Source organism: Balaenoptera physalus, assembly GCF_965194825.1.
Source record: "Balaenoptera physalus genome assembly, chromosome: 14".
Classification (NCBI taxonomy): Eukaryota; Metazoa; Chordata; class Mammalia; order Artiodactyla; family Balaenopteridae; genus Balaenoptera; species Balaenoptera physalus.
The window spans coordinates 61,432,967-61,577,145 of record NC_138893.1 but is presented as its reverse complement, the minus strand read 5'-3'; the positions used below and the strand labels follow the sequence as shown (position 1 = coordinate 61,577,145).

Genomic DNA, 144,179 nt, shown 5'->3' with positions numbered 1-144,179 from the left:
AAGTCTTGTAAAATGGTTAATGGACACGTCTAATTACTGTATTTCATAAGATTTTTAAAATGCGGAAATTTAGTAGACACATTTTGTATTGTGAATATATATTTAGCTGATGAACTCTAACAGTTCAAATAGAATCATTTACAGCTTACTGAATAAATAAAAGTACCTCCGCAAAGACTCACATGCCATAGATAGGTTAGTTTCTAGTATCCATTTTCTGATGACGTTTTTCAAAAACAGCCAGGAGATCCATTGTCTTCCAGTCAGTAATCTCATACGTGTTTTAGCAGAGTTTATATAAATCGGATGCCCAGGATTTGGGCTTCAAATTTGGGCATTCACCGAGAATTTACTGAGGCTCCACTTTCATGCTAGGCACTGGGAAAATGACATCTCAGGAAACTCATGGCCTTCTGAGGGAGACAGACCCTTAAGAAGATCATTGCGGTGCCCTGTACAAGTGCTGAGGAGACACATGGAATGATCAGCTCTTCCTGGGCGGATCAGAGAAGCTTCCTCAATGAGGTAAGCTCTGAGCTGAGTCAGGAAGGCTAAGTAGCACTCACATGGCGAGAAGGGGCAGACAGGTGCCAAGTCTCAGCATGGTGAAGAGCTGTGTTTTGGGAACTGCAAAGGCATGTCCATTAATCTCACATTATAGAACTCTAGCTTGATTTAGCTCTGGACAAAACAGTTGTAACAATTACTGGTTTTCTTGAGAAGTATGAAAACAGGGCCTTCGTATTTGAACATGTCTAGCTTCAAATCCTGATTCTACCATGTACCAGCTATAATCTTGAGGACATTACTGTCTCTCTCTGAGCATCAGTGTCTTTATTTGTAAAATTAGCATACTTACTTTGTGTATTTTTTAAAGGGTTATGAGAGACAGCACAGGTAAAGACCTATAACAAGGAGGATTGCCAGATCTGGCAAATAGTAATACAGGACACCCAGTTAAATTAGAATTTCATAAAGCAACAGATAATTTTTTTTGTATAACTATGTTCCAAACATTGCATGGGGCACACTTACACTAAATAATTATATGTTGTTTATCTGAAATTCACACTTAATGGGGCATCCTGGATTGTTTATCTAATAATAAACTCTAATAATAAGTGAACTGTAACTCAATAAGTTATTGGCATAAAAGGTGTTTTTTATGCTGCGAAGCACTGACTTGGAGGAAACAGGAGGTTTGAAATAAAATGATAGACTCTACATAGTATGTAGATGTGGATGCATATATGTGGAGCCAGGGGGAATAGTGCGCAAGGTGGAGGGTTTTGGTTAACATCAGGAATCCAAAAGCTTCTCCAGGATCGGCGAACATATTCTCTTAAGAAAAAAAAATTTAAGTTGGTTAACCACCACCACCACAACAAAATCAACAAATTCATGAAAACCGCTTCATTAAAGGCCATGCCAGGGCCTCCCTGGTGGCGCAGTGGTTAAGAATCCGCCTGCCAATGCAGGGGACACGGGTTCGAGCCCTGGTCCGGGAAGATCCCACATGCCGCGGAGCAACTAAGCCCGTGCGCCACAGCTACTGAGCCTGTGCTGTAGAGCCCGCGAGCCACAGCTACTGAGCCCGTGTGTCACAACTACTGAAGCTCGTGCGCCTAGAGCCCGTGCTCCGCAACAGGAGAAGCCACCACAATGAGAAGCCCCCGCTCGCTGCAACTACAGAAAGCCCGCGCACAGCAGCGAAGACCCAGAGCAGCCAAAAATAAATAAATTAAATAAATTAATTAAAAAAAAGAAAAAAGGCCATGCCAACAGGATCTGAGTTTTGGCACTTTACAACTTCAGGCTTTTCAGCAGACTGGAATGGTAGAGATGTTGCCCTTTTTTCAAGGCATAAAGATAGCTTTGGGGCCCTTAATGTGTCAGACTCAACACTTTTTCTCTTCTCTCTCCTAATACAACTGCCAGGTCTCAAAGTCCTTGGCTACTGGGCGGGTGGTACACACTGGACGAGCTAAAAGGTCACAGCGTCTAGCACTTACAGAGCACTTAGTTGGTGTCAGGAACTTTGGAGGGGAATTCAAAAAGGGATAATTCCCCTGCCCTCCAGGAGTCTGTAATTCTATTGTGTCTGGAAAAGAAAAGAAAATTACGAAACTGAATTTCCTCCTGTAACATGTGTTCTGTGACGGCCAAGTGGGCTTTACCAGTGTATCCCCAGAGCTGAGGATGGCACCTGACAAACAGTAGAGGCCCCATAAACATTTGGTGAATAAATGAATCAGTGTGGGCTGGATTCACTAAAGAAGGTTTAATGGAGTAGTTTAGTCAGAAGTGGGCCTTAGAGGAAGAAGATCTGGCTGAGCAGAAAATCATTTGCACCATCACCACAGCAGCTGCCATTTACTATGAACCCGGCACTGAGCGAAGGACTTTATGGGAATTCTGTTCACATGTTTCCAATAGCCCTTAAAAGTTTAGGTCTGCATGGCCCCAAAGCCCATTTTGCTTCTGCAGATCAGCTTGAATGTTACCTCTTCAGGGAGACTGACCCTGACCATGCTGTCCAAAAGCATTCCTTCCTATTACTCTCTATCTCAGCCCTTTCAGAGCACTGGCGACACTTCATGTGAATCTATTCAATATTTTTGGTATATCTTTCTACAGTCTCTGAGGACAGGGGCTGCGTCTGTTTTATCACTGCTCTGTTCCTTGCGCCTGCCAGCCAATTCATTCCCTGGCACTTGGTAGACACCCAATAAATATTTATTGAACAAGTACATTTGTCTGCACAGAATCATCTCCTCAGTTTAAACAAACAAACAAACACCTCCAAAAAACTAAGAACAAAAAACATAGCTGACAGGGACTCCAGAGTCTCCGGGTCCAAATGTCCAGGGATGGGCCAAGGCATCTATTTCTTTTCTTTTTCAAAAAAATTCTGTATGTGAACCTGATGCACAGCTAAAGATGAGCGCTCTAGTGAGGGCAGGACACTCTAAGAAAACTGTATGAATTCATGTTAAAATCTGATGGATAAAATTTCCTCCATGCAATCTTTCAAATAAAGCTTCATAGAACTTTCTCTACTCTAAGAAGCACATTGGGCATTACCTTTGGTTCAATATAAACTTGTTTCATACCTAATCACATCCATCCTGTTCTCTCCAACTGTACAAGTGAGAAGATACCAGCATAAGCAACAAATACATTTAAATTAAAATGTATTCTCCATGACTCTTAAACATGAAAAGATGGTCAAGCTCATTCAAAATAAGAGACATGAAAATTATACTGATATCACTTTTCATCTATCAGATGGCAAAAATGCAAAAGTTTGACATTTTATTGGCAGGGCTACAGGGAGACAGCCATTCTGATACATTGCCGGGAGAATGCAAAATAACCCAGTGAGGGAAGTTTGTCAATATCTGCAATACTATATATGCAAATACCCTTTGTCCCAGTCTAGGAATCTATCCCAAAGGTATACTGACAAAATATAATGACATACATTCAAGATTTTCATTATAACAGCAAAAGAGAAGAAGCAGCACAAATGTCTATCGGTAGGGGGTTGGTTGAATAAACTGTGGTACATACATATGATGGTCTTTGCAGCCATGAAAAAAAAGATGGGTAAGCTGTCTACACACTGGTATGGAGTAATCCCCAGGGTATTTTTTTAAAGTGGAAAAAAACACAGTGCAGCACAGTTTTTATAGTGTGATACTTTGTGTGTAAAACAGGAAGAGAAATAGGAATATCTGTAAGTGTTTGTTTGTATTTTTTTTTAAATGATGAAAGGATAACTCAAAAACTAATCAAATAATTAGCTATGAGGAAGGGAAACTAGACTTTTCTAAACATACCCCATTTAAAATTTTTATTTGTGACTAGGTAAATGTTATAATTAAAAAACAAGATTAAGTCAGAAAGAAAAATACATGATCTCTAAAATTAAAAAACATACACAGACAAAAGAAAACCTAATTGGATATCAAGGTGGTGACATATTTACTCTAAGAAGAATTATTTCACATTAATAATTTTCACAGTCTTTCACAATATTTTAGGAAATATTCTAAGGGCAAAAAGAACTTCAAAGAAACTTAAATTATATTCAGTAGCCCCATTGTTAGTGGTTATATTGGTTTCTCTAAAACACACATATTTAATAGCTCTGTCTACTGAGGCCTAAGAATAATGACAACCCAGTAGTAAAGACTAGATTGTGTTCTCCAAATGCCATCTCCCACTAGAAGGAGCCAGGGCACATTGGAGAAATGGCTGATTCCTGGTCTGGGGCAGGAATGTACAAGATGAGCCTGACATATTTTTTGTGCCCAAAGCAAGGAAGTTCTCAAAGACCAATAGGGTCATGTCAAAAGGACTGGAGCCAACCTACAGGGGCTTTTAACTGGCAGGAGATGAGACAGTTTGGGCACCAAAAAGAATAACTGTAATTGATTGAAACACATTGAACGTAGAAAATTTGAGTTCATAATGATACTTTTAAAAATTCAAAAATGAAAAAAAAATTCACCATTGAAGGTAGTCGGCACACTAACACCATACTTTGAAAACTGGTCATTAAAAAGAAAGAATTAGACATTTACCTTGCCTTGTACCAACTGCAGTCTTATTTGCAGAGTTACCACGCAAGCCTGGGACTGCCCACTTTTGGAATTCTTCTACATGCAAGAAAAACCCTTCTATGTTTAACTCCCTTTATGGGGGTTTCTGTTATGTACAACCACACGTGATCATAACTGATACAACATATATAAATGAAACTCTACATTTTCTTGACTATTGAGGTTGCTTTCTTCCCAAATGGCTAGAACTCCTTCAATCCTTGCTCACTGTACAGTTCCCTCTGTCAGTCCCTTCTTTGAAATAATAATTATAGATCAGGGATGTATAATTTCAGCTCAGAAGAGGAACTGGACAGACTCTTGGTCCACAACAATAAAACAGACACAATGTCCATGGCAGCCTTTCCATGCTGAATGTATCCAGAAGAGAAATAAAAAATATTTTTAGGATGATGAGAAGAGAAAGATGGTAACGAGAATTTTGTGAAATAGTGACTCGCGTAAAAGTAGATGAAAGACCAAACTCTAGTAGCCATGCTTTGAAAGGACCTGGGGTATCAACTTCAGATTCCACTTAATCAAAAGGCTCTGGGTCAGTCCTAGGGTAGAGGATTTCACTTATTTTATCTGATTTAATCACCACTGATGTAATCTCAGGTCTATATTTTAGCCATGAGTTTCCCCCTCCTTCATCAAACTCTTATCAATTATAAATAAATGTCAACACTTACCATTTTTTTTTTTTTTATCTTCAGTCTTCTCTGGAAGTGCTAATGAATAGTTAATGTAGCCAGAAGCAAAACAAGAGAAACCTGTTGGTAGTAGAAGGAATAATGGAACTCCAAAGGTGGCTATGTTCTAATTCCTAAAACCTATTAGGTCATATGGCAAAGGGGAATTAAGGTAGCAGATAGAATTAAGGTTACTAACAAACTGACCTTAAGAGAGAGAGTGTATCCTGGATTATCCAGGTGGGCCCAATATAATCACATGTGTTCTTAAATGTGGAAGAGGAAGGCAGAAGGGAAGGTCAGAGTGATGCAACGTGATGAGAACTCGGCCAACTGTTGTTAGCTTTGAAGATGGAAGGGGGCCATGTTCCGAGGGATACGGGCGGCCTTGAGAACCTGGAAAGAGCAGGAAAACAGATTCTCCCTTAGAGCCCCCAGAAGGGACTGCAGCCCTCGTGACACCTTGATTTATTCCGGTGAAACCCATTTCAGACTTCCAGCCTCCAGAACTGTAAGATAATAAATTTGAGTGGTTTTAAGCCATCAAGTTTGTGCTAATTTGTTATAGCAGCAATAGCAAACTAATATACCTGTTTGTGGTCACAAACTGAAAACAAAAATCACTACAAATGATCCAGCAGATTGGGTGCCTCAAAAGTGTGATGACAGAGGAGTTCAGAGCAGTCAATCTGATGGTGGCCTGGTCTTTACTGAACCTGATTGTGAAGATATAATGTGCACTAGCTGGTAACAGCATTGGTGAAAGGTCATTCATTCTTGGCAGAGGACAGAGGGAAAAGGCAAGCAGGTCAAAGGAGTCTAAGAAGCTATTAGAGATACTGGGTATAACTTGAGTCCTAGATCCAGGACTTGCTTTGACAAGGAATTACTGTAATAGCTCAAACTTTGACACCCTTTCTACAGCCCACCTTCCTGTCTATGACTTCATCTCTACATGAGAGGTAAAGAAAATGTCTCATTTTATGCCTATAGTTTTCCCTCTGTAGGTCAGTTGTTTCTCCTGTATGTAGGGCACTTCAAAATTTTTTGAAACTAAAAGAAAATTTAAACAATATGTCTAGGTGTTCATTTTTTTCTTACTTTTCATGTTCGGGTATATGATGGGCTCTTGAATTCCACGAACTGTGATACATCTTCATATCAGCAAAGTTTTCTATTGTTAATTTGTTGCTTATGTTTATTCTGGCTTATATTTTAGGAATAATTATTATCTTGAATCTCTAGTCTCTGCCGTACATATTTTCACTCTCAGTTTTTTCTTTTTTCTTTTTTTTTTTTTTTTTTTGACCGCACCACGCGGCACATGGAACTTCCCGGACCAGAGATCAAACCCGTGCCTCCTGCATTGGAAGCACGGAGTCTTAACCACTGGACCAGCAGGGAAGTTCTCAGTTTTTTCTTGTTCCCTTTTTGTTTTTTTTAAACTTGAGTAACCTTCTCTACTCCACTTCCTCCCACATACATGCCTTCCTCTCAGAAACACTGTCCCCAGTGTCCCAAGAGCCACAGAGTTAAGATAACAGATATTCAGGGGGATAGCACTGCTAATGGGTCATTCTGAAGTTAACAGTGCAACATTCACATTTGCGCATGGTGAGGAAAACAAATGCCATAGAGTGAAGCTTGATTAATAGTTATAAAATCAAGGAGTTGAGAGCACACACTGAGAATGAATACTGAATTTCCAGCCAGTAGATCTTTTAGGTAGAAAACAATGAACAAATAAACAGATGAAAATCAAACCATTCATAAAAAAAATTGGTTATCTCTGTTTTTTCTTATGCTTCTTTCTTCTCAAGCTCATTCTCCAAATCACTGCTTCAGTTTTCTTTCCTGTCAATGTGTGACTAATTCTGTGATTGTATTTATAACTTTTTTTTTTACAATAATCCCGTCCTCTCATACAGCTTTTGATTTCTGATTCCATCTCAGCTAGCTCCTTTTTTAATCTGTTTATTTTCTTACCCATAGTTCATCTTTTATTTCAAACATCCATATTTTCCTAAATCTTATTCAGGGTACAAACCTGATGTTTTCTAAAATTAGGTTTCCTGTAGGAATATTTTCCGAACACATGTTATTCGGAAAACCTCAAGTGCCAAATTCTCTGTCATTTATGTTACGAAATGTTTCGTAGGCTCCCGCTACCACATTTTAAGTATTGATTATCCTTGAAAAAGGAGAACTGTATTCAGCTCTGGTGAATGCCTGTAAACATGGGGCAATGGTCAGTGTTAGAATCCTCTGGCTGCATCTTAGACTGGAGGACGGTATGGGCAAACCACCTAGCCCATCTTTCTGTTAGCTTGCTGATTCCATTTTATTCTGAATCTGTTCACTCTAAGGGATAAATCCCCTGGCCCTTACAAGATAGGGCTTCCAATCTTCAAAACTGATCCCCCCACCCTCGGGGGGCAATCATCTCTAGCAGTCTGTAGTTCTGCCCATATTCACCATCCCACGTTTCCCTACTTAGAGCCCCTCGGTTATGTCCCCGGGCTTCTCATTCCAGGCTTCCTTCCATAAACGTTCTTCCTGACATCTGACAGATGGCTGGGCAGCATTTCTAGTTCGTAATGCCACTGTAACTTTTTCATCTCCTCTCTTTGGGTTTGTGAGTATTTTATTGATAATAGGAAACAGGAGAAGGATAATCAGTATTGCTTGGCTTCTGCTCTCTGGAAGCTTTGGTTGAGAATCAATGGAGACTTTCCTGCTGGGCTTTCAGAAACTTTCCCCACTTTCTAATTTGCCTTGTCTCCCAAATAGGAATCCTGTGCTTCAGATCTCCTGGTTTCTTCCCCTCCTCTCTGAAACACCACCCTTATTCGTAGCCACCCTCTTCATAGTAGTTTCCTAAGATGGGCTCCCGCAAAGCTGACTCCAAGATGGAGCTTAGGGTGCAGGGGGTTACTAAAGAGAGCTTGAGATCAACACCTATGGAAGGGACACAGGGAAGCAGGATTAAGCAGAAGTTGAACTAAGACGCAGTCCCAACAAAGACCTCAGGAGCTCTGGGGATGGAATGGCCCTTTAGATATCCCACATTGGGGCAAGAGGGGCAGGATTTTATATCCTCAAATGATCATTCTTCAGATGTGGTATGTCCTCGTAGAAGACATGACTTTGGGTGAGGCAGTTTAAATAGGGTTGACAGCTGAAGACATCTTCCAGCAGCACTCCCAGCATCTGAGGGAATAAATCCCTCATTCCTGAAGGGGAATCTGGGTACCGTAGCCTAGGGTCTACCTCAGGCAGTCGTTGGTTAACACAGCAATACTTTGGCCTCTCGAGTCTTAAGGAACCGAATTGAAATAACACGGAGTGCCATCTTTCATTGGGTTGATTTAGGTAAAAGGCACGATTATAGGGGCTTCCCTGGTGGCGCAGTGGTTGAGAATCTGCCTGCTAATGCAGGGGACACAGGTTCGAGCCCTGGTCTGGGAAGATCCCACATGCCGCGGAGCGGCTGGGCCCGTGAGCCACAACTACTGAGCCTGCGCGTCTGGAGCCTGTGCTCCGCAACAAGAGAGGCCGCGACAGTGAGAGGCCCGCGCACCGTGATGAAGAGTGGCCCCCGCTTGCCGCAACTAGAGGAAGCCCTCGCACAGAAACGAAGACCCAACACAGCCAAATAAATAAATAATAATTAAAGGTGCTAATAATTAAAAAAAAAAAAAAAGGCACGATTATAAACTTCTTGCAATCAGTTAGAGTAAGATGACAACCAGATGGCCTTAGATTAGAACCAGAATTGTTTAGAGCACTTCAAGCTAAAAACATTTTAAAAAAAATTTTAAGAGGTATAATTGACATATAATATTATATTTGTTTCAGGTTACAACATATGATTCCATATTTGTATATATTGCAAAATGATCACCACAGTCTAGTTTAACATCTATCACCTTACACAGTTACAAAAAAATTTGTTTCTTCTGATGAGAACTTTAAAGATCTACTCTCATAGCAACTTTCCAATATGCAATACAGTGTTATTAACTATATTTATATTATTATAACTATATATGTTTATATTATTTACTAAAGACATGTTTTATGACAATTGTTAAAGAAACTACAGAATAGTATTAGATAAATATAATCCTCCAGTGGTAAGTAGTTAAAACTAATTAGGAGTTGCCTGTTTTGAGAGAAGACCAAGAATTAATACAAAGACTCGTGGTTTTGCAAAGAGAATTTATGTTGTCTATAATCTCCCCTCCTGTTATACAAGAGCCTGAAAGTAAAATGATCACAAACTTTAAATACCTATGGAAGAGATTTTTGTTTCATTCAACTGTGAAGCAAATCCCCCATTTATGTCCTGTCACCTTACAAGTCAGCAAGGCCACATGAATGGAAACTATGACTTAGTTACTTGGTATATGCTTCCTCAGAGACAGTTAATGACTAGAGATCAAAATAATTCGAATCAGGGATTACAAACCACATGCCTGCAGAAGAATGGGAATGGAATGGCAGTGCCTTTGATTTTTCAAGAGAAGCTAGAAATCCAGATTTCTATGTGAAATTTCCAGATTTTTTAGTGTGGGAAATTAACTCAAACTTTAAAAAAACACCATGTGAGTCAAACAATAAATGTTATAAGGTGAAATCAGCTATGTAGGCTGCCAGACTGTGACCTCTGAGTTCAGCCTTTCTTCAGAATCCTTTTTGGTGAGATTAATGAAAGTTGCGATACAAACAGAATGATGCTGTAGTTTATTATAATAGCATTTCCTTCAAAAACTTTGTTATAATGTTACCTTGGCCCCAGGATATTGTTGATTAAATAGACAAACAACATCAAGAATATCACTAATATGCATTAAGATTATAAGTATATATTCCTTTGTATTTGGCAATGGTTCGGGTGAGTAAAAACCTTTAAGGCTTTTGACCAAAGGCCATTATAAAACTCTTAGAGACCAAAAATCTGGTAACTTTTGCTCTTCAAAGTTAGTACTGACATGGACTCATACTATTTCATATTATCAGTATCTCCTTTTTCCACTGGCAATAACATCTCCCTATTCTTGAGAACCACTCTTCCTTTTTCAGTCATGTGATTCCATTGGGAGCTGCCATGTTTTTGTCTTGTGCTGATTTCCTGTTCACTATTAATTGGTCTAGTCCTGAGTGTCTGACCCAAGGCAGATGAATCAGAGTTCCCTGAGAAAAGGAGTCAGGCCCTCTCTGGTGGCAGGAGCTGGCAGAAGCCGTGTGGAAGAAGCTGGTCTGCAATGAGAGAGAAGAAAGCCTAGCTCACCTGCAGAGAAAAGCAGAGCAGGGGGACTTCCCTCGTGGACAGTGGTAAAGAATCCGCCTTCCAATGCAGGGGACACGGGTTCCATCCCTGGTCAGGGAACTAAGATCCCACATGCCCGGGGCAACTAAGCCTGCGAGCCTCAACTAGAGAGCCTGCATGCCGCAAACAGCAGAGCCCACGCGCTCTGGAGCCTGCACACCACAGCTAGAGAGAAGCCCGCGCGCCGCAACGAAGACTCGACGCAGCCAAAAATAAATAAATAAATAAATTTAAAACAAATAAATGTGCTTTCCTTTAAAAAAAGAAAAGAAAAGCAGAGCAGGTGATGGGGAAAGAGAGAGGGAGTCTTGGCTGCACTTGTGACCCTGGCTCCAGTTGTTCTGAGACCTCGCTGCCTCCCTACACTACCTTCAGTCTGATTGTTCACAAAAAGATGCTCAACAGCACTTGTCACTAGGGAATACAAATCAAAACCACAATGAAATACCTCTTCACAAACACTAAGGGGCTATAATAATAAAAAAGACAGACAATAGCATGTTTACGGGAGAATGCGCAGAAATTGGAACCCACGTTGATGGTGGGATTGTAAAATGGTGCAGCCACTTTGGAAAACAGCTTGGAATTTCCTCAAAAAGTTAAACATAGAGTTATCATATGACCCAGCAATTCCACTCCTAGGTATATAACCAAGAAAATTGGAAATGTATGTCCACACAAAACTTATACATGAACGTTCATAGCAGCATTATTCATAATAGCCCAAAAGTGGAAACAACCCAAATACCTATCAACTGGTGAATTGACAAATAAAATGTGATAAATTCATACAATGGAGTCCTATTCAACTTTGAAAGAAATGCAGTACTTAACCATGCTACGGTGTTTATTAACCTTGAAATCATTATGCTAAGTAAAAGGATCCATTCACAAAAGATCACTGATTATATGAATGCACTTATATGAAATGTTCAGAATAGACATATTCATAGAGAAAGATCCAGAAAGAAGATTAGTGGTAGCTAGAGGCTGGAAGGAGGGGAGAGAGGAGAGTGAATGTTTATGAATATGGAGTTTCTTTTGGGGTGGAAAATATTCTAAAGTATTGTGGCAATAATGGGTTCCATAACTCTGAATATACTAAAAACTACTGAATTGTACACTTTAAAAGGATGAATTTTATGTTATAAGAATTATATCTCAATTAAGCTGTTATAAAAAGCAACTAGGTATAATTGCTTCACAATAATTTTGTCTCTGTTTTTCAGAAAATGACAGTATTTCATTTAACCAGCCTATAAGAAATCTAATAACTAGCAAGAATCAACAAATTCATATAATAACCATCAGCAGTTACAACGTTTATCACATAGAATGAAGAATGTGGTAGATGAAAGGCTGGGAATATAAAAAGGGGCTTAAAAAGATTTAGAAGGTGGGGTTCAGACAAAGTCCCTGTCCCGGGTGTGGTCTGGTTCAGGAAGGAGGCTCTGTGTCAGGGCCACCTCATCCGGCTCTGTACACGGTTCACTGCACAAGGGCACAAAGCTAACGGGGAAAAAGGGTTGAGCTTGGTCTGTTCTCTGCCCCCAAAGCCATGTGCTCTGATGTACCTCAGGGCGTATCTGTCCAGAGAAGGCACCTTTTCCTAATCTTCACAAAGATGCCATGTTTCCTAGTGACTGCCCTCAATAAAGAATATAATAAAGCAAGAGGCAAGTGGTGACAGACACCAAAGAGGGTGGTCACCAAGTTAAGGAAGTCTTCCTGAAAAAAGGTGAGATTGAATTGGACCTTGAGGAAAAGGTCTGATTTGGATACAAAAATAGGTCCGGGGGAGTGAGGGGGACATTGGAGTCATTGAGAGAGGGGATAGAAGCTAAATGAGGCAGCTGGAATGCACAGAGCATAGTCAGGGGAAGTATGGGGCCCCGTCCATCCACTTAGCAAATGCTTACTGAGCACCACTGGGGGCCAGGCAACCCCTGGGGGCCAGGCCCTGCGCTAAGCCCTGGGACCAAAACATAGCTGAGGCACAGCCTCTGACCAAACATCTGCTAGGAGAGGGGAACCAACAGTCACACCACAGTGAGATAAATGCTGACGGTGGAATGTTTAAAAGCTTCTAGGTTCTCTGTAAACAGAGAAAGAGTGATCTAGGTAAGGAGTACTTTTTATTCTGCAGATGGTCAGGAGAAAATCCTGGCCAGTGAGTGCAGCAGGAAAAAAATATAACTGGAAGTGCTTTCCTATGTAAATAAAACTGATTAGGAACTCTGATTGGAACTCTGATGGATGTTAGACCTGGGAAATAGGCTCTCTGAGGCTGATTTATTTTATGGTGATTTAATTGTCCCCAAGCTATTGTCTCAGATCAAATTGGGTATGAAAACACTCTATAAATGGCATGTCCTGTGTTTCATTTTTGCTTGAAGAAGTTGATTTTTTAAAAATTCTTCTTCCAACAAAGATCGTGTGGCCCAGACTCTGAGGTGGAAAAATAGATGGCATCTCTATGCAGGGCTGGAGAATGGCAAAGTAGAAATGTTGAAGAGTCAGAGGAATGAGGAATCTAGCAATGAGTCAATTTTTTTTTTCATTATTTATATCCTGGAAGTTTTCAAAAATAAATTTTAACACGTTATGGAAATGTGTGAGCATATTTAATTCAGCATGAAAGGGAAGGCAAGTGAAGCAAAAATATAGGTGATGAATATGAAAGCTGAATTGATTAAGATGCTTTGGGATGCATGTGGTAAAAACCCATCTAATCTAGTTTTAACCAAAAGGGTGATTGAATGACTCAACTAGGTAAGAAGTCCAGGAGTGTATCTAGCATCAGGTAAGGCTGAATCCAGGAGCTCAGAAAATGTCACTAAGGCTAAGTCTTTTTTTCTCTTGACTCTTTTTTTCCCTTTCTTCTCTAGTCCTGTCTTTTATTGTATTGACTGCATTTCTTTTTTCCACATTTCTCTCTTCTACTGTTTTATATATGTGTGTGCATGTAAGTGGTTACTTTAAAATATTTAAACACATAATTTACTCAGTATCTCTATTCTCCAAGCACAAAAAGACACAACTTACTTTTACTTCTCTCTACACTACTCCTCCCAACTCCCGTGTTACTACTGTCTGAAATTTTGGTTCCAGCTTGTTTTTAAACACATAATTTAAAAAACTTATTCATTTTGATTTAATACTATATTTCTGATGATTTATTTGCTCACTGTGACTTTTTGCACCCTTCCTTTTGATTTACTTTTCTTCTTGCGGGAGTACACCCTAGTATATTTTATTCAAAGAGAATCTTTGGAGAGTAAACTTTCCAAATATTCATATGTCTGAAAATGTCTTTATTTTGTCTTTCCACTTGGATAATAATTTGGCTAGATATAGAATTCTGGGTCCAAAATGATTTTCCTTTAGCACATTGACTGCTGACCTCCAGTGTTGCTGATAATCTCATTCTCATTCCTTCCTTGTATTATTATGTCTTTTCCCTCTGATAGCTTTTAGAATGTTCACTTTATCTTGGATGCTCTGGAATTTTACATGATATACCTAAGAGTGTGTTCTTAATTTATTCTCTTATACCCTTGATGGGAATTTTCTATCTAAGGACTCATTTTTTCCCTACAGTTTTGGGATGTTCTTCCTAGTATCTCTTCAGTATTATCTCTTCACTATTTCTTCTGTTCTCTGCTTCTGACACTCTATTAAATAGGTATTGTAGGGTTTGGATGTGTCCTCTTCTCTTTGAACTCTTCTTTAACATTTTCATTCTCTTTATTCTGGGAGATAAACTTTGTTTGACCTTCCAGTTTACCCATTCATTCTTCAGCAGTAAAGAAGCTGCTATGAAGCTCATTTTTAAATTTTTTATTTCAATAACAATATTTTCATTTTAACATTTCTAGTTGATTCTAGTTCTAGCATGTTCTAGTTTCAAACTTTCTCTTGTTTTATGGATTTTATTCCCATCTAAATTTGTTTCTTTGAGGATTTTGAGAATATCCTCATTGGGGAGCTCCCCCTTCCCACTCCCAGTATTCATTGATACTGAACAATAAAAGTATGTCTATGAGTAGATTAAATTGAAATAAATGTCCCAAGAACTAGAAGCTTCTAAGGGTTGGAGAACCAAGAATATTCTCCTCTCCTCTCTTTCTAGTTTCCATCTTCTCAAAGGATAGCACTTGGGAATGAAATAGAGAGGTTTCTAAAATGAATCTGACCCACTTAGAAATAGTTATAAGAAATTATATTCCTCCAGAGAAGAACTAGGAAGTTATTTTCCTTTTTCTCTTTCCTTTCCAATCTTGATAAAAAGCACAAAGGACACATAAATCAAGATCAAAAGTTTGCAGATGAAATATTATGACAAGGCAGACTAAGACAACAAACATACAGAATCACAATGACCAGTACTCTTGGCATCCACGAGTTTGCAATCTGAAGCTTAAAGAGTGACACAAAACCAGTTACAAGATGTGAGAGTAAATTGTGTCTTTAACATTTGAAATCGGAGATCAATAATCAGCTAAAACTGTAATTTGGATTTGGAAGAGATTTAGCTTCTCCGCCTTAATAATTCTATTTGAAACCTGAACTTTGCTGGGAGGGCTAAGTAATTTGAGTTTCTTAAGGCTACACTGAGAAGCCTTGAGTTTTGCTTAATTGTTTCTCAATATGGAACAAAAAAAACCCATGAAACAACTGGTTTTGATTAGGTGGAGTGAAGATTTAGACCTGCTAATGTGGAAACATTCTATTACAGCCCAATAAAACGAACTGTCACTTAGATAATTTCATCATTGCTAATTATATTTCCCATTTCTCCTTTTGCTCCAAACAGTATTTTACTCTCCAAAGTTCATTTTTCTTACAGTTTGACTTGTTCCTTCTTTCAGAGATAAAACATTTAGGAATAATCATTGATAAATATAAATTTGTCTGACAACTTAGAAATATCATGGAGCAGGATGGAAAACCTCTGAACTATTTAGTTTGCTAGGTGTTTTTTAGCTTATATATTGTTCAAGTAACCTACCTCCTGCGTCACTTTAAAAAAGTAATGCATTTTGCTAACAATAAATTAGCAATTGGCAGTGTTAAATGACAGACTTAAGTAATTTTTGTTTTGTTTCGTTTTGTTTTCTATGTGTCTTTTGCAAGAATTGTTCTTTCATGATGTCATGGAAGAGAAAACAAATTTATCAAGAAGCTTGGAAGCTTGCTTTGAGTTATAACCAGAACCACTATCAAAATATGTTTGTTCACTGGAAAACCTGTTTTACAAGTGGATTTTCATTGTGTTTTGGGGAAACCTTTTGTGCCAAATGAATCAGCAAAAACATTTTCTAAATCCTGTTGGAACCACAACCTGAAGTTACAATGATATTTCAAAATCACATTTTGTTAAGAAATACCTTGTACAGTAAAAATGATGGATGTATGTTAAATATATTTATAATTTCATCTATTTAAATGAACCACTGTGCTATATAAACCTCTGGTCTTAGGCACCAGGTTAGAACACAGCTTTTCAAAAATTTATTTCAAAGCCTGAGAAAATCAAACATACCCATTACTGAAATCCGTCCTTTTAGTCTGTGAAATGAATTGTTTCATTGAAACCTAGTTGTTTCTACCAAATCCCCTTGTTATCCATTGGCTTTAAATGGATAGACAGTTTTAGAATTTTCCAGGAGTGATCACAGAACTGACTCAAGCCTTCTGAATCTGTTGGACTAGTGGTGTTTTGTGGTCTGGCTCACAAACGTTAAGGTTACTCCAGTCTTCACTAGAACCACAAGTCTTGCCCTTGGCAGATTTAAATATTCAATTCAAGTTTTCAAACATGTGCTAGAAGAAGAAGGGAGAAAGGTGATAGGAATAATCTGTGCCCAAGGTCCACAATTACCTCTCACAATACCTTTTTAAAACAGAATGTCCTTCTGATTTTGGCAACGTGCTGGACTGTGCTAATGCCAGATAAAAAACAAACATTCTGGTATCAGATAAATTTCCTAATTACCATTTAGATAGTATAGTCCATATGACTCTCTAAAATATTTGCCTCTCTAAAATGTGTAGGTAGAGAGGGGCCACATTATTTTTAAAACAAATACACAAGCAAACAAATAAATAAATAAACAAGCTATGGGATTACCATGAGAATCTCAATAAGCACTCATGTATGAGCATAGTGCTAGATACTTATTAAGCACATAATAATTGGTTAAATACCAGTCCAGTGCCTTATGCTTTATAGGTGATATCAATTAGCTATTGCTGTATAACAAACTATCTCAAAACTCAGTGGGTTAAAACAGTAACCATTTACTGTTGTTCAGGAGTTTATTAATCATCTGAATGGTTCTTTGGTTGTGGATGGACTCATTCATGTATTTGTAGTCAGCTGTGGTGCGCTTGTAGACAGCTTTTCAGATTTTTGGATGGGCTCATTCATAGGTTTGAGAGTCAGTAGGGTGCTGGTCTAAGATGGACCTGACTGGAATGAATCAACTCTGCTCCATGTGGCCTCCCATCCTTCAGCAGGTTAGCCTGGGCTTGTTCACATGGCAGTCACAGGGCCCCAGGAGATAGATCAGAAGCAGGCAAAGCCATTTGGGGCCTAGGCTTTGAACAGATACATCATTGCTTTGACCAAATTCTGTTGTCAGAATTTTTGCCAGAGCAAATCACAAAGTCAACCTGTATTAAAGAGGTTGGGGAAATATTCTCCACCTTTTGGTGGGAGTGACCATGTTACATTGCAAAGTACATGGATACGTGGAAGGGTGGATAATTGGAGCTAGTTTTGCAATTAGGCTGCTACATAGATTTTCAATTAATGTGAGAGAATATGTGAAAGTAAGGGAGTTCACTTATAAGCTGCTGAATAATGATGTTTGTATTTGGGGTTTCCATTTCCTTTAAATTTTAGGTTTGAAGTTTGGGTTCTTTGATTCTTTGGTGGTGTGCAACAGAAACTGTAGGTAGCAGGACAAAAAAAAAAAGAAAAAAGAAAAGAAAGAAGAAGATATATAGAATATAGGATAGCTCACAGAATCTAAGGATGAGCTTCAGCAAGGACAGGAACCCTGGATCACCTAGAATTTAGAGAGCAAGAATTAATCCATTCAGGGCACTGCCTTGGGTTTCAGATTTCCTGGAGAGAAAGTCCAGTTGGCCTCTGGATTAGCTGCCCAGGCCTTGGTCAGAGGAGGGCCAGATACCTTGATTCTAAAGTCTTACCAAGAGTGCAAGCAAAGAGGCTGGACAGTTCTCCAAGATAAAATGGAATTCACTACCAGATGAAGGGAATTCAGGGCAGGCAAATACAACAGTATCCTCTACAAAGTTTAAACAGCTTAATCCTAGAAAAGCAGATCTGGTAGTGGTTAAATCCCTACTGGTGTGGGCATGGAGGAGTCAGCTGTCATGTCCTTTCTTATCACTCTTCCCAGTAAGTAAAATTTAGAAAGTAGCCAGAGGCAAAGGATGCAGATTATGCAGGGAGGGAAGATAAATTAGAGGTGGCTTTCCTCTACCCATTCAACGACAGGCAACCACTTACTTCTTTAATTTAATTCTTCATCTGCCCTGGCCTGATCAAAGCATAGTCTACAGATAGCAGCCTTTGCTCTGCTTCAAAGAACGTGGGAAATGTATGGCCAAAGAGAGAAGATACTTAGGAGTCGTATTAATTTAGGAATGCTTCTGGCTGCTGGTGACTTTACTCATAGGACACTTATTGTTACTGAGTAGGAAGTCCCAAAGTAGTGGTCCCAGGGTGGGCCCAGAAACTCAGCAGAGTCCTCTAAGGACCCCATCCCAGTGTAGCAGCAGTGTCTCCTCATAGCTACAAGATGGCTGCTGCAGCTCCCAGCATCATGTTCTCACAGGACAGCATCTCTAGCAGAAAGGAGAGAGGAAAGAGAAAAAAAAAAGCTTTTGCTTTGCTTGACTCCCTTTAATTAACACCCTTCAGTGTTATCCTTTAACACCCTTACATCTTATTGTCCAGAACATCACCATCCTTAAACCAGTTACTATAGAAGGGGAAAGAGGTCACCACAACGGGCCTAGACCAATTTTAGTTCAATCTCTCAGGTTGGGCACATTGCCTCCGACATTTATGGTGCCTCCACTCACATTTACTTGGCCTTGTCCCTAATTCCAGCCCCAAAGGGGGTCAGGGCTGGCTTCATGGGACATGGGACCTGTGTAGTTGCACAGGGCCTCTAGTTTAGAAGGGCTTGGTTTAATGCTCTTCTGTTGCTGTCTTGAAATTCTTAATAATTTTTTAACAGAGAACCCAGCCTTTTCATTTTGCACTGGATCCCACAAATTATCTAGCCAGTCCTGGCTGGGGTGGGCATAGGCCTTGACTCAATTCTCCCCGACAGCCCTTGCTGCAAGCAGGCACCCATGGGTGTGCTCAGTCAGCTAGTGGACATGCATAGCTTGGAAGGGTGGTGGGCTAACACCCCCAAACTCTAACTACTGCAGCACAGAAACAGTGGAGAAATGCTCACGCGTCCCATCCTTCAGGGGCATTCTGTACGCTTCTTAGAAGGTCCTGGTGGAATCCACCTCCATTGCCCACAGCAGTGACCTTGATAACATACTCTTCTATTGGCTTTTCTTCTTTCTCTGTCCAGCTCTATTCAGGCCCTCATTCCTAGTCCCTGGAATCACCTTCCAAATAAATACTTGCACACTAGTCTTGTCTCAGGCTCTGCCTTCGGGAGAATCCAAGCTCAAACACCATCCAAAAAAATCATGGTTTGGGACTTCCCTGGTGGCCCAGTGGGTAAGACTCCACACTCCCAATACAGGGGGCCTGGGTTCTATCCCTGGTCGAGGAACTAGATCCCACATGCATGCCGCATCTAAGAGTCCGCATGCCACAAATAAGAGCCCACATACCGCAGTGAAGATTCCGTGTGCCACAACTAAGACCCAGCACAGCCAAAATAAATAATAAATAAATAAACAAATAAATAAATATTTTAAAAAAGAAATGTTTAAAAAAAAATCATGGTTTCCTGTCAAGAAGAAGTGTATATGGCTGTTTGTCCTTTGGTTAAGCAACACCAACAATGTCAGTGATAGTTCTTGTGGGATAATAAAGGGGAATCACCCCAGATCCTGTATCCCTGACTTGCAAAAAATAAATCTAACGTTTGTTGAGTATCTACTGTGTGCCAGACACTGTGCTGTTTTTAGATATGTTCTCTTATTTCAGCTGCACAACAGCCATACGCAGTAGTTGTCCTTATCTCCATTTGAGAATGAGAATACCAAGGATCAGAGAAGTTGAGTGATTCCCCAAGGCCAGTAGGTGGAAGACCAGGAATTCAAACACAACTTATCTGAGTAGTCTTCCCACGGTGTCACCCTACTGAAAGGAAAGAAATTAGATCTATGGGCCAACTAATCGGCAATGTGGGGATATGTGTGCAGCCATGCTCTGAGCTTTGTGATCACTCATACAGTACAAAGCACTTCCTGAAGAACGGCTAGTGGGCAGGTATGCCAGCAAAGGGGCAGGCTTTCCTCTTAGTTTTTTTTTTTTTAAATAAATTTATTTATTTTATTTATGTATTATTTGTGGCTGCGTTGGGTCTTCGTTGCTACTCTACGTTGCGCTGCATGGGCTTCTCACTGCAGTGCCTTCTCTTGTTGTGGAGCGTGGGTTCTAGGCACACGGGCTTCAGTAGTTGTGGCATGCTGGCTCAGTAGTTGTGGAGCTCAGGATTAGTTGCTCCGCGGCATGTGGGATCTTCCCAGACCACGGCTCGAACCCGTGTCCCCTGCATTGGCAGGCGGATTCTTAACCACTGCGCCACCAGGGAAGCCCTTTCCTCTTAGTTTTTGATTCTTCTATAAAATTTCACAGCAGTGTTTCAGGAACAGAGGGTGGTGGCCGGCACATTGCTCATGCATTTTCTCCAAACCAGTAGGAACCTGGCAACTGTATTTTCCAAGCCTGGCTAGACAGATCGTTCTATTTTGCTTTGTCACTTTCAAGAGAGTATTCTGCTCCTTCACAGACTCAGGGCTGTGTAGCAGACTACATTTATAGAGTGTTCTGGATAATGAGGTCAGGCAAACATTTGAAGAGACAGATCACAGACTACAGGGACACCACTGTCTTTTTCCAGGGCAAGTGGAGAAAAGAAATTGGACACTGGACCAGACAACGTCTGCGGTACCAGCTGAATTGGTAAAGCGAGCCAACGCCTGGCTAGCAGTCAGGGACACAACTGAAGAAAGAACTGTAACATTATTATTCTCGAAGGATGTATTTTTAGTACACAGTATATAAGGTGTGACCCTCTCCTGTGGAGACACACAGAATGGAAATTTGCTTAGTACCAAATTGCCACCACATGATGAAGAACTGAAATGAGTTAAAATTATAACTTCAGAGAATTTTCCAGTAGAGACTTTCAGATTAGCTTTTATTTTAATCATGTATATAAATTCCTTTGGTATTCTTTTTTTTTTTTTTTAAAGGATATTTATTTTACTTTTTTTTTTTTAAAGGAATTCCTTTTATTTTTATTATTTATTTATTTAGTTAGTTAGTTAGTTTTGGCTGTGTTGGGTCACACTGTGTTTCTGTGCGAGGGCTTTCTCTAGTTGTGGGGAGCGGGGGCCACTCCTCATTGCGGTGCGCGGGCCTCTCACTATCGCGGCCTCTCCCATTGCGGAGCACAGGCTCCAGACGCGCAGGCTCAGTAATCGTGACTCACGGGCCTAGTCGCTCCGCGGCATGTGGGATCCTCCCAGACCAGGGCCCGAACCCGTGTCCCCTGCATTAGCAGGCAGACTCTCAACCACTGCGCCACCAGGGAAGCCCTGGTATTCTTAATATAAACTAAGATTTGATATGTCAGTACCTCTTGCTGATTTTCTTATATCCATTTCCCTGAGGTTTCTTTCCTGACTGGCATCTAACAAGACACCAACGCAGCGGCCTCTAGCTTTGTTGACTGTGGTCCACATCCATAAAAGCCCTCGTGCGTTATTAATATCCAATATATGTATATTTACATATTTAGAAACTATATCCCTGTCCTTCTGCATTACTATTTTATGTACAATATGAAATAGGCCAGAATTAAAATTTAAAGGATAAGATAAAGGTTAAACTGTCTTAAAGGTACTTTTAAATTACATTTTAATTAGTGACAGTACAAAAAATTGTTTTTGCTAGTGAGAGCAAGATGATTAAATACACTTCTTTCTTTAAAAAAAAAACAGTTTGTGAACTTCCCTGGTGGTCCAGTGGTTAGTACTCCGAGCTTCCACTGCAGGGGGCGCGGGTTCGATCCCTGGTCGGGGAACTAGGGTCACACATGCCGTGCAGTGCGACCAAAAAATAAAACAAACAAACAACAAAAAAACACAGTTGTGACTCTGTGATGCTGCAGTTCAAAATTTTGGACCAGTTCAGTTTATTACAATACTTGTATTTTTTAAATCTTTTAAAAATTGAGATATAATTCACATACCATAAAATTCACCCTTTTAATTTATACAATTCAGTGGTTTTTAGCACATTCACAAAGTCATGCAACAATCACCACTATCTAATTTTAGAATATTTTCATCACCTCCAAAAGAAACCCCATACTCATCAGCAGTCACTCCAATTTCCTTCTCTCACTGGCCCCTGGCAACCACTAATCTATTTTCTGTCTTTATGGATTTGCCTATTATGGACATTTCACATAAACGGATTCGTACAATATATGGCTTTCTGTGTCTGGCTTCTTTCACTTAGCATAATGTTTTCAAGATTCATCCATGTTGTAGCATGTATCAGTACTTCATTCTGTTTGATGGCCATATAATATTGTATTGTATAGATATACTACATTATCTTTATTTCTTCATCAGTTGTTGCACATTTGGGTTGTTTCCACTTTTCGGCTATTATGAATAATGCTGCTATGAACACTTATGTACAGGCTTTTGTGTGGACTTAAAAAATTGCCTGTGCAAGCTTTTGTGTGGACTTTAAAAATAGCCGAGTCTTGTGCTAACTCTATGCTTAACCATTTGAGGAACTGCCAGATGGTTTTCCAAAGTGGGTGCACCATTTTACAATCCCACCAGCAGTCTTATGAGGGTTCCAATTTCTCCATACCCTCACCAGCACTTGTTATTGTCTGTCTTTTTATTATAGGTGTCTTAGTGAGTGTGAGTGGTTATCTCACTGTGGTTTTGATTTCCATTTCCCTAATCACTAATGACGCTGAGCATCTTTTCATGTGCACGTTGGTAGTTTGTATATCTTCTTTGGAGAAATGTCTATTCAAATTCTTTGTTCATTTTTAAGTTGAGTTATTTATCTTTTTATTGTTGAGTAATAAATTATATATTCTGGACACTAGACCCTTATTGAATATATGATTTACAAATTTTTTTTTACCTTGTGGGTTATCTTTTCACTTTTTTGATAGTGGCCTTTGAAGAACAAAAGTTTTTATTTTGATGAAGTCAATTACCTCTTATGTTTCTTTGGTTTCATATGCTTTTGGTGTCATATCTAAAAAACTAGTGCCTAATCCAAGGTCCTAAAGCTTTACATCTATGTTTTCTCCTAAGAGTTTTATATGTTTAGTTATTACATTTAGGTCTTCAATCCAGTTTGAGTTCATTTTTGTATATGGTGTGTGGAAGGAGTTCAACTTTATTCTTTGAATGTGGATAGCTAGTTGTGCCAGCATATTTGTTGAAAACACTATTCTTTCCTTCATTGAATTGTCATGGTAAGCTTGTCAAAAATCAACTGAACCTAGGGACAGGACAGGAATAAAGACACAGACATAGAGAATGGACTTGAGGACATGGGGAGGGGGAAGGGTAAGCTGGGACGAAGTGAGAGAGTGGCATGGACATATATACACTACCAAATGTAAAATAGATATCTAGTGGGAAGCAGCCGCATAGCACAGGGAGATCAGCTCGGTGCTTTGTGACCGCTTAGAGGGGTGGGATAAGGTGGGTGGGAGGGAGACGCAAGAGGGAGGGGTTATGGGGATATACGAATGCATATAGCTGATTCACTTTGTTATACAGCAGAAACTAACACAACATTGTAAAGCAATTATACTCCAATAAAGATGTTTAAAAAAATCAACTGACTGTAAATGTATGTTTTTTTTTAACTCTCAATTCCCTTCCATTGATCTATATGTCTCATTACCTGGTTCTTAATGTATGTCTCTGCTGAAACAATAACTCACAAAGATTCTTAGATCAAATGGAAAAAAAAATTCATCATTGGCTCCTTTTACTCATAATTTTCTATCACATTCACCAGTTGTGCAAATGTTTGGCTGAAGATCTGGCTAGTGAATTTCCATCTTTTCTGATGTCTGTGAGTTGTTCTTGCAAACCAATAGTTACACATTGCATTTTTCCCCTTTTTAACACATATAGACAAAACTCACTAAAATGCTTCATTTAGAAGATTTTTAAAACAGGTTAGCAAATTCTCCTTCCATATTTTCAAAAGTGCAACTATGAGAGTATTTAGACAGTGTTATTACATTTATGTAATTTTAGCAACAAAAACTGCAGGACAATGGATACATTTTCAAAGATTCCTTTACAAAATGTTCTTTCCATACCTCAAGTTTACTAGCTTGCTGTTTAGAGGGGACCTAATTTCTTTCTGTAAAGATTGTACTAGGAAGTGTGAGAAATGTCAGCTCTTCAATTTTATTGTTACTTGTGTTTACATTATTAGTATCCTCTTCAACCTGTGGTTTCTTTGCAGTAAATATTTTTAAGCTGATGTCCACTTTGAGAGTATGTTAGTTAAAACTTCATAATATAATCTGTTGGGTTTTTTCTTTTTATTTCATTAGTTTCTTCTACTTTTATTGTTTCCTTCTTTCTAGATTTTTAGGGGTCATTCTGGTGTTCTTTCTCAAACCGACCAAGTTGGGTGTTTTTAACTTTTAACATTTCTTTTTTCTAATGTGTTTAACTTTTCTTCAAAGAGTGGCTTTATTTGCATCTACAAGTTTGGATAGTATTTTTAATATTACTCGTTTTCAAGTATTTTCTAATTTCCATATAATTTCTATGTTGATCCATAAACTACTTAATAGTACAATTTTAAAATTCCTAATATATGGGGGGGTCTTTATTTGTTGTTTTTATTGATTTTTAAGATGGACGCATTGTTGTCAGAAAAAGTGATCTTCATATTACTAATTCTTGCACTTTGTTGAGACATGTTCTGCAGCTTAATACCTGGTGGATTTTTGTAAATATTTGCCCAGAGTTAGCCCTACTGCAAAGTTTGAGGGCCCAGTTTCCACAGAAGACTGCCCTCACTTCCCACACCCACTCTAAGGAGTTTCAGCCAACTACAAAGTTAACAGGAACAGTCCCCAAGATTGCTCTCACTTCTGACACCAACTGCAACTTCAGAGGATCCCAAAATCACTCTCAGATTTAATACCTTGAGCAGAGAACTCATAGAACTCACTGAAAGTTCTTATGCTTATGGTTATGGTTTATTACAAGGAAAGGATTAAAATCAGCTAAAGAAAGAGACACATTGGGCAGAGTTTGAGGGGTACCCAATGCAAAGCTTCCATTGTCCTCTCCTGTGGAGTCAGGATGCCTTACCCTCCTGGCATCGATGTGTGACAGTGTGCAAAGAGTGTTGCCAACCAGAGAAGCACATCAGAGCCTCAGTGTTCAGAGGTTTTTAAAATTTTTAATTTAATTTTTAAAAAAGTTTCAGATGTACAATGTATTGATTTAAGAAGTATTCAGGGACTTCCCTGGCAGTCCAGGAGTTAAGACTCTGCACTTCCACTACAGGGGGCACGGGTTCAATCCCTGGTGGGGGAACTAAGATCCAGCATGCCGGACAGCGCAGCCAAAAAAAAAAGAAGTATTCAGAGTTTTTATTGGGGCTCCATTGTGTAGATGTGATTGATTGATAGATTGATTGATTGCCCACATAGTTGAACTCAGCCTCCAGGTCGACCTTTACCACGTGACGCAAAGCGCCCACTCTACATGTTCTGAGAAACAACAGGAGTAAAGCTTAGGAGTTAAGTCTTGGAATTTTCTCATTTCTAGAAACCTCCGTTTAACCAACTGAATCTGGCCCAAGTTTTCCTGGCCCAGGTCCTACTCTCCCCAGTGGCTAAAAAGTCTCTTGAATTACTCTCAGTTTGAGAGCAGACTTTCTTTTGTAAACCTGATCAATAAAGAAACTAGATCTTTGTAAGAAAAGCCAGTCCCTGTCAAATTCTTTTAGCTTTACAGCAAACATAAAATAATACTTTCTCCTGTGGCCCTTTTTTCTGACCTTCAGTTTGAATAATTTCCTCTTCCCTGTATGCTTCATAAAAACTTTGCTGCTGGGTTAGAGCACTTATCAGATTCTGTTTTCCTTTGTGGTTGTTTATTTACTCTTCACTAGACTGTGATTTCCTACTTTATTTATTTTTGTATCTGCGGTACAGCCTAATCCAGAGCAATGACTACTGTACTGAATGAACTGGAGCTTTGAGATACAAAGGACTGGCAGGAATAAGAAAAAGTCACGGTTGGTACAAGTTTATCTAGATCAAGTCACTGGTATTTCTATAAGAAGGTGGACTCCAAGATAACACAGAGAAGTTATCTTTTTTTTTTTAAAGATTTATTTATTTTAGTTACTTTTGGCTGTGACGGGTCTTAGTTGCAGCACGCGGGATCTTTGTTGAGGCATGCGGGATCTTTCGTATTGGCGCCTGGACTCTTCGTTGTGGTGCGTGGGCTTCTCTCTAGCTGTGGCGTGCAGGTTTACTTTTCTCTAGTTGTGGCGTGCAGGCTCTAGGGCACATGGGCTCTGTCGTTGTGGCACACGGGTTCCAGAGCGTGTGGGCTCTGTAGTTTGTGGCACGCGGGCTCTAGTTGAGGCACACAGGCTCAGTAGTTGTGGCGCACGGGCTTAGTTGCCCCACGGCATGTGGGATCTTAGTTCCCCGACCAGGGATTGAACCTGCATCCCCTGCATTGTAAGGCGGATTCTTTACCCCGGACCGCCAAGGAAGTCCCGAGAAATTAGCTTTAGATATGTGTCACAATTTAAAGAAACATTTTGCTGTTGTAAACCTGACACTAACAATATTATAAATCTACTATAACTCAATTAAAAAAAAAAAAGAAAAAGAAAAAAAAAAAGGAAAGGACACCTCAAAAAAATAAATAAATAAAATAAAATAGGAAGAGTGGAGATGTCACATTGACCTCTTCATGGTACGGTTAAAGATTGCCCCCATCTTCTATTCTTCTTGGAAGTATTTTTCCTGTTAATGTTTAATCATCTGTGTTCCTACAACACGTAATTCCTCAAAAACCTATAAACAATAAACATCTATATGAAAAAATAGGTTTTTAAAAATATAGAAATATTTTGGAAGAGGCAGCAAACAGATTGTCCAAATTCTTGAGGTCAAGTCGTAGTTTCTGCAATCCATGTCTTTAAAAAAATATATTTTTACAACTAGAAAAAAATACATAGACTCATTTAAACTTGCTTTCCATTCTATAAAAGGGGACAATAAATTCTATTAAGTTTGTTAAAATATTCTTTTCTTATAATCACTTCTTGTATTTTTAAGGGCAGTTTTTTAAAGTTTTTGTTTAGGAATTTAGGAGATACTAATCAAACAGTCAATGTCTGACTACATACTCAGAACATGTGTGGTGTAAGTGCCTAATATTAAACTTTTTGATTGTAATGTAAGTGCCTGACATTAAGCTTTTGGTTGCTGAGGCATCCATTTCAAAGACATTCATCTCCGATAAACATATTGCCAGCTGTGTGAGGAACTTATTATAGAAACAACTAGATAAGGAACCAGGTTGAGCACCGCCCCCATCCATGAATTCCCCCCTTTATTAATTTATTTTTTTTTAAATTTAAATTTTTATTTATTTGTGGCTGTGTTGGGTCTTGGTTTCTGTGCGAGGGCTTTCTCTAGTTGCGGCAAGCGGGGGCCACTCTTCATCACGGTGCACGGGCCTCTCACTATCGCGGCCTCTCTTGTTGTGGAGCACAGGCTCCAGTCGCGCAGGCTCAGTAGTTGTGGCTCACGGGCCTAGTTGCTCTGCGGCATGTGGGATCTTCCCAGACCAGGGCTTGAACCCGTGTCCCCTGCATTGGCAGGCAGATTCTCAACCACTGCGCCACCCGGGAAGCCCGAATTCCCCCTTTTAGAAAGCCCTGGGTGACCTAGATAACTGACCACTTGAGGGGTCTGCTTCTCCCTTCCCACACCTTATTCCTACTCTTATGCCTTAACTTTGCCAAAAAAAGGGTGAACTCATGAAACCTTTGGTACCCCACCCTTGAGCACTAATAAAAGCAGAACCCCAGGTCCATGCTCCCTCCCTCTCTCTCTACCCACGACCTTGTGTGGCCTTGTAGCACGCCCTGTACCCTCCAGGACCTATGAGTAATAAATCTTGTTCGTCAAAGTTCCCTGATGGTTTTGCTGAGATGTGTCCTGCAATCATAATAAGAACCAAAGAAGGCAGTCCAGTCACAACATTGGCCCTGGTGATGGGGGGTGGGGGAATGTCTGGTCAGTCTGGAGACTGAATTCAACCATGTGGGTGATCAGTCAATCAACCAGTCATGTCTACATAATGGAGCCCCAATGAAAACCCTGAGTCTCGGATGAGCTTCTCTGGTTGGCATTACTCCATGCACATTGTCACACATCAATGCAAGATTGTAAATCCAGCAAGAAGCAAAGGATGCAAAACTAGGTCCTAGGCAGGAGCGATTCAGGCCACCCTTCCAGAACTGGAGCCAGGCCACAGACCCCTGTGAGGACCCCGTAGGTATGAGTTTCAGAGCTCTTAGGGGCATATGTTTGGCCCCACGGGCATGGGACAGAGGCCAGAGAACACTCTTCAGAGAAGAAAACAGATACATGGCCAAGTGGGTGTCAGTCCAGGTCCCAGACCAAAAGGGACTTAGAAAATTTCAAGGAAGGCACTTCGAAGTGTGGGAGCCTGAAGGGGCAGGGCTGGGGTAGAGGCCCCTCTTGCTCTGGTGTGAGGGCAGTTACCACTACCGAGAAAATGTTTCTTTCAGAAATGCTTGCCTTTTGCATTAGTTGAGTTCTAATAGCATCATTCCGCACCTCCCCCTTGGAATTTCTGTGAATGTATGCTAATTAAATTGGAAAGCTGAGTACAGCAAAAATAGAGATTTTTAAAGACTATGCTATAAAATCCTTATCTTCTCTAATTCTTTGAGTTGTTAACCTCTAGTCAGCTTTCAAACTTTCAACTGTATGCTCTAGGGCCTTTCGCATCTGCAAATCCTCTTTCTAGAATCTTTTATGCGCTATACAGATCAAATTTCCCTAGAAGAATCCTTCCTTGCCTGTGTTATTTCCATTTCCGGGAAGTGTTTTACATCTGCGTTGCAAAATAGCAGTCATGACTCCTTCTCACTTACCATCCCAGGATAAATGTTACTTTCCTGACAAGCAGTTTGGATGCCTTCCAACCCCCAAGGCTCTGTGCATCAGTCCGTACGGAAATCCTTTTCCCTTCCAGACAAGATTGTCTTCTCCAGTACAAAACAGATTTTGTACTCTTTTGCCCTATCTCAAACTGCCTTCCCCCATATTCTCTAGAGGTCCAATTCTTCTAGCAAGGAGGTGGAATAAACCATTTCTGCCCTGCCACACTCATCCTCTCCCACACCCTTGCTGGATTACTATTTCCCCTGTCTCCCTGCTTCCACGCCTTTGATCATGTTCTTGCTTGCACCTGGAATTCCCTCTCCGTTACTCCCCTTCCCCTCAAGTCACCTCAAAGGAAGAAGAGCACCAGTTTATTCACAAGGCCAAGTTAAAGTACTGTCTTTCCAAAAGCATGATTGTGACCATTTACCTTTCAGAAGAGTCTAAGAAAAAAAAACACAGAATTCCTCCACATGTCAGTAAAGATTTACAGCTTTAACCAGCCCACATGCTCCAGGCCAGCAGATAGAAGTTGAAAGGGACACAGGTTTGTACCCAGCTACCAGCTGAACTTGGTGGCAGGGTATTGGAAAAAAAAAAAAAAAAAGGCACAAATCACATGGAAGGATGTGTGGGAGGGGCGAAAAATAAAAGACTGCCTTCTCATAGAAATGTGTTTTTAAAATTTCTACAGGTAGAGCTGTCAGGACTGCATATCAACTTTCATGGGCCCGACACATTTTGGGCCTATGGGTCTCCTCCTACCGTAATGCACGTTCATGGGTGCTAAAACTTTCCTTTTTCTCTGATATAAGAAAAATAATTATTTACTTCAATCCCAAGTTCATTTTTTTCTTTTGATTTTAAAAGAAATTTAAACAATTTAGTGAGCCTCTAAAGTATTGTGGAGGTCTAGAAATTATGCTTAATGGATAGTTAGCCCTGAGACTGTATCTTACAATGTAGCATAAAAGACATGATTTGGTATAGTGTTTTAGAGCTGTAATCCAGGAGCCAGGCTGTCTGGGTTTGAATCCTGTCTCTGCCCTTCTCTAGCTGTGTGACCTCAGAGGAGTTATTGAATATCTGTCTTTGTGACTCAGTTTCCTCATCTGTAGAATAGGGATAATACTATCATAGTTTATTGGGTTATGGCTAAGGTTAAATGGGCTAATATGTGCTAAGACCAAAAACTGACACACAGTACTATATGAGTACTATAAGTGTTAGCTATTATCATTATTAATTATTGTCAATGTTAGGTGCTTAATCAATATATATTAAATGAAACAACAAATATTCTTCTTATGCCAAGGTATTATTTTCAGCAGCATCAAGCCACGTTAAAAGAAGGATTTTAAATCTGGACATAATTAATTATTTCTATTTTTGAGAAAGAGGAAAAGAAAACAAAACCCTCTGGGAGATGAGGCAAACCCTTGACAATATATGAATGCATCTTGTTCTGAACATTATTGAAATCCCAAACTCTTTTAAGCTGGAAGCATTTAAGAGGCCATCCTTGATTTATATTAAATTAGTGAACAACTAAACTCTCTAGGTCCTTTTTATATGAAAAATGATCAAACCAGGTTTTCTCCATTTTTTACTTCCACAGTTCATTTTATAAACCTGGTTGGAGAACTTTACCTTATTATGACTACTTCACATCTCACTATTAGACTAATAGCTGTCTATTAAATCTTGATTTTCTTTTAGCAATCACATTAGTTTTCCCACCCATCCTTTTACCATATAAAAACTTGATAAGCATAGTTTATCTGATCTCATGTAAATCATTAACATATATCTTATCTAGGGCAGGGTCAGACCACTCATCTAAGAGATTGCTTCTGGGTTGACATATTTTGGAGATACAGTTACCCAAACAGTTTTAAATGTCCTGATTACCATCATTTAGCTCAAATGTTTTGATCTTAGCTACAGTGTAATCAGGAAAGACTTTGTAACAGGCCGATTCACATCCACATTTAGCTTGTCTAGGCCAGTAGTTTGCCCAGACATCAGAATTGCCTTTCAGAATCTCCTCCTTTAAAACATAGATTCCGAGGCCCCACTCCTCTGACTCTTGAGTCAGTAGGTTCTAAGTGAGTCCTGAGAATTAGTACTTCCGTTACGGCCAGCGCCTGGGAACACAATGCTCTTCCTAATCCTAGTGTGGTTTGTAGATCCGCAGCAGCAGCTGGAAGCTGGTTGGAAAGACAGAATCTCCTCTCCTACCTCAGACCTCTTGAATTGGAATCTACCGATGATAGATCCCCAAGTGATTTGTAGGCACCTCAAAGTTTGAGGAGCACTATGTAAGCCATCCCCATAAGTTAGCTTTCTAGTTACTCAAGAAGAAGGAGAAGGAAAGGGGGGAGGGGGCGGGAGAGACGTTCTCCCTCCTCCGCTTGTTTTACATTTGGACTTGGACAAATTATTTCACCTCCCTTTACCTCAGTTCCTTTGTCTATCGAATGGGCATGGTAGTCATCCCTACCTCACAAGGATGTTGTAAAGATTAAACAAGTTAATGTGAAACACTGAGAACAGTCCCTGCCCACAGTAAGCTCTCAGTGTATCTGTTCTGGGTTAAAATGTTCCCCGCCCCCCCCCCCCCCCCCGCCCGCCCGCCGCTCCCAAAATATATTGAAGTCCTGACCCTTGGTGTCTGTGAATGTGACCTTATTTGGAAATAGAGTCTTTGCAGATGTGATCAAGCTAAGATGAGGTCATTAGGGTGGGCCTTAATCCAATATAATAGGTGTCTATAAGAGCAGGAAAATGTCACCAAGGACTGACAGCCACCACCAGAAGCTAGGAAGAGACAAGGAAGGATTCCCCTACAGGTTTCAGAGGGAACATGGTCCCGCCAACACTTTGATTTCAGACTTCCAGCCTCCAGAACTGTGAGACAACTCTATGAGATCCAGTTTGTGGGACTTTGTTACAACAGCCTTGGGAAACTAAAACAGTATCTTAGGTATAGTAATTATGGTTGTTACTATTATTACTACCAAGTGCTGGCACTGGGGAGACTGTGGTGAAGAAGACCCAGTCTCTGCCCTCAGGTAGATTATAGCCCAGAACTGTGCTGGGAGTATAGTGATGAATGGCTTGATACCCATCTGGGGTTCGGAGGAGAACCACAGTGGGAGAACAGCTGGGAAGGCACTAAGCATTCTTGAGGGTCTAGAAAGACTTTCCAGGGGAGATGCGATCTCTGCTGAGGGGCCGGTAAGGTCAGGTAGGTAAGAAGGCTACATATACTGTTCCAGGCAGAGGGACGGTGTTTGAAGACCCCTGAGATGAAAGAGATGACTATAACATCTCTGAAACCACATCTGCCATTTCTTTCAGCCTTTGGTCTTGTAGGTCACCTGGGGATGAGAAAATGAGTTCCTTTTACATGGCCAAGTATCCTCACTTTTTCTTTTCCACCTGGAGCATCAGTTCTCCTCTTTAGAGTGAGTGCCCTTCACACTTCACTTGAAGACTTTTGTTGGAAAGAGGACTGTAAAACGGTGCTTGAGTGATTCTGTCATCTCACTTTGGCCCTCCCTCTTTCCCTCTCTTGTTCCAGCATCGTGCTGCCATGGTCCTTCTGTCTACTTTAGTATTTTCATGCAACCTGGGTTATAGTCTCCCGATACTTTTCTGATAAGGGATATATTGGTTTCGGGGATTTGTCCTTAGTTAAGCAATACATCTTGACTCTTCTAGGTTTCTGTTGTGCGTGTTCTTTCAAAAATGTTCCCTCATCAGAAAGCTACCTATTTGGCCACACTTTTTTCTTTAGAACTATCAAGAAAATTGCTTTTATTCTCATTGAACTCATTTGCAGCTTTATTTTTAGTATTTTCATTTTACTATTTTCATTTTTAGAAACTTGCATGCCTGTTGAATATATTATTCTCTTTGGGGGCTTCTAACCATAGATTCATATATGTCTTCTCTATAAGAAGACATATATGTTCATTCAGTGAACATATATGTTCATTGTTCATTCATTCAATTAATATTTATTGAGCATCTACTGTGTAACAGGCGCATAGAACCCTGAACAAAATGATCCACATCCTTGTAGAGATTACAGTCCAGTGAAGATTTGTGTCTGGTTGGGTCATGCATTCTTAGGGGGGGTTGTTTTTCAATATTATGAACCCTAAGGTGGCACAGAGTCTCTGTCAGGATCCTAACAGCCAAGGAATACAATAATGAGATGGTGTCCTTGAGGATAGTCTGTGAAGGGACTGTTTACAAGGTTGTGGACAGGGTGAAAAAAGCTAAGGACTAGCAACAGCAGGACATCAGTTACCACTCCTGTGTCGAGGTCAAGGAGAGAGCTGTAGCTGAAGGTCAGGGCCTGCCAACAGGAACAGTGCAGCCAGTACCAACCTGCAGCCTGGCAGGGAGGGAGCAAAGGCAATAAGTACTGTACCTGTGATGGTTAATTTTATGTGACAACTTGGCTAGGCCGTGGTACCCAGTTTTTGGTAAAAGAGCAGTCTTGATGTTGCTAGGAAGGTATTTTTTTAGATGGGATTAACACTGAAATCAGTAGACTTGGAGTAAAGCAGATAAGCCTCCATAATGTAAGTGGGCCTCATCTAAGCAGTTGAAGGCCTTAGAGGGAAGAAGACTGAGGTTGCCAGAGGAGGAAGGATTCTGCCTCCAGACTGCCCTCAGACTCAAGACTGTAGCAGCTCTTCCCTGGGTCTCCAGCCTGACGGCCTGCCCTGCAGATTTTGGACTTGCCAGCCCCTGCAATCATGTGAGGCTCTCTCTCTCTCTCTCTCTCTCTCTCTCTCTCTCCCTCTCTCTCTCTCCCTCTCTCTCTTCATATACATATATATATAACACATACATATACACATATATATAAACACATGGGTAATACATATATGCATATATATACATACATATATAATTACATATTTGCACATATGGTTCTGTCTCCCTGGAGAGCCCTGAATAATACAGTACCTAACCACTCCTTCTCCCTTTGGCTTCCCACCAGCGCTTGCCAAACACAACAAGCGAGCTGGGGGAAAAGGAACCCGTGGATGCTGTCTGCAGAGGTCAGCATCCTGAGGCACCGAGTAGGGAGGAGAGGGTGGATCTGATCTGGAGGGCCAAATCCAGATTGTCAAGACAGCTACTTTCCCACAGAGAGGCCTTTCAGAGTACCAATCTGGCCATGCTACTAATGGCTTAAGTATCTTTCACAGAATGGAGCAAAGCTGAAGCTCCTGGCCCACATGGCTGGCTGCATCTTTTATGACCTCAGCCCTTCTTTTCGCACCAGCCTAGCCTCCTGCCTCTCCACCACCTTCTACTTTATGTTTCCGTGGTAATTCCCTGAAGCACTTATAATTCCCTACCCTGAGCAGGTGTTTTCACGCTGCTGTGCCTCTCTGTACACACCACTCCATCTGCCTGGGCTGCCCTATGCCCCCCATCCACTGGCAAAGTCTTGCTTATCCTGCCAAATCCAGCTCACGTGTCACATGCCTTGTGAAATCTGTGAAGTCTGTCCTGTTTGCTTGGTTCCAGAATTCCCGCAGCTTCCCTCTCTGTTACCTCCGTGGCATACACAGGATTCACCGATCGCCCAGAATTCAGTTATTTGTAGAGCGCTCTGCCTTCCCCTGCACTGACAGCACGGTGAGGACAGAGGTGCGTGTGGTCCCTCTCCACGCCCCAGCTTCCAGCTCAAAGCCTGCAAACGACAGAGGAGGTGAGCGCGAGCCCCCTGTGAAGAGGCTCCTGGGCTTCTCGCTGAGATGTTGGATGTGCCCCTCTTCTTGGAACAGTTTCCAACGACATCTCTAGCTTTTTAAAACCCGTCCATTCTGAATGTACCTGCATTTCTGCACATCCTACATTTTGAGGCAGCCTAGGAAATGCACTGCAGATTTCTTCATTGGCAAGTATCTGATGTCAACCTCACTCATACCAACTACCCACAGTGTGTAATGAAACACACTGAGCTACATTCTTCAGCTGCTTCTGGCAGAGTGAAGTGCATAAAAAGCAATTCAACAGTTGGACAAGGCTCTCTTGGTTCATCTCATCCTGAGGTCTCAGCACCGAGTCGAGCTGTTCTAAAGCCCTTTTCAAAACTGTTTCATCAGTTGGACACTAGAGATTCATTTCATGGGGTTCTGTTAAGGGAAGGGTTGCACTCGACACACAGATTTCTGTGTGTGTTGGGGGAGTGTGAGGGGAAAACATAACACGTTTATTTAGTTCAGTTTTTTTTAGTACAAGCCTTATTCATGTTTCCTTGAAATAAAATATAATGTCCAATTTCAAATCAGTTTCCAGAATCCCTCTAAGCATAATGTGGAATTTCCCACTGCCAGTAAATGCTGAAAGGCTGTATTTCAAGCTGAAGTTCATTACAAACACCACCCCACCCACCAAGAATGAGCCTCTTTTTGATTGCTTAGGAAGGCTGGGCTTAAGAACAGAATGGCTAAAATAACGACATAACAACAGAGAATAAATTAAATACAATCCTGCTAGGTTAGTAAATTTTGTACCATTTCACGTGTTTAATACCTGAAAAATATTATTCCACAGACATTTAACTGGTGATGTGCATGTACTAGACACAGAGCTGGTAGATGAGAGGACGCCCAGTGAGATGTTTGTTTCAGGGCACAGGGACATCTGGCACCTCACAGTCAAATATAACTTAAACAAGAGGAAGGAGAGATTTGCTGAGATAAGCTTGGAAAGCTTTGCAGAGAGAGTGACATTTGAGCCTCGAAAAATGGTAGTGTTTCAACAAGTAGAGATAGGGGAGAATGTCATTCTAGAAAATGGGAACAACGTGGGCCAAGGTATAGAGTGGGTCACATGTGGGGACCCCTCAGTGTAAGGGGGCCGTGTCTACAGCATTAGGTGCATTGGGACAGGTTACTATGGGGAGATAAGGCTCGAAATATGGCTTTGCAATCACATCTTCAGGGACCCGAATGCCTCTATAAAGAATTGTAGTCAGGAGGCAGTAGGGAGCCATGAAAAAGTTTGGGCAAGGACATGGCATGATCTGATTTGTGCTTGGGGTCAGCAACTCTGGGAGATAGGAAGTGTAATGGATGGATTTAAAGAAGGGTAAGTGGGGAGTTCCCTGGTGGCCTAGTGGTTAGGATTCCAGGCTTTCACTGCCGTGGGCCGGATTCAGTTCCTGGTCAGGGAACTGAGATCCCACAAGCCGCGCAGTGTGGCAAAAAATAAAATAAAATAAAGAAGGATAATTTGAAGAGCTCTCTTCATGTTTATAACGTTTCTTTTTAATACCTTACTGCTTAGACTTTATAGCTTGTTACACATTAACAGGTACAAGTTGTGTATCCATGTCCTCCTTCCTCTCTCCAAAGGCAGGAATTCTGCCTCAGTGAAATTATTCCCTCCTCCTCTCCTTAGGATGATAATCCCTACTATTATAATACATGTAGCTTCTTGTGTGCGACTGACTTGAGTTTTGTGCCCCTTCTAGTAAAAGTTAAGTTTGTGTTGTAAAATATTTACCTATTTGGCTTAAAATTGAAATGTGAACTTTTATTTTAAGATATGTGAATTCTTTGATCTAGCAATTCCATGGATGGAAATTTGTCCTAAAGAAATAATCAGGATGGCCACAAAGATTTATCTCTAAGGGCATTCATCTCTGTATTGCATATAATAGTAATAAACTGGAAGCAGCCTAAGCATCCAAGAGGAGATTGGTTATGCAGCCAATTAAATATTTTTTGAAAAATGTCTAATAATATAGGTAAATGTTATAATGTAGTGTTGAATTTAAGAAACAGATAACGAATAAATATGATTCCATTTTGAAAAAAAATTTTTTTAAAGAATTCATGGAGAAAGATTGAAAGAGTATTGACCAAAATTTTAACAGTGGATATCCTTGGTTGATGAGTGAGTAACATGGGTGATTTTTATGTTATTCTTTGGCTTTTCTTATATTTTCTAAATTTTCTATAATGAGTATGTATAATTTTTAGTTATTAGGAAAAAATGCTACTTAAAAATTGCTTTCATGCTAGAGGGTAGATTACAGTTCAGAACCATTCTTAGCTCCTTTGCATCTCTTGAATGAGTCTGGGCTTCAGAGTCTTTATTTGAATGAGAGGATTAGTTCCATAAACTCTAATACCATTTACAACTCTAAGATGTCTCACCACATTTTCTGTGCATTTCTGTGTTCCCACAGCACCAGGTACCTACCTTGTCATAGCACCACCCATCACAAAGTAACTTAATTCTTATATAGTTACCTTATGTCTGCCTCTTCCAGAAGGACCCAAGCATCTTAGAGGAAGGAACAGTTTTGTATCACCTCTATTTGCCAGGAGCATTCTGGTTTCAAGTGACAAATATATTACTCAAACTGATTAAAGCAAAAAAAAAAAAAAAAAAAAAACAACCTAATATTAGTTCCTAGCGCTAAAAAGTCCAGGGAGCGATCTAGTTTGGGTGTAGCTGGATCTAATATCCAAATGATGGTACCCAGACTCTGTCTCTCTCTGCTCTACTTTTGTTTCTGTTGGTCTCCTTGTCAAGCTACTGGCCCCCTCACATTCTCATAGCTTCAGTCTCCTTTGGAGGGAGGTCTTTATCTCCTTGATAGTTCCACAGAAGTCCCAGATTGCTTTTCTTGAGTTCCATGCACAACACTGTGGCCAGGGGCTTAAAATTTCCAGTTACTCCTCCTGTACCTGTGGTTGGTGGTGGTCATGGGGGCAGGGTGCAAGGCTAGTCTCTCTTGAATGAACCACATGAACCAAGAATACGGAATGAGTGTTTTCCCAAAGGAAAATCAAGATGCTGTCACCAGGAAAGGGAGAAATGGATTCTGGGTGAGTAAAAATGACAGCTATATCTCCTTCCATTTGTATCTCTAGCACCTTGCACTGTGCCTGGCATCAACTGGGTGAGGACTTAGTAAAAACCTTGTAGAATGAATGAAGGATCAATGTAAATTGTCATTTTTTCCCCCCTCAGAGAAACTTAAATCTCACCCAATTCTGATCAGCTGGGTGTACTCATGTTTTCTATGATTGTAAATTCTGGCTTGGACAGTTTTTCAAATAGTTTTTAGTCTTTGCTACTAATAGAAATTTGAAGTTGTTTTTATGAAATCATTTGCCTCTTCAGCCTTTATTACATATTCATTTTCTAAGAATCAAGTGAGAGTTTCTGTTGGATTAATGTAAAATGAGCATGACCATTGTAACTCTAAGTTCCAATCCAGGCACAATTATTAACTGATTCATACTTTGTCTTTGAAAGACTGTTGGAAAATTTTTTTCAATAGTATGTGGGAAACAGTCTAACTCAAATATGGACTACTTTACTTAAAGATTGCAAAACTTTCTTGCCAGAAAAGAAAAAAACAAAACAAAACAAAACAAAAAACCCCAAAGAATAATAGGAATTCTATTGCTCACCACTCTGCTTTAATACAGCTTGAATACAGGTGAGATGCAGGAGTTTTTTTCTCTTGTAATTGGACTTCCTTTTTTTTTTTAATTTTTGGCCTCACCACGCAGCATGTAGGATCTTAGTTCCCTGACCAGGGATCAAACCTGTGGTTAAGGGAGTCTTAACTGCTAGACAACCAGAGAAGTCCCCATATTATTATTTTTTTAAGTTTAATACAAGCACATGTAAAAAAAAATCAAACAGTACAAAAGAACATGCAATGAAAGCAAGTCTTCTATCCCTGATTCCTCTTCAAAGAGGCAACCACTACTAATAGTTTTTTATGCATCTTTCCAGAGATATTCAATACAAATATGTATAAGCATATCTGTATGTACTTATCTCCATAGCTCCCCTTTCCCTTTTTACATAAATGGTAGTATCAGTGTACTTGTCATGTTCCTGGTTTTGTTCACTGAATATGTCTCACAGAGAGTTCCATATTAGAAGATGGCTCCACCTTGCTCTTTTTAATGACTGCCTAGTATTTTAATAGACGACTATACCGTAATCCTCTTAGCCATTCCTCTACTGATGGGCATCTAAGTTGTTGCAGTCTTTTGCTACCTCGCCAATGAGGGCTTTCTGCTTCAGCTGACACAAAGTGTTTGCCTTTTATTAAAAGGCATCACTGGGGAACATCCCAAAGACTAAATAAAAATAACAGTAACAAAGAATCTAAAGCCATGGCATTGGCAAAGTACCACTTTGTAGTTCCAGGTAAAGTTCTGAATGCTCTAGTTTTCCTGGCAAATGGTACCTCTGTCCTCCCACTCTATTTCTACCTATTCCTGTTAGATGTTAAGGGGAGGGGTATCTTATTCTTCCTGAGGTCATTACCAACCTCAAGTTCTGGAACCCTGCTACTCCCCAGAGCAGACCCTGACACTCTAGAACCAACTGATTGAACTGAACTGCTCTTCTGGGCACCCAGCTGACCATGGCATGCTGGAGTGTAAATGTTGACAGTTGGTTGTGTCTTTTTGTTTTTTGTTTTTTTGTAATGCAAGTACCTGACCTTAAGCTTTGATTGCCACAGAGAGGCATCCACTTCAAAGATGGCTATCTGGAATAAACACATCGCCAGCCACAGTTAGTTAAAGAGCCAGACCACCTCTCCCTGTTGAGGCTCCTTTGTTTTAGAGATCTTGGTTGATTTTGATAACTATTTGCGCCATTTGTTTTTCTCTTTCCATGCTTTAAATTCCGCTCTTATGTTTTAAATTCACCAATAAGGAATCAGACCTCAAAACCCTAGGCCTTGACCACAGGAAAAGCAGAATCCCAGGCCCTCACACTCTCTCTCACTTTCCCTACCCGTGACCTTGCTGTGTGTTCCTAAGTGTGCTGTGTAATTTCCAGGTCCTGTAAATAATAAACCTTTATTTTTTAAGCGTTTCCTGGTGGTCATTGCTGAAGGACATCTTGCAATCATAATAAGAACCACAAGGGCTGGTCCAACCACAACATTGGTTATTGATAATGTGCTGAGACCAGCACATTAACACATGCCAATCATTGATCTGTGTATGAAATGATAGGCCAGGTGGGGCAGACCTGGACAGACTTCCAGAACAGTGGCCGTGGGAGAGTCATCAAAGTGGGACCAATTCCAGAGTTGTGAACTGGGCTCTGCACTCTCGAACGCTACTCTTCCCTTGGGAGGGGAACTTATGAGCTGCCACCTCAATCACAAAAAGATTCAGGGGGCTTTGACCTCTTCTTGGACCTGTCTGAGGGTCTTTCTACTGAAGCTTACTCAGCCCTCTGTAAGTGGTTTAGATACTTCACAATGGAGTCACAACATACACACATTTACCTTGCAAGAATTCTATCGCGTGTCTCGTGTGTCCTTAGCAAAAAGAGAAAGAGAATTCAAATAATGCATGAAACGGCCCTGCTAGTCTACCTGATGAGTATCCGCCCAGAAGTAGATACAGCTGTGCCTGAAAACAGCAATGCTTGTCATCTGAAAACTTCAGGAAGACTGTGGGAGTGACTGCAAGGGTTTGAGCCAAAAAGTCAAACTGTTGTTCCTGGTGTTGGTATAAGAGTGGCAATAGAAGAAAGAGGGAGGAATTCATTGAGAGTAATCAATGAAGAGTTAGAGAATCTGTTAAAATTATCTTCAACACTGACCACACCAAACCATGTATTTTTATGGAATTGTACTTGGTTTTGCATTTGAAGGATTTTCAAAGTTACCATTGACTAGATATGAAACGTACCCTTAATGTGGTTGAACTTAAAGCACATTAGGTCTGACCCCACCATATCTCATTGGAACTTCTCTGAGGCTCACAGAGATAAAGTAGCATGCCAAAATTCATAAGCCAATACGTGTCCAGAATTCAAACTGGTGCTGCCAGCAAGGCCTGAAGACATAGCCTCTGCACTTTACTGTGTCCTCATTTATAATTCTATTACCTACATAACTGGGAGTATGTGGGTGGCTCTGGGGTGAATAACCAACTGGGTTTACCCAGGACTAAAGGGTTTCCCAGGACTTAAAATTAGGACATTCCCAGGCAAATTGTGATGGCCAGTTACCCAATTTGGGTTTTGAAAGGCTCTGAGTCACATGATGTGACCATCCCATTTCATTGATCTATCTATTTGGAATGCTTCCTCTGATATTCTGTGACTGGACCTTGTTCTGAGTGATAGGCTCAAGAATAATGCCTTGAAGTTTAAAATGGGCCCTTTAGAGTCTATGAGACCTAAGACAAGCCATTTGCAATGGACTTTGAGCTCTCTTCAAGTTTTTACTGAAGTCTTGAACTCTGTTAAAATCAATACTTTGATAATGCATGTAATCACTGACTGATTCAAATGCTTTATAAATCTGTTCCCATGATTTGCTAGAGGTTGTGTTTTGTAACAAGGTGAACAAAGCCAGTGACAGGTGTTGTATTGCAATACCTTTCCCGTGAGAGGGGAAACCAAAGCAGATAAAAAACTATGTGCTGGGGCTTCCCTGGCGGCGCAGTGGTTGAGAATCTGCCTGCCAATGCAGGAGACACGGGTTCGAGCCCTGGTCTGGGAAGATCCCACATGCCGCGGAGCAACTAGGCCCGTGCGTCACAACTACTGAGCCTGTGCGTCTGGAGCCTGTGCTCACAACAAGAGAGGCCACGACAGTGAGAGGCCCGCGCACCGCGATGAAGAGTGGCCCCTTCTCGCCGCAACTAGAGAAAGCCCTCGTACAGAAACGAAGACCCAACACAGCCAAAAATCAATCAATCAATCAATCAATAAATTTATTAAAAAAAATACTATGTGATGGATAGGAAGTTCTACAAAGAAGTTATACAAATGGCCAATAAGCACATGAAAAGATGTTCAACATCATTAGCCATCAGGGAAATGCAAAGCAAAACCACAACGAGATACTCCTTCACACCCACCGGCACGGCTCTAATAAAAAAGATGGACAGTAACAAGTGTTAGCCAAGATATGGAGAAATTGGAACCCTCACACCTTGTTGGTGGGAATGTAAAACAACGCAGCCGCTTAAGAAAACAGTCTGGCAGTTCCTCAACTCATTAAACATACAGTTAGCATATGACCCAGCAATTCCACTCCTAGGTGTGTACCCAAGAGAAATGGAAAGATATGTCTACACAAAAACTCACACATAAATGTTCATAGCAGCACCATTCACAAGGGCCAAAAGGTGGACACTACCCAAATGTCCATCAATAATGGGTAAAGAAAAAGTGGTATTTTCATACCATGGCGCCATGAAAAGAAATGAAGTACTGATGCATGCTGCAACATGGATGAACCTTGAAATATTATGCTAAGTGAAAGAAACCAGACTCAAAAGGCCACATATTTTATGACTCCATTTGTATGAAATATCCAGAATAAGCAAATCCGTAGAGATAAAAAGTTGATTAGTGGTCGCCCACTGGAGGATGGGGGAATTATGGGGTGATGGCCAACGAGTGTGGGATTTCTTTGGGGGATAATGAAAATATTCTAAATTTGATTTTGGTGATGGATGTACAGCACAACTCTGTAAATATACTAAAGTCCATGGAATTGTACACTTTGAATGGGTGAATTTTATGCTATGTGAATTATATTTCAAAAAGTTGTTAAAAAAAAAAAAAAGAAAGAAAGAAGAGATTGTTCTAAGCCTTGCTTCTGTCTCACAGCACAGCCAAGACCACATTGCAAACCTCCTGACTCAATGAGGTTACATCAAACTCAAGTGCAACAAGTTGCCACCTCATCAGCCCCTCCCTCCGTGTCGGCTGGGGAAGTTCCAGGGATTTTAAGTTCCTTTCACTATGGAGTAAAAGTAAGTGATGAATCACCTACCCTCCTACCACAGGCAATGGCAAGCCTGAAAAGAACTCTTGTTTGCTGAGTTTTTATCATTTTCCAGCGCTTTGGTTGAATCTATAGGAATATCTTTAAAGAACTCTCCCAGGAAGGAGAGTTTATTTATGATTTTAAAATAATGCTTAATTTATTCTCTGTACCCTGGAAGCTAGCAAGGAAAGAAGTTTGGTCAATAAAAGGCTCTGATGCCTGCTTTTCTATAGAAGTCAAGCTTCTTCCTTTGGACTGATATGAGATTTCTGATTATTCAACCTGGGCAGGGCTCAAGATATAAGTGCAAAAACACCATCTCCAATAAAGGGTTTGCTAAGCAAACTGACATTATGAACACATTTTCAAGGACTCATAAACCGACTTAAGAGAACAAGTTGTCTTAAAAGTTCTCCAGATGAACATATGCGAACAAAGCTAGTAAATAAAAATGCCCCTTCCCTAACCGGTGTCTGTCTGGACACATAGTACAGGAGCTGGGAGTTAGTTCTTGTTGTTGGAGGCACTTGAAAAAATTTAAAAAGAATATCTTTTAAAGCTTTAAGATAAAAAATTATTGATAGTCTCTAAAGCCACTTAGTTTCCTCTTTTCACTTATGCAGAATGACTCTTCTACTAACAACTCCAAGGTAGTGAACATTGTTGTTTAATACTTTTTATTAAAAGGGTATTTCATGGACGTCCCTTGTGGTCCAGTGGTTAAGACTCCACTCTTCCAACGCAGGGGGCGGGGTTTCTATCCCTGGTCGGGGAACTAAGATCCCACATGCCGTGTGGTATGGCCAAAAAATGATAATAATAAATAATATATAAAATAAATGAAAAGAATTTTTTAAAAAAGAGTATTTCATGCACAGGCATGGGAGGGGTTGCATGCATAGCCAGATTCTCTGGATTTGAATCCTGACTCTGCCATTTACTTAGGTACTTAACTTCTTTGTGCCTCATTTCCTCTTCTAAAACAAAGAACATAGCAATATTACCTGCTTTATTGGTTGTCCTGAAGGTTAAGTAAGTTAATATATATGTACAGCACTTAGGATAGTGTCCAGTGCTATGTGCATTAGCTTCATTGTCATGACTTAGCCAACTGTACGGTGGGCCTAAAACAACAAATTAATCTTAACAACTCAACCTCACTTTTTTTGCGCCACCTTGGGAATTTGTATTTGTAAAAAAACCCAATAATTAGACCATCAATGTGTTTAGCTAATGCTTTCTCATCAGAATTCTAATATGAAAAAAGGTGTCTATGGCCAAACGGATTAAGGAATAGAATGGGTAAGTAGGACTAAGTTTGAGAATGTTATTTTTTTAGGCAGAGAAAAGTTTACAGAATCCCACAGATGATTTTTTTTCCATACTTACTTGGAAAATGTCCTAGGAATTAGTTTGAGACCCTCAAAACTCCACCATTTTGGGGAATGTTTGTATCTGGTGTGAATCTGCTACCTAAGTCAACATCGCTGAGCTTGTCATGTGACAAATGAGGTAAAATAATTGCTTCCTATTAGAATAGCATTTAAAGATTTTAGATATAATAATTTCGAACTCCTATTAGACACAGGTGCTTTTTATGTTGCAAGTACATGCATGTTCAACTTATTAGCATTTTATTTTTGGTTCTATTCAAAAAACATCCCCAAGATGGCTGGCTCATTTTAATGGAGGAAAACATTTCACATACCAGTGTGAACAGAGAAGTGAGTAGTGAGTATGGGTGGAAAGCATTTAATAATTAACTGAGATAGGAGGACCAGATTCTCATTTTGTTAAAGCCCTCTTTGCACTTCATGATGCAGTAACATTTCGGGATGGAATGAATATTGTTGATATCACAACTCCTTTGGGTGCTTTCACTCATCTGTTTTTTCTATAAGGTTTACTCTGAATATGGAATGATCCAGTGTTTATGCTGCAAGTCTGAAATAATACCATTCTTTTCAACTACTTAAAAATATGGAAATATCTTTTGTTCAAAACTCAGAATATGTGAGAGTGATATATTTCCTCCAGAAAGAAAAAAAATTCAATGTTCTAATCCCCACATTTGAAAAAACTGGTTGTTTTTCTGAAAGGACCATGCAAATAAAATTACAAGGAATGCAGGTATAGTTATAACTGAGTTAACAATTTACCCAAGAGGCAAAGAGGGGTAAGTTGCTTTGAAATTTCATGGATCTGAGATAGTGATCTGATGCATTGCTAACCGTTAGAACTGAAGTATGTTATTGTTTCAAGCCACTGAGGCCGTGGCAATGGAGTGAAGAGGGAGCACAGATCTGGGCTGGAATCCCAGCTGAGGATGGTGGGTCTGTTTGACTATAGAAATGGGCAAATGCTATAATCAAGGCTTGCCTTGTTTGTCCAGAGCAGAGGTCAGGAACCTTTTTCTGTAAAGTAGCAGAGAATAAATATTTTAGGTTTGCAGGCCATACAATCTCTGTTGCAACCACTCCATTCTGCCATTATAGTCAAAAGCAGACCTAGAAAATATATAAGTGAATGACTGTGGGTGGGTTTCAATGAATAAAACTTTACTTACATATACCAAAATTTGACTCTCGTATAATTTTTCACATTGCAAAATGTTACTATTCTTTTGATTATTTTCAACTATTTTAAATTATAAAAACCATTCCTAGTTTGGGCCATACAAAAATATGCAGGCCATATTTTGCTGATTTCCAGTCTAGATTTAAGATAATAATGGTGAAAATTTTAGTAATGAATATTAAACTTAAAAATTAGTCATGTTTGTAGGAGTTGATTGGTGTCTTGTGGGGCTGAGGTGAAAGGACCCTTTGCTGACATTCAGAGCTTCTGATCTGAGAGTCTGCTGGTTGATGGAAAAGCCTCCTGGAATTTCTTTGAGATGCACACTGCAGCTCCAGCAGCCTGGCATCAGAGGTCCTTTGTTCCCTGCTCCAGAGAATCTGATATTCTTGTGACAGTTTTTCTAGGTCTGTGCTTCTACAGTGTCTGTGCTTCTTTACCTCAAACCTCTACTTCCTCGTGAATTCCATTGCTTCATGGCAACTGCTTAATGGCTTTTCTTGGTTTTTCTTTCCACTTCTGCTGCCAATACTGAATTCCTCTCTGTCTCACATTTAAAGTTTTGCCTTCTCCAAATTAGGAGCAGTTGCCTGGCCCTGTCCCGGGCTGCCTAGTTCTGGGTGTGCAGGCACGTTGGACCTAAAGTTCCCACATGGTCCTTTTTTCTGAGCATGGGCAGAGCTCAGGGCCATCCTTATGCTCCTTCACTATTAATTCCAATTATAATATCTCTTTCTCATTAAAAAATGGTCACATGCTCACATGCTTTTTAATCATTCCTCTTTCTTTTTTGTCTCTTTCTACCTCTTCTTTTCATTTTAGACTCCAAATAACAAAATAAAATATGACTCTTAACCAAGAGAGTGATAGCAAGGAATACTGCTAGTGATACACTTTTTATTATTATTATTATTATTTTTTACTGAAGTATAGTTGATTTACAATGTTGTGTTAATTACTGCTGTACAGCAAAGTCATTTAGTTATACATATATATATATATATATACATTCTTTTTTGTATATTCTTTTTCATTATGGTTTATCATAGGATATTGAATATAGTTCTCTGTGCTATACAGTAGGACCTTGTTGTTTATCCATTCTATAGATAAAAGCTTACATCTGCTAACACCAACCTCCCACTCCATCCCTCCTCCAACCCCCTCCCCCTTGGCAACCATCAGTCTGTTCTCTATGTCTATGATTCTGTTTCATAGATAGGTTCATTTGTATCATATTTTAGATTCCACATATAAGTGATATCATATGGTATTTGTCTTTATTTTTCTGACTTACTTCACTTAGTATGATCATCTCTAGTTGCAGCCATGTTGCTGCAAATGGCATTATTTTGTTCCTTTTTATGGCTGAGTAGTATTCCACTGTATATATGTACCACATCTTCTTTATCCATTCATCTGTCGATGGACATTTAGGTTGTTTCCATGTCTTGGCTATTGTGAATAGTGCTGCTATGAACATAGGGGTGCATGTATCTTTTTGAATTATAGTTTTGTCTGGATATATGCCCAGGAGTGGTATTGCTGGGTCATATGGTAGCTCTATTTTTAGTTTTCTGAGGAAACTTCATACTGTTTTCCACAGTGGCTGTACCAACTTACATTCCCACCAACAGTGTAGGAGGGTTTCCTTTTCTTCACACCCTCTTCCGCATTTGTTATTTGTGGACATTTTTTAAAATATAAATTTATTTATTTATTTATTTATTTTAGGCTGTGTTGGGTCTTCGTTGCTGCACGTGGGCTTTCTCTAGTTGCAAGAGTAGCGGGGGCTACTCTTCATCACAGTGAGAGGGCTTCTTATTGCAGTGCCTTCTCTTGTTGCACAGCACAGGCTCTAGGCGCACAGGCTTCAGCAGGTGTGGCACGCAGGCTCAGTAGTTGTGGCTTGTGGGCTCTAGAGCGCAGGCTCAGTGGTTGTGGTGCACGGGCTTAGTTGCTCCGCGGCATGTGGGATCTTCCCTGACCAGGGATCGAAACCATGTCCCCTGCATTGGCAGGTGGATTCTTAACCACTGCGCCACTGGGGAAGTCCTGTGGACTTTTTAATGATGGCCATTCTGACTGGTGTGAGGTGATACCTCACTGTAGTTTTGATTTGCATTTCTCTAATAATTAGTGAAGTTGAGCATCTTTTCATGTGCCTGTTGACCATCTGTATATCTTTGGCAAAATGTCTATTTAGGTCTTCTGCCCATTTTTGGATAGAGTTGTTTGTTCTTTTGTTGTTGAGCTATATGAACTGTTTGTATATGTTAGAAATTAAGCCCTTGTTGGTCACATCATTCGCAAATATTTTCTCCCATTCTGTAGATTGTCTTTTCATTTTGTTTATGGTTTCCTTTGCTGTGCTAAAGCTTGTAAATTTGATACACTTTTTTTTTTTTTTTTTTTTTTAAATTTTTATTTATTTTATTTATTTATTTTTTTGGCTGTGTTGGGTCTTCGTTTCTGTGCGAGGGCTTTCTCTAGTTGCGGCAAGCGGGTGCCGCTCTTCATCGCGGTGCGCGGGCCTCTCACTGTCGCGGCCTCTCTTGTTGTGGAGCACAGGCTCCAGACGCGCAGGCTCAGTTGTTGTGGCTCACGGGCCTAGTAGCTCCGCGGCATGTGGGATCTCCCCAGACCAGGACTCGAACCCGTATCCCCTGCATTGGCAGGCAGATTCTCAACCACTGTGCCACCAGGGAAGCCCGATACACTTTTATTAATTTTTAAATTTTGAAATAAATTTAGATTTACAGAAAGACTGTAAAAATTAGTGCAGAGAGTTCCCATATATTCCTCACCCAGCTTTCTGTAATGTTACTATCTTACATGACCATAATACAATTATCAGAACTAAGAAATTAATGTTGGTTATATCTAAATAAAAAGACAGAGAGACAGAGACAGAGGGAAAGAGACCAGAGAGCTCTCTCTCTACACACACACACGCACACACACACACACACACACACACACACACACACCCCAAAGAAAAGCCCTGTGAGGACATGGTATAAAGCCAAGAAGAGAGCCCTCACCAGAAATTGCACCCAACTGGACCTTGATCTTGCCCTTTCCAGCTTCCAGAACTGTGAGAAAATACACTTCTGTTGTTTAAGCCATACACACAAAAGAAAAGACAGAAAAGAAAAAAATAAATTAACACTGGTACAAAAACTATTGACTTTATTAGGATTTCATTAGTTTTTTGACAAATGTCCTTTTGGTGTTTCAGGATCCAATTGAGGACCCCACATACCGTTCACTGGTCATAGCTCCTGTATAGGTGTCCTATGCTGTGTAACAAATTACCACAAATTTAGTAATTTAACATATATTTATTACCTCACAGACCACTTACAGGAGTCATGGCTTAGCTGGGTCTCTGCTTAGAGTCTCACAGGGCTGCAATTAAGACATTGTTAAGGCCTGGGTTCTTATCTGGAGGTTCAACTGGGAAAGAACCCTCTTCTCAACTCCCTCAAGTTGTTAGCAGAATTCATTTTCTTGTGGTTGTAGGATTCATGGCAGCTGGCTTCTTCAAAGCCAGAAAAATAGAGAGAGACTCCATTGCAAGACAGAGGCTGCATTTGTATATAATCACAGGGACGTAGCCAGAATCACATACCTCCCATCACTTTTACCACATTCCATTAGTTAGAAATAAGTCACAGGTCCTGCCCACACTCCAGGGGAGGGGATTACACAAAGGCATAAATACCAGAGGGAAAACTATGGGGGCCACCTTGAAGTCTGTCCAACACATCTCCTTAATCTCCTTCAATCTGTGATGGTTCCTCAATTTGTCCTTGTCATTCATGACCTTGACCCTTTAGAAGAGTACTGATCAGTTATTTTGTAGAATGGTCTCAATTGTGTTTGTCTGATGTTTCCTCATTAGACTGAGATTATGGATTTTTGGCAGGAAAACCACAGAAGCAATATGCCCTTTTCACCGCATCAGATGAGGAGGTACAAGATGTTGATGTTTTATTGCTTGTTATGACAACCTAGATCATATGGTTAAAGTGGTGTCTACTGGATTTGTCCACTGTAAAATTACTAATTTTTCCCCTTTTTAATTAATAGATATCTTGGGATGTAAACTTTGAGACTATACAAATATCTTAGTTTCCCCTTGAATTTCCAAACACTAATTTAAGCATTCTTTGGTGGATTTGTCTGCAACAATTATTATTGTGATGTTCCAATGGTGATTTACTATTTCCTTCATTCTTTATACATTTATAATTTGGAATCTCTCTGAAAGAAAGGTTTGCCTCTTCTCCCCCATTTAATTATCCAATAATTTATTTATGTTAGTATGGGCTCTTGGATATTTATTTTTTCCTATGAGTTATAGTCGAACACTATCATTATAGATTTTGTGGCTCAAATTGTTCCAGCTTTGTCCATTAGGAGTTCTATCAAGTGGTTCCCATGTCTTTTTTTTTCTTTTTCTTTTTCTTTTTTTAATGCGGTACTGGATTCTGTTTGCTGACACTCAATTTAGGCTTTTTTTTTTTTTTTTTTTAATTTGTTTATTTATTTTTGGCTGTGTTGGATCTTCGTTTCTGTGCAAGGGCTTTCTCTAGTTGCGGCAAGCGGGGGCCACTCTTCATCGCGGTGTGCGGGCCTCTCACTATGGCGGCCTCTCTTGTTGCGGAGCACAGGCTCCAGTCGCGCAGGCTCAGTAGTTGTGGCTCACGGGCCTAGTTGCTCCACGGCATGTGGGATCTTCCCAGACCAGGGCTCGAACCCGTGTCCCCTGCATTGGCAGGCAGATTCTCAACCACTGTGCCACCAGGGAAGTCCCCCATGTTTTTTTAACAAGCCCTTTTCTTTCTGTCTCCCTCCTTCCCTCCCTCCCTCCCTCTCTCTCTTTCTTTCTTTCTCCCTCCTTCCTTCCTTCTTTCCCCCCTCCCTTCCTTCCTTCCCTCCCTCCTTCCTTTCTTTCCTTCATTCTGTTCTTCTTTTAGCACTTCCTTACTTTCTGGCACCATAAGATGCTCCAGCCTCATTTTGTATACTTTCTGCCTCAGCTCTGGATTCAACCACTTCTCCAAGGAGCCCTGGTTCCTTTTATTGGAGAATGATTATTTAGAAATCAAGATCTGGGCACTAGGTGTACTCATTGCTACTGTAATGCCATTGCTTTTAGACCCTCTCAGTGGACAGAGCTAGGAAATATAAGCATGCATACTAACACATTTATATACACATATCTATATTTCTATATCTACCTGTCTGTATGTATATTAAAAGCCTGTGAGTTCACGCTGATACCTCTGATTCCAACCCAGCGCTAGCAGGTTCATCCTAGCTTTCCCGGCTCCTCATTTCTAATTTTTTTCACTGACAGTGAGAAAGCTGGCTCTCATTACCCATAATATATTTACCTATTTGTTCGAACTTAATACACATATAAAATAGTCTCAGAATTGCTAACCCATATCCCTGTGAGAAACAAATTTACAAACTAGAGAACGGTGTTTGCATGCAGTTCTTTTTGTCTTTAGCTTTACAGTGGGCAGTCAAAATACTTGTTTTCTAATGTAACATAGGTTAGTTCTTTGCCACTGTCTTCAGTGTGGTCATGTTATTCATTTATAATACATTTATGTTCATATTTTACCATTTTCTAAAATTAATTAATTTTTTTATTTATTTTTATTTTTTTGGCTGTGTTGGGTCTTCGTTTCTGTGCGAGGGCTTTCTCTAGTTGCGGCAAGTGGGGGCCACTCTTCATCGCGGTGCGCGGGCCTCTCATTATCGCGGCCTCTCTTGTTACGGACGCGCAGGCTCAGTAATTGTGGCTCACGGGCCTAGTTGCTCCGCGGCACGTGGGATCTTCCCAGACCAGGGCTCGAACCCATGTCCCCTGCATTGGCAGGCAGATTCTCAACCACTGCGCCACCAGGGAAGCCCCCCATATTTTACCATTTGTATTTTATTTTGGATTTTCCCCGCATACAGTTTTTTTGTTTGTCTGTTTGTTTGTTTTTAGTTCACATTCAGGAAAATTTACTCTTTGCAGTATACAGTTCTATAGGTTTGACAAATGCCCAGTCAGGTATCTGCCTCCGCAGTCATGGGACAGAACTATTAGAACAGTTCCATTGCCCCCCAAAGCCACCCGTAATGCCCGTTAGTAATCAAACTCTTCTCCCAACCTCAACCCCTGGCAACCACTGATCTGTTTTTTAATCCCTGGAGTTTTGCCTTTTCCAAAATGTCATTTAAGCAGAATCATGAAATATTTGGGGGGGGGTCTGGCTTTTTTCAGTTAGCAAAATATTTTTGAGATCCTCCTATGTATGTTGTTTTATGAATCAGTAGTTTCTTCCTTTTCATTGCTGAGGACTATCCCATCGTATGGATGCACCACTAAAATGTAGTACATCCATTCACCAATTTATTCATTCACCATTTGAAAGGTAGCTAGATGGTTCCCAGTTTGGGGTGATTATGAATAAGCCTGCTATAAACATTCATGTACAAGTTTTGGTGTGAACATAAATTTTCATTTCTTCTGTGTGAAACTTTAGGAATGGGATTGCTGGGTCACGTGCTAAGTGTACCGTGATATACCTTTTTTAAAAATAACAGTTTTGTTGAGATATAATTTACATACCATCAAATGTATTATACAATTCAATGTTATTAGTACAATCACCACAGAGTTGTGCTACCATCACCAATTTCTAATTTTTGGACATTTTCGTGCCCCACAAAGAAACCCCATGCTCATTAGCAGCCACTCCCAGTCCCCTCTTCCCTCAGCCTAGGTCTGACTTCAAGCCTAGGATTCTTTTGGTGTGCCCTGTACACAGCTCTTTAATGGAGCTGACCCACCCTTGTATCACAGCTCAGAGAGCTGGTGAAAGACCATTTGCAGGTAAGAGCCCTATCTAGTCTGACCACTCTTGGAAGCAACTTCCCCCTCCCTTGACTCCCCCAGAAGGATCCTTCAACCGGGCTCTGATTTCATTCTTTAAGTCGCTTGTTCCCAAAGTGTGGTCTGAATTATGTTTGTAAGGGGAAAAAAGGAATGTTGTTTTCTTACTTTAAGTAAATAAAATTTAAAAAGTAACCGAGTGTAATAATCCATACCATTCCTCCCAAACAAGAATAATAGAAGGGGGTAGGGTGGGAAATTTCCTTTATAATTCCATAGGAATTACTTTACTGCATATGTGAGATTCAAGAAGCCTAAATAGATGAGATACCATGTGCTAGAGAAGAAACTTGATCGTTGTATCAATTCTTCCCAAATTAATGCATTATTTATTTATTAACAATTCAATAGAAGCCCTATACAATTTTAGGGAAGCTTAATAAAATAATTTAGTAATTAGTCTGGAACAACAAATGACCAAAAAGTTCCAAGTTATAATTTATAACTGATCTGCTTCTCATAGTGGCTCCCTGGTGGAGAATCATAAGGATTTATTACTCAACAATTGCAAGGGGACACCCCTGCCAGCTAACATTTTGCATAATGGAGGAAGCACCACACACCAATAGAAGAAAGGATAGATTTTTCAATGAGTAATGTTAGAAAAAATGATATGGTGGGACAATATTTTCAAAATATTAACTGATTTTTATACCTAATATTCCCCTATCCTGGTTCCCTACCATTCACGCAAGACCATTCTGGGATCAGGATGGAAAGTAGAAAATATAACTGGGGTTCTCTCCCGGTTTTAAAGCCTAAAGCCCTTAAGAAAAAGAAAGAGCTCTGAATAAACAAAGCATCTGGGAGAAAAGCACCAAGGTCTAATTAAAACCCCTCAACCAGAATTAGAACTAAGCGATCTTATGGAAGAATTCCCAGGATGGGATTCAGGAATGTGTGTTTTTATAAATGTAAATTTTGTGCACCAGTGGGCTAGATTAGTGGTTCCCTACCTGGCTGCAAAGTGGAATCACCCCCAGGGTTTAACATATTCAGAGCGGGGGGGCCCCATCCCAGAGATCTGTAGATTGAGAGGGAGAGAGGGAAGTCCAGGAACCTGAATTTTTTTTTTTTAAGCTTCCAATGTGATTTTAATGATTAGTCAGAGCTGAGAATTCCTGGTAAAGTCTATTTCCTTCCTTGTTAATCCTATAAGACATTTTATTCACTGTAGTGGGATGATTTTTAAGAATATTATCCAAGGTTATCTCCCCAACACACCTTTTTCTTCTCTTTCTACTTACTTTCAAAATTTCCTAGAAAAAAATTAAAACATACGGGTGAGTTGGAAGACCTATATTGAAGGCAATGATCTGCAAACTAGACCGCCAGGGTGAGAAACTCTGGGCATGGGGGAGGGGTAGCAGCCTGTAATTTCACACAAGTAATCTTGATGCAGCCTCACTTCTGAGAACCAATGATTCGCTTAAAGTCAAACTTTGAAAACTTCTGATGCCTGGGACCCACCCCCAGATTTTGATTTAATGAGTCAGGTGTGTGGTGTCCTCAGATGGTTATAATACACAGTGAAGTTTGAGAGCCCTTGGGGCTTCAAAAGAACTTCCCCCTGTTCAGAGCGGAATTTTCTTTCTAAACTAAAAGTGAAGAAAAGAAAAACAAGTGTATGTAGGGGCTGGATTTAATGAAGAAAAGACAGTGTACACAAGAATAGGGGGATTTCAAGGTTCAAGCCTAAGTTTGTTTCAGCAGTGCATGTTAATAATTTGGGCCAATATTTATGATTTTATTATAATGGGACTGTTGCCCCATTTATCTTTAGGAGCCTAAGATTACCCCTATGATTATAGTTGTATTTTTAGTATTTGATGATTAAAAATATTATATGAAGGTCAGGAAATGAATTTGATAACATTGTGCGTTTTATTCTTTACTGCAGCACTTAAATACATTTGAAAAATAGAAATATATATGTAGAGCTATTACGTTTTAAGAAAATGCTTAGCATCCATAAAAACTTTCTTATAATACTTTCAGGATTATAAAACTTTCTTATAAAACTTCCTTATAATACTTTCAGCCTGAGGCTCATAAGTTGGTGACTGTAAAGGATTTTTATACTTTTATCTAAAAGAGATGGAAAGAGCCAGAGAGATTATATTGATTTTTTTACTGCTTATCTTCCTATGATGTGACTGCCCAAATTTATAATAAAACCCTTCCAGAAGGTTTGGGACCCACGAATAAATTATGTTCAACATATTATATTCCAATTCTTTGCAAATTAGCCATCCATTTATGGCATCTATGATATTCCCTAATAATTATAATATTAATTTATTACATCACCATATTTCTCAGTTATGTTGAGAACACTTACCATGTAACCCCGTATAAGTTGTTTCTAAATGAAACATTTCTGTTCTTCTACAATTATAGACAAACTTCCCAAATTATAACTCTAATTTCTTGGAATGTCATGTTTTGTGATATTTTCTCAATTTTAGGCCAAATATCATGATTTCCGTTTCTTTCTTCTTTTTTTTCCTTCTCTCTTTCCTTTATTCCTTCTCTTCTTCCTTCCTTAAAAATATTGTCTTAAAATCTACTAAGTTTAGTTGGATTTTTCTAATAATTTAAATTTAAGTTAAATAATTTGTTAATTAAATAGTTAATAGTTAAATAATTTAAGTTTAGTTGGATATTTTTCTAATAATTTAAAGGCTCTGAGTGACATAGATCAAATTATCTTTCACCTTGCTAAACATCTTTAAAAAGAACCTGTTGAAGACTGAAAATGCAGCCAATTAATAGACTCAAGTAATTGATTTGCCTGCCATTAAACAAATGCAACTTGTTTCCACTGAGGTTTGTTGAATATTGGAGTGAATTTTCCTAAATACCCTAAATGTTTCTATTTTGCAAAATGTGTGCACATACTAATAAACGTACTTCTTTTTAAACTAATACAAAGAGTAGATAAAAAACTATGTACTGGATTCCACCTGAGAAATGGCAGAGGGGCGTTACTTCTGCCTGGAAGTGTGGGCTTTTCCTCTGGTTGCCTAAGTTCTGTGGGCGGCCTTTTGGTGATTGGGTCAGAGTTGTGCAATCTGGCTGTCAGCAGCTTGTCTCTGCTCTACCTGGGTCTTCAGTGGCAGGCTGAGGCACTTGAAGGAGGCACAGGGGATGGCGGGGTAGGAAGTGAATGCTTCATGCAGCTGGGAACATCAGTCCTGGCAGCCTGGACCATCAGTAGGGTGACAGATCACTCTCCTATCTAGCTTTCTTTTATCCTTGAAACGCAGGTTAAATTATCACCACCCACTGGAATCTCTTCGTAGTCATCACGCGCGCGCGCGTGTGTGTGTGTGTGTGTGTGTGTGTGTGTGTGTGTGTGTGTGTGTGTGTGTGTGTGTGTGCGCTTTCCCTATAACTTCGAATATCCCTTTATTCTGGCACTTAATCACATTCCCTTGGAATTGTTTGTGTACATATCCATCTCCTTCACCTCAGGACGGTGACTTCTCATCTTTGGACACAGCAAATGTCTCTATGACTAATGAGTAAATACAAGGCCAGCCACATGGCTAATGCACCCCGATGAGCATAAAGAGAACATGCAAAATCACGTCGCTGCCTGATTGTACATGGCACGTCCTCTCTTACAACCTTCAGCCTTCCCCCACTCTTCCGTTGTATCTCCTAACTCAGTAATACAGATACTTGTAATTTTCTGAACATACCGTGTTATTTCATGCGGCTCTCTGCCTTTACATTTTTTTAATTAATTAATTAATTTATTTTTATGGCTGTGTTGTGTCTTCGTTTCTGTGCGAGGGCTTTCTCTAGTTGTGGCAAGCCACTCTTCATCGCGGTGCGCGGGCCTCTCACTATCGCGGCCTCTCTTGTTGCGGAGCACAGGCTCCAGACGCGCAGGCTCAGTAGTTGTGGCTCACGGGCCTAGTTGCTCCGCGGCATGTGGGATCCTCCCCGACCAGGACTCGAACCCGTGTCCTCCGCATTAGCAGTCCTCCGCATTAGCAGGCAGATTCTCAACCACTGCACCACCAGGGAAGCCCCTGCCTTTACATTTTTGAATTTACACATACCCTCACTTTGGGGAGGGGAAGGCTGGCAAAACCCTACCCTTCTTTCAAGTCCTAGTTTATGTATCATATTCCCCAAGAAATAACCTGACATCTCTCTCCATTCTCCCTCCTTTCAAAGTTGAACTCTGTGCTCCCACAAAATCCTTCCTTTTAACCGACTGGCCAGTTTAATCCACGCTCTCCATTTCTTCTGGAAAAGAGAATGACTGATGCCCACAGCACACTCAGTGTTCTTTGACAGTAGGACACACTGGAATGCCCACACACTTTAGCACCTCCACTGCCTATGCTGGATGCTTACTGAGATCCGTTGTGTTTATTCCCAAACCTATTTATGCCACTTGTACCTATTACTGTAAGTTAGATGTGACTTAAGTGAATAGCATATGAGTGGGAAAAAAGAGTTGTGTTTTCCATGAGAATAGATGGATGCTTTGGAAAGATCCTTAATTTTTAACTCTATAAAATTTCAAACTGGAAATTGTTGAAGATGCCTTATGAAAGTGGTTTTTGGAACTCCCACCAGCGTACCCATACCACAAGAGAAGCCTTTAGCCCTACATCAAAGATTAGGGAAGTGCATGTGTTTTAGTCAAAATAAAATGTCTAAGGTATGCATGTATCATTTTTACCTGTCCCAGTAATATATTGTAATGTACTGGGGTGGGGTTGGGAGGAAGAGACTGTCTCCTTCACTAGATTGTTTCTTGAAGGCAGGGACCATGTCTTGCTTGTCTTGGTGGTACCTGTGCCTGAGAATGGGAAGAATACTTGAATCCTAGAGGACTTTCTCTAAGGACTTCTTGACCCAAAGGAACTGCTGCACTTATTTCTGTACACGGGGTTTCAACAATTAGGTCCCTTTTATGCATTACAGCCACTAGGGGGCAATGCAACTGCATTCCTTTGGAACGGCCAATCCAGGGAAGATGGCTCCAAGCTAGATCCCCTAAAATGTGATGAGCCTCCCTAAAGTGTATTGGGGAACCTGCGGCATAAACATCTCACCAACACCGTCATTCTTTGTATATGTGTTTCCCAGTTTATTTGGGGAAGCTGACTCCATTTTTTCTAAACAATGAAAGGACCAAGTAGTAATCACCACCTCATTAAGTTAGCTATTACAGCCGAGCCAATTCCCGGAAGGAAGAAAACAAAAGAAAAACAGGAAGAAAATTTTGAAACCCTCATGCAAATGTTGCGAATAGTATCAAGGATTGTAAACTGGTACAGTGCAGGCCACAGTGTCTTACAGTGGAGTCTCAGAGGAAACACTACTGAGAAAGTTATGGAGAGTGTGTCCAGATGACTGAACAGATCTCAACCCTTCCTTCCTTCCCCTAAATGAGTCTCCTCCCAGTTCTGATGTGCTAGATTCATAGACTTCAAAAATTAAGCTGCTAGTTGCTCATATCTTTTCAGAAGGAATGTCCTCTCCTAGGAGTAAGAGGGTAGTGAGAGGAAAAAGAATTCCAAACATCACCTTTAAAAGAAAGACCCTGGGAAAATAAAAAAGAAAGATTATCTTACTTTTCAGTGAGCTGCCATGCTGAATTACAACTAAACTGATGATCTGTGAAGTTAAGGGATCTTAAACATCGCAGTTTGAGTCCAAGGGAGCTGAGGCCTCCTATTTCACACGTCTTTGAAAGTAATGAAAGAATATCTGTTCCAAAGTACTCTGTTTGAGAATTAATTAAATCTAAAACAAGATGAACAGTCCAGTTTGCAATTATCATGGGGGTTTTGAAGTAGTTGAACTAGAGGCTGAGTGATTCACTGCATCTGGGGAGCTGACTGACCTGGGTTTGAGTCTCAGCACCGCCCCTAACTAGTGAGGAGGGTCAGATTACCTCCCCTCTCTCAGCACCAGTTTTGCATTGGCCATCTGTGAAATACAGGGAGAGGGAAACTGGACAAACGATCCCAAAACCTCCCCCAGGTCTAAACAGTCATATATTTTTTTTCCAGGAAGTTGCCCTTAACGTCCTTCTGTTTTAGCTTTTAAAGAGGCAATATGAAAAAAACCAATCATGCAAATTGCTATTTCTCCATCAACACTTAATTTACCTTTTCTTTAAGGGCAGGATCTGGCAGGGTTCAAAATACGGTTGGAACTGATACCGGTGAATTTTTCCAATAAAATTAGAATGGGATGTTGCTGTTTAAACCCCCAAAATTCAAAACATGCTAGTTTGTGTGCAGAACAGAAGCTCAAACCCAGCATTTGCCCTCTAGCTTCTCATATCTGAAGGGAGTGGTGGCAGCTTGCTCCAAATGAGTAAGAAAATAAATATACTGATATTTCAAGACTGAACAAACATGTAGGCTGGCTTTTAAGTTTCTGACTCCTGATTTATTTATTTATTTTCCCACCTTCCCATGGAGAAAGGCAATCAATGAATGAATATTCAGATCTTTAGTGTCTGTCTGGAAAGCTGGCAGTCTTCCAGAAATACAATTAGATATGAAAGAAAAGTTCCAATCCTCACCTCCTTAGGCTATCACTTCAGCCTTTTCACAGAAGGAAGACCAAAGTTGGAATGGGCAGTGTGGCCCTTGGGCATCTTCACGGTTCTTTTGTCAGTACTATCCTATTGATCTGTTTGTCACACTGTGCAAGGAATTAAGGTACAGAGGGGTGTGAGGCCTTGTGACTGCCCTCAAGGTGCTGTCACTAACCAGAGCTTCTCCTTCCTTACTTTTGCTTGTCCCAGACATTTGAGTTAAAAGAGTTGCCCTCTGATAAAACCTTGGAGCCCTAAGGTGTAGTCCATAAGCCTTGTCAACTTGTGCCTCCTCTTACTTTTTCGCCTCAGGGCCCATCCTGGTTGCTGAACACACGGAAGTACTATAGGAATGCTTTGGGGGAAGGACTGAAACAAGTGGCGGGGCTACTACTGACCATTTTCCCGGGCTGGCCTTGCTTACTCAACTTTGTGAGTAGGAGCAGAGCCTCAGCCGGCCCATCTGTAACAGGAGGGAAATATTGTGAGCTCCAAAGGAGTGAATGCATGTAAACCCCTTAGTCCCTTGAATGGCGCATAAGGTGCAGGCAGGCGCTACGCCTCCTGATTTCTTCTTCTTCTTCTTCTTCTTCTTCATCATCATCATCAACATAATCATCATCGATGCTGATGCTGGTGTAGAAAGCCTGGACTGTGGAGGCTGACAGCCTGGATTTGAATCCCCTCACTTGGAAGATAATCTTGAGAAAGTCTGAAAGCCTCAACTGCTTCATGGGAGAAAGTAGGACTCGATGCCTGGGTCAGGGGGCGCAGGAGGCTTAAGGCAAAGGTGAGCGGAGTGCAGAGGGAGGACCAAAAAATGTTAACCGTCGCTGTTATTACTGCATATGAAGACAAGCTGGGCATCGGTGCCCACTAAGGACCATGCCGACAAGCCTGGCGGTTGCAAGCAGGTCCCAGAGGCAGGAAGCCTTCCTTGGAGAGGCGCGGGGGTGGGAGGTGGTGGAAGCTCAGGCAGCCACTGGGAGTGGGAACGCAGAGAGCGAACTTGAACTCCGACTGCACGCGGGGCGTGTCCGTCCGAGCCCCCGGCTGCAAGGTCTTGCCTCCGACCCGGGCTAGCGGAGCCGCTCCCGGGCGTTGGGGCCGGGCCCGGGACCCCGCCCAGGAGGCGGCCGGGTCCCCTGGGTTGGGCGCTGCTGGCGGAGCCGACAGGGCGGAGAGGAGCACGGCGGGAGGAGGAGTAGGAGGAGGGGGCTGGTCAAGGGAAGTGCGACGTGTCTGTGGAGCCTTTTTATACCTCCTTCTCGGGAGTCCGGCAGTAGCCACTGCCGCCGCCACCGAGCGTCCTAGCGCTTCCGCTCCCAGGAGCTGGGCTCCGAGTTCCAGCGCGCCGGGCATCGCCGCAGCCAGCCAGCATGTCGTCCGGGGTCAAGAAACAGAAGACGGTAGGCTTGGAGTCTCCTGCCTTCCTCCTCCGCTCCAACCCCGGGACGCTCGGAGGCGAGCAGCCCCGGCGCCGAGGCTGGGGCGCGGGGAGGAGGAAGAGGAGGAGGAGGGAAGCAGGAGGGCGAGGCTCGGCCGGGACTCCCGGGAGAGCCCTTGCCGGGCAGTCCCTTCCCGCCCCGCGCCTCTGGGAACCTGCGCCCCGTGGGGTCGTCACGGCCGGGACAGACCTCCGGAGCTGGCAGAGTGGGTCCCAGTTAAGAGAAAGGACCAGAGATGGGAAATTTCCTTAATTCTCCAAGAGCTTTTCCAGACCCGTCTTTTCTTCTGAATGAGCTCCGCGCGGGTCCAGCGGGTGGTGGGCTGAGGGAACTCGGTCCTGCCAGGTTTGGTCGCGGGGCACACGTCAGTGACAGTCATTGGGGTTTTGTCCACGGAAACTCCTTGGATTGGACTTTCATGACGGACATTCATAAAGGAAACTACGACCATCTAGACGTAAGGGAGGAAATTGCATTTCTACACTGGCAGGACTCTCGCTTGATTCAGCTCCCTGTTGGAATCGGGTGGCACCTCAAGTTCAGTCATGGGGGGCCCCTCAGCTTGGTGGAGTGAGATGAGGGGACTGCTTTGAGGAGGCTCAATTTTATCCAGAATTAATCTGGGCCATCCCCATTGTGGGAAATAGAGGGTTCCTCGAAAAGTTCCTTTCCCACTTAGTGATAGGGGCTCCTATAAATTTTGCATCCTTAAACATGGTAACAGTGATCATAGACTCTTAGAGTCGGAAACAGCCTTGTAGCCAGCATTTGGGCCACACCAGGGGTGGTCTGCAAGCCTTGTTCAGACCCCAGCCAGCAGTCTGACTGCTGAGCACTCATCTTTTCACTACCACACTACAAGCCTCAGATGATTATGGTGGTTAGGGAATGGGCTGACCTCTCTCAGTTAGACTTGCGCTTGGCACATAGTAGGTGATCAATAAATAAATGTTTATTACTATTCTTATATAATACTTATTACTGAAATATCTTTGAGGTGTATTTGTGGCAGGCGGCGGGAGAGGTGAAAAAAACATGAATGGGGGAAGGGGAGTGGAGGGGCCATGCGGGGGCTAGAAGTGTGGACTTCAGCAACAAGGGGAAGGGAATGGGGGCTCTGTGGTTTCAGGGAACCACACTGGACCCGCAGGAAGATTCAGGGGGAAGGTGGCATCAACTTGAGAAGGCAGAATGGTCGGGGTCCAGTTGCCTTTTATAGGAGCGATCTTAAAGTGGAGAGACTCTCAGTATTATATTTGAAAATATTGTTAAGTGCACATCACTTATGTTTTATTCCTATTTAATTTTATTAATTTCTGTAAAATTCTCAAGGGTATTTTCTAAATGACAACCTGCTGTGGCACTTAGTAGCCTTTTGTATCAGTGAGGTTTTAATTCTTACCTCCTTGCTTGCATCAAGAATTCCTTCCCAATGGGGTTGCTTTGTCAAGCATTAGTAATGAAGGGACAGGTGGTCTTTCCCCTTCATGCCTCCAGTCAGCAAGAGCCTGTGAAGAGAAAGGTTTGAAAACAGGGGTTTTACACACTGATCGCGGCAACTGCACAGACAGAGAAAGTGAGAAATTTGAGGGCCGGAGGGTTTGCTTTTTGTGTTTACACATTTGGAACCTTCTATTTTTTGTTTGGAGGTGTGTGTGTGTGTGTGTGTGTTCTACATAGGATGAAATTAACACCTGAAACAGCGAGCAGGACTTGTGAACTTTTATTTAGCCAACATGATTATAATCCAGGGCACCAGCACAAGTTCCCCAAAGGGGCGGATAGATACTATTGGGTAAAGCAAGTCAGCTGTAAATGCATATGAAATCTCTCAAGCTTTAAATGTTAACTCAAAATGTGTTTTGAAACTTTGCAAGCCAAAGCAAAATCTGTCCACATGTGTGACCTCTGAACTAATCAATTATTTGAGAAGTGAGTCTTGCTGATCTAGGAAGGTTTCCTGGAAGTGAGGCTGGGCTGATCTTTTTAGGGACTCGCAGAAATCATTACATTAGGTTCTCTATTGTCAACAGAGGATGGTCAATTCACACCCCAGGTACTGCAGTAACTCCAAATATTTGTTGAGCCCCTACTGTGTGCCAGCCAGGATACTGGGGTGAATACATCTTTCCCAGGGTTTTTTTTAGCCACACTCTCTGGATGAATATAGCCTTTCAGTTCAGACCAGTGTTAGAGGAGTAGGTAGTTTTGGTTTAAATGTGAGAAGGTAGGATGATTTTCTCACAAGCTTGAGAAAAATAAAAAAGGAAAGTTTCTTTTATAAGGGAAGGTAGCACATTCCTCCGGTGTTAGGCATCCTTACCATGGTAACCAGAGACAGCTACGTGTCACAGCCCTCCCTCCGACCCTTGATTTACTTCCAACTCTGGCCACCTCCCATCCCGTCGACACACACATAGATCCCAGGAGAAGGAAGGAGGCAGACTGCAGCCAGAGGACTGGAAAGAAAGGCAAAGGCCTGGTCCTTTCTTCTTGCATCATGTCCTGGATTAGCATTTTTCAAGGCCCACAGACAATGTTATGTCCTGGAGACAACCAATCTAAAAAAGTCAACTGAGATATTAAAATATTTTCCAAAGGGTCAAACAAGCCAGTGTTTGGAAGGGAGTGAAGGGCTACTGAAAAGTCAAAGCTATCCCTAAATGTAAGTGATTATCCACCTTTTTATTATTTTAGAAACTCTGTACAATATTCCATTATTTTCCTGGAGGTAGCTACTTTTAAAACTACTTGAAGATGCTGTGTAAGGCAAGACATGAATTTCCAGATGAGCAACCATTGGAAGGAAGGAAAAACAAGTGCTTCCCAGAGTCCTGGCCCTAAGCTGTGCTGTATTTCATTTCATCCTCACAGCAGGCTTCACCCCAGAAAACCGAGCCTCACCTCTAGGGGAGGAGAAATGCCAGGAGCAGGTCAGGATTTAAATTCAAGTTTGTCCAACTTTGAAGCCCCGGCTCCTGCTCCTTCTATTTCTCTGGCCCATAAATTTCCTCGTCTGTAATGACTTACCCCTTACAACTGTTGTGAGGAGTAAGTAACTCCTAAAAACTGTCTTGCTCAATTCTAGGCCCATATGCAGTTGCTACTGTTATTATTTTTATTACACCACACTCTCTTGGTTTGCCCAGCAAGGAGAAGAAAGCACAGGTCAGACCATTCCAAAGGCTCAGTAAACAACAACCATAAGAATATTTAATAAAAGCAAACAAATACAGAAGGATAGAGGTGATGATTTGAATTCTAATTGTAAAAAGCTGAATAGAAGACAAAGGTTGATAATTAGTGTGGATGTACCAGAGTAACCCAAATAATCAGCAAGATTTTGCCAACAACCTTGACCAAGAAAGGCAATCTATATATAAGTAAATTTTAGACTAATTTCTCTTCACCCTTCCTGTGCCTTCAACTGTTTCCAGATCCATCTTAAAATTAATGTTGTCTGATTCATGCTGTTTTTCCATGATCATCTCTTTGCACTTTTACCTTAAAGATAAATATCATTAACTCTGAGTTTTTTATCTCTGAGATAGTTATCTTTATCTTTCAGCACTTTGTCTTCCTGTTAATGCACGTGGCTCTCTGGTTTGCTTAGGGGATAATTAGGCTGAACTCAAACATGGAACCTTTAGGGAATGAGAGTCTGAGAAAGGAATCAGTGATGTCAATTTCAGTCCTAGGAGATTACTGTTTATTTCAAAACCTGTCACTAAATAGTAATGGGCACTCATCTTTGTGTTTGGAAGTCTCTGGAAAACACAGAAACTAAAAGTAAATAAACATAAATATAATGGCATTTCAACTAACCTTTCATCCCTTAGGTGATTTGCTCATCCGACAGGTGAAATGGCACCTGTCCTCCAGCAACTTTGCATAGAGCCTGGCACTGAGTAGATGCTCCATAAATATTTTTTGCATAAAAGGCTGCAGAATTCATTAGTGAATGAATTTGTTTTTAGCATCTCTACTTTGCTTAGATTTCCCCCACTCCCCTCTTACCTGTCTGCTCTTGTGTGCTTGCTTATTTTTGCCTGGATATTCATCATTACCACTGAAAAATTACCTGTAGGGATTCTTTGAGGCTTAGGATGAATGGCCTTCCCCCCACCCCGCCAACCCCCTGGAGGATTTGCTTTTGTTTCTGCCAGGTGCCTGGTGGCACTACTAGTCTGGCACCACTTTGACCTAAACTTACCACTTAAAGTTTTTTAGACCACCCAGGTGATGTGAATTTGAGCTGCAGTTTTGCACACAGGGACCAGCTGGTGAGTACAAGTCCTCATGGACTGCCCCCCTGTGCCTCCTTATGTACACTTTCCATGTCAAGGCCATTGTCCCTGCAGTCTTTTGGAGTGGGAAGTGGGTTAATTCTGGTTCACTCTTATTTTTAGGGGTTGACTCTTGGGAAACTCAGCTTAGTGTAGACAAAAGCCTTTGTGTTCTCCCCACTTGGGTACGTACTAGGCTTCGATTTCTGTTTCACCTCCCCTGTGAGGCTGTCAAAATCCGTGCATATCTGCCCCTATCAGGGCAAAAGTGCCTCCCTGCTTGCTTACCTCTTAGGTTCTTGCTTGCCCGCACATTTTGGCCTGGTAGTTCCTTACTACCTTCTCGGGTATTTGATGTTTCTAATTAGGTTATTGTATATTATAGCCTGCACTTTAAATTTGTTTTTATGAAGGATTGGACTGTATAACCTAGACCATCATTGCTGGAAGCAAAAACTCTCTGCCTTTTCTTGATTCCTGTGGATCATTAACATTTCATATCATACCTTTCCCTTATTATACCTCTAACATTCTTACAAAAGGAGTACTTTAAGAACAAGTAAACTTAAGTCAGATTGCTAGTCAGAAATATTTAATTTAATCCCTTTTTCCCTACAAAGTGCTAAGGTCTGGGCTGGCGGGGGTGGGGGGAGGTGAGCAGTGCTCACCTTGTCTTGCGGCCTCTGCCTTACGGGCATCCGTAGAGATGTGTGTTGTCCTGTCTCATCCTAGTGTTGGTCCAGTTCAAGTGCATTCCTGTCTGAAGGCTCCTTCAGTGTCAGCACCTTTCCTTGCTTCTCCCATGCTCTCGTGGGTACACTGAGGTCACTGTGCTGCTCCAGCACAACTCTGGGGGAAATTCGGCTGGTCTGTCTAAGATCTTTGACGTTGCCCCCCTACTCCCAGAAGGGTGGGAACTGTGCTTCTGCTCTGGTGTGACCATGCTGGGACTCTGAGGGGCTCGAGGGGCTGCTGGAGTCTGTCCCTGCTTCCTCTCCCTTGGGATCTGTTGAGGATCAACAGCACACCCAGTGCCCCCTGCTTTCAGAGTCCCCAAAGCCATTTGGCTCCTCTCACCCCAAGCCCAGCACCAGGCCCAGAACACCACTCCCCTTCTCAGACTCCCACTGGCAGCTAAGCTCCCTTTGCTTCTAATAAATATTAAACAGAACTTTTTCAGAAAGGTTAATTAACATTAACATTGGATTCGTGACAAATGTGGTCTTATTGATCCTCTTTCCTGCCTTTTGATCACCAAATAATTTTTTTTCAGTTTAGAATAAGTTGGCACACAAGATGGAAATATTTTTTTTCTCTCTGCAAAAGAGCCATTGTATTAAAACTTAAAATCTAACTTGCCTCTGATAACACATGGTGTGTAAAGTGACTTTCATCGGTTGGCTGGTGTGACTTCCTTTAAAATCTAATCAGCAGCTCTTTCTGTATTTCACATTTACTCCTGAAGTTGATTTTGCTATTACTGGTATTGTGAAAACATGTGTGCAGCATAAACATGGCAAGCTCAATCTAATATCTGTCTAGCACCAAATATTAAATTTTGGCAAAAAAAAATGTGACCTGTTATCAAGCTTTTCTAAAACAGTTACATAAATATATCAAATGCTACATCATTAAAAGTGATCATTTCTATGCTAGGTTAATATTTGCTTTAAATATCTAGTTAACATCTTTATATGGTTTGTTATAAAAATACGGATTTTTATCCACCAAGCATCTATGTCCAGTCTAATATTACCATTACTTTTTTTTCCTTTTTAAAGCATGCTGAGTGTGGGCTTGAAAAATTATTTGCAGACTTTGCTTGGAGACTTAAACCACCTACAGTGTAGTCTGAGATTTTATCCCCATTACTTCATTCATCTATACCCTCCCCAATCATTTATTTGTGGATAATTCATGCTTTCTCAACTTTTAGCAAAATAGGCAACTAAGATGTTGGTGATGATTTTTATTTTTATATATTTCCTACTGTTAAAAACCTGAATTAACTTTTTCGTCCTCTGCTGTGATTCCATTGTATATTATTTTGTTTTCCTTTAAGAGCTCTAAAAACTTTTCCTTTTTTAGTTTGTGTCAGATCCTCACTTACGTATTTGTTCACTTCATTCACTCAACAAATATTTTTTGAATGACCCAACCAGGACCTTTCGTTTCCATAGTTTACTAGAGCTACCAAACCCTTATATTCTTTTTTTTTTTAAATTTACTTATTTATTTATGTTTGGCTGCATTGGGTCTTCGTTGCTGCGCGCGGGCTTTCTCTAGTTGCGGTGAGCGGGGGCTACTCTTCGTTGCAGTGCACGGGCTTCTCATCGTGGTGGCTTCTCTTGTTGCGGAGCATGGGCTCTAGGCACGCGGGCTTCAGTAGTTGTGGCACGCGGGCTCAGTAGCTGTGGCACGCGGGCTCTAGAGTGCAGGCTCAGTAGTTGTGGCACACAGGCTTAGTTGCTCCACGGCATGTGGGATCTTCCCGGACCAGGGCTCGAACCCATGTCCCCTGCATTGGCAGGCGGATTCTTAACCACTGCGCCACCAGGGAAGTCCCCAGCCTTATGTTCTTTAATTATAGTTTTTTAGGCCATTCAAACACTGTCTTTAAACTATTCAGAACATAGCGTTTACTGTTTCTAACTGCAACACCCCACCCACAACTTGTATATTCTTTCAACCTTCATCCCAGTCAGTATTACAGTGGCCTTGGGCCAAAAGCAATAAAATTTCCAACTGATTTTTCATACATTTTTTAAAATCCCTTTTTTTTTCTCCTAAATTAGAAATTTAAATTATTTACTTTTTATTCAGGCTGTTCCTACTTTAAAAATGTATTTTTTGAAGAACCCTAGCCCTTTACTTCTGGAAGGAAAATTAAGAATGCATGTTCAAGCCGTTCAAGTTGATACACAGTATTTCAGAGCTTTGCTAAGGCCCACGACCATCTTCCTGGCCAGCTGGTTGGTGATAACCACCACTGAGCTGGAACTCTGAGCACCTAACTACTGGCCTAGCACTTTTCTTTTTATTGTGTGCCCTTTGAAAGAGGCCCTACCCATTTTCTATAGCTTTGTTTTTTCTTTTACATACTGGGAAATAGTTTCCATAAATTAAAAAAAAAACACAACATTCCCAAGTTGGTTATCAGAGAGTCACAGTTACACTTTTTTTAAAAATAAATTTATTTATTTATTTATTTTTGGCTGTGCTGGCTCTTCATTGCTGTGCGCAGGCTTTCTCTAGTTGTGGCAAGCGGGGGCTACTCTTCGTTGCGGTGCGCGGGCTTCTCATTGTCATGGCTTCTGTTGTTGCGGAGCACGGGCTCCAGGCGCGCAGGCTTCAGTAGTTGTGGCACGTGGGCTCAGTAGTTGTGGCTCGCAGGCTCTAGAGCTCAGGCTCAGTAGTTGTGGTGCACGGGTTTAGCTGCTCCGCGGCATGTGGGATCTTCCCACGCCAGGGCTCGCACCCGTGTCCCCTGCATTGGCAGGCGGATTCTTAACCACTGCGCTACCAGGGAAGCCCCACAGTTACACTTCGATTTAGCTTTAGCATCTTGTTTTGGTATTCTGGAGATAGAAAACACGCACCGGAGAGCAGTGTTTGAAAAATGTAACTTTACCATTTTGAAATATTTTTCATGGGCCAGTCTGTTTCTCTTTAGAAAATTCAACTCATACCCCACCCCCAAACTCCCCAACCTCACATACTCTTCCTTAAACCTTCTCAAACAGTTTATTTTATCAAAAACAAGAAAAAAGATAATAATGATTGCATAGTGTGCAATACAGATAAAACTATATTTGGCAAAAGTTGGGGCAAGTTCAGTTACACATTAAGGTCTCAGTTCTTGTTGTAGTTCTCGGAATTTCCATTTTTATCTCTAAATCCATTCATTTTCATTGTTTCCTAAGTTCATGAAGTACCATGAAGTCGATCACAATAATTGTGTGGTCCTGCCAACTAAATCTACCTAATTGCTGAGTTCCAATAGAGTCTTTTCCTGAATTATATGAATAAGTACAGCTCTTGGGCCATTGTGTCACTAATACAACAATGTTTTGAGTAGTTACTAAAAAGTAAAATTAAAAAATTTGCATTCATCTACTGTGTTTAAATTAGCCATTTGACTAAGAAGAGATCTAATAGAACATAGAGATTACAATTCCGACTATGGGATTCGCATATTTATCAGGAGTTTTGATTTTTAGAGCTTGTTTTGTTAGAAAATTCCCACTCTGTTGTGACTTGTTTATCATCTGCATTGAGAACTTCTGATGTGGCAGGCACTGTTTCCAGAGCCTGCCTGTGCATTAACTCATTTAGTCCTCACCATCTCCTGAAGCAAGTTTGTGAACAAATAGTCAGGAGGGAACTCATTTAACTGAAGTAATCTTTAGAGAGTTCCCCACAGGAGAAGCTAAAATCTTATTAGCTCCTCTGTAGTTAATAAGTTGTTTATTTCATGGAGGGAATGAGACAAACGCCAAGTAGCAAACACAGCAGGATTGGGCAACTAGTAATATATCACTGCTTCAGTTGTAAAATATTTTGGCAGCTGCCTACTGCTGATATCTCAAGATAATAATAAAGAATTCTATTGAGACATTCCCTAGCACTTTTGTAAAAAGAGTAAGTGGCATACACTTGCAAATGCATTTTTCCCCCTGCCATCACACACGTTTCTTTCTTTATGGTGACATAAAGTGAATAATTGGAAAATAAATTTTCTTTGTGCTCAGACTCAACAAGTAGGGGTAATAGTTTTTATTGCCTAGTTTTACCACTAGGTCAGTATTCAACAAATGTGAACAGAATGATTTGTTTCCACTAAAGCTGCTAATACTTGAGACAAGTTGTAACAGTGATTTGTCAATGAGAAAAGGAAACCAGGCCACCCATGTGTTTTTCACAGAATAAAAATTTGACCTACCTGGAAGTCAAGGCTTAAGGATGTTGGCAACCAGATAATGCTTCCATTTCACTGGGGACCAATGAGGAGTGCCTGGAAATTGTGAGGTCCTAAATGGCGCTTTCCATGACGTTTGGAAGAAACATTTGGGGAGTTTGTCTCATTCTGTCATCATAGGTCGGGAAAGTCTAAGTTTTCAGCAATCCTTGGCCATAGCCTCATTGACAGCCACTAGGAAGACCTGGATTCTGATTCCCAGGAGACCATTGCGTAAAAGGCCGGAGCCCACGCTCAAGGGGAGAAGAGCGGCGTTGGCTGCGTGTAATTGTAGGGCCTGAGATCGAAGTCCTTTCATAGAGAGGTTACCTTATTTAAATGAAGGGAGTAGTAGTGACAGTAGAGAAATTAAATCACAGAATCCATGCTTTCACAGTGTGAGACACCTTGGGTACAAAATTCTGTTAAAATGATGTGTTGCCTCTGCTTAGTTAGCCATTCAGTGAATGGAAGAATCTGGGTCATCATAAACACCTGGCTTCTCTCATTTTCTTCTCAGTGTTGAGGCTCGGGTTTAATAAGTCCTTTAAACATCACATTGTGATGTTCATTCTTGATTAGGTTAAGAGTCTCCCTCAAGGTTGAGGAAGGTACCTTGTTGATCCAGTTGAGTTCCTTAGATAGGGGAAGGGAACAAGCATTTATTCGGGGACTTCCCATACAGTAACTCATCTCCTCCTCACAGTAACCCATGGAGTAGTTGATGTTCTTATCCACATTTTATAGTTGAGAACAGTAAGGCTTATTGAGATTAAATAACTCGCCTTAGGATGCATAAGTGTGAGTGGCAGAGCCGACTCCCTCCTAAATTCGAACGCCATGTTTTCAATGATTCTTTTTTTTTTTTTTAATTCGTTAATGTAATAGATGTCATGGATACTACAACTGTCAAAATGAAGATTATTCTGATGATTGAAACATACATTTAAACTTTGTGGATGCAGATTAACGCAGTGAAGAAACTGAAAAGATTAAGTGGTCACTTTGAAAGGGATTTTCCTCAGGTGCTTTTTGGAATGTTGTATATAATCTTTAGAAGATGTGGATTTGAGCAAATGCCATTAAAAGGCAATAAATGTTAGTTTGGATGACGCTTTGCGGCCAATTTTAGGAACGGTAGTGTTTGGAATCGAACCCAACATTTCACCTTAATAATACAAAGCTTCAGTGTTCTAGTGGATGAATGCATATACCCAAGAAAAAGTGTCCTTAGAAGTAATTGCAGTGACTTACATGTAACTCTAGACCTGGCCTTGTTCATTATGTGGGCGCTGCACAGTCAAGCATTCATGAGTTACAAGTTCCCAAAGCCCCACAAGCTACGGGCCTGTTCTCTGGATGTACTAGAGGTTTCATTGACGTTTCCACAGCTCAGCACAGAATTTTAATCTTTCATGGTTCAAGGAGCCTGTGTCATATACACAGCCTCATTAACAGAACCAATTGCAAAAGAATATGAAGAAAATACACAGAGGTAATGAAACACAGCCTTCAGTGGAGCACTTACAGGGCTGGTGTTTAGAAAGGCAGCTAAGACCTGTGCTGAACACTATAATTGTGTGGTTTAGAGCATCTTCTGAAGGCAGTTACACATTTCTAGGAGACTTGATTTGATGTGTATTGTGTTTCCATGAGGGCAATTGCCCCCTCCCTGAATTATAGCCGGGTTCCTCTGGGTCTGCATTAATACCTTTCTTTCATCATACTCATCAAGGCTTATTCATAAATTCTTATTAATTATCCTAGCTGCTCTCTAGAATGGGTGGGTATAAGGTTTACAAATCTTTACTATAATAAAGAGATGGGATAAATTCCCTACGCCTTCTGGTGAGCCCATATAATAGTAGAGACAACCCAAGTTTGCCAAGTTCAGTGGCCTAGTTCTTTGTTTTGTCTCCAAGCAGATAGAAGCTCAGGGACACCTGAATGATATTTGGCATGAAGGCTTTCTTATTGGGATTGTACCAAGTTAATTGTGTGCTGTGAAACACCATATGGCCTCATTTTCATTGGGACATCTAGTGCTGTAAACACTACAACACATGAATTAAGTGATTCAGCTAATTATACCCACTTTTTTATATGCTTCTAAAAAAATAGCACGTGATCCTTGAAATAGAGAAGGTTGTGTATTCAAATTTTATTACCATTTTTTTGGTGTTGTGTCTGTATGTTTATTTTTTTATTTATTTATTTTTTAAATTTATTTATTTTTATTTATTTTATGGCTGTGTTGGGTGTTCGTTTCTGTGCGAGGGCTTTCTCTAGTTGTGGCAAGCGGGGGCCACTCTTCATCGCGGTGCGCGGGCCTCTCACTATCGCGGCCTCTCTTGTTGCGGAGCACAGGCTCCAGACGCGCAGGCTCAGTAATTGTGGCTCACGGGCCCAGTTGCTCCACGGCATGTGGGATCTTCCCAGACAGGGCACGAACCCGTGTCCCCTGCATTGGCAGGCAGATTCTTAACCACTGCGCCACCAGGGAAGCCCCCTGTATGTTTATTTTAATGAGGAGACTGGAAACTAAACCATTTCTTTGCTGCTAATTCATGCTGGATTACCTTCGTATTTCCACGGGACATACGAATTCTGAAGCCATGTCTGTCTCCATGATAGCACCCTGCTTGGATCTGTGTACAGTTGCATATAAAGTATAGAAGGAGTTATTACCTTAAAAAGCTGATTTAGACAGAGGCTTGAGGAAAGAGAAGGATACAAGAGTCAAGGAGATATCTGGAGAAAACTTGATCCTGTAGACCAGCAGTTAAGAAATTATGTCCTGTGGCCAAATCCAGCCCCCACCCTGTTTTGGTATAACCTGTAAGCTAAGAATGGTTTTTAAATGGTTGGGTGAAAAATCAAAGGAAGAATTATATCTCACAACATGCGAAAAGTGTATGAAATTCAAATTTCAGTGTCCATAAATAAAGCTTATTAGAACACAGTGATGCCCATTTATTTACATGTTGTGGCTGCTTTCACTGCAGAGATGAGTATTTGCAATAGACTGTATGGCCTATAAAGCTGAAAATATTTATCATCCGCCTCTTTAAGAAAAGTGCGCCACCTCCTGCTTTTGACAATGGGGGGCCAGTGTTCAGTTCCGACTGACTTAGGTCAATGGCCTGTCAGCACATCACTCACATCTGACTTCAGAAAGCTGAGTACCCAGCTCTACTTCATGAGCCCCCAGTTGAATTGTGTTTGGTGTATTGCCATTGTTTTGTTTTAAAAAAACATTATTTTTTAAAAAGTTCTGGGGAACTCATTGTTATGTCTCTTTTAATGATATTATTGAAGATATTGTTCATTAATTACAACGCATGATATTCTCTTTATAAAGATCCATGGGAGAAATACCTCTTCAGTCTTAGTACCAGAAAGGCTGTATTTTTTCTGAGGATTTGTGTGTGTGTGTGTGTGTGTGTGTGTGTGTGTGTGTGTAATCCTTTGGAAACTGTGCATTCTGTGACTGCGCAGCTTTATTTTTGCCAAAAAGCTCGGAAGCAAATTTGTGGCTCACTTTCTATTTTTGCACCAGCTTCGTGCTTGGTATCATTTCACTTTATGCCCCTTATGTTGTTTTTTCTTTTTCTCATCCACTCAGAAGTGAGCTTTTGCTGTGCTTTATGGATCCTGTAAGTCACTGTACATGTTTTAGAAACTATGCAGAACATTAAAACATATATTAAATTAAAAATAAGATGCATTTGAACTTTAGCTCCAGAAACTCACAGAGCATTCCTTACGGTCCCACCTCAGAGAGCCCTTCACCTTTTCCCTACTGTTTTGTGACTTTCCAGGGCTCTGTGTCTTCAGGACCTTATGGAAACCAATCCTTGCAATGCTTATTAAGTGCTTTGTGGTCTAATGTTCTATCCTTGCTGGAGGCTTATCATCAAACCCCCTCAAGGTGAATAAAGATATAGATCAGAAGTTCTTCATCTGGAGTCCAGAGGATTTAAGAGGGTTGTGAACTTGGATGGGGAAATTATTTTTATAACCTATAATAGAAAAGTCTCACTTCCTTCAATGATGATCACAGACAACAAATCATAGCAGTATTAACAGTACCTGTGATTATATCAGCAATAGAAGTTACAGATATTTTCATATCATGTAAGTTGTTGCCGATATTGCTGATGTCATGAAAATAACTGTGTTCTTTATTACTTTGAAATTAAGATGATTACTATAGCTGTCTACCTAAACATCAGGATCTTGTTATTTAATATGCTGATAAAGAAGGACATTTATTACTGTCCTGTAATTTTAAAAAACCATTTTGACAGCTAATTCATTTTTTTTCTTTGCAGTCCTTTGTGTTTTATTTTATGCATTTAAAAACATTTTTCTGAGAAGGGGTCCATAGGCTACCAAAGGAGTTCTTGACTCAAAAAAGGTTAAGAAAGCTCTGTGCATGGGTACACCCACGCAGGCCCACACACACAGTTTTTACAGGCAGTTCCAGAGGGTTCACAGATGCCCAGACAAGGCCCATGTCTAATATGCAGTTTAAGAACTCAGGCTCTATTGGCTAAAATCCAAGATAGAAGGTCACATGAGGGAGGGTTTTTATTTTGTTTTATTTTCTGAGGCCCAGTTCAAATGAATCACTTCTAAGAATCAACCTACGGTGCTTAGTCATAATCTTAGTCATAGTATTGATTCTGGCTGTTATCATTTAGCATTATCTCTTTCATCCAAAAAGCAAGGAATGCACATGTCTTCATAAAGAAATCTCTTGGCTTTTGCCATATCAACTCTTGATGTTTTTCAGTGAGAAATTAAAAACCTACCACTTCACACTGTTTGATTTTTAATTTCTATTGAAAAGAGCTTTGAGTCTTTGAATGGTCAGAGCTTGATATGTATGTATGTCATAAATTTGGAATTGGATAAAAAGTACCAGTACCACCAGATGTTAATGACATAATACCTTTCATGTTCTGTGCCTTGAATGTTTTTATTGATGTTGTCTTTACTAATCAAGCATATTTTTTTGTTCATGGAGCCACAGTTCATGTGAGAATATCATTCTCTGCTGATATTTGTGTGTTGTACACCCCTGGTTAGGATTTGCTTTACACTTGGACGGCTTTTATGTTTTTTTGAGTTCCATTTCTTGTGCCAGTATTCTGAATTCTCCCCTTCATTTATTGAGATCTGGGTGGGACCTTAGCGATTATCTAGTCTGGTGTTTCTCAACCCTGCTACACTTTACAAAATATTGATGCCTGGACACCACTCCCAAGAATCTGATTGAATTGGTCTGTGTGGGGTTCTTTAAAAGCTGGGTAAGAGGTTCCTCGGTTCTGCCTGCCTTGAGAACCACTGCCTAGCTTAATTCCTTCCCTGTACAAATGTGGGGCATTGTGACATGCCTGAGGACCTCCAGCTAGCTAGTAACAAATGGGTTTTCTCTACTTCAGAATGCTATTTGCTCTTTTCAGATTTTTTTTTTCAAAAACGCTAGGCCATTTACCAGCTAACGCAGACTTCTGGGATGGCTGCATACCTCACAGAATATTTAAAATTAAATATTACAGCTGGAATGTTTAAAAGCTTGCCACCCTTGTCCTATTTTAACATTACCTAATGAACAGACAGCTTTCTGGAAAAACCTGGAGATCATTCTTTCTTAGTCAGTTGTTCCTGGCTGTGGTGACAACTTATCCCTGGAAATTTGCCCCATTCCTAAATCACAATTAAGAGAGTGGCTTGTTTTTGTAAGTAGCTTGTGATTCTTGATAATGTAAGTCTCCAGATCTTACTGTTGAACCTGGCACGTTCCAACGGGAATAAATCTAAAAAGATTCCCTTGCCACATTTGATGGCCTTGAATATTAAAGACCCACATTGAAAGAACTCTCCAAAAATCAGCCTGCCTTTCCATTGTGATTTGTCAGTGTAACTCTAACATTTCTAGGAAAAATATATAAGTACCTCATGGGCAGAAATGCTGTCCGTTTATATATTTCATGCTTATCATCTGAATTTACTAAGAATGAATCAAATTAATTTATAACCATCTGCCTTTCCCACCCAAGCTAATAAACCTCTTGCCTTGTTTTGTCTGATCATGGATTTTGATCAACTTTATTTATCTCATTGGGTTTAAAAATTAATAATGCATTGCCTTATATGGTACTTATCTTCATAGAGATTATTCATTCTTAATGTAGTAAATGAAAGGAAAAAACAGATTTAATATAGATATTTGACTTAAAAAGATTAGATGACTCAAGCTAATGCAATTCTTTTTCTTCTAATTTATTTTTTATTGCAGTATAATTGATTTACAATGTTGTATTAATTTCAAGTGTACAGATTTCAGGTATAATATATATATATATTTTTCAGATTCTTTTCCCATATAGGTTATTTCAAAATACTGAGTATAGTTTCCTGTGCTATACAGTAGGTCCTTGTTGGTTATCTATTTTATACATGGTAGTGTGTATATTTTAACCCAAACTCCTAATTTATCTCTCCCCCTGCTAATAATGGCAGTTCTTAAATTAATGGCAAGTTTTCTGATCTACAGTTGGTTTCTTTAGGACAGCAGCTTTCTTTTTGTTTCTTTCTCCTTCTCTCCCTTTTTTTGTTAATTAATTAATTAATTAATTTGGTTGCGCCGGGTCTTAGTTGTGGCAGGCAGGCTCCTTAGTTGCAGCATGTGAACTTTTAGTTGCGGCGTGCATGTGGGATCTAGTTCCCTGACCAGGGATCGAACCCGGGCCCCTTGCATTGGGAGTGTGGAGTCTTAACCACTGCGTCACCAGGGAAGTCCCCCTTCTGTCTCATTTTGAAGTGAATTTGGTTACAGGTATTTTGAAAGCAATGTGTCCATATATATTAAACCTAAAAGAATTAAAATTTTCCTTTTCCTATAGTTCTCCTATAAAACTATCAAGACAGAAAATAAATTTCACCTACAGCAGGTCAGAACACCTTGGAATCAAATATGGCACAGTGGACTTCCCTGGTGGCGCAGTGGTTTAGAATCCGCCTGCCAGTGCAGGGGACACGGGTTCGAGCCCTGGCCTGGGAAGATCCCACATGCCTTGGAGCAACTAAGCCGCCTGTGTGCCATAAGTATTGAGCCTGTGCTCTAGAGCCTGTGAGCCACAACTACTGAATCCCACGTGCCTAGAGCTCGTGCTCCCCAATAAGAGAAGCCACCGCAATGAGAAGCCCGCACACCACAACGAAGCGTAGCCCCCGCTTGCCGCAACTAGAGAAAGCCCGCACACAGCAACGAAGACCCAACACAACCAAAAAAAAAGACCCAATGCCTTCTTTAAAAAAAAAAAAAATCCGATACAAAAATGACACACTAAATGGCTTGTCCTCTAGAGAAGAACAAGAAGAAAAGGGAATTCTTCACTAAGCCCTCTCACCAGCCCTGTATAGAATCAGCACCGAGAACTGTCAAGTAAATTGCCTCCCCAAGGAAGCTCTGTGTTTCTCTTCTAGATCATCTTCATTTTTGCAGGCAATATAATTTCGAAATTTTGTAGAGTAGAATCCCTTTATCAAGTTATTACTGGAGAACTATCTGCTATCTTTTTATAGGATAACAACATTATCTACATAATATATAAGGTTTATATTATATGCATGCATGTGGATTGTACTTTGAACCACTTTATGTCTAGGGCTGATTCTAGATCTGTACCTGCCAAAGGATGAACATTAAAAAAATGTGATCACAGAGTTGAGAAAACAATCTCTTTTTTTTTAAGCTATGCTTAGCCTTATGAATATAGATAAGCATTTTAATGTGTATTTTAATAATTAATTTTGAAAAGAAAAGATTTGATGGAGCAAAGATTTAAGCAATTAAAAAAAACCCCATAAAACTACGAGAAAAAAATATGGACCTTTTATGATCTCACAGCTGAGAAGACCTTTCTAAGTGTGACACAAATTCAGATACCACACACACACACAAATACACAAATTTTTTAATTACCTGCCAAAATTTTAAAAAAAATTAAAATCAAATCAAAAGACAAACAACAACCTAGGGGAAGATTTCTAATTCAGAGAAGTTCTGCTTTCCAAAATATACAGCACTCCTACAAATGAGTATTTTAAAAAATCAGCAATTCAATAGAAAAAAAGGTGGAAAAAGAACATGAATTTCACAGAAAAGGAAATACAAATGGCTCTTAAACATATGAAAAGATGCTGAATCTCATTATAAGAAATACAAATTAAAAGTATGAGATTGAATTTTTCATCTATCAGATTGGCATGGGTAAAAACTTAAGCCAACATGTTGTATTGGCAAATGTGTGAGAGAAGAAACAGTCTCATACATTGCTAGTGGAGATGTATATTAGTACAATCTCCATAGAGGTGTTTGGAAATATCTATTAAAATTAATATTGAGCATATTCCTTGAACTAGCAATTCAAATTCTGGAAATTTTTCTATAGAGATCTTGCAAATGAGTAAGATGATGTATGTGCAAGGATATTCTTGGCGACATTTTGTAATAGAGGGTTGGAAACAACCTAAATATCAGTCAATAAGAGGATTCTTTAAGTACATGTTATGGACTATTTTGTTATTATAATATATGCATAGTACAAATTAATTTGCCGCTGTTAATAAAGAATGAGTCCCCTAATTATACCAATATGGAAAGATTTCCAAGCATTTTGTTAAGTAAAAAAGGCCTGGTGCAAAACAGTGTCTATAGCCTCGTAACATTTGGGAGAAAAAGGAAAAAAGATGCATATAGTTATAAGTGCATAGAATATCCCTGGAAGAATGCATAGTAAATTAATAGTATTATTGCCTCCAGCAAAGAGAACTGAGTGGCTGGGTAGGAGATTTACTTTTCAAAAAGAGAAAGCTCTATCTATCTATCTATCTATCTATCTATCTATCTATCTAAATAGCAACTGTGAAAAGTCTGTGATTTTATCCCAGCTGCAATCTAATAAGTTAACTTGCCATAGTTGCATGGTTGCTGGCAGAAAACAAGACTCCTGAGTCAGAGACAAAGGGCTTTATTACTCATAGCACAGCAATCAGTATGAGCATCAGTGTGTGTTGGTTTCTCTTGCCCCCATCTCCCAAGCGGGTGACATGGGTGCATCTAGATGGATATCCGCACAAGCAGTGAGTTGTATTATAGGAGAGGAACTGTAAGTGAAGGGAACCTGAATCTTTTTTATGATGGGCAGTGGAGAGGCTGACTCTTTGCTCTGGAGGAGACATTATCTCTCTCATCCAAGGCCGTTCACTATGCAAGCATCCTTGAAAAGATAGTATGAAATAAAAGGCAGTTAACACTCTGCACATCAAAAGATGTACAGAGACACAAGAGAACAGTGGAGAATTGTCTGTCTCTTGTTTATTTGTAAATATGTGCATTCATATACATATATGAGGTTTGAAGGCTAACAGTAACTCCTGATCAGATAAATTGTGTGGAGTGTGAACTCATTGGTTATTGTTCAGATTACTAGGCCTGGATCTGGTGTCACTTAATTGCCTCCATCAAAGAATGCTATGTCCATCCACCTCACTACTCCATTATATATATGTGCCACATCTTCTTTATCCATTCATCTGTTGATGGACACTTAGGTTGCTTCCATGTCCTGGCTATTGTAAATAGTGCTGCAATGAACATTGTGGTACATGTCTCTCTCTTTTTTTAAAAAAATTTATTTTATTTATTTATTATTTTTGGCTGTGTTGGGTCTTCGTTGCTGAGCGTGAGCTTTCTCTAGTTGTGGCGAGCAGGGGCTACTCTTCCTTGCGGTGCGCGGGCTTCTCATTGTAGTGGCTTCTCTTGTTGCGGAGCATGGGCTCTAGGCATGCAGGCTTCACTAGTTGTGGCTCGCGGGCTTCAGTAGTTATGGCTCATGGGCTCTAGAGCGCAGGCTCAGTAGTTGTGGCGCACGGGCTTAGTTGCTTCGCGGTACGTGGGATCTTCCCGCACCAGGGCTCAAACCCGTGTCCCCTGCATTGGCAGGCGGATTCTTAACCACTGCACTACCAGGGAATCCCCCATGTCTCTTTTTGAATTAGGGTTTTCTCAGGGTATATGCCCACTAGTGGGATTGCTGGGTCGTATGGTAGTTCTATTTTTAGTTTTTTAAGGAACCTCCATACTGTTCTCCATAGTGGCTGTATCAATTTACATTCCCACCAACAGTGCAAGAGCGTTCCCTTTTCTCTACATCCTCTCCAGCATTTATTGTTTGTAGATTTTTTTGATGATGGCCATTCTGACCGGTGTGAGGTGATACCTCATTGTGGTTTTGAATTGCATTTCCCTAATGATTAGTGATGTTGAGCATCCCTTCATGTGTTTGTTGGCAATCTGTATATCTTCTTTGGAGAAATGTCTATTTAGGTCTTCTGCCCATTTTTGGATTTGGTTGTTTGTTTTTTTGATAGTGAGCTGCATGAGCTGCTTGTGAAGTAAGTCAGAAAGAGAAAAACCATATGCTAGCACCTATATATATATATATGGAATCTAAAAAAAGAATGGTTCTGATGAACCTAGGGGCAGGACAGGAATAAAGATGCAGACGTAGAGAATGGACTTGAGGACATGGGGAGGGGGAAGGGTAAGCTGGGACGAAGTGAGAGAGTGGCATGGACATATATACACTACCAAATGTAAAATAGATATCTAGTGGGAAGCAGCCGCATAGCACAGGGAGATCAGCTCGGTGCTTTGTGACCACCTAAAGGGGTGGGATAGGGAAGGTGGGAGGGAGACGCAAGAGGGAGGGGATATGGGGATATATGTATACGTATAGCTGATTCACTTTGTTACACAGCAGAAACTAACACAACAATGTAAAACAATTATACTCCAATAAAGATGTTAAAAAAAAAAAAAAGAATGCTATGGCCACAAACTCCATTCTGCACCTGGTACACTGTCTGTAACTACAAGTAATTGGTCAGGAGGGGCCCCAACTGAGAGTGAGAACATGTATGAATCCGCACAACTCATTCTCCCCTACTGTAACAAACAACGGGAGTTGCCACCTTGGGCATTTGTAGTACTCTCAGATTTGGGAACTAGACCCATTGTTTTTCTTTAGCTCTGGAGTGAATGCTAAAGAAAGTGCTTCCTTTATTTGGCTTCATTTAGCTCAATTGCACACTGAAATCAGTTTTAGGCCTGTGCTTTGCAAAGTATGAATTGAAAATGGGTGGCGGTGGGGAGGGACTTTCTTGGCTTTGGCACCTGGATAACAAAGTAACCCAGGAACAGGCTTTTATTCATCAATGGAACACACTGGATTTGTGTCTCAGAGTTCAGGGTGGACCAGCAGGAGTCCTGGTGGGTCTGTGGAGGGATGAATTAGCGTCCTGTTGGAAAGGTGCTGAGCCCCTCCTGAGTCACCTTGAATGCCCTCTTTCTGCAGCAGCCACAGCAATGGCCCATATTTTTAAACTTTTAATTTAAGTATCGTATATAATATATGTATATGAATATATATAAATCTTAAGTGTCTGCCCGATGAATTTTCATAAAGTGAACACACTTGTATAACCAGCGCCCACATTAAGAAACAGAATACTGTCCGAATCCCAGAAGCCCCTTCCAGTCATGAACTCTCCCTCCGAAGGTAATCATCTGATTATTTTTGCCTGGTTTTGAACTTTAGAGTACGAATAGAACTGTATATCATACACGCTGTGTATGGCTTCTCTTGCCTCAAGTTATATTTGTGAGAGCCCTCCATATCGTCTGTACTGTTAGTGTGTGGTTGGAATTTGTTCTTTCTCATTGCTGCATAGCAGTCAGGGGTGATTTTGTTCCTCAGGGGACATTTGGCAACGTCTGGAGACATTTTCTGGTCATTACAACTGGGGCGAGGGAAAGTTGCTGCTACCCACCCTACAATGCACAAGGCAGCCCTGCAACAGTGGCCCAAAATGTCACTAGTGCTGAGGCTGAGAAACCCTGCTGTATAATAATAATATTCCATCATGTGAATATACCACGATTTATTTACCCACATATCCCTTAGAGCCTCGACTTCAGCATTCATGACCATTGTACAGCTCAGGCCTGGCTTCGAAATTCTTGAAACTATGCTTACCACAGTCTCATCAAAATAAAAAAATTACCAAACAGGATATGCTTTTTACATTTAGGATAAGTGTTAGAATCAAAATGAAATATTATGTATAGTCTTGGTCATAGACAAAAGTTGTATATTTTGGAATCACTACAAGAATTTAAACAGATTCTCAATGAGAGAATGAAATGGGCTAAATCAAGTAAAGATGTGAAGGACTATTGTTAAAAACAGCTTTATTGAAGTATAATTTACATATCATAAAATTCACCTAATTTAAATGTACAATGGAAAGATCCCTAGTAAATTTATAGAATTGTGCAGCCCTCACCGCAATCTAATTTTAGAACATTTTCATCACACCAGAAAGATCCCTTGTGCCCATCTGTAGTCACTCCTGTTCCTAGCCTGAGTCCCAAGAAACCAACAGTTTACTTTCTGTCTCCAAAGATTTTCCCTTTCTGGATGTTTCCTACAAATGGAAACATAAAATAGGTGGTCTTTTGTGTCTGGCTTCTTTCACTTTGCATAATGTTTTCAAGGTTCATGCATGTTGTAGCAGATATCATTACTTTATTCTTTTTTATGGCTGAATAGTATTCCATTGTAGCTGTGTGTCACATTTTGTTTATCCATTCACAAGTTGATGGACATTTGGGTTGTTTTCAGTAGGGACTGTTATGAAAAATAAACATGGAGGATTTTTCTATTAATTGAAGTATAGTTGGTTTACAATGTTGTATTAATTACTGCTGCACAGCAAAGTGATTCAGCTATATATATATATAATATATATACATATATTATATATTCTTTTATATTCTTTTCCATTATGGTTTATCACAGGATACTGAATATAGTTCTCTGTACTATACAGTAGACTTTGTTGTTTATCCATTCTATAAATAAAAGCTTACATCTGCTGACCTCAACCTCCCACTCCATCCTTCCCCCAACCCCCTCCCTCTTGGCAACCATCAGTCTGTTCTCTATGTCTGTGATTCTGTTTCTGTTTCATAGATATGTTCATTTGTGTCATGTTTTAGATGCCACATATAAGTGATATCATATGGAATCTGTCTTTCTCTTTCTGACTTACTTCACTTAGTATGATAATCTCTAGTTACATCCATGTTGGTACAAACAGCATTATTTCATTCTTTTTTATGGCTGAGTAATATTCCATTGTATAAATGTACCACATCTTCTTATCCTTTCATCTGCGATGGGCATTTAGGTTGTTCTCATGTCTTGGCTATTGTCAGTAGTGCTGCTATGAATATAGGAGTGCATGTATCTTTTTGAATTATAGTTTTGTTCGGATATATGCCCAGGAGTGGGATTGCTGGATCATATGGTAGCTCTATTTTTAGTTTTCTGAGGAACCTCCATACTGTTTTCCACAGTGGCTGCACCAACTTACATTCCCACCAACAGTGTAGGAGGGTTCCCTTTAACATGCAGGAGTTTGAAGCATAGCTAGGTAAATGGCAAACACAAGTAGACTTTTGAAGAAAGGATATGATTCTGGGTCAGATAATCTGTATTATTTTCAAGGATAATTTGACCACTTAAAAAAAAGAATAGGAAGGGGAAAAGACTGGAGAATGATACAAGGAATATTAGACTTGCAGGAAAAGGAAACCTCTGACATTTACCCATAGAGACCCTAGCACTTTTGAAGGCATTTCATAACCAAGTAGCCTAAACTACAGGGCAGCAAAGCTCTGCCTTAAGGCGAAGGATAATAGATAATTGGTTGCACTAAGAGAAGGTCATTAAACATGCCTCATTTTAATATCTTATGTTAAAATAAATCATAACTCAAAAGGAGAGACCATTACCAGAATGGATACATATGGGACCAGCATATCCATTAACACAGAATGGTATAGAGAAAGGGGCACTCAGGTGAAGTCAGGGCTTATACTTCATAGGATTGTGAAGATCACAGACAAAAGCAGCATGAGAGTACTCTTTAAATCATAAGGCAATCTCTACAGATATTAGGGCTTACCCCTTACTAAACAAAGTAAGACCCCCCAAGGCTAAGCATATGGAAATTGGTCATTGAGAGCCAAAGGAATTACCTAGAGGTAGAATTGACTCCTCTGGAGCTGAATTTGTGCCAAACACCAGTGGAATGGGGAGCTCCCAGAGTAATGAACCCCTAACCCCACCCCCTTCACCTTCACTGAGGGTGTTCAAACAGTGGGAACATATTCTTTAGCCACATGGGATCGTGCGGCTTCATGGAATGGAAGTTGTTCATTTTATTAGACCTGAATAATTACGCAGTAGGTGTAGGTGTGAGGGGTCAGGTGAGAATGGAGAGGGTCAGAACACTTGATATAGACAGGTTCCTTCTCCTTTCCTCCCCTTCTCCTCACTCCCTCCTCCCAAGGCATAACTTTTTTTATATAAATAAACAAAATTCTTAACATAGTAACTAAATCTCTTTTTTTATGCAATAGAATAAACAAGATAAGGGACTTCTCACATTACAAAAAGACATCCTTCTCAAGGATTTGTTTATACAGCATTACATATACAACATTATATACTCAATAAGGCAAAATGAAGCTGAACTGTTTAAAAAATTAAGGTAAAGCAAATCTTATAAGTTTTTTTTTTCTCATTTTACTAGAAAGGAAGCTAAACTATATCACAAGTTCAAGTTCATATTGTTGGCAAACCTATTAGTGTTTTCCAAGCTTATTTGGCCAATGCCCACTTTTTTGTTCCCACGGAAAACCATAACCTCTCGAGGGACAACCTGGAGAACACAGTTTGTGAAATGTTGATATGGCCAGACTTCATTTATGGTTCGCGCCTTATTTACATTACAGATTGAACTCTCAAATGAATCAAATTGGTTAGTTTAGGTGAGAAATTGAGTAACACTTCATTCCCATTCAACAAACTACCAGATTTTTCTTTCTAGTGCCTCCGATGAGGTAAGTTGGCTCTACTATTACTGACCATAAATAATATGACATCTGGCACCACTCGTCAGCCAATTGCACTGCTGCACTCAAATGAATTATTTGTCTTGAAATCTTACCCTCAACATTCTAATCACCCAATCTAAGTTGAATGAATATTTGTTGTCTTTAGTGTGTGTATATTCAGGCTTAATCTGGCACTCTGGCTGCCAGAAAACACGTAATCTCTGTAAATAACAGAGAAAACAAAATTAAAGTCTAATATTGGAAAATGTAAATGACATCCAAGCTTTTTAAATCATATTTGTATCATGTCATTTCAGAGAAATTCAAGTGTGCATTTGTATCCAGGTTCAACAAATGTCCTGTACGAGAGAGAACGAGAGAGAGAGAGAGAGAGGAAAGAAGGAAGGGGGGGAAGAAGGGAGGGAGAGAGTAGAGGCAAGGGGTGGGTGGGGAGGAAAAGAAAACACAAAAACTATAACTTTTGCTTCCCTGATCCAGGTTCCCATCTTGGGAACCTGGATCAGGGAAGCAAAAGTTATAGTTTTTGTCCATAAAAGATCTGTGTTTGCTTAAGTTTTGTCCATAAAAGATCTGTGTTTGCTTAAGTTTTGCTGAGTTAGTTTGTTCCCGTGGGTCTTAACTGAAGAGCAAAGCATAACACGCAGCACCCCTCCCTGAGTCCTGCTGGCACAAATCAACAAAGGGACAGCTTGTGAGGTAGGTACACAGAATCCGGTTGGCACAGCCTTGAGGCTGATTTTTCCAGTTGAACCAATAAGACCTTTGTTTTTTGAGGCAGATTTAATAAGTGACATCCAAACAGGGTATCCTTTATAATGTACACTCCGAGAGGATTTCCCAGGGCTATATAAAACCACCTTAACTCAATGGGAGTCGTTCTCTAAAAGCTTGAGTTGGAGCTTTAAGATTAAGTCCTTAAGATGGAAAGTGCATATGTGATAATCACGCAGAATATTTGTAATATAGAAAAGTTATGAAGCACGGCATCTAAAAATAGGTTTGAAAAAGAAAGAAAATATTTAGAAAAACAAGCATGAAACGATAAAGAGCAGTCCCACCATCAACGTCAAACCATCTGCCTCAAATGAAGCTACTGCTGATAGTGTCGCTATTAGAAGATACGCAGAGCATGTAAGTGGGGATGGCTGCAGTGCTCCTTTTAGCCTCCTCTACATAGGTAAGTGGAGGGGACTGAGTGAGTCAGAAGAAGGAGGAGTGTAGAGGAAAAACACAGTCAGATTGAGAGGTTGAGAGGGAGAGCCGAGCCATTGACTGTGCCCGGAGTGAAGACGAAGCATCTGGAAGCCTCTCTTGTTCATGCAAGGAATAGGGATAGAGGGTAAGGAGGCTTTTAAGCCCTGAGATGCAGTCTGTGCTTTCTCCACAGATTCTGAGGGTAGTGCAGAGTAGTCCTCATTGTGTAGTTCCCACATGCAAACTAGGCCGAGAAGCACAACAGTTCAACAAGGTGGGCCTTGTGTATGTCTGAGGGAATAACGCCTCACATCCACTCTGTTTCCGTCACCTGACAAGAACCAAACAGAACTCTGTGGTGTAAATTTGCATTAGTGTGCAAAGTAGCTGCATAACGATCCTGCAAAATTGTGGTTGGAAATATTTTGTCTTGGTGTGGATTCATGAAGGTTTAAAAACACGGTCAGGCATAGAGAACAGACTTGTGGTTGCCAAGGGAGAGGGGGTGTGGGAGGGAAGGACTGGGAGTTTGGGATTAGCAGATGTGAACTATTATGTATAGGATGGATAAACAACAAGGTCCTACTGTATATATAGCATGGGATATATTCAATATCCTGTGATAAGCCATAATGGAAAAGAGTATATATGTAAACAAAAAAAAAGGATGTCAATATGTGTAAAAAAGAAGGCATGGTCAGGGAACCAGTCTCACCAAGAGCTACTTTCAGGTTCCTCCACTTATTCAGAAGCATTTTGCTTATACTACATAGAAGCAAAAAAGTAAGAGTTGATATGCAGCCTGTGCAGCCATTTTGAATCCGTTTATAGTCACATTGTATCCATACATGTCTACAAAATGCAGCAAAATAAAGAGTTGTGGGGTGATCTTAATGCATGATCAATGAAGACTGAATCCAGCCCATGGGGTTAATCCAGTTAAAAAAAACCCTAGTCTTTCCCCTCCAGACCTAGATTTTTGCCTTGAGTAGCTGGATAATTGTTGCAGGAGTTTCCTTCTGTCTGCCTGTGTGAAAGCAGCCATGGGGTATGTGATTGAATGTAGACAGTTTGTCATTCAAGCTGTAGTTGCGAAGGTAAGCCATGTTCTGTGTGGGTCCTCAAGGAATGGTTCACCTATGCCCATCACAAGTCTAGTTCACGGTGTGACATGTCAGTTGCGCATTCAGCTGTCTCAGGAGGTCCACCTTGTCTTTGAATACTACACATTATTTGCTTTGCCTGTTTTTGAGCTCTAGATAAATGAAATCATACAGTATGTACTCCTTTTGTATCTGACTTCTTTCAACATCGTGTTTGCAGGACCCATCCTTATTATTGTACGTCATTGTATATTGTTCATTCTCGTTGGTGTTAGCATTTCCATCGTGTGAAACACCGTGATTTACTTACCAGACTACTGTTGAAAGGCAGTTGGGTGTCTTTCAATATTTATAACAACCCTGTGAGGTAGGTGCTATTATTCTGTCCATTTTGCAGATGGGAAAACTGAGGCTTTGAGCAGCTTTAGAATTCATTTATCTCAAGTCACACAGGCTACTGTGGTCTAGCCAAACTTGAGCTCAGGTCGCCTGACCTGAGAGCCCGTGATCTCCACCCTCAATCTATTTCTTTACTGAAGCAGTTCTTTGATCTGTTTTTTGTCTTCTGTCATTTTAACTGATTCAGTTGTGAACCTATGGGAGCTGGACCAGGAGACAAATTTCTGTCACCGGACCACACATGAACTCATCCCTCCCCCTGAGACTAAAGCTTTGTTCCTAGGTCAGGTTTACTGAGCTTAGAGTAAGGGCTTGCCCAGGTGGTTCCAGTAGTACACCTGATGTGTCCAAATCCCTTGTAAATGCTGTGTGTGGTCTCAAGCTGGGCTCCCCACTTCAAAAATATATTTAAAAGCTGAAGAGACTCTTGAGAGGAGAGTGAGCACATCTATTGTGTTAGTATATCTCTGGCTTTAACTGTTTTGGTTCCATGATACATGAAGAAACCTGAGGACTGTTTTGGGGTTTTTTGTTTGTTTTTTCTATATTGAGGATTTTTTTTTTTTTCATGTATTGAGCCTTCTCTGGCTGTTTGTAGGAAAAGAAATGTCAGTTCATACTTTATTTTTTAAGAAAATTTTCACAAATGCGTTTTTCTTCCTGTTGCTTCCTGGGAGACCTTCAAGTGAAGGCTACAGATTAACATTGGAGAGAAAGACCAATTTTCTAGCCTTGGGGTCAGGAACCCAGTACAAGGAAGTTTATAGGAGGCCAGTTTTTGGCCTCTGCTTGGATGGAAATGGAGGAGCATAAACGGGACCACCCTCTCCCGAATTCCATCGTTAGTAGTAAATGAGATGTTCTGCTCTTGCGTCTCTGCGTGACCATCTTAGAACAATGCAGAAGTTTGCTGGATCTTTGGTGTGATGACAGGAGAGAATACAGAGGAGACCTGCACCTCCCCTCAGAGGACAGACAATCCCTACCCAGGAAGGCAGTTCATCCACTTTGCTTCCTGCTCTGGAACATACGGGGTAATTTTGACAGCCTTCAAATCTGGATGGAAGTTTTGCTTGTTTGTTTTCATTTTGTTTTTAAATGAAAAAGTTGATTGTTTATATATGTATAGGTAGGTTTTACAGATTTTTAAAAGGCATTTAATAAAAGTTAAATGTGCGGTCCACCCTCTGTAGAACTTCATCCTTTTCTTCCAGACACTCTTTTCCGCTGTGGAATTTGTGAGCTGTGCTAGCCAGAAGTGCAGCAGTTTAAAAAAAAAAAAGGGCAGTTTTACTCATTGGTGGTTAGAGGGGGAGGGTGCAGCTCTTTAAAAATGTCTGAATTCAGTCTTTCTCCGTTTCTGAAACTGCCTTCTCTTCTCCGCAGTGTCTTCATAAAGTCATCCTCACGCCCCACCCCACACCCCCTTGCCCTGCCAGGATTCTGTATTCCATCTCAGCCACTCCCCTAGCCAATGAACCTACTCACCACTAATTTCAAGGTAATGTGGGAAAGCTGTATTTCTTAAGATAGAGTATTAGGTCTTGCTGGAAAAAAATATCTAAACTTTGAAAAATATTATGTCTGACGTTTCAGAACTGGCTGTAAAACTCTAGTCTCTTTAGGTAACACATACTGTTCTCCTATAATGTGTTTGTCTTTAGCAGTTAACAGTTTGGAACCAAGACTTTTAAGCTGTCCTTTCCCCTCTGATTGACGTCAGAGAAGAAGGGCATTCCATTCCTATAAATTATTGAAAATAATTTATAAAGAGACAATTTCATAAATGGAGTATAAAAAAAGAATGAGGCACAGAGATAAACATCTTCAGTGTTGAAATGGCTTATGTATGTAGTAAATGCAAGGCTAGAACTTATTTTCTGAGAAGTAAACCCCTGGTAAGGTGGCAGATAAAATACAAGATTTCCAGTTAAATTTGAATTTTAGATAAACAACAAATAATTTTTTAGTATAACTATGGCCCAAATATTGCATGGGACATACTGTATTTTTATTTGTTAAATCCGGCAACTCTAACAAAAGTTTTCAATATGGTTTCAGCACAATTTCAATCAATTAATATTTTCTGAGCACTTTCTGCCTGATGGTTTGGCTCAGAGGTGGCCTCAGGCAGGCCTTGTGTGTGTGTCTTTCACCATTGTACCCACAGCTTCTAGCACAGTCTTTGGCATATAGTTAGTGCTCAATGAATATTTTTTGAAAAAATTAATCAAAGGAATAAAAGAAATCTAGAATATGATGAATTTATGACATGTGTAACCTAGGTAGGAACACAAGCTCACATATATAACAAGCTAATGTGACTGATGCTATCTTATTTTGGATTTTATCTAGTTAATTTACTTACTAGACTAGCTCATTTATGTAAAGGATCCAGATTCTGAATATGTGAAAGTTTACTCCCACTTTGAAAAGAAGTGATAACCGAACAGGAGGTTGAACAACAGTCTTATAAATTTAATGCAGTCTTCTTAATTACCTATTTAAAACCGCCCTACTGGACATATTGCTACCTATCTTCTTTCACATACACTTTTGTTCTAATGTTCTAATCAAATAAGTCATGTATCTGTAATACATTTATTTCTGACAGGATTGAATTTGATCAAGAGGAAAACGAATGTGTACTACTAGTCAGGTATAACATTGAGCCATACTATAAAGTAAAAATTATTGATCTGTATTGTTTCTCCAAGGAATTTATAACTCTTTATAACACTTTCATTTATAATAGCACTAAATAAAAAAGTTGATTAATGTAATATTTTTCTAGTGTAAAAATTAGGCATATGGAAATTCTTATTGTTCATTGTTAGTTTCACTATTTTGCAAAATATAATGATATAACACACAAGAAAATTTAATCATAAATTCAGATCTCAGGACTGTAAGGACCTTAAGTATATTATTTATAATTGAAGCTATATATTCTCTCCTCTTTTTTTTTTTTTTAATATTTATTTATTTGTTTATTTAGCTGTGCCGGGTCTTAGTTGGGGCATGTGGGATCTTCACTGTGGCATGCAGGCTCCTTTAGCTATGGCATGTGGGCTCCTTTAGTTGCAGCATGCAGGATCTAGCCCCTGACCAGAGATCAAACCCGGGCCCCCTGCATTGGGAGTATGGAGTCTTACCCACTGGACCACCAGAGAAGTCCCTTCTCTCTCTTCTTCAGAAGAAAAACCTGAAGAACTATAGAAATTTGCAAGGAACAAAAACCCAACCACTCTTATTTATTCAGACTTCCTTGTGAGACTGACTGAAACAACCCTCTATTTTTCTCACTTGCTTGAAGTTGTACTCAATTGAATTATACATTCAACCTTACCAGTTGTGTCCAAGCAGTAGTATAACCAGAAAAAGTTGGAGTTCCAATTGAAAGAAAAGACTGATAAATTTAACTATATTAAAAAAAAAAGTATGGCAAGCAACACCATAAGTAAAGTTATAAATAACACCATTCACAAAGTCAAAGTACAAAGAGCCAGTGGAAAGATTTCCTAATATATAAAGAGTTCCTATAAATCAATGAGAAAAAGACCAACAATGCAATAGAAAAATGGGGAAAGGGTACAAATGAGAGTTTGAAAAATAAATAAAGGAAATACAAACAGTCCTAAACATAACAAAAGGTGTACAACATCACTCATAATAACAGAAATTCAAACTAAAATCATATTGAAATACCATTTTTATCTATCAAATTGGAAGAAATCCAGAAGTCTTGATAATGTACTCTGTGGCAATGCCATCGGGAACCTGGAACTCCCATGTATTGCTGGTGAAAGTATAGATTGGTATAATCTGTAGAGAGTGATTTGATTATATGGATCAATATCACAAATGCCCATACTGATTGACCTAGTAATCTCACTTCTAAGAATTACTCTCATAGACATATATTCACAAGTGAGAAATCAAGTTAATTCATTGTTGCATTGTTTGTAGTGGTACAAAGTTGGAAGCCTTTGAAATTTCTATTAAAAGGGAGCTAGTTAAATAAATTATGGTATATCCATACAATGGAACAATGTGCAGGCATAAAATGCATAAGAAAACCCTCTGTATCGATGTGGAAAGATCTGCCAACATAGATCTGAAGCAACAAGGTGTGTAATAGTGTGGAAAGAAGGGTTAAACAAATAGTATATACATGTTTTAAAATTTACTTCTATTTGTATAAAGAAACTGACAGGATATACAAGAAACTAATAAAAGTGCTTACACATTTTCAGAGGTAGGGAGGGTGGAGATGGGGCAAATGGGTAATGGGCGTGAAAGCAAGACTCTTCTGTATACCTTTTTGTATATATATATTTAAAGTTTGTGAGTCATATAGATATTACTTACTTAACAACTAAATAATAAAAAAGAGAATGGCATTGCATCGGCCCAGAAGCAAGAGACAGCTTAAACTCTGTGGGGAACTTCAGGGATTCAGACTGACACCTGTGTGTAGAGTATGAAAATGGAGAGTGTGAGCGATGAGAGGAAAAGACGCAGGAGGTGCCACGGAGGAGGCCTGATCACTGAACTGTGTCAGAGCTAGCAGGTGGGAAGGAGTCAAACCAGAGGCGCAAAGGTGATTTCTAAGTCTTAGAATGAACAAACTCCCTGCAGAGGAGGGAGCGCAGGAATGGATCCGGGGAAGGGCCCAGGTGATTTCTAGGAGCCAGATCTAAGTAGAAAGGGATGGAGGTCAGGAATATATGTAATGAGATAAGCAAGACGCACATTTTTCTAGAGCCCAGACTGTATCCTCTGGGGTGTGGGGTGGGGAAGGCTTCTTCTAGGCAGCATTTATGCATTCTCATGCTTTGCCAGCCAGCCCCAAACACATCTTTACCAAGAAGCCATGGTAACTTCCGACAACTTATTTGCCCCCTGTGGTCTTATTTCTAAACTGTGCTTTTAAGATCCCCAAAGATTGCTCGACTTGGAATAAGAAAACTTGGATCTGAGACGCTGAGTGACCAGCTGTTATGACCTTGGGTAAAACACTTTGAAACTCGCATTTTTGAACCTCAGTTTTGCCGTCTGTGAAATAGACATGAGGAGACAAGCCATAGTCTGCTGTTTTGTGAAGCTCAGGTGCAGCTTTAGAAACTCTAAGGTTTCTGTGACAGGTAAGGGACTGATCACTGGCACTATTTTTGTCTATGCTTCAGTCAATAGACACAACTGCACATTCTGCACCTAGATAAGATGGCCATGCACGGTTTGCTCTGTGCTGAGTTCGAAATAGCAGGGCATGAGGAGGTTTCACAGCTGGAAAGTGAAGGAGAATGTCCTGGAGTTTTGAGGGAAATCATATTTCTTTCTACACTACATGTTTCAGGGAAGACTGAACAGAGGGAAGCACTGGGGCAGTCTTCATAATTTTAACTATCATCATCCACTTTATTATTATTATAATTATTTTACTAGTAAGTGAACTATTTTAATTATCATTAATAACAACTATTTGTCTCCTTTTAGCTAACATTTAGTGAGGGCTTAACTACTGGCCAGACCCTGTGCTGTTTTATGTACATTTTCTTATTTAATCCTCATACGACTTCACTAAGGCAGAAAATGTTATGAAAACCATTCTACAAAAGAAGGAATGGAGTGGTTAAGTAATTTGCTCAAGGGCACGCAGCTGGCACCAGAAGAACCAGGATGCCCTACCAGTCACTCTGACGTGGAGCCCATGTTAACCTTTATGCCATTCTGCTTCTTTAAGGGAATATACATCCAGTTGAGGGTGGGAGCAAGAGCGTCTGTCTTTCTGCACTGTGAGTTTTATTCATATTGTTAAATTCGTCGGACAATACTAACAGGTTTGGCTGCCTCCAAATCTGTAACTCAGCCAAGATTTTGAAAAAATGTTTGACATTCTTATCACCCAATCCTACCACCTGGGCAGCCATGTTCTTCCAAGACTATCTCAGCCCCTGGCCCTCTACCTCTGCCCATGATACACATTTGAATAACGAATCAAATTTTGTGAACTATCATGGGAATGAAAAATTAGTTTGCGTAAAAATACTTAACATTCATTCAGTAAATTCTAAACTCCTATGATATTCTAGGTACATGGATTCCACGACAAATGTGGGTAGAGCAGACTAGCAAATTCCCAATCTGGTGAAGTAGACAGACATGTCAGTAAATACAATAGTCCCTCCTTATCCGCTGTTTCACTTTCCGCAGTTTCAGTTTCCCGAGTTGAACCATAGTGTGAAAATATTACATGGAAAATTCCAGAAATAAACAAGTTACAAGTTTTAAACTGTGCACTGTCCTGAGTAACATGGTAAAATCTTCCACTGTCCCGCTCCATCCCATCCAGGATGTGAATCATTCCTTTGTCCAGCATGTCGGTGCAGTGTAAGCTACCTGCCCATTAATATAGGAAAACACATAGTATGTATAGGGTTCAGTACTATCTGCTGTTTCAGGCATCCACTGGCGGTCTTGGAATGTATTCCCTGCAAATCAGGGGGGACTACTGTGACCATAATTAACATAAGTTCTCTAGTATCGTTAGTGTCTCCTAGATTTGCCTGAGCATTAAAATCACCTGAGGCACTTTTGAAACAAAACTACAGGTTCTTGGGCCCTACCCCAGACCAAATGAATCAGAATCTCTTGGGGAGAGTCCTGGGAATCTGTGTTTTTCACAAACACCCTCTCAGAGTCTTACATCAGAGTCTTAAGTAATTTTGGGAAAGGAACTATTAGTAGAAACAGGATACTATGGTGTCAGAGGAAGAAGCTAAGTCTGTCTGTGGGTGGGGAGATTAGCCAAAGGCTCACAGCAATGTTTACGCCACACATTCATGAGTGAGTAAGAGACAAGTCGAAAGAAGGGCACTCCAAGCAAGGAGAATGTGGGTGAAAGCCCAGAAGAACGGCGTGGGGGGGACTTGTTCTGGACTGGTGCATGGGGTTTGTGTGACTGGTTCATGGAGTTCAAGGCCACAAAGGGCAGTAGGTAAAGCTGAAAAAGGAGGTCATGGCGCCAAATTGAGGTCTCTGGACTTTACCATAGAAGCCAAAGGATTTTAAGCAAGAATTTTACTCTGGTGGCAAAGGAGAGAATAGCTTGAGAGAGATGAGGAGTCCAGTTTGAAGGCTGTCAGGGAGGTTCTCGTGAGTGATTAGCTAACAACAGTGAGATGATTTGAGAGGTATTTCTTAGCTAAAATTGACAGGACTCAGTGATAGATTGATTTTTCTTTTAATGAGGGAGGGGGCAGTAGGATGTCTCCTAGCTTAAATAATAGATAGACATGTGGACCATTACAAATGATGAGGAATATGGGAAAAGGAGTAAGGGGTGATGACAAGAAAATGAATTCTTGTTGATGCTGAGTTTCAGTGGTTCTGGGTGACTATACCTGCTAGGCATTTAAATATTGATATTTGAAGATAGAGATTTTGCAGTCCATAGCATATTGATAGTAGACAAAGCCTTGGGAACAGGTGAGAGTCACTCAGGGATGTATAGGGGAAGGGTGGAAGGGTGCTGGAGAAGAACCCTGATACCTAAAGGGATGTGGAGGAATGTGTGAAGGAGCCCATGGAGGAGAGGTGAGAAGGCAGAAAAGCACAGGGATAGAATAACATCTTGGAAGCTAAGGAAAGAGGGAGTTTTCCAGAAAAAAGTGGTCAGTGGGATCAAATGGAAGGGAGACATTGTTTTACGGATTCTTGGCTGCTCACTTTCTGCTCCCAGTGCCTTGATTTGGCAACTCTAGTACAGATTCTACATGAATCTCCAATCCAAGGACTGCGTATGTAACTGACTGGGTATTTTGTATAGCTTAAATTCTTAAGAGAATCTCATTGATTCAGCCCATGCATTGGTTCCACTTGGGTCCATCCATTACAAGCAGCGATGTCTGGGGAGAGTAGTTGGGGAGGTTGAGTCTGTAGCTGTGGCCAGGCAGACTCACTAAGTAGAGTATGCAGGGGAAAGAGATCAAGTCAGATAAACACTGAAGATCTTGTCAGGGACGATCATTACAGTGACTACTGATTAGGCGCTGTTTTAAACACTTTACATGCAGTAATTTGATCTGTTTGAACCTACTGCTGGTCATAGAAGTCATATTGCAATGGATTAGAGTCCTTTACTCCTAATAATGACAGTGAGTCTTGAGAAAGGCATTAATCTGGTTCTTACACAATTGCCCTTTGTTTTGTGCTTCTTTACAGAGGCAGAAGCCTTCTCTGGGTCCACTCTTTTTTTTTTTTTTTAATTGAAGTATAGTTGATTTACAATGTGTTAGTTTCAGGGGTACAGCAAAGTGATTTATATATATATATATTATATATATATTATATATATATATAATATATATATTCTTTTTTCAGATTCTTTTCCCATATAGGTGAGTATACTTCCCTGTGCTATAAGTAGGTCTTTGTTTCTGGGTCCACGCTTAATGATCAAATGGAAGACTGCCTTCTGATCTTATTTCCTTTTCCTGAGTTCTCTTAATTGAATCATGAAAATATTACACATAAAAAGAAGTCTTTGAGCTGGGCAGATATGACCACACGAGCATTCTATGAGTCGGTTTACTCCAGAGCTTGATGGGTTTAAGTGACCTCTCTTATCCTTAGGAATCTGCCTCACTGTGAACCAAGAATATAGGCAATGTAGCAGATGAATTTTTAATCTGATTTTTTTTGAACAGAGAGTAAACAATGTTTTCATGTAACAGCTTTTTGATGTAAACTTTTCAGAATGGTGATTTCAGGCCATTTCAAGCTGATGGGCTCTTTTAGTTCACAATAGTATACATTTTAGTTGCCTGTCTCTGGATTGTTTATGTTATATTTGTGAAGGAAAAACCAGTGAAATAATCCATGTGAGGATGTGCTCACAGACGATGTGGTTCATTTAACTTATTCAAGCAATGCATTAAATAAGTGTCCAGTTCTGTATTCTATTGGATTTAAGTGTTAATGACTTAGATTTCAGCACTAACTGAAATATGTTAGGTCCCATCAGCTTAATTGATTCTCAAAGAATATGGGAAACTCACCAGAACTATAATCACAAATTGTTATACACAGTTCCTTGATGCAAATTTCAAAGAATATTTTACAAATGCATTTGTGAATGGGAGTTCTGTTTATTATAAGGTTTGGACTGCTTTGGCTGTTTTCTGTAGTGATGGCTGTGAGAAGACTTAGGACATGGCAGGTCTCACTTTAAGAAGGGGGTAACCTTCTGCAGGATACAAAATTAATGCACAGAAATCTCTGGCATTTCTATACACTAATGATGAAAAATCAGAAAGAGAAATTAAGGAAACAATCCCATTTACCATCACAACAAAAAGAATAAAATACCTAGGAATAAACCTGCCTAAGGAAGCGAAAGACTTGTACTCAGAAAACTATAAAACACAGATGAAAGAAATCAAAGATGACATAAACAGATGGAGAAATATACCATGTTCTTGGATTGGAAGACTCAATACTGTGAAAATGACTGTACTACCCAAAGCAATCTACAGATTCAATGCAATCCCTATCGAACTACCAATGGCATTCTTCACAGAATTAGAACAAAAAAATCTTACAATTCGTATGGAAACACAAAAGACACCAAATAGCCAAAGCAATCTTGAGAAAGAAAAACAGAGTTGGAGGAATCAGGCTCCCGGACTTCAGACTATACTACAAAGCTACAGTAATGAAGACAGTACAGTACTGGCACAAAAACAGAAATGTAGATCAATGGTACAGGATTGAATGCCCAGAGATAAACCCATGCACATATGGTCACCTAATTTATGACAAAGGAGGCAAGAACATACAGTGGAGAAAAGACAGCCTCTTCAATAAGTGGTGCTAGGAAAACTGGACAGCTACATGTAAAAGAATGAAATTAAAACACTACATAACACCATACACAAAAATAAACTCCAAATGGATTAAAGACCTAAATTAAGACCAGCCACTATAAAACTCTTAGAGGAAAACTTAGGAAAAACACTCTTTGACATAAACCACAGCAAGATCTTTTTTGACCCACCTCCTAGAGTAATGGAAATAAAAACAAAAATAAACAAATGGGACTTAGTTAAACTTAAAAGCTTTTGCACAGCAAAGGAAACCATAAACAAGACAAAAAGACAACCTTCAGAATGGGAGAAAATATTTGCAAATAAAACAACAGACAAAGGATTAATCTCCAAAATATACAAACAGCTCATGGAGCTCAATATCAAAAAAACAAACAATCCAATTAAAAAATGGGCGGAAGACCTAAATAGGCATTTCACCAAGGAAGACATACAGATGGCCAAGAGGCCCATGAAAAGATGCTCAACATCACTAATTATTAGAGAAATGCAGATCAAAACCACAATGAGGTATCACCTCACACCAGTCAGAATGGCCATTGTCAAAAAATCTAGAAACAATGAATGCTGGAAAGGGTGTGGAGAAAAGGGAACCCTCCTGCAATGTTGGTGGGAATATAAATTGATACAACCACTATGGAAAACAGTATGGAGGTTCCTTTAAAAACTAAAAATAGAACTACCATATGACCCAGCTATCCCACTACTGGGCATATACCCTGAGAAAACCATAATTCAAAAAGAGTCATGTACCACAATGTTCATTGCAGCACTATTTACAATAGCCAGGACATGGAACCAACCTAAATGTCCATCGACAGATGAATGGATAAAGAAGATGTGGCACATATATGCAATGGAATATTACTCAGCCATAAAAGGGAATGAAATTGAGTTATTTGTAGTGAGGTGGAGGGACCTAGAGTCTGTCATACAGAGTGAAGTAAGTCAGAAAGAGAAAAACAAATACGGTATGCTAATGCATATATATGGAATCTAAAAAAAAAAATGGTACTGATGAACCTAGTTGCAGGGCAGGAATAAAGATGTAGACATAGAGAATTGACTTGAGGATACAGAGTGGGAGGGGGAAGCTGGGATGAAATGAGAGTAGCATCGACATATATACACTACCAAATGTAAAATAGTTAGCTAGTGGGAAGCAGCGGCATAGCGCAGGGAGATCAGCTCAGTGCTTTGCGATGACCTAGAGGGGTGGGATAGGGAGGGTGGGAGGGAGGCTCAAGAGGGAGGGGATGTGGGGACATATGTATGCATATGGCTGATTCACTTTGGTGTACAACAGAAACTAACACAGTATCTTGAAGCAATTATACTCCAGTAAAAATCTATTAAAAAAAAAAAAAGAAGGGGGTAATCTTCTTAGCCATAAAGGTGGCTGTAACCACAGTTTAGAATATGTCATTTTATTGAGTAGTGATACTAAAGCATATGTGCTGATGAGGACCCGAGTTTGTTTAAGGATATCCACATCTGTCAATCAGCCAGCAAAATATTTATTAAACTTCTATTGTTCATTCAACAAGTATTTACTGAATACTTAATGAAGTCCAGCTACGTCACATTTGCTTCCTCTTTTTAATCCTTGGAGCAGTTAACAAGAATTATAATCCCACAATTTTGGGAGACTTAGAGAGGTTAGGCTTAACTCATTCAAGCTTTTAGTGGAGCCAGAAGTTGAATTGACTCTAAACTGTCCAGCCTCAAAATCTATATTATTTTCTCTTAGCTGGGCCCTGTTGGGAAATCAAAGCTGTATAAGCTACAGCCCCCACCATGTAGGGTTGACAGTGAAGTCTAAAATACAAGTCTCTAAGTCTATAAAACATTAGATATAAGTCTAAAATATCCAGGATCTAATGGGGACAGGAGTTTAGCAGAGAGGCATCAAGGAAGGTGATTTGAACCCACAGGGTTTGTGCTGCTTGTTTTTTTTGGCCACACCATGCAGCTTCCAGGATCTCAGTTCCCTGACCTGGGGTTGAACCCGGGCCATGGCAATGAAAGCCCAGGATCCTAACCAACAGGCCACCAGGAAACACCCTGTGCTGCTTGAAGAACAGGCAGTGTGTGGTTAGGTGGAGGGTATGAAGAGATTCTTCCAGATAGGATGGGCCGAATGAGAAAAGGTGCAAAGCCAGAATGAGCTGTGTTCAAAACCTCCTGCTTGGAATAGAAGTTCTGCAGTGTAGAGTAGAAAATGTTATCGAAAAGGTCGCTGGAGCCTGCAAATGAAGGGCCTTAAATTCCAATCTAAGAATTAGGACTTTATTCTGTGTGAGGACTTCATTCAATGCGGAGCCATTGAAAGTTTTGAACATAAAAGTAACATGATTAAAGGGTGTTTTAGAAAATTCGTCTGCTTGTCAGTTGGAAGAGGAAGTGAGAGAACTAAAGATTATTAAAGGGGTTCTGAGCCAAGGGAAGGATGTGATGGATGCTTTACAACCTTAGGGAGACCAGGACGAGCAAGATTCACGGGGGAGGGGCTTTCCTGGAGGCACAGTGGTTGAGAATCTGCCTGCCAATGCAGGGGACACGGGTTCGAGCCCTGGTCTGGGAAGATCCCACGTGCCACAGAGCAACTAGGCCCGTGAGCCACAACTACTGAGCCTGCGCGTCTGGAGCCTGTGCTCCGCAACAAGAGAGGCCGTGACAGTGAGAGGCACGCACATCGCGATGAAGAGTGGCCCCCGCTCGCCGCAGCTGGAGAAAGCCCTCGCACAGAAACGAAGACCCAACACAGCCATAAATAAATAAATAAATAGATAGATAGATAGATAAATAAATAAATAAATAAATAAATAAAATTAAAAAATTAAAAAAAAATAAAAAAAAGATTCACGGGGAACTGTGCTGAGGAATAACGTTCAAAAAGCCGGGCCAAGCCACGGGGATAGTTATTCATGACAGAGGAGGGCAGTCCAGCCAAGAGGAGACTCCAAATTATGGTCAAGAAGACAAGCAAAGGTCAGAGCTGGAGAAGGCGTTCATAGCATCCGGAGGTCTGAGGAGTGAAATGTGATTGTATATGAGAAGCAAGCCAGGAGGACCTGGAGCTAGCTCTGTTGGAGAGGGTGACACAGATGAGGCCACTGGTTCTGGACTAAGACTGAAGACCATCTGGAGGCCTGCTCACCACATAATGTGGAAATAGGCCTGAGCACTAAAGTGGAAGTCATGGTAAGGGTCTAAGTCAGGGTGTTAACAGTGGAAACTGGAAGAAAGATCCTTCTATGAGAGATACTGTGAAGAAAAACAGGACCTGTAGGTGGATGATACATAACTAGAGAGGAATGAGAGCAGGGGCTCCTGTAAGCCCACAGAGTCATTTCAAGAACAAGTCATGTTCCAGAGATTAACTTGGAAATGAGTTATGCAGGCCTTGGAAAAGCTTCATCAAGAACCTTTCTCCATCAGGAAATGTTTTTTTAAAACTGTCAGTCTTAACGTGCCAGGAATATTGCTACCCCCAGTATAACCATGGAATCTAAACTGCCCCTGTCCTCACTCACCATCTTTCCACCTGCTTCTCAGTGCAGGTGTGAGCTGTCCCCAGCCAAATCGCTGAAGGAGGCTTTTGGGTCCAGGTGTGAAGATTTGTGAGCATCTGTGGGTGTGTGAACCCCTCTCCTGGAGGTCCTGAGAAGGAACTCCACACACATAACACCCCCAACTTCCAGCCACATATTTCTCCATCCTGGGTCCACTCTAGGACAGTATGCAATTTCCGGATTCTTTGGTCCAAAAATAGTAACTCTTTTACCCTGCAATAAACTTCATCTAATCGCTTCTCTTCCACTTTTCCTGCTTCTGAAGCAAAAAAACATAGCCATTTTGAGGGGTTTTTTTTCTCCCCTAAGGAGTTTCAGATCTCCTTTTTCCTCCTCCTTTTTTATGTTATTTACTCACATCCCCCCATATGGAAGATTAAGGGGTGCATGTGTCATAACAGGAGGTTTGGGGATATAAGGAGGGCTGAAAGAGGCTGAAAGAGAATTAATTCACCTCCATTTTGGAGGGACAAAAGGGGCTCAGAAGAGGGCACTGTAGGTTTCATCAGTTTCTTCTAAAACCAAAATCTTTCTTTCTTGTAATATTTTAGAATGTCGCCATAAACAATGTGGGTATGTCACAACTTATCTATGTATTTCACTCTTATCAATGTCTTACCTATTTATCTTTCTGTCCTTCCTCTTTACTCCATGGTGTGCTTATAAAAGGATTTCTCAAATAACTCCAAGTAATTTTAATCCTTAAATTAGAAGTAAAATAATAGAGTCAGTGATTTTAAGAAATGTGATCAGGAAGGATAAAGAATCCAGCAGCGCAGAAGCCAAGGTGATTTATAGTGTTTTGTTTATTGCCAAATCTTGTAAAAATGCACTCTTTTAAAAAATAGACTTTATTTTTTAGAACAGTTTTAGATTTATGGAAAAAATTGAGAAGATGATACAGAATTCCCATATATCCTGCACTTAGGTTACACTGTTACTAACTTTAATGTGGCACATTTGTTACAATTAAGGAACTGAAGACACATTATCATTAACTGAAGTCCATACTTTTTTCAGATTTCCTTAATTTCTATCAAATATTTTTTTCTGTTCCAGGATCCCATCCCACATTGCATTTAGTTGTCATGTCTCCTTAAGCTCCTCTTGACAGTGACAGCTTCTCAGACTGTCCTTGTTTTTGATGACCTTCACGCTTTGGAGGAGTACTAATCAGTTATTTGGTAGAATGCCCCTTGGAGTTGGCGTGGTGTTTTTCTCACGGTGAATGGGAAGTGACATAACATGGTTGCTACGTCAAATATGATGTCAGGCCAGAGCAGGGATCCTGCCCGTTCCGCCCAGTGCGCTCCCTGCCCGATTGGCAACTCCTAACAATTGTACCCCTCGTGGCGCAGGCCTCTCTGTCCCCGCGGCGTCGAGGGGGCGTCGAGAGGGCGACAAGGGGGCGGTGTTGGCGCCCGGGCTCCTGGGTTCCCTGGGTCCGGCATATAGATATATATTTTTTAGAACGGGATTAATGTTATTTCCTCTGTAACCTGTTTTTGCATTTGGGCATACAGCATGATATAGTTTTAGGTCAATAAATACAGATGTGCATATTCGGCATATGGATATGCCATAAGCTATTTAATTGATGGAAATTTTGATGGCTTCTCTTTTAAATAATATTATTATGAACATCTTTAGGTAATGATTCCTTTTTCTGTATTATGATGTTGAGGTTCTTTGAGAATTAGCGAGACTAGCAGGGGAAATCATAGTGAGGCATTGCATGTTCTCAGCAAGACTTGAATAATTTTATTTCCATGGAAAAATGTGTTTTAAAATAAACTAAAATTGAAAAAAACATTTTTAAAGAAAGAGTTTTTTTTTTTTTGGCCACATAGCTTGGCGGGATCTTAGTTCCCTGACCAGAGATCAAACCCGGGCCCCGGCAGTGAAAGCACTCAGTTCTAACCACTGGACTGCCAGGGAATTGCCAAGAAAGAGCTTTTTATCTTCAGAATTTTAAAACATATTACAGAGCAACAACTATCAGTACCATAGGTGTCCACACTAAAAGTAGAAAAATTCTGTAGAAATACGTGAGAATATATAAACTATAAATACATAAGAATTATAAATATATAAGAATTCTAGAAATAGATTCAAACTACTAAAAGATTTTCAAAGTAATAGGGAAATGAATTATAACATATTTTGAGATCACTGGATAATAATGATGGAAAAGAAATAAAATTGACCCATGTAAGCACATGACACATTATTAAAATGTCAGATGTATCCAAATAGAATAGTTTAATCATAGTTTAATCATATCAAAATAGATGTCTAAAGAACATATTTGGCTCAGCTATGATGAATGATCAAATGGAAGACATCAAAGACAATAGGAATATTTTTATATATTCTTAAAATACCCTTTAATATGATATAACATATTACATATAATATATGTGATATATAATAAAGTGTATATCAAAAGGAAAGTGAACAAAAAGTGTATATTATAATTAATAAAATTTTTACTATACAAAATACAGAAAAAAGTACCAGTATGCTTTTGGCTGCACCGCGTAGCATGCAGGATCTTAGTTCCCCAACCAGGGATGGAACCTGTGCCCCCTGCAGTGGAAGCTCAGAGTCCAAACCACTGGACCACCAGGGAATTCACGCACAATACATTTTTAAAAAGTGGATGAGGTCATTGCCTAGATTGTCCTTACTTAATACCAAAAGAGACAAACACACAAATATCATAAGTAACTTACAACATGGAAAAATACATATTCTTACTAGTAACTAAATAGGTACGAAGTAATCTAGGGGGAAAAAAACATTAAAACTGCAAACATAACAAGTTAGTTGGAATATTTAGAAACAGGTATATTGTGGTAGCCTGGTAACTTGGCTCTGTCTTTCTGGAAAATGAACTGGCAATACGTAATGAGACTTACAAAATAGTTTATAACTTTTCATACTCAGTTGTTTCACTTTGGGCTATAGACCCCAAGGAAATACTCTGAAAGGAAAGAAATATAAATAGATATTTGTAATGGTAAAACATTTGAAGCTACTCAGGTTAAGTAATGAAAATGAAATGAGAATGAGCTTTTGATTGTTTACATTTTTATGTAGTATCAAAAGCCATGATATGCATGATATCATTTAGTCCTCAATGAGGAAGCCGTGACACAGAGGTCCCGCAGCTGGGACTGGAAACTAGGAGTTCTGTCTGGGCAGGAGTAAGACCTGCACTTGGAGTCAGGAAGCCTGGCGGTGTGTTCTGCATCGTGCAGGTGTGGGACTTCAGCCAGTAGTTTAAGGATCTGCAAATGGGTCACAACGCACAGTCTCCTCAGCTCCCGGGCTTTGAACGGTAAGTGAGATAATGGCTGTGAGAGTGGAGCTCCTACCATGAGCCTGAGAGGGTGATTACTGAGGTTGCTGCTTTCTGCAGACAAACCTTTAAATGAATCTTCAAACTGCACACCGAGGTCAGGGAGGTTTGGGACACTTTTAATTAGCAAGACAGCAATGAAACCATAGCCCAACAGCAGTGAGGGCCAAATTCAAAGGCAACAGCAGAGTTGTCATTAGAGAAGGAAAGTGGATTTGTTTGCACTGCGGGGGAGGCAGGAGGGTGTAGAGGGAATTCAAATCCACTTACTTGTTTTTGATTGAAGACATTAGGCACACACCAAAAGCCTTTGAGCACTGAGAAACTCGTAAACTGACCTTCGCTTTCCAGCTTCCTCATTCCTCCAGCGCCCTCTCTTTCATAAGCCTACTCACTGTAGCACAGGCTCTGATTTGGCTCCAAGGGTGCCCCGCCCCGCCATGAAATCATTTGAAGTCTTTTCCCCATGTAGCATCTTTTCTTCTAGGCACGCGAAACCAAGGCCTGCTGTGACCTAGCCTATCCCACCCTGAGTTCCAGAAGCTCCTTCATACTCCCCTTTAGGCATCTCTGATGGGAGTGAGGAGTGGATCTGGCAGAGATAACTCACTGCAACCCTGGGCTGGGTGATAAAGTCCCATCTTTAATAGCTCATGAGGCTAACCTGGGGCAAAGGCCATCCTCATGCCGGTGACCAAGCATTCATGACTGAGACAGCCAGCAGGTGAGCAGTAAGTGTTGGGTGGGTAGAACAAGGAGGCTTCAAACTGGTGCACCTTGGAGAGGCATGTTACTGGCTGGGCTTTGGGTCAAAGAAAATGATAATCAGAACGGCAACAATATCCTCCTGTGCTCCTGTGCGTGCGTGCGTGTGCATATGTGTGTGTGTGTGATGCTTCACCCCTACAAAATTGCTTTCCTATCCATTGTCTGACTTGATCATGAGCCCCACCTCCCCAGACTTGCCTTAGAGTGGGCCTAAGCCTTAGAACACTTCTAAATCTGGGTGACTTAGGCCTCAAACTACCATGATGTCTCCAGAGTAGATTAATGCCTCCTGGGCCTCATCAGCCTCAACATCTTACCTTGTCATGTATTTTCTTTGATACTTTATATAGAAAATTATTTAATCCATTCAGCAGCCCTATGAGGAAACTATTCTTAGCCCCATTTTACAGAACAGGAAATGGAGGTTTGACGATGTTTATCACTTGCCCAGGGTCACTGAGCAAGTAGGTTACGAAGAGGGTTTCAAACCCCTATTTGCTTGACGCCAAAACCCATCCTCATGCGACTCCTGGGAGTTTTTCTGGGTAGGGGACCTGGAAGAAGGTAGGGAGTTTTGCATTTTTTTTTCCTTAGGAACCCAGAATAGAAGTATGCCACCAACTTTGTGGTTTCTGGGCCACTTCCGGTTAAGTGTCAGTGTTAGACGAGGTGCCGTGGACGTCTGTGTGCTCCTTTTCTACTCACAGGGAGGCAAGCATTTGTTCTTTAACATGTGCTTTGCTTTCCGTAGAGAGAATCCTTTTTCTGACGGCCACTTTCTTTCCGAAGCTTAGAACACCATATGCTCTTAAGAAGGAAGCAAGGGTTTCCACAAGGAAAAGAAAAGTTTTCGGCTGCCTCACCCCTTTGCAGTTCAAATATCCTTCAAAACATCTGCTTCTATTTTATTTGTTTGCCTTTTGGAGAAAATCAAGGGTAAATGTGAGATAAATAAGAAGCAAAATATCTTCCCGAAACAAACAAAAAAACCCCAGTACCTGGCCATCTGAAAAGATTTTATTTGTTTGTTTAAAACATTGTTGGAGTGATAGAAAATCTGGACAAACACCCATGATTAAGATGCAGTTAATAAAAACCAAAAGTTCAGAGATTAACTATTACACACTGTAAGAGAGTAGTTCCTTCCGGTGGACTCTGATGGTTTTGGAAAACCAAGTGCTTGTTGGGGAGGCAATTAACAAGATCATAACAAAGTTTCCACAGAAGACTAGCAAAGCCTGGAGTTTATTCTGGATCTCAGCCTCTAGGGAGAAGGAACAGCCAAAAGAGAGGAAAAAAACCCATCTCTGTGGACAAATTAAGCACTGGGGGGCATTCACGTGCACAGGTGGGCAGCAGCCCCTTAAGTCAAACGTGCTGTGATGGGATCAGAGCCCTTTTCCACAAACGCAGCTGTGCTGAACAATATCATTCCACCATCTGAATCTTTTTTCTTTTTTCTATTTTTTGGCTGTGTTGGGTCTTCGTTGCTGCGCGTGGGCTTTCCCTAGTTGCTGTCGGAGGGCAGGGGGTGGTTTCTCACTTCAGTGGCTTCTCTTGTTGCGGAGCACAGGCTCTAGGCTCACGGGCTTCAGTAGTTGTGGTACACGAGCTCAGTAGTTGTGGCTCACAGGCTCTAGAGCGCAGGCTCAGTAGTTGTGGCTCACAGGCTTAGTTGCCCCGCGGCATGTGGGATCTTACCAGACCAGGGATCGAACCCATGTCCCCCTGCATGGCAGGCAGATTCTTAACCACTGTGCCACCAGGGAAGTCCCCCACCACCTGAATCTTATTAGGTATTTTCGTATTTGCTTAGTTTTTCTTTTTTAATGGTTCTTTTTTTGCATGTGGTAAAACTTACATGTAATGAAATACCCATCTTAAGTGTACATTCCATGAGTTGCGGCAAATGCAAACACCTGTGTACCTCAAACTCTTATCATGACGTACAGCATTGCCATCACCCAGAGGCATCTGCTGTTCTGACTTTGCAAATTAGTTTTCCCTGATGGGGGACGTCATATAAATGGAATCACACGTAGTTCTTTTGGGTAAGACTTCTTTGACTCAGCAAAATGTTTTCATTTATTATCATCCACGTTGCATATATCAGTAGCTCATTCCTTTTTATTGCTGATTAGTATTCCATTAGAAGAGTATTCTATAATCTGGGCGTTTTGTTTTGTTGTTGTTGTTGTTATCTATTTTCCTATTTGATGGACACTTGGTTATTTACAGTTTTTGTCCAAAAAAGTTGCTAATCATATTCTTGTACAAGTCCTTTTGTGGGTATAAGTTTTAATTTCTCTTGAGTTAATGTCTATGAATGCAATTGCTGAGTCCTTAAGGGAGGTAAATGTTCGGCTTTATAAGAAACTGCCAGGTTTTTTTCTGAGATGGTTGGACCACTTTACACCTCCACTATCAACATATGAGAGCACATGGACTTCCCTGGTGGCACAGTGGTTAAGAATCCACCTGCCAATGCAGGGGACATGGGTTCGAGCCCTGGTCCAGGAAGATCCCCCATGCCGCCGAGCAACTAAGCCAGTGCACCACAACTCCTGAGCCTGCGCTCTAGAGCCCATGAGCCACAACTACCGAAGCCCGCGCACCTAGAGCCTGTGCTTTGCAACAAGAGGAGCCACTGCAGTGAGAAGCCCGCGCACCACAACGAAGAGTAGGCCTGGCTCGACGCAACTAGAGAAAGCTCACGCACAGCAACAAAGACCCAGTGCAACCAAAAATAAGTAAATAAATAAAAATTAAATTAAATTAAAATTAAAAAACAAACAAAAGCATATGAGAGCCCATCCTTGCTGACTTTAGATATTATCAGTAGTGTCTCATTTTGGTTTTAATTTGCATTTCTCTCATGACTAGTGACTTTGAGCCCTTCTTCATGTGCTTATGGGCCATTTGTGCATCTTCCTTTGTGAAGTGACTGTTCAAATCTTTTGCCCATTTTTATAAAGTGGGTTGTCTCTTTATTATTGAGTTGCAGGTATTCTTTATATAGCTTCATGTCAGAGGACTGAGGGAACACATAGTGCCCACTGAACTAAGAAGGCATCTTGAGACTGAAAAAAATGAGGCAGGCAACTCCATATAATCAATGGATCAGTTCATTATGGGGTAACTTACTCACAGGATGGGATCAGGATCGTGTCGACAACGATCCAGAAGCGTTCACAGCTGTACTCCGTGCCACCGCGGGGCCACTGGGACAATTTTATATTAACCTAGAGTATGGCGGTAGGTACTTGGAAACAGGACGTGCCTTTCTATGTCAAGACTTACGAACGGGTAACGAGTTTCGTGGGCATCAGGAATACGTCAGTGAAGGTTTTCGTCATTGTTTGGGGACTAACAGGGCATAGAGGAGAGGTCACCTGGTTCTAATGATTATTAAACAACATGTATTAACTACAAAGCCCTCGATGACAGAGAAGTGATTCACTTTACATTACAGTCCCTGGCAGGGTCAGCAGAAGAACAGGAGAGACTGTAACAGCCCAAGATGGCTTCAGTTATGCTAACAGCCATACACTTCATACAGTAGAGAGATATATGTCTGAGACCCTCCCTCTTCTCTGAGGGGCCCAGTTACTTGATCTTTTTGTCTGTATTTCTCCCTAAAATGTTGCCAGGAATTCTGCTTTGTTTAGTACTATATTCCCAGTGCCTAGTATGGCCCCTGGCACTTAGTAGGAGCTCATTTACATAAACATTTACCGAAAGAATCGATGAATGAACAGATGAACTGACTTGTGGGCCTGATATCCACACACAGTGTTCTTGAATTTAATGGCAGTGATTAACAAGGAAATGGAGAGAAAGAAAATTTTAATGTTATCCTCGAGCCATAAAGTGTACTTGGCACAAAAGACTCAGGATACCTTCAGGGGATTTATTCACCCAGGGAAAATATGGCTAGAATATCACATGGACTAGCCTCATTTATCCCCCTTTATGAATCCTCTCGTGCAAGCCACCCCTGCTGTCTACTGTGTCCCGACCCCTTCCAAGTCTTGGGTTCTGACCAGGTTTGTTTGATGGATGATCAGAGCGTCTAGCCTTGGAGAGTTTTAGGTAACTTAACCCAGCCGATCCCAGCTTTCAACACCTACCTCTTGGCTCCCGCTGACACTGATAATGCTGTTCCCTGCCAGCTGGCCCCTTTGTTGGGCTCTGTGCCTCACTAGCAGGCCCACCCCACGGGTGTGCACTGCCTTTCTGAGCCCCCAAGGGCCAGCAGGGGGCTCCTTCCTCCTTGGTCTTGAAGTGGTTTTCCTGATCCTAATCCAGATGGCTCTCCTGCTGCAGCTATACACTGAATAATCATTGTCAGCATCCGCATTTGTAGGGAACTTGGCCATTTACAGAGCACGTTCCCATCCATTATCTATATAAGCCTCCAAACAGTCCTATTTGTATTCCCCTTGATTTTTTTTTCCCAAAGGAAAGGCATAAAGAGGTGATTTAATTTGCTCCAGAATGTAAAAGTTGCCCTCATGTGACCCAGAGTTTTCTAAGACTCTCTGGGTCTTGCTCAAAGAATATTGGAGCTTTTTTTTTTTTTTAGCTCTGGTGGGTATACATGTACAGTGTTTAAAAGCCTTCATAGATTTTTACAGTTCAGCAACTTGGATTACATCTGTCATTAGAAATTTAATTACCATACCAGAGACACATATGGGCAGTTCTCAACCTTTTTATTTTTATTTAACCATCATTATGGGTTCGCCTGACCCACCCCCTCCCCCCTTGGATCACATCTTCACATATTATTTTTTTAAATGTCCACCACTAACTGTATTTATTGACTCATTTTTACCTTTTTTTATTCATCAGACATGTACCTTCCAGTCAGAGTTTAGGGTCAGGATCAGATAATCTGTGCCCTCACGGGGCTGATTTTATTACAGCCAAAATAAAGACATTCGAGATTTGAGTTAGCCTCCAAGACTAATAACTGGTACATTTCCATTTCTTCAGGCCTTTTTGAAAGATTAAAAAGTTCATACACTGACCCTTGGGAAAGTGGAAGCAGATTTCAGTACTTGTGGAAGAGGAGTCCTATTTCGGGGATCAACTCTCAAGTTGCTGACGTCTGTGTCTGGGTGGGAGCAGGAGGGGTATAATGGCCTCTAACTCTTTGTTCTGTGATCGGGGCCTCTCCCAGCTCTCTAGAGAGGAGCTCAACCAGCCTCACCCTATTATTTCCTCAGTGGCTGGAGTATTTGGGCTGTTTTCAGTTCATGCCCATGGGACTTGGGAAGAACATGCATTTACAGAAACAAAGACATTCCCCTAACCATTACCTAAAGGTACACATTTTAATATGTCATGGAACCAGAACTTTTACATTGCATCAATAATTGCCTCATTCAAATTATACTTTCAAAGGGCGGTGATGAGTATGCTAAAGGCAGTGTCTGTTTCTAAATTAGTAGAGTTAATTAATGTTACTCTGTATGCCAATTATAAAAAAAGGAGTTTCTGTTACGGAAGACTATTTATGTAATCTGTTATTTTATTATTTTATTATATGTATACATATGAGATTTATTATTTTATTAATTGAATATTGCGCTTGCTCTTGTTTCATAGGAGACCCAGCAGAAATCCACCAATGTTGTGTATCAGGCGCATCATGTGAGCAGGAATAAGAGAGGGCAGGTGGTTGGAACAAGGGGTGGATTCCGAGGATGTACCGTGTGGCTGACAGGTATGCTGTGTTGAGATCTATATATTTTTTAATGGAAAACTGATGGTGACACACAATTTTTAGGAAGATAGTGTCACATACATATTACATGTGTATTTCAACATTAGAAGGAGGCTGAGAGCTGTAATAGAAAGCTTGGGTGTTAGTCCTAACTCTACCCATCAGTGAGAAATAGGACTTCCATCAAGTCATGGAATGTCTCTAGTTCTCTGTTTTCACCTCTTTGGCAGGAAAGGATGGGACAAGTTGATTATGACATTCCCATTCAGCTCTAAGGAATTCTGTAATTCTTAATTTCATGCCTAAACACATTAACTGGCAATTATGAATGGGGCTCTCCTAATTTGACATCAAGCATTGGGCTGTCCATTAGAGATATTCTTTATTCTTTTCTGATGTTTTAATATTCTAGGGGGCTATTTTACTTATTTAAAAAAATTAAAATCTCTGCAAGAAGCAAAACTAATGTTTTCTGTGTAGCTGAGTATTGTCCCTTGTGTATAAAAAAAGAACTCATTCCCACCGAGGTGTCCAAATGAATCTCCCTTTTCTTGTGTTTTTATAGCCCCAGACTGTCAAAGCTAAGGGTTAGTGACAGAACTGGAATTAGTCCTCGGCTGTTACCTTATACTCTTGAGTAAAAGGTAGAGGAATTTGATTCCTGGGAATGCAGGTCCGACATAAGCTGGACTCAAAAGAAAAAAACAGGTTCATGTCGTAGACATAATATTTCATATGGAGATGAACTCAGATGCAAAGATATGTTTATCCAGGTTATGAAATCAACTTACGTGTTACTGTTTGCTCACAAATACTAATTTATTCTAACCTGAAGATAGTTCTAAACAACACAACAAGCGAGGACCTGCCTTGCGTCTTTTCTTGCTATTCTGAGTCTTTCCTATTCCTGTCTAAAGCAGCCTCATTCTTCTCTTTCAAGTTATTTCCTAGTGCCTGTGGCACTTGCCCTTGGTTTCCGGGTTTCATTCATCCCTGGAAGAACAACTTTCCCTGCTTCCAGGGTGAGGCTGGACAGAGGGCAAGGAGGCTGCTGTGTTCTAGAAGGCAGATTCACCTGCCGCAGTTCCTGATATGTTTCCCCCGCTTCCTCTGAGAGACGTGACGTGCAGCAGTGAATAAAACAGCGTGCTCCAGACGTTTCCCTCTTGCTATGTGTTTGCCTTCGTGAGATGTTTTGCCTTCATGAGTTTGTCCAAATTTTGAATCAGGACATACCCACAGAGTCCATTTTTCTTAATGTAAAACACCCTTGAAAAGACAAAAAGAACAGGTAGAAGAGAAAAAAAAATCTCAAGGGTATACTTCCTCTATCTTTTCTTACTCTCAAAAAGTCATCTTTTCCTAGTTTATTTTTTATTCTCGTGTTACAGATGTTGGATATTGACCAGGCAAATCAGGAGAAACCAAATACTTCAAATCTAGAGAGTTGGAGTTGGGTACCGGCTTCACCTACATTAGCTGTGTGATTTTGGACAAGCCAACCAACTCTCTAAGCCTCGGTTCCCTTATTTGTAAAATGAGAATAAAGATAATACCTGCCTCATAGAGGTATAGGTAGAACAAAATGAAATAAAGCATATATGCACTTAGCACAAGTCCTGGTCCCTAGTAAAACTCTCAGTAAATGTAATTGGTGTTACGTCAGTGTATTAAAATAAATGTTCCAATGATCTATTTTAATACAGCTAACTGTGTTAGAAATTTCTATTGTTTCTCTCATTTTCTGATGCAAGAGAACGTACCAGAGATTCAGGAGTCCCATTTCTCCTACCCCACAACTGGACATAACTTTTAAGAGGAATTTATCACATTAATTTCTATCCAAATGAAACTGAATTACATAAAGATGTAATAGACAATGCCTTGATTTACAAAGATTGCCAACACATTCTTCACGTAGCCATTTCTTCTAATGATCCTCTGTCAAAGCCAAGGGCATGACTTTAAAACATAACTAAAAATATGGAAAATACTTGTTTACCTTTCATATATCACCTTTCTTTCCAAGTCTCTCCTGCATCCCTTCTTTACTCTTACTTTTTCTTTTTCCTCTTTCCCCCTGCTGTCTTCTCTGTATTAACAATTTCTTGACTTTCTTTTCTGCCCCCGTCCTGACTTTTCCTCTTCCGGGTGCTGTCTGACAGTGGCTTGGCATCAACTGCATTTTTCTTCAGGTTCAGAGATCTTTAGAACAACTGAATTTTTAGAAGGCTCCTTTTCCAGGGTGGTTCAGATTTTGAGCTCTTAAGTAATTTTGGTGGGTAGCATTTCGTTCCCTTTCTCCTTACATTCTCCCTCATGTAGAAATTATAGTGTGTGTTCCCAATCACTGTGCTTTGAAGCCATGGTAAAAGGCACCTTGTAACTCCACTCTCATGTAAAGACTCCAGACACCTAAGAGTATATGGCAACTCTAACTACATCTACAGCGTAGCTCAGGGTGGTTCTCCGTCTTTATGTTTTGAGGATCATTTTGGAAAATCTTGAAAACAAAAGGAGAGTATGTTGGTTCTCTTATCAGATGGGTGCTTAGCAGCACCTACAAGGGAGGTGGGCCTCCCAGTCTCCAAGGGCTGGCTGTCCCTCCCTCCAGCTGATTGCTCTCATAAGGGGATATGAGGACACCACTGCCGGAGCCTCTGATTTTTTTTCAAGAGAAGCCATAATCTGAATTTGTATGCACAACTTTCTAATCTATCAAATACTCTGCGGGCAAAGTGTTGCCAACTCAGGTCCTTGGACTCCTTAATCAATAGAAATTGATAAGAGGCCAGACAAGGAGTTCAGGCAAGGCTTTATTGAGGTCCCTGCTGCATCATGAGGGAGCGAAAACAAACAGTTGCCCTTGCTCACTCCTAAGGTGGGGCAAACCGGTTCCTTAAATGGGATGCGAGTAGGGGCAGATGGGTGGTCAGGCTGGAGGGGCGGCTTAGGCGGTCGGCTGACCCCCTTGGTGGTGGTGCCGTGTGCAGGAGTCATGCACAGTACCCTGCTTTTGCTCCCTGCACCCCAGAAATGGCAGCTGGTTTCTGGCCTTTTTGCATCTTATTGTTTATAATTTGCCCCAGCTGTGGAAGCGTGCAGGTATTTTTAGTCCCTTACAGTTTCTTTGTACTCTGTTGCTCCAGGAGACGTTTGTCCAGGTGCAAGCACTCTGGTAAAGGGTCCCAGGTCCCAGCCCATCTCAGAAGCAGAACACACCAAGGACCATACATAGCCTGCCAAGGTCTCCCTATTGATGAACCCCTTTTGCTTTGAAAGGCTATAATCCTAACAAGGGACAAATAGTTATTTCAAGATTTGAAAGAAATGCTAGTACTTGACTTGTAGTAAACTTTGCTTTTTCTAGACTTGAATGGTTTTGATTTGAGGTCAATCCAGTGATTGTAATGAGGGTTTAATTATGTTTGAATTAGGTAAAAATTAGGATCAGTTCACAATTAGGTTCAGAGCACAATTTATTATCTTAAACAGTCAGAGACAACGCCTGTCCTGTCTTGCCCATTCTGAACAGGTCTCTCTGGTGCTGGAAAAACAACGATCAGTTTTGCTCTGGAGGAGAATCTCGTCTCCCACGCCATCCCTTGCTACTCCCTCGATGGGGACAACGTCCGTCATGGCCTCAACAAAAACCTTGGATTCTCTCCTTGGGACAGAGAAGAAAACATCCGCCGGATTGCTGAGGTGGCCAGGCTGTTTGCCGACGCTGGTCTGGTCTGCATTACCAGCTTCATTTCTCCTTTTGCAAAGGTAAAATGCTTTGGCAACGCACACAACTGCCACGCACAGCGCCGGTGCTCTCAAGCTGCCAGGATGAGGAGCCAGCGGAGGGGAGGACAGAGGAATGTCATACTTTCAGTCTCCCCCACTGGCTCTCCCTCCCCCACTTGCTCCCTAATTTCCTCTCTTTAATATTGGTTATATAAAGAGAGTCCCTTCGTTTCCAGATGCGAGGGCACCAGGTGACATAAACCCTTCCACTTTCACAATGGTAAGGTACACTTGGCCAGAGTTGAAAGGAAGAGAAAGTTAAACAAGAAAAATTTCCAAAGCTCGGTAATTTTATTGGGTTGGCCGAAAAGTTCCTTTGGGTTTCCCTGTCCCTCTTAACGGAAAAACCCGAACGAACTTTTTGGCCAAGCCAGTATTTCTCCAAAAAGTCAGAGAGCTTAGCTTACTAAAGAAAACAGCAGTTCATCACCAATGCATCAGGTTATGTGTGTTCAACGTTGAAATCAACGAGGTGGAGTGTTACTCCTCTTGTTTTAAAACAGGAAATTTCTGTGAATTACATATAAGACACTATGTACTTTGAACACATCCTTTGAATGAAATGCTCTTATATTGCCAGCCCTGTCTTTTGGTTGGGATTCTTTCCCATTCTTTTTTGTTTGTTTGTTCGCTTTTTTTTTTTTTTTGGAAAGTACTTGGGAGAGTTGTTTACTGGAGTGAAATTTCTGGAGTTTCTCTAAAGGGCTAGTTTCCTGACACCTCTGAAGAGCTCAAACCCCAGGGTTATCTTAAGGTCATGGACGACCAGAGCACACAGTATTCTGTGATGAAGAATTTCATTATGAAACCTCTTCTTACATTCTGTTTTTTTTTAATTTTTTTTTCTTTGCCAACTTTTTTTTTTTTTTAATTTATTTTTGGCTGCGTTGGGTCTCTGTTACTGCACGTGGGTTTTCTCTAGTTGCGGTGAGCGGGGGCTACTCTTTGTTGTGGTGCGCGGGCTTCTCATTGCAGTGACTTCTCTTGTTGGGAGCACAGGCTCTAGGCACGCGGGCTTCAGTAGTTGTGGCACGTGGGCTCAGTAGTTGTGGCTCATGGACTCTAGGGCGCAGGCTCAGTAGTTGTGGCGCACGGGCTTAGTTGCTCTGCGGCATGTGGGATCTTCCCGGACTAGGGCTTGAACCTGTGTCCCCTGCATTGGCAGGCGGATTCTTTTTTTTTTTTTTAATTAATTAATTAATTAATTAATTTATGGCTGTGTTGGGTCTTTGTTGCTGCATGTGGGCTTTCTCTAGTTGCGGCGATTGGGGGCTACTCTTCGTTGTGGTGCACAGGCTTCTCATTGTGGTGGCTTCTCTTGTTGCGGAGCACGGGCTCTAGGCGTGTGGGCTTCAGTAGTTGTGGCATGCAGGCTCAGTAGTTGTGACTCGTGAGCTCTAGAGCGCAGGCTCAGTAGTTGTGGCACACAGGCTTAGTTGCTCTGCGGCATGTGGGATCATCCTGGACCAGGTCTCGAACCCGTGTCCCCTGCATTGGCAGGCAAATTCTTAACCACTGCGCCACCAGGGAAGCCCGGCAGGCGGATTCTTAACCACTGCGCCACCAGGGAAGTCCCTCTTCTTACATTCTTAAAGGTAATTTTTTTCCAGGATCGTGAGAATGCCCGCAAAATCCATGAATCTGCAGGACTGCCATTCTTTGAGATATTTGTAGATGCGCCTCTAAACATTTGTGAAAGCAGAGATGTAAAAGGTCTCTACAAACGGGCCCGAGCTGGGGAGATCAAAGGTAGGAGAGCCAGTTCAGCGGTATCTTTGCCACTTACTTATGCCACCAATTCTTATTAGTCTGTGCCCAGAAATCTGTCTGAAGTTTCAAAAACTGTTTTCCAAAATTGCATATAGTGCACACAACTTTTTATCAAACTGTAATATCTTCAATATGTCCGTGGGCTAGTTAAAATGTGGGCTTGTATTTTTCAAGAACTATCACCCCAGCCACAAGCAATCAAGTTTAGAGAACTAAAATGGATATGTGTATGTGCCTGTGTGGAGGAGGAATCTTTCAGTTTTCCTCCTACTTGTTTTCCTTTTCCATTCTAATCAGCTGCAGAGGGCTTGGACTCAGACAGATTTTGTTGATAATCGGGGCTTTCTGTATTGAAAACACAGCTGTATATGTTCTTATCTATGGCTAGAGGGCAAGGATAGCTGTTTGACCTTTTCTGTTTTAATCTGAATACAGCGGTTGAAAACATTATTGCAACATGTGTCATGTCTTATTGAGTAAAAAGATTGTTCTGTTGGTGCAGATGTGATTTTCAGCCTTCTGCCTTGCAGGGTTTACGGGTATTGATTCCGATTATGAGAAACCTGAAACTCCTGAGCTTGTGCTTAAAACCAATTTGTCCTCGGTGAGCGACTGTGTGCAGCAGGTGGTGGAACTTCTACAGGAGCAGGTGGGTGGACTGAATGTCTTTTTTTTTTTTTTTTTTTAATAGTTTTATACAGTCATAAAAGATCATCTGTTTACTGAAGTGTTCTTTTTATAGTTTTCATTCCAAACTGTTACCAAGTCTGCTTCATTTCAGAACATTGTACCCCACACTATAATCAAAGGCATCCACGAACTCTTTGTGCCAGAAAACAAACTCGACCAAGTCCGAGCTGAGGCCGAAGTGCTCCCTTCGTTATCAATTACCAAGGTAAGAGGGTGCACACTGGCTAATGGAGACTTAGGCTTAATGTCAGTCATTATAATCCATTTACAATTACTCTTAATGAATAAGGAAGGTAGGCATAAGGAAAATGCAATGCCTATAAAGAAAAACACTTCATTTTGCCAATTTTTTTTTACCTCTTCTTCAAGAAAATCTCTCATCAAGTGTTGCCACAAGGCAGCTGATCAATGCCATGTACAGAGGCAGACTGGGAACGTAACTTCTATATTTGCAGAGGACAGTTTTATATGGTTGTCATTATACCTTCAGTTATGCCAGCGTGCAAGCATTAGGCAGTAATTATTTGTTGGCAGTTGCTGAGAAAATAGTTTGTCCAGAATACAGGTGTTTCTTGGACCATTGAGAAGGAATTTGAAGAAAACAAGAAGCAACCCTGATCTAAAGTGACATGAATGCCTTGATCTTTTTCCTGCTCTGCACATCCCACTCTTCCCTCATCAGGGAGAGTCCAGTCTGAGGAGAGGGAGCTTTGGTTGCATTGATTTTGCTACCTAGAAGATGTTACGATGCAATCCCAGCAAACAGCCCTGCAGATGCCTTCGCCTGTTTACTGGTTAGTGTTAGTTGGTTCATATAAGGTGATCAGGTCTTCACTGGTAACCTTTTGGTATCCATTAAAACCTTGGACTTTTTTTTTTTTTTTTTTTAATTTTTGGCTGTGTTGGGTCTTCGTTTCTGTGCGAGGGCTTTCTCTAGTTGCGGCGAGCAGGGGCCACTCTTCATCACGGTGCGCGGGTCTCTCACTATCGCGGCCTCTCTTGTTGCGGAGCACAGGCTCCAGACGCGCAGGCTCAGTAGTTGTGGCTCACGGGCCTAGTTGCTCCGCGGCATGTGGGATCTTCCCAGACCAGGGCTCGAACCCGTGTCCCCTGCACTGGCAGGCAGATTCTCAACCACTGCGCCACCAGGGAAGCCCCTGGACATTTTTTTAAGAGGCAGAGTACATTGGGAATGTGCTTCAGCTCATGAAGACCCAGGCTTTAGTAAGTCATGACGAACTTATAAACACAATAAATTCTGAGTTTTCCAATGCTCCAGGCAGGTGAGAAACACATAATTATAATTACAGTGTGGAATAATAGTTCCAATAACAAAATGGTCTGCAAGGTACAGAAGAACTTCAAAGAATCTAACGATTAATTCTTTTGATCCTAGGGGTGACAGGAAAGATTTCAGAGCAGTGACCCATGAGCTGGGTTTTACTTTTATTTATATCTATTTATTTATTTATTTTGGGGGGGGTTATTTTTTTATTTTTATTTTTTGAGCTGGGTTTTAAATGACGAACAGGGTTTTCAGGTAGAGGGGAGGATGGGCTTGAAACCACGTGTGTGTTCAGACTGCACACTGTCTGGCACTGTTGGTGACTAGGCCCCTAGGTGGGGAGTGGGGGCAGGTGGACATCCCTACATGAGCCCCTGGGGCCAGAGCTTGAAGGCCTGTCAGTATCACGCTAAGAATTTTAGACGTTTGTCTTTTTTTAAAAAAATTTATTTATTTATTGTTTATTTTTGGCTGCGTTGGGTCTTTGTTGCTGCGCGTGGGCTTTCTCTAGTTGCGGCGAGCAGGGGCTACTCTTCGTTGTGGTGCATGGGCTTCTCATTGCGGTGGCTTCTCTTGTTGTGGAGCACGGGCTCTAGGCGCACGGGCTTCAGTAGTTGTGGCACGCGGGCTCAGTAGCTGTGGCTCATGGGCTCTAGAGCGCAGGCTCAGTAGTTGTGGCACACGGGCTTAGTTGCCCCACAGCATGTGGGATCTTCCCGGACCAGGGCTCGAACCTGTGTCCCCTGCATTCGCAGGCGGATTCTTAACCTCTGTGACACCAGGGAAGTCCCTGGACATTTATCTTAGTGTCAATGGTTTGCTCAGTTCAGTCAAATAACTAACACATTTGGTGAAAAAAATGTAGCCAAACCAGAGTTTTTGTGGAAAAAAGAATGAACAGTGAATCTTCAACACAGTTGCACATTGTAAGGATAAATACAGCCTAAAGCGTTCAAAGAAATCATCCCAATTTGAAATCTTTTCACCACTCTCCCACAGAAAGTTCTAGACTCAAACTTCTCCAGCCCCTAGATCATGGGTCAGCATTACATATGGAAACGCTTAAATCATAAAAGGTTCTGCCTTCATTCTCCTGTCAACTGAATAAGAATGGACTGCCCTGGGGCCAGATGGCTGGAAAACGGAGCTTATGGAAATGTTCACCTGCTTTTTTGTGTTTTGCAGCTGGATCTTCAGTGGGTCCAAGTTTTGAGTGAAGGCTGGGCCACTCCCCTCAAAGGTTTTATGCGGGAAAAGGAGTACTTGCAGGTTATACACTTTGGCACCCTGCTAGACGGTATGGGTTTTTGTTTTTTCGTTTTGTTTGTTACTCTTTATTATTAAAGAAAAAAATATTTCTCAGAAGTTTTCACAGGAACAAGAAATGCTAATCCTTGGTTTGTAAATCCTATTGTGAAAATATTTAGATTATTTATGGTGTGTCCAATTATGTATAAGCTTCCATTTTTAGGATTTTTTTTGGTTATCCTCTAAGGATTATTGATTACTTAAAGCTAAGGCACCATAAAATAAAGGTTTGACTTGCACACAAAGCCAAGAGAAGGTTAAGTCTTTTTCACCTCCACCTGCCCTTTGCTGGCCTTGATATTCAGAAGGCAGTGGACAGTCAGAAGCACCATTGGCAGCTGCTTGGACCATCCTGGGGAAGCCAGGATGAACTCAGCACTCATTGCTGACTTACAGGATGCCTCCCATCCTCCAGCAAACATTATTGCAGCAGCTGCTTTCCTTGGTGGATAATAACGTGTCGATATTCATGCCCATACATGAAATATATTAGGATGGCTTCATCCACTAAACTCTAATAGGGGGTGTTAGGGCAGCTTTCTGGGCAGAAGCTGAATGGCTTTTAGAGAACTGCTCCTGTCAAGGTTAGAAGGATGTCTCATTCAGAAAACTTCCAGATCCTTCTCTGATCATTTCCTTCCTAGAACTGTCTTGACCTTATCAAATAGAACTTATTTATTTCAAGATCTTGGGGAATAGCTGATAAGTGGGGGAGGGATAGGATAGAGGCATACTGAATTTGTAATACTGAGCAGGGCTGCAAATCTTCTAGGAAGAAAAATCAAATCAGATGTTCTTTCCTGAGAAAGATGTTCATGTTCTAGGTTTGTGCCTCTGTCTGGGGAATGGGGCGTAAAGCAACCCCAGTTGTAGTTAGGTTTCAAAACTCCCCATACCCTTCAGAAGCCTCCTTAATTCCTACGTAAGTCAATTAATAAAAATACATACCAGGGATGTAACATGCTGCCCACCTCTACCTAAGTAGAGGCAGAATATCATAGTGGATAAGAGTGAGCTGTGGAGCCAAACTGTCTGGGTTCAGGGCAAATTGCTTAAACTCTCTGGGCCTCAGTTTCCTCATCTGTAAAATAGGGATGTTAATAATAGTACCTACCTCAATGGGATGTTGAATGTTTAAAAGAATACAGTACCTGGTCCAATAGTAAATGTTCCATATATTAACAACCCCCTCACTGCATAAAATTAAAAGGACTTCAAAGTCTTGAACAGACCAAGTAGCTTATCTCTAGTCACATCCGTTTGGAAGTAGCACAGATAAGATGTTCATCAGCTGGCCAATAAATATTTATTGAGTGTCCTCAGATGCCAGGGTTTGTTCTAGCTGCTGGAGATAGATAATGAAGACAAATATGAGCTTGCTGGGACAGGCAGTGCAGTTCATCTTCTGAACGCTAGTCCGGAGGGGTTTTCCTGCCACATCAGTGGTTGTCAAACTTTTTTTTTTTTCAAGTCATAACTATTTCAGTGAAATCTGAGGCAATATATACAACAGATGAAAATGGAACTGCTCCTTTGGAAGAAGTGGGCTCAGTCTTTCTCCTACCTGGACAGCAGCCCTGAGGGTGTCTAGGGAAAGCCGGTTGAAACACTGCCCTCTACCACACCATGACAGTCTCATGACAGAGCTTGGCTCGATGGCTTTTGGACTGAGTAGACACGGTTAAATTCCAAAAATGATGTCTCTCTGTATCAGAAGGTTGGGCAAGGTATCATTTGTATGGATATCATTTAATTTTAACCAATTTGTGAAGTTTGAGTCACCACCATTGAAAATTTGAAATAATTTTTGTAGCCATAGACATGTGGCCATTTTCATCTACCATTAAACAATTGCACATTTCTTGATCACCTACAATCTGCAGGTAAAATTGTTTCTATTCTGACCCAGTCTCCCAAAAGTATTTCGTTGGTTTTAATTTTCTCAAAGGTTCACAATTTCCCCCACAGTAAAAAAATAAAATAAAATTAGCTCAGTCTACTCAGTCCCAAAGCAAAATCAAAAATTTTTTAGTGTTTTTGATGATTATATAGTGTGAGTTACTCCCTATATTACTCAAGGATCTATTTTCATGTCAGTGTATTATTATTATTATTTTATTTCTCACTGGATATATAGTTTGGGGGGGCTGTCATAGATCCTCCAATGATAAATGTCACATGTAAATTTACAAATGGAACCTCAAGCTTATGTTCTTGACTGGTGGCATCCAAGTAGGGTTAAGACATAGCAGCCTTGTGAGACCTGATCATTTAATGGCAAGTCTTCTGCGGCTCTGACTTTCCAAGGCAGGGCTTGAGAGCTTTTCTATATACTGCCAGCATTTATTCAGCACATAATGTGTTCTGACCCTGGTGCTTGACATAGGACATCACATTTAATCCAGATAATACCACTGTGAAGGTATTTTGTCCATATGAGGAAATAAGTATTGGGAAGTTTAAATAACTCACTCGAAGCCTGGATTCAAATCCAGGTTTTCCTGGGATGGGCATACTTTCATGTCCTGTAAACATCTGGAATTCTAGGACGTTCTAAAGCAGTTTGCCTGTATACCTCCCAAAGCCTGGTTTGGAATCATCTGACAGTAGTTATAACATCACATATTTGTAAGAGACAACTTCTTGCTTAAGTTGGAGGGGCTATTGACATATGTTATAATTATTTTAAAACATAATTATTTAAAAATGCTTTTGGATTGTATTGGACAGTATTCAATACAAATTCTGGTTTCACCAGCTTTTTGCTGTCACATATGCTCTATTTTTAGAAATAGCAGTAACAAAAAGCTCCGTATCTTTGTATGTTGTATGTATGAAACTTCATAGTAGGAGATTGTTCCTTGTCATTGTTGCTTTACTATTATTTTGGTGGAAAGTTGAAAACAATATGTTTCTTAATTGTGTTTGTATTTCTCTAGGCATGTTCCTTCCTGGTATGTACTTTAACTTTATAAGTAGTTAAATTATTATAATTAGATATGTTATATTAACTAGAAATGGTAAGGACATAACTAAAAAAAAAAATCTAAATGAACCAGTTGGAATTGCTAACAGTTCATGATCCAACCAGTTAGAATAGAATAATGCTGCATTCCTCTGTTGATAGGAGTCCAAGTAACAGGAAATTTCTGGATCAGATGCAGCTGTTGTTTATAATGTTTTATCTGGCTAACAAATTAAACTTGTTTCTAAATTTCTGTTGCACATTTTGTTCCTGAGATTTTAAAAATTTATGATCCTCTCTGTTAATTACTTCTACTGAGTGTTGGTCCCCATTTTGTTTCACAAATCTGGAAATTTTTTTCTATTGCATTTATAAAACATTTTTAATTGATGAAGGATAAATCAATTTTAGATACAATTTAAAGTGGATGCACCTGGTTGGATTGTGGATAATTGTACTTCGTTTTTGATGAGTAATTATGCATGAATTTAATTTCAAGCTATGACGATTGATAGTTATAAAACTGGGAATAAACACGTACTCGCTGCAATTCTAAACTTCTGCACTGTACCAGAAGAAGAAGGTAAAATTCTGAAGATATCATTTATCTTGAGCATTGTTTTCATCATTGTTGTTTTTCCTTGAAAAAGGCTAATTAAGCAATATAAAGTATTTTAGTTTTTTCCCAGAAATAGTCTCAAACAAATGATAAGCATAGCTACAAGGTTAAAACAACAGGCTTGAAAATTATTTAAAGCAAAAGCAAGATTATTCAATTAAACATGAAGTTAAGTGTTGGACTAACTGTGGCTAAAACACTACGATACTCTGTTCCAAAATGAGTTATACTGCAGTAAAATAATCAGGGTGGTTCCCACCAGAGCCGAAGCACATGATGGGAAAAGGCCGAAAGCCCGAGTCAATGTTTAAAGCTATGGAGGCTATTTCAGCACAGAGTTAAATTGTAGGATAATTTTATGTATTAGAAAAGTTGATTAAGATGATAGGGAAACCCCAGTAAATCTGCTTTTACCTGTGTGGAGTTGTAGTTACAGGTGTATGAGATCAGTTGGCACTGTTACTCGGTAGAACTCCCACAACATCCCACAGATTAGTCTCTTGACAACCTGTCAGGTAGTGCTGTTTCCTTAGTTGGGATTTTCACTCAAGGCCAAGATGAAGGTGGATCAGAGGCTACGTTGCGCTGGAACCTAGTGGACCAAAGGAGGCGATGGCAACAAGCAAGTGGAGTATTCTTTGGATTTCAGCCCAGAGTAATTGATGGAAGGCAGCACCGCAAGCACGTTGCAGGCAGAGCTGGGTTTCCGCCAGCATCCAACCCGCCTTTTGCTTTGCATCTTGTTTTACTTTATTTTGGTCAAGGCACTCTTTGTAAGCAGTGTGGTCATGCTATCCACAGAAAGCCTCTTCCCAGCAACCCAGGGATATACATATTATTTATGATCCCATTTTCCAAGTGGAGAAACTGAGGACAGAGAAGGTGAGTGACACAGGTAGTAAATAGGAGATTGCTTGGCTTTGAGTTCAGTGCTCTCTGCACAGGGCTTGCTTGGACTACTCTTATAGTCTGTGAACTTTGAAACAAAGGAGTTACTTGAGTGAGGAAACTCATACTTTCTGTGTACAGTATCTTCCTTGTTGTTTATGAGGCTCCCAGAGCAGGTTGTGGGATTTTATGATGGATGGGATTTCTTTATTGCTGGAAGTTGCTGTATATATCCTGTGACATTCTTTATGTCCTAGTAACTTTTGGACAGTATTTTAAATGTGCAAAGTGATATGCCTGTAGACTTTTGTTTCATAGCTAATGGGGGAGTATTATGCCCCAAAGGAATAGAACTCAGATCTCAGATCTTTAACTCTATCAGAAGTGGTCTAAATGTTGGATTTTGAAAGTTAGATTTAAAAGACTTCATTAATCTATGGTACATTTCCTCCAATCCATAAATAACAGCATTTGCTTCCTCTTTTGGAAATCCTGAGTTTGTAATAAGGAAGAACAAATTTTACTCCACATTGGATCTGTTTCTTTTACTTTAACCTTTTTATTCTATTGCTTTTACAAGTTAATCCCTAAAGGGATGTTGCCTATGAGCTTAAATTATACATAATGGCCCATCTCTGGGAACACTGCCTCTCATGTGATGAAGTTTAAGCTAAAAGACCTTTGTTTAGCTCACAGAAAACATCCTGACTAAGCCCACCTGTGAATGACCTCAGGGAGGAAGAAATTAACATCCCCTCAGAGTCTGACCAGAACCAGAAAATGTTTGACTTTATCCCCTCCCCTTTTAGTATAAAAGAAGCCTGAATTCAGGGAAAGTGGTTCTTGGGGATACTAGTCTACCATCTTCCCGGTCTGCTGGCTTTCCAAATAAAGTTGCTGCTCCTTCTCCCAACAACTCATTTCTCCATTTATTGGCCGGTGGAGCAGCCAGCAGTACGAGCTTAAATTGGGTAACGAGTTGAATGTTTTTTTTACTCACTTTCCTTTCGTTTCCTTCTGAGTCTTGAACTTGGGAACTCCCCCCAAACCTCCCTGATATTCTTTAATGTTATACACTTAATTCTGTGCCCCCGTTTTCTCACTGTAAGTACAACTGAAAGCCTGACATATTTGCTAGAATGTTAGGGCACCATTACAAAAGGGGAGAAACAGCTGTGTGATTTCTTTTACATTATCTGGCTTCGCTAAGAAATCATAGTCATCCCTCCCAATCTGAAGGGGGTTGGTTCCAGGACCCAATGCAGATACTGAAATCTGTAGATGCTCCAGCTCCACAGTCCAACCTCTGTATCTGCGGGTTCCTCATCCACGATTCAACCAAAGGTGGATCCTGGATAAGGTTCGCTATCCACGAGGTGGTTGAATCTGCCGGTGTGGAAATCGCAGATATGCAGGGCATTGCCCACCTTTATTTTATCTAGTTGGATTTTTAAAGACTTTAAGCTTCCTAGTGTGTTGAGGTCAGGACCAAATTTTAAAAAGGGAACTCAGAAGGGAGCCACCCCCTCGGGCATGGTCCTCCAAATCACTTACTGAAGCCACCCCTACAATTTGAAACAGCCTACTTTTCACAAACGCTGCATCTTTTGCTTTGAGAAGCCTCTTCTCAAAGGATTTATCACAGACGCTAGAGAAGCTAGTGCAGCCAACATAACCTTTTTAGAGTTAGGTCTTAATGCCTTTTGCAGGAAATGTCTGGAAGAGACATTGTGCGCGTCGGAGGCCTCTTTAAAGGAGCCCACACCTCGTATCCCACATTCACGCCTCGAATGGCTCTGTCCACAGACGGAGTGATCAACATGAGCATCCCCGTCGTGCTGCCCGTCTCTGCGGACGATAAGACGCGGCTGGAAGGGTGCAGCGAGTTTGTCCTGACACACGGAGGACGGAAGGTGGCTATCTTACGAGACCCTGAATTCTACGAACACAGAAAAGAGGAGCGTTGTTCCCATGTGTGGGGCACAACCTGTGCAAAACACCCCTACATCAAAGTAAGTGGCATAATCTTTGGAAGGTCTTTCTTTTAACTTAGGATAAAAATAATTCTTTTTAATTCCTTCGCGAAGGACTTAGAAAAACTGGGGTTAGATGAAAGAATGCGTTTCTAAGGGAGGTCTTGCAAGCTTTGCCTGGGGAGATGTTTTTAGATAGGGCAAAGAAATGACTTTCTGTTGGAGGGCTGGTCTAAACGGTCTCTTGAGCCCTCAGATCCTGTGATGGCTGTGACTCCCTCAGCTAAATGGGAAACAACTGGACTGGGGAGATAATTTAGTCTAACATCATGAGGCAAGAACCAGAATCATAGCTGTGCTATGCACAAAACCACAGCCAGAGCCTGCAGCCCTGTCCATCGTGAAATTCACAAGGGAAGTCAATTTCTTCATACAGAATGGATCCAACTAACCTCTGGAAAGAGACTGGAAGTTCATGCTCTGTGGCTGTTGTGGGGAGGGGGGTGGTCGGTGACATTGTTTCAATAAACAAAAAGCACAGGTAGCGGCAGAGTTTCCAGAAGGAAAATACCACATTTTCATCGGTGGATATTTTTCAGATTGAAAAATGTGTTCATCTGATTAGGATTATTTTGGAGTCAATCTGCCTAACGGCAAAATAGACTAAAACTCCTCAGCCTCCTTCACAGCTTCTAATTGTTGTTGGTGACGGGGTGGGATTGCAGGGAGTGGAATTGCTGGGTGTGGCTCATTTCCCATAAAGAAAAATATGTGAAAATGAATGCAAAAGCAATCCCTTATCCGAGATTAGAGCATTAGGGTTGAAATTTAAAAAGACATACACTAGTGATTCCCTAGCTGGAGTAACTAATTTTCAGAAAGTTCAAAGGTAATAGGGAACCATCTGAGACCCAGGAGACTCTAAAAAGCCTTGTGGTTGGACAAGGCACGTCCTCTCTCTTGTCCTCAGTTTCTTCATTTATAAAAGGAGGGGGCCAGACTCAGTAACTCTGAGATCTCTTCCAGCTCCGTGACCGTACACAATGGATGTTTGAATAAACCTGTTCAAATCTGTCAGACAAACTTCCCTTTGGTTTTGTTTTGTTTTTTTCAGTTGTGAAATGTTGCAGAGTAGGGAGGGCTTTTGCAAGGCCCCTGGTGGAACACAAGAGGTCAGCGGGGGAGCAAAGCAGCTTTCCATTTATTGGACACAACTAGCCACCCTGCAGATAAGCTCAGAGCCATCTGAACATTCTCTCTCCAAGAGGCTGGGAGACAGGCCTTGAAGTTACTGGACAATAGCTATTTGAGGAATTGTGTTCTGAGCCTTAATTATATCTTTGTCTCATTCCTTTTCTGATCATAATCCTTTAGGTTTGGGCTCTTATCTGCACTCAGTGACCTAAAGAATAGTGGCCTTTCTTCATGCTCAGGTATTTCCACTCCTAGGGCCTAACATCCACATATACATGGTTAGCACTAAAAGAAAAAAAAAAATCTAAGGAAGCTCTTAAGCAATTATTTTTATCTTGTCTTGCATCATGTGCTGGCAGTTGGAGGTCAGAATTTTTTTAGATGGCAGGAAGAGTGGTGGTGTGATTTGTGGCCTTGAAAATATAGTCAGTGACTCTGTAGCATTAGGTCATTAGAAGGACTCTGTAAACATTCCCAGTGAGCTAATGGTGAGAAATGGGCCATGGATAACCAGAGAGAAAACCACTCACCCTGTATAAGCTACACTCGGAGCACTGAAGGTGTGTTTATGGGAAAGGAACTGTCTTCACTGTACATTTTTTAGCACCTTGAAATTCACAGTAAAACTTAAACATGGTGTTTTGGTTTTAGAACCCCAAACCTTCCAACAGTAATTTCTTCCAAAAGTAATTATGGGCCTTCTTGTGTTTCCATGTGGCACTGGGAGTTATATTTGCATGGAAAATGGTCAGAGTCACCAAGGAAACGGTCTGCCTCTGTTGCATAGCCCCTCACTGCAGTTACCCTGACCTTCCATTCAAATCCTCCCAACCCTCTCTTTCACTAATATGGAACCACGTGACGTGTCCCAGATGTGATCATGAGGAGAGAAGCAGGTGAAACTCATAAAAATAATGCTTAATGTTGCCTTTTGTCCATGGATCTCAAAGCTTTTTCAAATGGTAATTATTTCTCACAATGTTCCTGTGAAGCACCTAAGAATCATTACTCCCATTTTACAGATGTAGAAACCAAGAGAACAGAGTATGACTTCTCAGTGAAGGATAGGAATGAGAGTTTCTATATCCTTTAGCCCTGCAATGAAGACCACATCGTTAGTTGGAGCAACAGAATCACCTGGGGAGCTTTAAAAATTACCCATGACCGGACCGCTCCCTCACAGACTTTGATTTAATTGGCTTGGGCTCAGTTCTGGGTGTTGTGGGTTTTGAAGCTCCCTGTGATTTTAATGTACTGCGAAGGTTGAGAACCATGGCAGTAGATAATTATCCGCAGCTGTTTCTTGTGTGCTCCACCTGGATATATCCTGCAAGCATCTCGCACTCACCATGGGCAACTTCACCCCAGCCTTGTCCCCCTCCTGTGTCCCCCACCTCCATGAACGGCTCCGCCATCCAAACAGTGGCCCATGTCCAAAACCTAGATGTCATTCTTTTTTCTTTTCTTTTATCATAAGATTAACAACATTTATTTTCCATAATGAATTTCCTCAGTTTTGAGTGTACATCTCCTGGCATTCTGAAAAAAAAATATATTTTCTGTGTTATTTTCAAAGTATTATTTTATTTTTTAAATTGAAGTATACTTGATTTATAATATTGTGTTAGTTTCAGGTGTACAGCAAAGTGATTCAGTTATACGTGTGTGTGTATTCTTTTCCATTAGAGGTTATTACAAGACGTTGAATATAGTTCCCTGTGCTATACAGTAAATCCTTGTTGTTTATCTATTTTATATATAGTAGTGTGTTTCTGTTAATCCCATACTCCTAATTTATCCCTCCCCCCCACTTCCCCCCTGGTAACCATAAGTTTGTTTTCTATGTCTGTGAGTCTGTTTCTGTTCTGTAAATAAGTTCATTTGTATTATTTTTTAGATTCCACAAATGAGTGATATCATCTTTGTCTTTCTCTGACTTACTTCACTTAGTATGATAATCTCTGGGTTCATCCATGTTGCTGCAAATGGCATTATTTCTTTTTTAAAAAAAAGTTTATTTTATATTGGAGTATAGTCGATGTACAATGTTGTGTTAGTTTCAGGTGTACAGCAAAGTGATTCAGTTATGCATGTGTCTACTCTTTTTCATATTATTTTCCCATATAGGTTATTACAGAGTATTGAGTAGAGTTCCCTGTACTATACAGTAGGTCCTTGTTGATTATCTATTTTATATATAGCAGTGTGTATGTGTTAATCCCAATCTCCTAAATTACCCCTCCTCTTGCCACCTTTGCCCTTTGGTAACCATAAGGTTGTTTTCTAAGTCTGTGAGTCTTTCTGTTTTGTGAATAAGTTCATTTGTATCATTTTTTTAAAGATTCCACATATAAGTGATATCATATGATACTTGTCTTTCTCTCTCTTACTTCACTTAGTAGGATAATCTCTAGGTCCATCCATGTTGCTGCAAATGGCATTATTTCATTCTTATGACTAATATTCCATTGTACATATATACCACACTGGACGTCATTCTTCTTTCTTCTCCCTTGTCCATTCAATCACCAAGTCCCAACAGTTCTGCCTCCTAGGTATTGCTTGAAGTTGTTCACTTCTGTTGCACCTTGGGCCAGGGCACTTAATTTCTTCCCTGTCTCTTGCCCTACTCCCCTCGAAGCCCCTCTCCATTCTTCAGCTAGAGTGGACCGTTCAAGCTTTATTTGGGAGCTCACACAAAGCTATGACTTCACCTTACCACCTCTAACCACCACCGCCCAAGACAGTCCCCTCCAGCATCTCAGCTGGTCATTATATCCTCCTCTGTCACACTTTTGCACATGCTAGTCCCTCAGCCTAGGACACTGTTCCTTCCACTCCTGCCTCCTCACTTTCTCTGTTACACCTTCCCACCCTCAGCTGCTCCTCTCCTTCTGATGTGCACGTCCCCTCTTCCTCTCCAGGTTGTTTATTTCCGCTCTTCCTTTCCTTGCCCTCTTTCAGCCTGTTCACAATAGCTTTCTTAGTCTTCATCCTAGTGTTTGAGCTCATCCTCTCTCCTTTTTGCATTCCTGTTGTCTGTGATTCCAAGCCCAGTTCCTCTTTCGCTGCTTCACTAGACTCCCTTAAAGCCTGTTCCTCACACCTGTGTGTCCAGTTCTGCAAACTCTAGCTGTGGTCCCACACCTGCCTTTAGCAGGAGGCTTGGAAGGAAGTGGGGACTTACGGGCCACAAAGCCCTTGGAAATTAGAGCCACTGGACCTCCCTTCCTGATAGCTGGACCAGTGTTGGGGACAGTTGAGCCACGTTGGGGACAGAGATGCTCTCTGTCCCTGCTGATCCCAGAAATGCCAAAAGCATAGTTTCAGCATTGTTCTCCGGATATATTTTTAGGCTGGATGGTGAATGAAACAGGTTCAATATTGCCTTTGCCAATAGAACAATAGAGGGTGGACCCCTAGTGCCCAGAATGAGTTACTGCATGCCCAGGGATTTGGGGTAACTCAAAATTTTATCTGCAGTTTAAGCAATGAGGAGAAAGTAAATGTCTAGGTATGGGTATTTGACAATATTCTTGTTAAGTGATTTTCCTGAGCACAGAGTTTAGAAGGGGGGCCATGAAAAAACAAGCAAATCCCTTGCAAATCATCCTTTCTCTACCCAGGGCTTCCTTTGTTTCGGGGGCTGTCCTGTGCAATGTAGGATATTGAGAAGCATTCCTGGCCTCTAATCACTAGATGCCAATAACACACCCTTCCCCACTCCAGTTGTGATGATCACAATTGTCTTCAGATATTGTCAGATGTCGCCAGGAGAGGCAAAATCGTCCTCTGTTGAGAACCCTGGCTCTAGCCCAACCTCCCATTCCCTGAAAACCTCTGGAATGCAAGTCACTGTAAACGCCAACATCTGGCCATGACAGGAAATTGAATCAGGGGTATACCATCACCACCTTGATGTCTTCTGAACTGGTGTCATAAATCAATCAGCTTTCTCTCCCCTTTTCTTGCCTCCCTCTTTTCTGCCGACATTACAGGCTGGCCACACTGTCCTTGGACACTGCAAAAGGCAGTTATGGAATTTGATCAGGGGAATGACTGCACAACTATGATTTGACTGAGAAGTAAGACTTTCTGTAATGTTTGTCTCAATGACTGAGGAGAGACACCTGCTCTCAGTCGTAACTTGTTGCACTGCAGCATCATATGGAACATATTTAAGTTTATAGAAAAAACAAAAGGTTGTCATGTTTTTCTTTGTTCAGGATGAGATAAGACGAACACATAACAATGTATAGGTTTCAGATATACAACATAAAAACCATGGTTAGGTGTCACAAAGTAGGTGGCAATGCATTACCCATATGTGTGTTGTCAGGCCTGGGGCCTCTTCCATCCATCCTTGTCAAGGAAAGTGCTAACCCTCTCCTTTCATCAAACACTGTCAGGCCTTTCTTTTTCATTACTTTGACCATTCTTCACACCAGGTTCACACCTAATATTTATTTGTGCGACCCAGGGTAACAATATGAGCTGAAGCCCGATACCATATTTAAAAGTTACTTATCTAATAAACTTAAATATGTTTTGTCTTTCTACTTTGGCAATATGCCTTGATCACAATCTGGAAGGCCAGGTTCAAATTTAGGCTTCTCGGTTCTGTACCAGAACATGGTAGTGTGTGGACAGTTGGCTCTTGGCCTGCAGCCAACCCTTCCTTCTCTTTCTATGCTTGGCCTTGCCCCATGCCGTGGAGGCCCTCTGGGTCTGCCTGTGGGCACCCCAGGCTGAATGTCCCAGGTACACATCTCATGGTGGAGAGTAAATGCAGACTTCAGGTGGGCCTGCCCACCAGGGTTTCCTTGCCCTGACAGAAGGGGCACAGTTGAAGACGCCAGAGTTGGGCCATCTAAAGTGTGGGACAACGTATAGATGGTTCTTTCTAAAAGTCTCCATGTTCTGTTCCTTACCCACCCTTTCCTGAAGTCACTTTTTCAACTGAGACTGGGTATCGAAAAGTAGAGTATTTATAGTGACCTCAGTGAAAAATGAGTCTTGTCATCTACTATCTACCATCTATCTATTTACTTATTTAGGTAAAAAACATGTAACATAAAATTTACCATTCTATCCACTTTTAAGTGTACTATTCAGTAGTGTTAAGTATATTTACATTGTTGTGAAACAGATCTCCAAAACCTTTTCATCTTGACAATCTGAAACTCCATACCTATTAAACAACAACTCTTTCCCTTCCCCAGACCCTGGTATCAACCATTCTATTTTCTATGAAGTTGACTACTTTAGATACCCATGTAAGTGGAAAAATACAGTATTTATCTTTTTGTGAATGGCTTTTTCACTTAGCATAATGTCTTCAAGTTTCATCCCCCTTGTAGTCCTGGCTGGATTTCCTTTGTTGTGAAGGCTGAATAATATTCCATTGTATGTATATCATTCACATTCATTGTTCATCCATTCATCTTTCAATACATATTTGGGTTGCTTCCACCTTTTAGCTATTGTGAATAGTGCTGCTATGAATATGGTTGTGCAAATCTCTGTGAGACATTGCTTTTAATTCTTTTGGATATATACACAGAAATGGGATTACTGGATCATGTGGTAGTTGTATTTTTAATTTTTTGAAAAAACTCCATACTGTTGCACCATTTTACAGTCCCCCCCAACAGTACATGAGGGGGTTCTCCACATCCTTGCCCACACTTGTTATTTTCTGGTTTCGATAGTAGCCATCCTAATGGGTGTGAGGTTGCACTTCTCCAGTGATTAGTGATGTTGAACATCTTTTCATATCCCTGTTGGGTTGGCCATTTGTACATCATATTTGGAGAAATGTCTATTAAAGTTGCTGATTTTTAAATTAGGTTATTTAATCTTACATCAAAGAAGAATATCCACATGATAGAAAAAGGCTATTCAGATACTCTTCCCTTTTCCAACTACCTATCTGTAGTTGAATTTTCTTTACATATTTCAGCCAAAATAACATATTGCCACAGAATGCAAAAGTAGATATGAGAATCCAGCTGCCTTCTATTAAGTCAGATAAGAGATTTGCAAACATGTAAAACAATGCCATTTTTCTCTTATGTTTTTGGAAAACATTTTTCAGTAAAAAATAAAATGTTTGTTAATATTTAATAAATAATAAATATTTTATTGTTAGTTTTAAGTCAATAAATATTTTTAAGGGAATTAAGTTTTAATTTCTAATACAGAAAATTATAGATATAACCAATATAAACAAAAGCTCTTTGCAGGTCCTCAATAATTTTTAAGAGTAATAAAGGATTTGAGAGACCAACAAGTGTGATAAATACTGTGCTTGAAATGTTGAAGAACTGAAGGCAGTTCAAGTAAGCCAAGATTGGTTCAGAAGAAGAAAAATTTTTAGATAAAATGGAAAACAGTATTAATCACTAACAACTTTTATAATGGTCTTTCTAGATGGTGATGGAAAGTGGGGATTGGCTGGTTGGTGGTGACCTTCAGGTGCTGGAGAGAATACGGTGGAATGATGGGTTGGACCAATACCGCCTGACACCTCTGGAGCTCAAACAGAAATGTAAAGAAATGAATGCTGGTACGTAGCCTGGCTCTACGGCATTTGTTAATACTCCTAACCCTCCTCTGCTTACAGAATTAAGGATTATCAGCAAACAGCATGTTTATAGTTTTGAAAAGCTGAAAACTTTTATCATCTTCTATTGATATGTCTGTTGATATGGAAACACCTTATAAAGTTGAACTACAGCAATATTATGCAGTAGTTAAAAATATGCACTGATCCAGAAAGATACCCCAAATACATCTATTAAGTAAAAAAAGCAAACTGCAGAACGGTATGTATAGAATAATTCTGGAAAACAAAATAAAATGTAATAATTGCTTTAAAAACTCAAACCTACTTCTGTGTGTAGCAGAAATCTCTGGCAGCATGTGCACCAAACTGCAGATGACAGTGGCTACCTCTAGGGGTAAAGCGGGACCAAGGGGAAGGGAAGATTTTCACTTTACATATTTTGAAAAAGAGAGAGAAAAAGTAATGATAGGATGATGGATGATTTTTAAATTCTATTTTGGGCTTTTCTGTATTTTCTAAGTTTTCAATGATGGATATACATTAATTTATTTCATAACCAGAAAAAAAAAATTAAGGCTCTCAGGAGTTCATCACTAATTGGAGTAGTTTTGAAGATTTCCCTAAAGTGAAGGAGAAATATTTTTATATCTTTAAATTGTTAAACTTTTGCACAGACCCCAGAAAACGTTCCTTATCAATAGTCACTTCCCAGGGAAATGAGGCTGGAGCAGGGTGCAGGAGGACTGATTAATACTGGCCCCTGCCTGAGCCTTGGTTTGTAGGAAAGGCCCTGGCAACAACTGTGTTCACTTCTGAGTCAGGCTCTCCCTTCAGGGCTTCCTACCTCTGTGTCCTATCCCTGTCTAAGCAGCCTGGCACTGGTTGGCACCTCTGGGGTGACGCCCCTAAAGACCCCGGTGGGTTCTCCAGCCGGTCCTTACAAGCGAGTGCACGTAACAAGTTCACTGAGCAGTAAACGCAGCTGCATCTTCTCCTTTCTGTCCTTGCAGACAGCGCGTGCATGTCTTTGACCCTGGTGCTTCTGCTTCCCTTTCCCAGATGCAGTGTTTGCATTCCAGTTGCGCAATCCTGTCCACAACGGCCACGCTCTGCTGATGCAGGACACCCGCCGCCGGCTCCTGGAGAGAGGCTACCAGCACCCGGTCCTCCTGCTGCACCCCCTGGGCGGCTGGACCAAGGATGACGACGTGCCCCTGGACTGGCGGATGAAGCAGCACGCGGCCGTGCTCGAGGAGGAGGTTCTGGACCCCAGGTCCACCGTCGTGGCCATCTTCCCATCGCCCATGTTGTATGCGGGCCCCACAGAGGTGCGCAGCTCCCCGGGCTGGGCTGGGGACTCAGGAGTACAGCATCTGATTTTACTTAGAAGAGCCAGTGAGCTTCTGGGATTCTTCTTCATGAGCAGATTCTAAAATCTTCTGGTCTCTTCACTTTATCCAACTTAATTATGTTTCCATATAGTATCTGTGAAAATGCTAGAAACACCAAATCAAACCTGTCACACACTGCCTTTGAGACTGTGGAAGTTGGTATGTGAACGAGGTGGATAACACAGCTTACCTGGGTTACAGGGCAAGATGTATCTAGCCCAGTATTTCAGAAGTTCCAGTCACTCTTAAGTGATTCACCATGCTCGGTGAGCTATATTAGAAAGGAGAAGATGTCTTTAAAACCTTAATGTCTCCCTTGCATCATAACACACTGAGCCTATCAAACAGAGACTTTCTGTGTCCCACTGCACCACCAGTGTAGTGGATTTCAACAAGTTTACGGGAACTAAGATGAACTGAAAAGGTCTCAACTCTTTGGAATGCTCCAAACTGAGTTTGATGAATTAATTCTCTTCAACCAGATCAAGGTTCCAGGCCCCTCGCTCTCTGCCCCATCCTTTATATTTCTATCTGAGCTCTAAGGAGGGCAACTTATTTTGAAATCCCAATGCTGTGTCGAAATGGAATCAATGTCTGCATATGAAGGTTAATTAGCTCATTACTGGCAGTCAGATGGTAAGAGATATCGGAGTTTGTAATTTCCCTTAAACTGTGATTTATTTTGAATAGGGAGGAACTGGGAAGTAAAATCCACATAGTTCTGTGGAACAGTACGATCTGAGTAAGTGTTCCTGGTCTGTTAGTCTGGAGAGGTTAGGAAATATAAACTCATGGTCTAAGAGGGAGGATTCTTATCTTTAAAGCTCCTATATCCTACCCAATATAACCAAAAAGATGACAAGGGCAGGAGTCTTGGACACTTCACTGACTTCCTTGCAGTTATTAGTTGACCCACATCGCTGAATTACTTCCAAAGCAGAACAAAGGGGTGTCTCCATAAACAGGGACCCCACAGGATTGGCCAGTGATGACCAGCATGTCCTTTCTGTGATGTTTCCTAGGTCCAATGGCACTGCAGGTCCCGGATGGTTGCAGGGGCCAATTTCTACATTGTGGGCCGGGACCCTGCAGGAATGCCCCACCCTGAGACCAAGAAAGACCTGTATGAACCTACTCATGGGGCCAAGGTCTTGACCATGGCCCCTGGCCTCACCTCTGTGGAAATCATTCCATTCCGAGTGGCTGCCTACAACAAAGCCAAAAAAGCCATGGACTTCTATGACCCAGCAAGGTAGGTTTTCAGAGGAAAATTCTTTAAATCAACATCTGTACAGCTGGAATGATGAGGCAAAATTTCAGAAAGCTCCCCAGTGCATCTCCACATGCTCCTTATTGGAATGAGAGTCCCTTGAAAGCTAAGACCTGGTCTTGCACATTTCGTGTCCCCTGAAGTTGTAGCACAGCCCCTTGCATATAGCAGATGGTCCATAAATATTTCTTTTTTAACATACATTCCTTGAGCATGCACTGAGTGCCTGGCACATTATGTGAAAGGAAGTAAACACAGAAAAAGATTTGAGCATTTATAGAGCACGCACCACGCTCAGAGCTCACACAAGTAGGCAGAGCTAACAGAAGACGCTTCCCATGAACTGAGTAGGTGTACAGTATTGAATGGGTAGCTGCCATGATTTCCCTTTCTTCTGCCAGTTCCTTTACTGAAGATTTAGTGAATTGCTTATTTTAGAAGATGCAGCATTTTACAGAAAGAAACAATGTGGTCTCAGAACCCATCCTACTCCTGGGATCTTTAAGGTAGATGTTATTTACCTACGCTGAGTTCTTTGTTGCTACCCTCTGACAGGCACAATGAGTTTGACTTCATCTCAGGAACTCGTATGAGGAAGCTGGCCCGGGAAGGAGAGAATCCCCCAGAGGGCTTCATGGCCCCCAAAGCATGGAAAGTCCTGACAGATTATTACAGGTCCCTGGAGAAGAACAACTAAATGCCCTTCAGCACCAGAGTTTCTTTCTGAAGTGCTCTGTGATTTCTTTTTCTATTTTTGTGATTAGATGCTTTGTATCCAATTGCTTCTCAATGACTGACTTTAAAGTTAATGTTTTATAATGAGGTAAAAATGTTCTCTATAATTTAAAGTCAACATATATATACACACACACACGTGTGTGTGTGTGTGTGTGTGTGTGTGTATATAAAGTAAAACTGAAGACCAAACCTTAGCAGGTAAAAGCAATATTATCATTTCAGAATGAAATTTTAGTTGTATTTTCTACTGCATCTGAGCAGTAGGTCCCAGATTTCGTAAAGCTTTGACCATGTGTCTAGTTTACTTGCCAAAAAGTAAAGCATGTCTCCCACCTTAAGTCTTGCCAACCTGCATTCTCCCATGTCATATACCAGTAGTAAAAGAAATTAGATGGGCAGCCCCTTCTATACAGTTGACAAAAAAAGAAAAAAAGAAAACCTCACCCCAAATGAGGAGTGGCTCATGTCAAGATTCTTGCCAGTATTTCCCTCGTGCCCGTATCCAGCCTTACTGCCCAGTATCTTAGGTGCTGAAGTATGACCTGACTGGAGAAACCAAATGTGTGAAAATGTGAAGTTAATCTCAGAGATCTATGCAACCTAGTTCTGCCACGGAAGTTATATTATCTAAGAAGAAGAGAAGTCAATATTTTTCTGTGAATAACATAACTCCAGTTAAACGGTGTCTTTTAATTAAATAGCATACAGGGCTTTGATGAAAAGATTTGCACCCACGCCTCAAACAATCTGGCAATGTTGTGGAGAGTTAATTTTTCTCCTCTTTGCTGTGGTCATTGTGTCTATGGAGAGGCTGCGCCTATTACCTGCAGCGGCATCAGCTGTGACCGAAAACAGTTCAGACCATCAGACTAGCGAGCTGCTGGAACCGGACGAAAACGCAGGAAGCTCCAACCTTTTCATCTTACAGGTGACCAAACTAAGACGATGCACAAGCACAGGCTTCATGAGCTATGAGCACTGTAACAAAAGTGCCAAATTGGCATTTTGGAAGTGCTGGTGGCACTGAACGAGCACCCAGGCCACTTGACTCCCAGGCTGGTGCTTTGTCTACCCTGTACAACACAGGAGCTGGACCTGGTTTCCCTCAACTGCCTAACAAAACTCCTTGAACAGAGGGCACTTAACCAGTCTTCCTGGATGCTGTAAGGTCCGGAGTTTTCTAAACCCAGCTGATTTTATTGCAGTTGAAAAAAATACTTTCCCAAAGACTCATGCTGTTCTGAAACATGCAACCTCTGATGGCTTTACTTTCTGGGAGGCAATCTTGCACCTTCTGCATAATTCCTCGTTACTAAGGAATGTATGAAGAAATAGTACCTTTTGTACATAGGTCTCTCTGGAAGAGACTTAAGACTGGAAAGAGAAAACTGTGATTTTTTTTCATACTCAGTTTTGTTTTTTTAAATGCTAAACAAGCTAATGAAAGTTCTTTTGAGAATAAATCACAGTGGCCACAGCAAAGTATGACTATCTTTAATAGCACAGTGCCTATATTCATTTAATCAGAGGTCCTTACTGCCTTTTTAAAAAACAGCATATTTATTGAAAACATGAGACAAGATGTAGGTGCCTTAACCAATGTATTTTGTGATTTTTTAATATATTTAAAACTGCTCTTCTGCTTGAGTACCACTTAGTGCAAATGATTATTTCTATGTACAACTGATGCTTGTTCTTATTTTAATAAATTTCTGAAAATGAAGGCTGAGTCTTTTCTGCATCTCGTATCAAGTGTGCGTTGACATCTGTTGGTTGAAGCCCTTGTGACTTTGTATAATTGGAGAGAACAGCAGCTCTCTTTCAGACCATAATTAAGAGACTGTTTACCCTTGTTCCTGTCATTTTTTAAACTGTGCTCTCGATGTGAATGACACATGGTTTCAGCCAAGCACTACAGTTCCTCAGGGACCTCACCCCAGGATTTCAGTGCATTGGGATCTGACAAACTTTCAAAATTTTTCCTAACTTATTGTTCCCTTTTCTTCAAAGTGCCTCCACAGAGTTTCACCAGCAGGGTTAGAAGTAGTTGTGCTTCTTCCACAACTCCCACGCCTCCACTCACCTCAGCAGTTGCTACTGGTGTATGCAGAAAGGAGACCTGTTTCCACCCACACTTTCAGTGGCCTTCAGACAGGCCTGCAGCTTTGGGGCTGTTTCCCTCCTTCAGTCCCTGCCTCTCTTCCGTCCTGAAGGCTTCATGCAAATTTTTGTTCCTGTCCTCATTCCAAACAAAACTGGTGTGATAGCCAGCTCAAAGGTGCCACTTGTTCCCACTTCCTCTTTCTCCCCAGATCCTTACTTGCTGGCACCTGGACAAAGTAGAGCAGGGAATGTGTAAGTAAGTACATAAAGATATAAGTGGTGCCGAGGGAGTATGCCATACTGCACAGGGCAGTGCGAAGGGCACATGTAAATCACTCATTCAGATAATGGTGGACTTACAAATCTATCAGCATTTATATCAGGCCACAAGATTCCTTTCCAATCCATCTTCCCTGCAAGAAGAAACAAATCTCAGTGATTTGAGAACAGCAAGTTCATCTTAGTTTCTTCCTCATCTTCCTCCTATTACCTGACTTTTAGGTCTAGCATGGATCGTGAATATACTTTCCTGATAGGTAAGTAATCAGGAAATTAGAGGAGCACCAGAGCAATCAACAATGTGTGAAGGTTTGATAGAACACTTTTGCCTTTGAGATTTGAATGATACAGGTTTCTATTATTTATGTATATCCCACTACCAATAATGCACAAATTATCAAGAATTAACTATATAGATATTGAAAGAGTAACCACTAATTTTTTCTTCTCCCTAGCATTAATTCTTTGGTCAATATTAGCTATTATTGGGCCACTCATACATATTCACCAAATGATTAAAGTGATGTATACAAGCAATTCACTAATACAATACTCCAAAGGTGCCTATTTTTTTTGCTTATATTGTAATTTTATTGAAATTATTACCAAAAATAAATGGATCAATGACGAGCTTGGACATTTTAGTCTGATAAAAACCTAGACAAAATAAAATACTTTTTTACGGGGCTAGGAAAGAGTGATGACGCAAAGAACTCTTGACAAACTGAGAAACAAGCCTTTCGTAGGTAAGTCTTGTAGTTCTTCAATGGCTTATCTTTAGTGACGGAGGTAACCTCCCCTACCCGCCAAGCCATTAGCTTTTCCATAGATTTCCTCATTTGGATTAACTGCAGGAAAGACCAGTCTCAATCAGTAAGAAATCTAAATTATAGAATGTTTTAAAAAGTAGTACAGTTTTATTACCTTCAAATGCATAAGCGACAAACAGAGGGGCACAGCTTTTTAAATGTCATAACATGTATTTGTAATTGTTGGCAGCAGTAATACATACTTTTGGTAAAGTTCTTCAATAGGGTTGGCTTGTTTCAGAAACTCAAACCTGCTCTGCACCTATTTTAATAAAACGTTTGTGAAAGCTCTTACATAGTGTAATGTATTAAACACACTTATGGGTAAAGAAAAATCTTGATTATATTTATTGCATAAGCCTGTTTTCCATAAATAGTTCAAAGGTAAAGTTCAGCTCAGCACAGGTTTAAAAAATAATGGCCTACTTCCATGTAAACAACTCCAATATTGATCTGGTCTTTTAAACTAGTTAGAAGACTGGCGTCTATAAATGTATTCACCAAGAAGAGCCTACACTTATGGAAGAAGTTAATTCCATCAACCACTAAAGAGGTTGTACCCCAATCCTATCCTCAAATTATAAAAAAAATTATATAAAGTAGCAGATCTTTGGACATTCAAAGTAAACAACCAACGAAAAAGCTTACAGCTTCAAAAGAGCCAAAGAAACACATTTAATAAACAAAAACACCAAGTACCTGGAAGTGTCTATGACTTTACCTAATGGCATGTTTCATAACTTATGCCTATTAAAACAAGTCCAGGGACTTCCCTGGTGGTGCAGTGGTTAAGAATCCGCCTGCCAATGCAGGGGACATGGGTTCAATCCCTGGTCTGGGAAGATCCCACATGCCACGGAGCAACTAAGCCTGTGCACCCCAACTACAGAGCCCATGTGATGCAACTATTGAGCCCACATGCCACAACTACTGAATCCCATGCTCCGCAACTACTGAGCCCCTGTGCTGCAACCACCGAAGCCCGTGTGCCTAGAGCCCATGCTCCGCAACAAGAGAAGCCACCGCAATGAGAAGGCCGCGCACCGCAACAAAGAGTAGCCTCCACTCGCCGCAACTAGAGAAAGCCTGTGCGCAGCAATGAAGACCCAATGCAGCCAAAAAAAAAAAAAAAGGCTCCATTCTTGAAGACTCCAATTTAAAAAAAACAAAAACAAGTCCATTTACCAAGGCTGACACCCACCAGTAGCTAAGAAAGTCACCCAGTTTAGAAGTCCTGATGATCAGGTCAGTATTGCTATTGCTAAGGCCCCAAGATGTGGCCGTGTCTCGCAACACGGCCACTGTTGCATCAGTGTGCTGTTTAGTGAAAACTGGGATGGGAACTTAAAGCACATCTATTTCAGCATTTCCATTATTGTACAGATAAGGAAATGGAGGCCCAGAAATGTGAGATGATGACTCTAAGGACGTGCTGACCTACAGACACAGTCACTTGCTAGTTTCCGAGGCATTTTCATATGTTTCTTAAAACAATAACAGAAGGTACACATTATGATTTCTATTTACAGATAAGGGAACAGACGCCCACAAAAGTAAAGAGATTCTGCCCAAGGCTACACTGTGCACGCGCTCTCTAGCGCACTCTCTAACATAGAGTTCCACAACTGGGACTGAAACTTATAAAGCTGAAAATGAACTTTACATGGCTTATAATAAGTCCCTGCACAATTTCTTCTGCTAGAATGTAGAAGCATGCAAAAGACTTTCACTTCCATAGAGTAACAAGAAAAGGCCAGACAAAATAAAAATAATACTTTTCCAGGAGACTAGCAAAGAACAGTGGATGCAAGGACTTCTTCATTAACTGACTTCCAGGCAGAAATAAGCCCTTCCGAAATGAGCAGAGAGCCTTGGTACTTTTTTTTTATACCAGGGTAGACTCCTGAGAATGGATATAGTGTGTGGAAGAGCAGGCCTGCCTTGGATGGAGAGACTTTGCAGCCATGTGGAGAATTCAGCCAACACTCAGACAATAGTGATTGAAATCTGGAAACACATTTAAAAACAAACTGCTAGGCTAGACAAGTCCCCTTCCCTGGATTTTTCAGAGAAAATGGCAGAAGAGGGGCTCAAAGTCTTGTGCATTGCCAGAACCCTGTCAGAACTGAATACGGAGAAAAACCACAAACATCTGAACCTGCACCCAAACCCCTCCCAGCTCAAATACTGCCAAGATCAAAAGGCAACTAACTGCCTGAGAGGGTAGGGGTTGGGCTAAGCCTGGTCTACTCAATCTTGTTAAAGCTACAGCCCAGACTCAGCCTGACTAGACTCTAAGAGAAATGGGAATGATCAGCCCTTCACACTAACTGCCTATCAGAGGAATGGGCTTGTATTTCCTGGAAATAAAACAAAAACCCATATTATACTTCAGTCTCCACTGTTCTGTTTTACACCTACTATCTGGAACAACATAAATTACAAGTTAAAAAGTGATCACCTGGCTGCAGAGTTGGGCATGCCAAGTAGCAATCCATCATCACGTGGTAAAGCTTATGGGACTGGACAAAACAGTCCCTAAAGGCCTGTCCACACAAACTGTAATGTATATTGCTCGTATGTCCGGCATGCCCACCTGAGTCATAACACTGCCCTTGGCAGTACTGGCCTCGTGTGACCAGCTGGTCATTTACCACTTTCTTGTCTAGCCACGTTCTCCACAATACTCAATTTTCTTTGGATGAAACCCCACTCTCCTTTTGCAGTTGACCAGTAAATCCAGATACAGTTGGCCCTTGAACAACGGAGGGGTTCGGGGTGCCGACTCTCTTCACAGTCAAAAATCCCCGAATAACTTATAGTCGGCCCTCCGTATCCACAGTTCCCCGTATCCGTGGTTCTGAACCTGCAGATTCAACCAACCGCAGACTGTGTAGTACTGTGGTATTTACTACTGAAAAAAGTCTGAGGATAAGTGGACCAATGCAGTTCAAACCTGTGTCATTCAAGGGTCAAGTGTACTTTTGCTCTCAAACCATTTAAGCCAAAGGAGTTCCTGAAGGGTCATTCTCTCAAAGCTCCAGAACTGCCAGGAGGTGATTTTTGACCTGGCTTTGCACACTTCCAGGATTTTGAATCTTGAATGGGGCAATTTAAAGATAAACATCTGGAGTTCATTTAATCCAGTAGAGGAATAAAAGCAAGATTCTTAAGCAATTCCTGTTAAAAAAAACTTCTGGAGCTTTCAGAGTTCCTAACCTAAGTCCAGTTCTTCAGCTTCCCTCTGATCTTAAGAGCTCCTCATATCCTTCAAATAAATCCTTTATTGCTTAGGTCAGCTAGGGTTGATTGCCTGCAATGGAACCCTAACTGGTACTCTTCACAAGGCTATGACTGTGGCCCGGTAGACAATGCTCATCTCCCTCAGACATGTCTGCAAAAGGACTTTGTTTACTGGATGATATATTACCATCCCCTGTTGGAGTATCTTGGTCATTCTTAGAATTTCTGGAAGCTATGTCCCTTCAGGGCAGTGAGGCATACTCCACTGTGTTCTATTCTCAGCTCCAAATCTTGCATGTTGGTAATTATTTCAACGTTTGGCTCTAGTTTTAAAACTGAGCTGTCATGATTCACAAACCTGTGTCCTTGATGCATTCCACAGCAGCACTAACATTCACGGAAACTGTATCTCAAAGCAAACAAGCTTTTGTCTAAAATTGTTCTCAA

The 144,179-nt window shown here is 40.8% G+C and overlaps 2 protein-coding genes across 5 annotated transcripts in view; both read left to right on the top strand.

The window, feature by feature from the left end:
* The window catches only part of MINPP1 (multiple inositol-polyphosphate phosphatase 1), a 56,814-nt gene extending 55,590 nt beyond the window's left edge, over positions 1–1,224 (top strand). Inside the window, exon 5 of the mRNA XM_082423787.1 lies at positions 376–1,224. Coding sequence (XP_082279913.1) covers positions 376–484 — 109 coding nt within the window. The 3' untranslated portion in view covers positions 485–1,224. The remainder of the gene's footprint in view (positions 1–375) is intronic.
* A 59,018-nt stretch (positions 1,225–60,242) lies between these two features.
* Positions 60,243–139,021, top strand: PAPSS2 (3'-phosphoadenosine 5'-phosphosulfate synthase 2). Of its 4 annotated transcripts, XM_082423708.1 has the most exons (15): positions 60,243–60,477; positions 88,906–89,020; positions 110,730–110,847; positions 114,383–114,618; positions 116,250–116,388; positions 116,940–117,058; positions 117,191–117,304; positions 119,570–119,681; positions 122,632–122,646; positions 125,971–126,176; positions 132,554–132,607; positions 133,764–133,899; positions 134,959–135,227; positions 136,313–136,542; positions 137,116–139,021. In XM_082423708.1, the coding sequence occupies exons 2-15, from the start codon at positions 88,994–88,996 to the stop codon at positions 137,255–137,257; spliced, it is 1,917 nt and encodes a 638-aa protein (XP_082279834.1). In that variant the 5' UTR covers positions 60,243–60,477; positions 88,906–88,993; the 3' UTR covers positions 137,258–139,021. The 4 variants fall into 4 exon arrangements, with proteins under 4 accessions (XP_082279834.1, XP_082279835.1, XP_082279836.1 ...); XM_082423709.1 differs by lacking the exons at positions 88,906–89,020; positions 122,632–122,646 and having other exon boundaries at positions 60,245–60,477; XM_082423710.1 differs by lacking the exons at positions 88,906–89,020; positions 132,554–132,607 and having other exon boundaries at positions 60,246–60,477.
* The last annotated feature ends 5,158 nt before the right edge of the window (positions 139,022–144,179 follow it).

Excerpts from the sequence above, each read along its gene's own strand:
- PAPSS2 (XM_082423708.1), top strand. The coding sequence starts at position 88,994 with ATGAACCTACTCACCACTAATTTCAAG. Across the intron at positions 114,619-116,249 it reads TCATTTCTCCTTTTGCAAAG|GATCGTGAGAATGCCCGCAA; the intron begins GTAAAATGCTTT and ends ATTTTTTTCCAG. Across the intron at positions 116,389-116,939 it reads CCGAGCTGGGGAGATCAAAG|GGTTTACGGGTATTGATTCC; the intron begins GTAGGAGAGCCA and ends TCTGCCTTGCAG.